Here is a 120,569-nt window from a genome sequence, read left to right on the forward strand (position 1 = left end):
GCCTTGGCCTCTACGGTGAGCTGCCGTGCCTGGCCTGTCATGCTCTTAAATACACACTGGGGAGACCCAGTCACCCATTTCATGAGGGGCCTTTTCATTATTAAATGCATCACCCACATACAGGAACAATACCCAGGACTCAGCAGAACAAAGAATGCAAACCCAAACCCAAATCTAACCTCTCCCAAAGCCTCTTCTCCTCACCACACACCCTGGACGAAATGTAAAAATATCCCAGTTTATTTCTCATAGGAAGGAGCTGGACCTCTGGCCAGCACAGAGTTCCTCTGACAATTACAGCTCAATTACTTACCTTCCTTAGGCTTCACTTTCCGCTTCTGCAAAGTAGGGTCTGCTGTGAAGATAATTTATGTATGTCGAGCACTCAGCACAATTAGCAATATTAAGATTGTCTCTGACCTTTTTGCCTTGTAAATCTGCCTCTATTACCTCATATTACCAAGACTCACAATAAGATATTATATAATCAAGACTCACAGGATTATCAACCTCAATTTGCAGACAGAGAGATGGAAACTTAGGCAGGTTCAATAACTTTCTTGGGGTCATGCAGCCAGTTAGACCACGGAGTCTGGATCTGAACTCAAAGCACTCATCAAAATAAACCACAAGCTCTTTCCAGAGCATCAGCTACCTCTCCTGCGTCATGACACTGTTGTAAACGGCTGGCCTCACCTGAGTCCCTGGAGGTCTGTTCTGTGGAGATAAGGCCATTATGTCAATGCATTTGGAAATGGCTGGAGGCAGTCCTTCCGGATGGCTTTTAATGCCTCTGAAGCAGGTGGGGAGAGAGCAATATCAATGTTGGGGGACGCGCTTGCAGCTCCTGCATGTGTGAGTGTACTCCTGTGTGTGCTGCCCAGGTCCTTCGCCAGGCTGGAGTCTTTTTTTTTTTTTTTTTTGAGATGGAGTCTTGCTCTGTCACCAGGCTGAAGTACAGTGGCACGATCTTGGCTCACTGCCACATCCGCCTCCTGGGTTCAAGCGATTCTCCTGCCTCAGCCTCCTGAGTAACTGGGACTACCAGGCATGCACCACCACACCCAGCTAATTTTTGTATTTTTTGTATGGACGGGGTTTCACCATGTTGGCCAGGATGGTCTTGATTTCTTGACCTTGTGATCCGCCCACCTTGGCCTCCCAAAGTGCTGGGATTACATTCATGAGCCACCACACCCGGCCGGCTGGAGTCTTAAGGCCTTTGAGCATAACTGCTTTCCACAAACACAGAGGAGATGGGCTTTCCTGCACTGCTGTGATCTCAGGGCAATGGGAACCTTCCCCACGAAGTGTCCTCTAGATCCAGGTAGTCTAACATGAACCGGGCCTGAAGCGTGGGTGTCTGAGGATGTTTCTTCTGAGGACTTTGCTCTGTCTAGGGTCCTCCTTCCAAATGCATGTGCCAACAAGAAGGAAATCACAAGAGTGATGGGGACCTCTTTCTGGAAAGCATTAACCACTGCCTAGCTGGGCTTGGGGAGCCAGAGGGAGTAGGCTCCTAGGAAGAACAACTCAGGTGTGGGGGCGAGAACAAGTGGGAGAGAGAATCGGGCAACAAGGAGAGGCTCACTGAGGACCCACTGTCCTTCCCAAGATGTGTTTCTGTTTTTTGTTGTTGTTGTTGTTGTTGTTGTTTGTTTGTTTTAAGACAGGGTGTGATCTTGGCTCACTGCAGCCTTGACCTCCTGGGCTCAAGTGATTCTCCCACCTCAGCCTCCCATGTAGCTGGGACCACAGGTACATGCCGCCATACCCGGCTAATTTTTTAAATATTTGTTTTGTAGAGATGAGGTTTTGCCATGTTGCCCAGGCTGGTCTCGAACTCCTGGACTCAAGTGATCCACCTGTCTCGGCCTCCCAAAGTGCTGGGATTACAAGAGACGCCACTGTGCCCAGCCAGGAAAATACTTCAAATTTGATATTTGTTTCGCGGTCTCTGTTGGGCTTTCTGGCTCCTCCCTGCTAACTTTTGGCTAGAAATGGAGAAGAGGGATGGTGGCAAGAGGAGGGCGTGTGTGTGAGTGGCGGGGGGGGAAGGAGAGTGAGAGCTGGTTGTCAGGCTGAGTGATGGTGGGTGGATGAGAAGGAAGCTGTCTCCCAGCTTCGACACAGGGGTGTGCACACAACAAGCCACATGCCACACCTTATACCATGCACACCACATCACACATGCACACTGAATCACACACACCATATACACACCCCTTACCCCATGCCACACACATACATCACACGCACACACCATGCACATACACACACACCACACACACTCCACTCCACATACACACACCACCGGCACGCATACTTTCGAGAGAATAACACTGCCACCTGGTGGCGATTCACATTCAAAGGCCCCGCTGAGTCTCCAGCAAGTTGGGTTACTTGGTACTTAGTTACTCCGGTTCCCACAGTCAAAAGTCCCTCAGCTCCCTCGTGTCCTTTTCTCTGAAAATGAGCCAAACTGTAAATGTACTTCTGAGGAGTGTTTGACAGTGTTCCTAGGAAAGTCTGGGTGAGACAGACAGCACTCCGAAAACATCTCCCAAATGCACTCCCGGTGCCCCGTGCCTTCAAACCCAGACAACTGGGCTTCTTTAGGAAACAAACTGTGGACCTGAGAAGGCAGAGAATAGCCGAGAAAGGGCTTGATTTCAGGAGCTGATTCCAGCCTCTGTCAATACTGTGCATGTTTTAGCTGCAATGACGGAAGAGCAGAGAACCCTGCATGATCAATATCAATTTCTGCTTCCCTGACCCATGCTTGGCATCTCCAGTAACGGTTCATTTCACTTTGTGATAATTAAAAGAAATGCCATCCATTTGCATTTTGAGTTCCTGCTCTGGGCCAGGCACGATGCCTGGGAGTTCTGTCTGCTCCATCCACTGCTGGTGGCCTCAGTCCCCCCAGAAGGTGCAAACACAAGTGTGCTACTTTTTCTTTTTTTGAGACAGGGTCTCTCTCTGTCACCCAGGCTGGAGTGCATTGGCACAATCGTGGCTCACTGCAGCCTCGACCTTCTGGGCCCAAGTGATCCTGCCTCCTCAGCAGCTAGGACTACAGGTGTGAGTTACCACGCCTGGCTAAGTTTTAAATGCTGGGCGCGGTGGCTCACGCCTATAATCCCAGAACTTTGGGAGGCCGAGGTAAGTGGATCGCCTGAGGTCAGGAGTTTGAGACCAGGCTGGCCAACATGGTGAGACCCCCCCCATCTTTACTAAAAATACAAAAAATTAGCCGGGCGTGGTGGCACATGTCTGTAATCCCAGCTACTTGGGAGGCTGAAGCAGGAGAATTGCTTGAACCTGGGAGGCGGAGGTTGCAGTGAGCCAAGATTGTACATTGCACCCCAGCCTGGGGAACAGAGCGAGACTCTGTCTCAAACACACACACAAAAATTTTGTAGAGTCTGGGGTTGGAGGGAGGTCTCCTTATACTGCCCAGGCTGGTCTCGAACTCCTGGGTTCAAGCAATCCTCCTGCCTTGGCCTCCCAAAGTGCTGGGATTATGGGTGTGGGCCACTGTGCCTGGCCTGCGTTCTTTTTCAACCACAGGTGATCTTTATCTCCCTACATCAGAGGCAGCAACAGGGTTCAGCTGAATGAGATCCTATGCATATGGATATGGTTTGGATTTGTGTCTCCACCCAAATCTCATGTTGAGTTGGAGGAGGGGCCTGGTGGGAGGCGATTGGATCATGAGAACGGATTTCCTCCTTGCTGTGCTTGTGATAGTGAGTTCTCACGAGATCTGACGGTTTAAAAGGGTGTGGCACCTCTCCCTTTCCTCTCTCTGCTGCTCTGCTGTTGTGAAGGTATGCTTGCTTCTCCTTTGCCTTCCACCATAATTGTAAGTTTCCTGAGGTCTCTCAGCCATGCTTCGTATACGGCCTGTGGAACTGTAAGTCTATTAAACCTCTTTTGTTCATAAATTACCCAGTGTCAGGTAGTTCTTTATAGCAGTGTGAGAATGGACTAATGCACATACTGAGCATAACTCACTACCTGTCACGTCATACGTGTTCCTAATGGTAGCTGCTTATGCATATAAATAATAACGATGCCTGGGAGCAATGCACATTTTCAAGTGCCTTGGAATTTTATAAGGACTCATTATAAGGCATCAGAATTTCCAGCTATAAGAATTTTTATTTGAGGAAGTTTAAGTTCTTTCCAAATACTAACCCATAAGTCTTTGCAAAATCCCCTGGAAGTGACTGACCTGAAAGGGAACGCTGGCCGACCATTAATCTGAGTAATAGAGTTAGGACAAGGTACAGGCAGTTCTTCAAAGTCTCCCTCAAAGTCTGGAGCAATAAAACTGTGTTGTCAACAATCTGGTATTGCACTGTATGTTCTAGGTAAAGGGAGACTTTTTATTTGCCCCAAGGTGGGGAAGGAATACAGTTGTGAAAAATGGTTCAGGATTAGCCCATGAGCAGGGCGACGGGGAGGACTGGAGGGCTCACATCGTCCCTTCTCTTCCTCCCCAGTATTTGAATATAGGTGGAATTAAGTCAATGTGAGGATCAGAGGAGGATGTAGGATAGGAGTGTGGAAAGCGACACCGGATGGGCTTGCAGGGCCTTGGAGCGGCAGGTGGGCTCTTGTGCCTGTGTGGGTCGTGGTGGTGAAGAGTGAAGTGCAGCTCTTTGAAGCTGAGTTGCTTCCCCCTAAGCTGCCTGTGAAGCTGGAAACTAGGCTGTTTACCTCTTTCTCCTGGGTCAAAACTCGAAGCACTTTTTGCTGGAGACATTTCTAAGTCTCCAGAAGAAAGGCAGAAAGTGAAAAAATTTAGAGTGAGACTGTCATCTATGCGTGTGGCTGTTAGGAGCAGAGCTTAAGGCCACATTCCTTCTCACAGTCTAATTCCAGCTTGTTCTTTGTCTCCTTTTACCTGTCTTTAAGCTTCCTTTTTTTTTCCTTTGGAGGCAAGGTCTCCCTCAGTTGCCCCAGCTGGAGTGTAGTGGTGTGATCATGGCTTACTGCAGCCTTGAGCTCATGGGCTCAAGCGATCTTCCTGCCTTAGCCTCTGGAGCAGCTGGGACCAGAGGTGCGTGTCACCACATCCAGCTAATTAATTTTTTTTAAATTTAGAAATAGGGTCTCACTATGTTGCCCAGGATGGTCTCAAACTCCTGGGCTCAAGTAATCCTCCCACCTCAGCCTCCCAGAGTGTTGGGATTACAGGCATGAGCCACTGTGCCCAGCTGAAGCTTTTTTCTTTTGAGACAGAGTTTCGCTCTTGTTGCCCAGGCTGGAGTGTGATGGCACCATCTCGGCTCACTGCCACCTCCACCTCCCGAGGTCAAGCGGTTCTCCTGCCTCAGCCTCCCGAGTAGCTGGGACTATAGGCATTGCCACCATGCCTGGCTAACTTTGTACTTTTAATGGAGGTGGGGTTTTACTATGTTGGTCAGGCTGGTCTCGAATTCCTGACCTCAGGTGATCCATCTGCCCATCCGCCCCGGCTTCCCAAAGTGCTGGGATTACAGGCATGAGCCACCACGCCTGGCCCCCAGCTGAAGCTTTTTAAAAAAACCTTTTTATCTTAAGATGATTTAAGGCTTACAAAGGAGTTCCCATCTACCCGCCACCCAACTTCCCCTAAAGTTAGCATCTTAACATTAGTACAATCCTCTTAACTGCAGACTTTATTCGGGTTTTACCAGTCTTTCCATAAATGTCCCTTTTGTGTTCCCAGATCCCAGGCGGGCAGAATCCCATATGACACGTCTAGTTGCTTGTCTTGTCTCCTTAGCCGCCTCCTACCTGTGACCGTTCCTGTCTTTCCTGACCTTGACACTTGACAGTTATTCTGCAGACTGTCTTTCAGTTTGAGTTTGATGTTTTCGCACGATTAGATGGAGGTTATGCATTTTTGCAAGAATATCTTAAAAGTGAGGTTGTGCTCTGTTTAGCAGGCCATATCAGGGGCACGTGACGTTGACATGCCTCATTACTAGTGATGTTTCTTTAGCCATATGACTAAGGTGATGTCTGCTGGTCTCTCCTCCAGCCTGTCTTTGAAGACAGCATGGCCCCTCACAGCTCCAGGACAGCCCTAACCCCAGCCAGAAGGACGTTCCTGGAAGGCTCATCTTCCCCTGCACATCCCAGAGTCGAAAATAGGCTGCTCAGAGCTGAGCTAGGGCCCAAGTATGCGCTGTAAACCTGCAGATGTTTCTAATTTGATAGAATTGATGATTTCAATTGAGGTTGAAGCTGATGATTACATGAAACTAAGCCAGGTGAGGTGATTCACACTTAAAATCCCAGCGCTTTAGAAGGCCGAGGTGAGAGGATCACCTGAGGCCAGGAATTTGAGACCACCTGGGCAACATAGTGAGCTCCGTCTCGACACAAAATTAAAAATTAGCCAGGCGAGGTGGCACACCTGTCGTTCCAGCTACTCAGGAGGCTGAGGCAAGAATATTGCTTGAGCACAGGAGGTTGAGGCTGCGGTGAACCGTGATTGCACCACTGTGCTCTGGACTGGGCGACAGAGGGAGACCCTGTATCAAAAACAGTGATCCCACCTAAGCGATGAAGGAGCTGATGGATTTATGCTCTAACCCCCATCAGTCACTGGTTGAGGAGGTGGGAGTTGGTGTGAGTCCCTGGGTACCTCCAGGCTGCTGGGTACATAGGCAGAATCACCTCTGGAGAAAACCCTTAGGAAACAGTTGCAGATGTTGGCATTTGGAAGAGCACATGGAAGTGGTGAGCCCTGCAGGATATGGGCAGGGTACCAACATCATCTGCTATAGGAAAGAAAGAGAAATTATATAAGTGTTTTTTTTTTTGTTTTTTTTTTTTAAAGTCTTGCTCCGTTGCCGAGGCTGGAGTGCAGCAGTGTGATCTTGGCTCACTGCACCCTCTGCCTCCCGGGTTGAATCAGTTCTGCCTCAGCCTCCCAAGTAACTGGGATTACATGCCTGGCTAATTTTTTTGTATTTTTAGTAGAGCGTTTTTACCATGTTGGCCAGACTGGTTTTGAACTCCTGACACAAGTGATCTGCCCGCCTCAGCCTCCCAAAGTGCTAGGATTACAGTTGTGAGCCACTGGACCTGGCCAAAAATTACAGAAGTTATATATTTGTGTTAGTCTTTTTGTGTTGATGTAAAATACCTGAGGCTAGATTGTTTATAAAGAAAAGAGGTTTATTTGACTCACAGTTCTCTAGCCTGTACAGGAAGTATAGTGCTGACATTTGCTTCTGGCGAGGCCTTAGGAAGCTTATTGCAGAAGGCAAAAGGAAGCCAGTCTGTCACATGGTGAGAGGGGGAGGAGGTGCCAGGTTCTTTCAAACAACCAGATCTCACGTGAACTCATAGAGTGAGAACTTGCTCATTCCTGTGAGGACAGCACCATTCATGAGGGATCCGCCTGCATCACCCAAACACCTCCCACTAGGTCCTACCTCCCACACTGGGGATCACATTTCAATATGAGATTTTGAGCAGCTACATACAAACCATATAAACATTTAAACCGCAAAAGGGGTATGTGTCCTGTTCGGCTTCCTGAAGTTATTCATCTTAGTCTCCTACCAGCTAGCACAGTGCCTGGCATGGAGTGGGTCTTTGGTACACATGTTTGATTGTTGAGGAAAGAGTTTCTCAGGAAAGCGCAGAAAGTGCTGAGAAGGTCTCATGTCAGGAAGCAGCAAGAGCTGTGCATAGAAAAGACTGCAGCCGCCGGGCACGGGGCTCAGGCCTGTAATCTCAGCACTTTGGGAGCCAAGGTGGGTGGATCACCTGAGGTCCAGAGTTTGAGACCAGCCTGGCTAACCTGGTGAAACCTTGTCTCTACTAAAAAGACAAAAACTAGCTGGGCGTGGTGGTATGCGTCTGTAATCCCAGCTACTCGGGAGGCTGAGGCAGGAGAATCCCTTGAACCCGGGAGGCGGAGGTTGCAGTGAGCTGAGATCACGCCATTGCACTTCAGCCTGGGCGACAGAGCGAGACTCCGTCTCAAAAAAAAAAAAAAAAAAAAAAAAAAATTCTCGTACGGTTCTGGAGAACAGAAATCTGAGGTCAGTTTCACTGGGCTAAAGTCAAGGTATTGGCAGGGCTTGTTTTTTCTGCAGGCTCTGAGGGGAGAATCTGCTTCTTGGCAGCTTCCAGCTTTCATTAGCTGCCTGGGTTCCTCAGCCTGTGGTCTCTTCCTCCATCTTCAAAGAGCACCACTCCAGTCTCTCCTCTGTCATCACATTGCCTTGTTTTGTTTTTTTGTTTGTTTGTTTTTTTTTGAGATGGAGTCTCACTCTGTCCTCTAGGCTGGAGTGCAATGGCAGATCTTGGCTCACTGCAACCTCTGCCTCCCGGGTTCAAGTGATTCTCCTGCCTCAGTCTCCCAAGTAGCTGGAATTACAGGCACATGCCACCATACCCAGCCAATTTTTTGTATTTTTAGTAGAGATGGTGTTTTCACCATGTTAGCCAGGATGGTCTCGATCTCCTGACCTTGTGATCCGCCTGCCTTGGCCTCCCAAAGTGCTGGGATTACAGGTGTGAGCCGCCGCCGCACCTGGCCTGCTTTCTTTTTTTCTTTTTTTTTTTGAGACAGAGTCTGACTCTGTTGCCCAGGCTGGAGTGCAGTGGCGCAATCTTGGCTCACTGCAAACTCCACCTCCCGGATTCAAGCGATTCTCCTGCCTCAGTCTCCTGAGTATTTGGGCCTACAGCTGCCCACCACCACACTCAGTTAATTTTGTATTTTTAGTAGAGATGGGGTTTCACCATGTTGGCCAGGTTGGTTTTGAACGTCTGGCCCCAAGTGATTTGCTCAGCTCAGCCTCCCAAAGTGCTGGGATTACAGGCATGAGCCACCGTGCCCGGCCGCCTTCTTTCTGTCTGGTTCTTCCCACATTCCTTTCTGTCTGGTTCTTCCCACATTCTGTTATAAAGATGCTTGTGATGCTATTGGCCTATCCAGATGATCCAGGACAATCTCCCCATCTCGAGATTAATCACCTGCACAAATTCCTTTTGCCATATAAGGTAACATTCGCAAGTTCTGAGGATCAAAATGTGGACATATTTGGGGACTGTTTTCGACCTCTGTCACTGGGAAGTCGAAGCAAGGAGACTGAACGACATCAAGCAGAGGAAATTCTCTGTAATATGGAATCCTTCCATAACATCAATCCCTGTAAGGCCAACGACTAAGGACTCTTTCAGCCATGGGAGTTTGCATGTGCGAATGGGAGCTGTGTATCTTGATGTGTTCCCCACCTTGGGGGTGAGGAGGGCGATCCCAGGACTTTCCTGAGCTAGGGACAGTTTGAGGCCTGGAAGCTGCACAGATTTCTTTCTCTAGAAAGCAGTGGAAGCCCTTCGAAGTCCATTCAGCTACTCACTGGGTGGGCCATGCAGGGCCACTGGGAGCTACCGTTGGCCACAGCAACCACCGAGAATGGAAAATAGATTTCAAAACCAAAGTGCATCAAATTAGTTCTTTTTGGCTGCCTCTGGTGAGACTGTTTCTGGTGTTGGTTTAGTAAGAGCAATCCTGCTGGGAGCTGCATACACCAAGTAGAAGCCTCTCCTGCTTCTCAAGAAAATCAGATTTTTTAAATTTATTTTTTTGAGCTGGAGTCTTGCTCGGTCGCCCAGGCTGGAGTGCAATGGTGGGATCTTGGCTCACTGCAACCTCTGCCTCCCAGGTTCAAGCGATTCTCCTGCCTTGGTCTCCTGAGTAGCTGGGATTACAGGTACCCGCCACCACGCCTGGCTAATTTTTGTATTCTTTTTAGTGGAGATGGGGTTTCGCCATTATGGCCAGGCTGGTCTCAAACTCTTGACCTCAGGTGATCAGCTCACTTTGGCCTCCCAAAGTGCTGGGATTACAGGCATGAGCCACTGCACCTAGCCTTCCTTTTTATTTTTAATTTAACAGTTTAATTGAGCAAAGAACAATTCACAAATCGGGTAGCCTCTTGAGCTGGGGGAGGTTCAGAGAGACTTCGGCGCAGCTGCATGGTGGATGATTTATAGACAGAAAATGGAAAAGGACTTACAGGAAACGGAAGTGAGGTAAGAAACATCCGGACTGGTTATAGCTCGTTGTTTACATTTTTGAATAGTTTGAACAGTTAGCCCCCTTTGATTGACCAAAACTAGGTGGTTGGCACAAGAGTAGGTTACAGTCTGTTGACACCTCCATTTAGGTTATAGTTCATTATGTACAGAGAAACCTGTAGGCTGAACTTAAATATGTAAGGAGGCAGATTTAGGCTAAACTTGATTTAACAATTCCCCACTTTTGATCATCTTCTTGATTTTGAGAGATTGACCAAAACCATCATCATTGGTATCTTTTCACCATCTTAAATGTTCTTATTTGGTCTTGTAACCCACTGGGAAAGAGCAGAATAGTGGGTTTTGTGAGGTGAGAACAAGGACAAGATAACAGTTCTTGGGCCAGGCTTGGTGGCTCATGCCTGTAATCCCAGCACTGTGGGAGGCTGAGGTGGGTGGATCACAAGATCAGGAGATCAAGACCATCCTGGCCAATGTGGTGAAACCCTGTCTCTACTAAAAATACAAAAATTAGCTGAGTGTGGTGGCACATGCCTGTAATCCCAGCTACTCGGGAGGCTGAGGCAGGAGAATAGCTTGAACCAGGGAGTCGGAGGTTGCAGTGAGCCAAGATGATGCCACTGCATTCCAGCCTGGTGACAGAGCAAGAGACTATCTCAAAAAAAAAGTTCTCAGCAGAGGCAGCTGCTTCAGAGTACCTCCAAGTTTCCAACATCTCCAAATTAGCACCATTCAAAGGAGTGGAGTCTCGCCCTTCTGAGAGAGGAGGTAGAATCCACGTGTCCCAGAACCTCTGAGATGGTCCTGATTATAAATCTTCTGTCCTGTTATCAGCTCTTGTGGTAGATTCTAGAACCAGATCTGACCCAAGGACACTGAGCAGCTGGATTCTTCCTCTTCACAGCATGAATTGTTGGATTTATTGCTGCCCCCTCTCCTAATATTGTGGCTTTAAAGTCCCCAGTGGAAGACTCTTCACAGAAACTGTGGAAGGGGAAAGGCGGCCTCTTGGGTCACCACTGAGATTGTCCCATCGCCCATCACAACCTCCGCATCCCACTGGTCAGTTCCCGTGAAGGGAACTTCCACTAACCTTTCCCTTTGAAGGGGTTTGCTACATCTCTACGAAGTGTCAGATAGCCCCAGGTTTAGGATAAGCACACGTTCCCTCCTCAAAGTATTTACCTTTTACAGAATTCTTTCAATCTCCTTGATTGTATCAGGGCAAAAAAATATTAAGGGATGTATTAGGAATCTGTTAGGTTGCAAAATCCAAAAAACTCGACTACTGCTAACTTACACAGGGCAAGGTTTCTCAACCCCAGCGCTATTGCTGTTTTTGGGTTGATGCTCTGTGTTGTTGGGGGACTGTCCTGTGTATTGGAGGATGCTTTGCAGAATCCCTGGCTTCTACCCATTACCTTAGTGATTCTCAAACAGGGGCAATTTTGTTCACCCAGGGGGCATTTGGCAATGTCTGGAGACATTTTTAGTTGTCACAACTGGAGGTGAGGGGTAGCAGTTGGCATTACTGGTGGCTAGTGGGCAGAGGCCAGGGATGCTGCTCAAATATCCCGCAATTCCCAGGAGAGCTCCCAGCAACAATTACTGGGCTTCTGAATGCCAGTCATGCCAAGGTAGAAAAATCCGGGTCCGAGGGAATGGAAGTGGGCGTTGAAGTTGATCCAATAGGATGAGAGGAGAAAACTCCCAGAAGATTGACACTTCCCCCAAACACAGAATTCATATCCTAGTTCCTCTGCAAAATCTGGTCCCATGCTGAGAAAGCCAAAAATAGTTGGTTTTAACTGATGAGTGCTGGGATAAGATTCCTTGCTGGCCTACTCCCTGAAACAATTTTTTTTGTTGTTGTTTTTTGAGATGAAGTCTCACTGTCACCCAGGTTGGAATGCAGTGGTGCGATCTCAGCTCACTGCAACCTCCACTTCCTGGGTTCAAGTGATTCTTTGTACCTCAGCCTCCCAAGTAGCAAGGATTACAGGTTCATGCCACCATGCCCAGCTAATTTTTTGTATTTTGGGTAGAGATGGGGTTTCACCACGTCAGAACTCCTGACCTCCAGTGATCTGCCCACTTCAGCCTCCCAAAGTGTTGGGATTACAGGTGTAAGCCACTGCACCCAGCTGGGACTGCGAAAATTCTAAAAGCCACCAAATGCAGCTGCATTGGGCAATATGAGCCCTGACAATATTCTGCAAAATGAAATCCTGAAAGAACCAGATGCAAACACAGCCCACCTGGGCAGCAGGCAGGGCGGCCTCTGCGTTCTTTCTTCCCCGTTATCTGACATCTGTTGAAATGTTTCGGCCTCAAAGTGCAATCAAATATCACCCACTTGTACATACAAATGAAAATAACGGATAACAAAGGGAGAAAGGAAAGTGTGTAAGCATAAATGCCTCAGCTGCAAATCGATCCTGTGCTGGGCACGAAGGATTGTATTTTTTGTTCTCTGATAAGTATAGCTAAGTGATGATACATAAATAGATGTGGGTTGTCACCAATTAGCATAGGTACTGGTTTCCTCCTTGCCCTGCTTCCCCAGGGACAATGCACTGGGTATAGGCTGAGGGAGAAGGGCAGCCATGGAGTGAAAGAAAGAGGTTAAAGTCATGGTGTGCCCAGCTGCTGGGTGCACCTGAAATAACATTGTTTTCAAACCTGTTCCTTTTCTACCTACCACTAGCTTAAAATACCAGAGCTCATATGCATCTTTAAAATCCAAGTACAGGAAAATGGAAAACCAGACCACACTTCCAGTTCTAGTTTTGCTCTCTGCTCTTCTGGTGTTATCAAGAGATACCACCACCTCCCTGGGCTGTCCTCTGGCCACGTGCTCTCAGGCTTAAGTCCCTTAAAGAGCTGGACAGCAAAGTCGAGGATGAAGGAGAAGGGACAGGCAGAGGAAGGTCTGCCATAGGCAACACATTCCCAAGACATGTTGTGGGTATGAAAACATTCTGGATTTTCTCAAGTCCTTTGACAACATTAAATTTTTTGTGTGTGTACTAAGGCTGAAACAGAAGGACTGGTGGAAAGAGGATTGTTGGTGAGTGCATGTAGACAGCCTGTGGTTGCATTGATAAGCCTTGTTAAAGTATTCATGTGAAAATTTACAAGTCAAAATGGAGAGAATTTAGGGCAATTCTAGGTCCCCAAGAGCAGTGACTCTGACATTATTCAAAGATGATGGACTGGGCTAGGTGCAGTAACTCACACCTGTAATCCTAGCACTTTGGGAGGCTGAGGCAGAAGGATTGCTTGAAGCCAGGGTTTTGAGACCAGCCTGGGCAACATGGCAAAATCCTGTCCCTACAAAAATTTTTAAAATTAGCTAGAGCATGGTCACATGCACCTGTAGTCCCTGCTACTCCGGAGGCTGCGGTGGGAGGATCGCTTGAGCCTGGGTGTTTGAGGCCACAGTGAGCCATGATTGCGCCACTGCACTCCAGCCTGGGCAACAGTGCGAGACCCCATCTCAAACCACAACCAAGAAATAAGTTAGCAGACTCACCCTTCCACAAGCTTTTGAGCCTCCCAGAGTGGGAACTGGCTTAGTCTATACAGCTCCCAGCACAGCATCAGGCAAGGGCGCTGTCATGAGTTGTGTTATTGGAGCCAGTCTGCCTGGGTCCAAATCCAGGCCCCACCATTTACCTCCCCTGTGACCTTGAGCAAGCCAGCTAGCCCTCCGGGCTTTTATTTTCTCCTCTGTAAAATGGGCATAATAGCAGCATTTCCACTGCAAAGACCTGAATGAGTAAAGTGGTTAGCACCGTGCCAGGCTCATAGCACTCTATAAGTATTAGCTGTTCTAATTATCAGGGGTTCAAGTTCTGTTTTGCTCCGCTTTCTAGCTCATTGAACGCTAAAGACCTAGTGCATTGATTGCTCAAAAATTTGTCATAATTGCTTGGAACTTTTCATTTACATACTGCAAAGATTATTTCTGCCATAACATTGCAAATGTTTTTGAATAGCCTACTTCCCGTTTCTGAATATGGGCAGGGATCCCTTTGGGGTGCTCGCTGACCACTCCCAGATGAGCCATGGGTTCTGTCTGGGCTGTGTATGGGGACGGCGTGGAGGGTGGCATGACTAAGATGTACAGGGTGGAAACCCTCAGGACAGAGGTGCACTGGAAAGTTCATAAGGCACAGTGGCTGTAAAACCTCACACCCACCTTAGAATTCCCAATATACTTTCCTCAGTGAAGTCAGTCTCCAGGTCTGTCTTTTCCTTACAGTGTTTCTCAGTGCCTCATTCTGTACGTGAGAAATCCCAGTGAAAATCCAGAGTGGGAACGATGCAAAATAGAACTGTACACTTAAAAAACAAACTAGAGTAGGAGGGACCTAGGGACATCTATTCATGATTTGACATCCAATTTGGAGAGGCCAGAGTCAGGGAAGCTCCCTGCCAGGATTCTGGTCCTTTTTCCCTGTTGGGTGGGTAGTTTTCAAAACTCCATTAGAATCTAAATGCTTTTGCTTCCGTGCCCTGCCCCTGCCCCAGGGGCCCCAGGGGGGTATCTGGTTGACTGTTCTCAAGGCAGGGGCCTCCCTCCCAGGAGATTTGGTGGAGCTTTTTTGCTATTGCTCTGCCCTTTGGCAGCATCACAGGCGTGAGTGTGGGAGAGGGAACCCGCCACTTGTCCTGGCCTGTTCGTGCATGCCCGAGTCTGGCTGTCATCCCAGCCGCCCTGGCTGCTGTCCCTCGGTCTTCCTGAGGGCCCCCAGGCCTTCCAGGTATCGTATTGAGCCACGAGGTGGACGGGGAGGGTCTGGGTGTGCTAGGCATGGGAGCTCACGGGTGGGTGAGAGCGCACCACTACCTCTGTGTGTTGCGCAGCCGCAGGGCCCCCGGCAGGTGCAGACGGCGCTCAGACCGGGACGAGTGCAAGCCTGTGCTGCCCTCTGCTGGGGACCCAACTCCCGACCTGCCCTGAGCTCAGAAGGCTAAGGAAGACCCAAGGTCAGGCTGGGGCCCACAAAGCCGGGGTCCTCTAAGGGGTGCATCCATTTCCCAAGGCCCCCGTGCAGACTTTTAGCCGTCCTCGCGCGGGGGCCTCAGGGTTTCTCGCCGGGCCCGTCACGCCCTCTGGGCTCAGGCTGGCACGCACCGAGCCATTCTAGGTGGCCAGGACTCTGCTGTCTTGCCTAGGGGCCAGGTGAGCTCGAACTGTCCCCCTGGGGCGGCTGTGACTCCTGCAGTCTGTGCCTTCCTGGGCTCCTTTTCCAACATTGCCATCTGCCCCATTTCCTTTCCAAAGCAGAGATGTACGCGCCTGCCCACTATCAGTCCCCCTTTGTTGCAGGAGGCTCTGAAGGGCCCTCCTGCTTCCAGACCATCCATTCCCGTCTGACTCTGCAGCCAGACAGATCTTTCCAGAACACTAATCTGATTCTGTCATGCCCTGGCCTGACCTCCTTCAAAGTCTGCCAATTGCCAAGAGGGTCATTACAAAACTCAGCATGAAATACAAAGGCCTTCAGATCTGGTTCCTGCTTCTCTTCTACCTTTTAACCCCCAGCATTATGGTCTCTTATGTCCGTCATCTTCCTGTGGAGACGAGAGGCCTTGTGCTCTGGAGCCACACAGCCGGAGTCCTCTCCCAGCTCTGCTATTTGCTGGCTGTCTGACCTTGGCTGAGTTTCCTCTCTCTCTCCTCTTTTTTTTTTTTTTTTTTTTTAAAGATGGAGTCTTGCTCTGTCGCCCAGGCTGGAGTACTGTGGTGCGATCTCGGTTGACTGCAACCTCTGCCTCCCAGGTTCAAACAATTCTCCTGCTTCAGCCTCCCAAGTAACTGGGATTACAGGTGCCCGCCACCATGCCTGGCAAATTTTTTTGTATTTTTAGTAGAGATGGGTTTTCACCATGTTGGCCAGGCTGGTCTTGAACTCTTGACCTCAGATGATCTGCCTGCCTTGGCCTCCCAAAGTGCTGGGATTACAGATGGTGACCCACCTCGCCCAACCCCAGAGTTTCTTCTCTTGCCTCAATTTTTCATCTATAAACTGGGGATGATAACAGTAATATGCTTCATAGGGTTGTTGTTAATATTATTTGCATATAGAATATATAAATGTATGCAAAGCACTTAGAATAGTATGTGGCGCATAGTAGGTACTTTATAAGTGTTAGTCAACGTTATTCATTGAAAATGTGGGGTATCTCACTATGTTGCCCAGGCTAGAGTACAGTGGCTATTCACAGGAGTGGTCCTGGCTCACTGCAGCCTCGAACTCCTGGCCTCAGGGGATCCTCCTGCCTCAGCCTCCCTAGTAGCTGGGACTATAGGCACGTGGCACTGTACTGGCTGCAACATCTTCCCTTTGACTTCAACTTCTCCTGTTCATCTGATGGCTTGAATAGCCATTCAAGCAACCTATCCAGCAACCTCAGATCAGTTCCTTGATCTTAACCCCAGTGACCTTCATTTCCAATGTACTCAATCCACTCCCACTCATGACCACCCCAGAACTGGCCAGCACTTACACTAGCAGAACTGGTTTTGAACTCTTACACCTCAGTATTCCACCTTCTGACAGCACCCACCTATCCTTCCAGCTATCTTAATATAAATGATTTTTTATTTGCTCATTTTCTTTCCAGGTTATCCAGATTTTTGGCCTCTCCTTTTCCTATCAGATCTTTCTAGCTTTTTAAAATTTTCCTACTGAGTTTATACATTACTGATCCCTTGAACTCTTACCAAGTTCTTGAACTCTCTTGCACATCCATTCCCTCATGTATTCACTCAGTGAACATCCAGGGACTGTGTCAGGGACCAGCACACATGATCTCTGCCCGCAGAGCTTAGAGTGGAAGAAGGCAAAAAACATATTCACAGTTATACAATTTTGCGTGAGAAAAATGCTGGGAATGAAAGCAACAGGCTGCCAGGTTGGAGAATAAAATGGAGAACTGCAAGAGGAGAGTCTACACGGATGGCTTCTGAAAAGGTTCTTTGAATGTCCCCAGATTGAGGCCATATGGACACATTGACGAGGACAGTTTTTTTGTTGGTTTGTTTTCAGGAGAAGAGTGTTGGGATTGAAATAATTTCAGAGTTAATAAAAGCGGACTGGGTGCGGTGGCTGAGGCCTGTAATCGCAGCACTTTGGGAGGCCAAGGTGGGTGGATCCCTTGATTCTAGGAGTTGGAGACCAGCCTGAGAAACAGTGAGACCCCATGTCTACAAAAATTTAAAAATTTGCCAGGCATAATGGCACATGCTTGGGCCCCAGCTACTTGGGAGGCTGAGGTGGGAGGATCTCTTGAGCTCACTGTGATTGTACCACTGCACTTCAGCCTGGATGACAGAATGAGATCCTGTCTAAAAAACCAGCATTAGTAAAAGTGACAAAGTAGAGATACAAGTAGAAGTAGAGATGATTCACACAGGCTCTGTTTTGGCAGTTTAGAGGGGGAAGCAGAGAAAATGGCAGATGCTAGAGCAGGCCGGACTGGCTCCTTGTTAAAAAATTAAGAATTTCTAAGCAGTGACGGCAGAACATTAAACCAGGCACAGGGCCCTGTGTGTCTGCAGAGATCTCACGCCCACGAAGCTGGCTCTGACAGCATGCCTGTGTGCCAGTGAGAAGAAGTGGTCAAAATGAGGCATATTGATCATATTAGAGGGGACATAACCGAATAAATGAAATTTAGGAAAGACAAAAAGGAGATGGAGAGGCCAGGCGCGGTGGCTTATGCCTGCAATCCGAGCACTTTGGGAGGCTGAGATGGGAGGATCACTTGAGCCCAGGAGGTTGAGACCAGCCTGGGTGACATAGCAAGACCGTGTCTACAAAAATAAAAATAAATTAGCTGGGCATAGGTGACGTGTGCTTGTAGTCCAGCTACTCGGGAGGCTGAGGTGGGAGAACTGCTTGAGCTCAGGAGGTTGAGGCTGCAGTGAGCTATGATTATACCACTGCACTCTAGCCTCGACTAGAAAGTGAGAACCTGTCTCTAAAAGAAAATAAAAGGGGATACAACCCAGAGTCTATGTGGAGGGGTTAGACAGGAGTGACAAGTCCTCCACTGTAACAGGAAGAAAGAAAACTATAGATGCAAGAGGCTTAGTAACACGCTGTGATGGCTTCAGTTTTTCAATGATGGGTGGAACAAGGCTCCTAGGAGTGGGGGAGGGTAGGAGGAGAAGGGGAATGAGGGGCTTAAGTAGACAGAAGTGTGTGGAAGTTGGTGGGGTTGGAGTTTCGCCAGCTGAAAGTAGAAGAGTGGATAGGGGAGTTGGTGTTTGTGAGAGCAAAGAGATGAAACACAGAATCCAGATTCTTTGTTAGACAAGAAAGTCAAGATTTGAGTGAAATAAGAGGGGCCAAGCGTTAGCATATTGATTCTGGTGACTTGTGATATTGAAGGGGCACTCGAGAAAGTGGGCTGAAAGATAGGGCTTTGTAATCAGAGAGGACAAAATTTAAATCCGTGATTTTGGAAGAGTGTAATTTTTGTGATGACAAGGTCCAGGATGTCTCTTGGGTGGTGTGTGATTGGGTTACAAGAAGTCTCTGGATGAGGAAGCCAAGGAGCCGAGAGAAGAATTGCGTGGGTCATCAACATGGAGTTGAAATTACCAGGAATGATGAGGGCATAGGATGGAGCTAAGCCTTCAGGACAAGTGCTAAGTCTTCACTCTTCTCTCAAGATGGGAAAATAATGTACCATTAAAATTATTTTTCTTCTAGGCATGGTGGCTTACACCTATAATCCCAGTACTTTGAGAGGGCAGGGTGGGAGAATTGTTTGAGCCCAGGAGATTAAGACCAGCCTGGGCAATATAGCAAGACCCATCTCTACAAACAAAATTAGCAGGGCTTAGTGGAGGATCACTTGAGCCCTGGATTTCGAGGCTGCAGTGAGCTGTGATCAAGCCACTGCACTTCAGTCTGGGTGACAGACACCCTGTCTGAAAAAATTTTTTTTTTTCTTACAACAGCATTTCTAAGTTTTGTGAACTCCTCTCTTCTTCCACTTCATCAGAGAGATCAAATCTCCGTGGGACTGAAGGGGGCACAGTTCTTGCTTTGAGCCAGGAGAGGGAGCAAGAGACTGCAACAGAAGGTTCTGAATCTACATGAAGCCATTTGGAAAACAAAGGGGTGGATCACAAAAGAGCTTGTGGTCCGCCTGGCCTTTCTGCATTAGTTTCCTAGGGTTGTTCTAATAAATTACCACTAGCTTGGGCCTTACAATAGTGAACATTTAGCCCCTCACAGCTGGAGTGCAGTGGTGTAATCTTGGCTCCGCCTACTGGGTTCAAGCAATTCTCCTACTTTAGCCTCCCAAGTAGCTGGGACTACAGGTGTATACCACTGCACCTGGCTAATTTTTGTATTTTTAGCAGAGATGGGGTTTTACCGTGTTAGCCAGGCTGGTCTCGAACTGCTGACCTCAAGTGATCCGCCCACCTCAGCCTCCCAAAGTGCTGGGATTACAGGCGTGAGCCACCACACTGGGGCCCATGATATGCTTTTTTAAAAAAACAAAAACAGCCTCAGAAATTTGGAACGACTTTTTCTAAAAGAAACCAGCTTTATTGAGAAATAATTCACATGCCAGACATTCACCAGTTTGGTGTATTTCCAGATCATTGTTCATCACAATCAATTTGAAAACATTTTTATCACCCCAAAAGAGTCCCCATACCCACTGGCAGTTCCCGTTTCTCCCAACTTCCCGGGCACCCAGTGCCTGGCAGCCTACCCTATCAATGGAGATTTGCCTTTCCTGGACTCTTTACAGAAATGGAGTCAGACAGTAGAAATGCAGTCTTTTAAATTGCTGATGGGCCGAGCTGGGCACTGTGGTTCACTCCTGTAATCCCAGCACTTTAGGAGGCCAAGGTGGGCAGATCACTTGAGGTCAGGAGTTTGAGACCAGTCCGGCCAATATGGTGAAATCCTGTCGCTACTAAAAATACAAAAATCAGTTGGGCATGGTGGTGCACACCTGTAATCCCAGCTACTCAGGAGGCTGACGCAGGAGAATCAATTGAACCCAGGATGCAGAAGTTGCAGTGAGCCAAGATCACACTACTGTACTCCAGCCTGGGCGACAGAGTGAGATTCTGTCTCAAAAAAAAAAAAAAAAAAAAAAATTATGAACAGCGGGTTAGATGTCATTCTTTTGATTTTAGGGTCGTATTCAAGTATAAGACTCATTCTTTTCACAATGAGCGGTTAAAGCAGCAAAACTGTAGACATCTGAAGTCTTTGACGGCTTAGGGAATAGGAGGATCTCTGGGGTCCCCCCTTTTCTCTCTCCTTCCCCCGCAGCCCTCTCCTTTGCCACCACCAGCCGAGAGAACAGTCTCGGGGGAAAGGAAACATCCAAACTCAGCGCTGTGGGGAGAGAGGAATGAAGGCGTGGTAAGAGACATGCGGGGCTGTGCCCGGCCTGCTCACCACCTCGTCCTCTTCCTCTTCCTCTTCCTCTTCCTCACCAAGACCAGGGAGTTCCCCCAGCCTTGGAGCAGAAGTGCGGTTGCGCCTCTGCAGTAAGCTGGGTGTGGGACTGGCCGGCCAGCATCTGCACTCCATGCCGAGTACCTGTGCCTGGGTGACCCTTCCCCTGCGACTCCAGTGTGACCTTCCTTCCCAAGCCTCTTGTTTCCCTGGGGGTCTTCCACCTTCAGCCGTGTCAAGCTCAGGGAATAGCAGGAGGAAAATGGGATCCCCCCAGAGTTAGGGGCTGGGGGATGAGTTGCCGCAGGTACTAACAGGCAAACCTGTCCTGTTCTTCCAGCCGGATGCCAGTGGTAGTTGACAGGGAAGGGGTTCCTGAGGAAGACAGCAAGTGGGGGGAGAGGGAGAGACAGAGAAGATGGCGACGTTGGAAGTCTCTGCGGTCACCCAAGGGGGCAGTGGGGCATGGAGGAGGGGGTTGGGCTTCTGCTCCCACCAGCCCATAGGTCACTTGGTCCCTTTGCTATGGACCCTGCTGTGGGCAGCCATGGTGGGGTGGAGGCGTGTCCCTGGCACCCCCATGTCTCCCCGCAAGAGTTTCCTGAGGAATCTGTGGGCATCCCGACGCCCTCTGGGTTCCACCTGGAGAACCGCTGCTCACAAGTGGCCTCTCCTTATTTCTTTGAGCAGCTTGAACTCTTTGTGAAAAGAACATGGGCTCCACGGAGGCCTGTGCCAGTGGAGACAGGAAACATCGCCGCTGTTTTCAAGATGGTTCCGTTCACTCTTTGTCCTAGTGACCCTGTACTCAGCTCCCACTGTGATGGCTTGGGCGGGGGGATGGGCACGTTTTCTGGATAGTTCCACTGCCTCTGCCCCACGGCATGCGAGCCTGGTCAGCCTGGTGAGGGAGGGCATGCTCAGGCTCCCTCCAGCCCTGGGCCTGCTGTCCTTCAGTGGCCTGTGTTCTGAAGACACGGGTGTGTCTCTGTCACCCACTACCCACCGAGTCACAAACACCTGGGGCGGGAAGGAAGGTAAATGCTCCTCGAGGGAGAGTGTGTATGAGGGTGGGGTGCGTGGCTGGGGGGCACATGAATGGTAGCCTCCACTTAGGCGCCTGTACCCACCTTCCAGCAGGTCAGCACGGCTGAAGCCAGCAACTTTGTTGTGTTCTCTGGGCCTCAGCAGTCACGACCTTGGGGCACAAGATGTGCCCTTGTCGCATTTATTTAAAGAGTTGAAATCTGAAAGGTGCATTAGAAATCGTTCTATTTCTAGAGTCACTCTAAATACACTGCGGTGGAAGATGGCCAAGAGCTATTGTGAAGTGAAAGTAGGAACTGGAAAACGGTGCACTCAGCATGATCTCACACATGCACACGTGTGTACACCTGTGTGTATACATGTATAAAAGATCTGTACACATGTATGTGTATAATACTCATACGTGTGTGTGTGTGTGTCCAGGTGGTCTGGAGATTTTTATACACGGAAGAAATATACACTAAAGAGGTAGCATTATCTCTTGAAAGTGGGATTGGGATTATGTGGGGAGGGGAACTTTGAAACTTTAATTTACGGAAAAGAAATGGAAAAACGTTCTGATTCAGTCTAGCCAGGGTAAGTTTGAGACCTGGGCCCCAGGGTGACTTGCGCCTCAACCACTGCTCTCTGCCAGTGGCCTGGCCCTTAGTGTGAGTGTTTACAACCTCAGAAGTTACTTGTCCTGCAGGTGATTTCTTCTGATGGCTGGAGAATGTTTGTGGCATTGTCCATCTCTGTTTCTCCTTAATGAAATTGCCTGGCAGCCGTGGTATTTCAGAGAAGTCTTAGCCCCTAGTCACTCTCCCATTTAGCTCTCCGTTCCATTTTCCACAGGGATGACTGCTCTGACATCAGAATCGGCAATGGCAGCAGGAAGCCGTATCATCAAAGGTGCGAGGCTGAGCCCTGGAGAGAGGTGTTCATAGGGTAATTTTTGCAACAGTTGGAAAATGCTCTGCTGGACAGACCTGGCTTTTGCCCAGAGGCTCAGCAGGAGTTGGTCCACGTGCTCCGTTCTCATTTCCACTACCCAGTTACTCCCTGGGCCACCCACCTGCCACAGAACCTGAAGTCAAATCACCAGAGGCTCAGCTTTCTGGTCCACGGGGGGCTGTTTCTTTTTCTATTTATTTTATTTTATTTATTTTTGAGATGGAGTCTCACTTTGTAACCAGGCTGGCGTGATCTTGGCTCACTGCAACCTCCACCTCCTAGGTTCGAGTGATTCCCCTGCCTCAGCCTCCGGAGTAGCTGGGACTACAGGTGCGTGCCATCATGCCCAGCTAATTTTTTTTGTATTTTAGTAGAGACTGGGTTTCATCATGTTGGCCAGGATTGTCTTGATCTCCTGACCTCATGATCCGCCCACCTCGGCATCCCAAAGTACTGGGATTATAGGCGTAAGCCGCCACACCCGGCCATGTGTGACTGTTTCTAGGAGAGATTTCTGTCTCATCCCTTCCCTTCCTTTTTTCTTTCTCTCCCTCAAAATTTTCCAGTGTTCCTGGGAGGGCTAGTCAGTCGCAACTTAAGAGTGGCATAGTAGTGGGCTCTCTGCCTGAAAGCTGAGGAGTTGGGACTTTAGAGTGGATGAGTGGAGGGATTGTTTTGGAGAGGAAGGCAGTGGCTGGAAACTAGGTGGCAAGAAGGCATCATTTTGCACTTCCACTCATCCCGTCTCTTCCCCGTAGCAAAAAGAACTGCAGTAAATTCTGGGGATTTGCAGTATTGACATCACGTCCCCAGGGTGTCCCAGCAGAAGGGGTGGCGGCGACTGTGGGCTGTTTCTACTGAATGGAAGGCTCCATCTCAGGAAGCAATAAACGGCAGCGAGGTTTTTTGGGCACGTGGCATCTGTGAGATCTGAGGGGATCAGATAATGCCCAGGAAGGATTCTGAAAGCAAATGAGAACGTTCAAAAATGCTTACTGACAGCACAGCCATGTACAGATGATCTGGGAGATCTTAAAGGAGGCATTTTTCCAGGGATGGGGAATCTCAGGTTGGCTTCGGAAGGTTGGCTGAAACGAGGGCCAGTGCCCTCTCCCTGGACTGCCTGCTTAGGTTAGAATGCATGTGTGCCTCCCTCACTAAGGTTTCATCAGTAATTTATTCTTTTTTTTTTTTTTTTTTTGGCGGGAGGAGACAGTCTCACTCTGTCACCCAGGCTGGAGTGCGATGGTGTGATCTCTGCTCACCGCAACCTCTGCCTCCCGGGTTCAAGTGATTCTCCTGCTTCAGCCTCCCAAGTAGCTGGGATTACAGGCACCTGCCACCGTGCCCGGCTAATTTTTGTATTTTTAGTAGAGATAGGGTTTCACCACATTGGCCAGGCTGGTCTCGAACCCCTGACATCAGGTGATCCACCTGCCTTGGCCTCCCAAAGTGCTGGGATTACAGGCATGAGCCACTGTGCCCCACCAGGGATTCATTCTTTAAAAAGGTCTGAAGTATCTCAAAGTAGATTGTAGCCACCATACACTGAACAAACAAAAAAAGCATTCTTCAGTTGGGCACGGTGGCTCACGCCTGTAATCCCAGCACTTTGGGAGGCCAAGGCAGGTGGATCACCCGAACCCAGGAGTTTGAGATCAGCCTGGCCAATGTGACGAAACCCAGTCTCTACTAAAAATACAAAAATTATCTGGGCGTGGTAGCGCATCCCTATAATCCCAGCTACTTGGGAGGCTGAGACAGGAGTATCGCTTGAACCCGGAAGGTAGAGGTTGCAGGGCGCGAAGGTCACGCCACTGCACTCCAGCCTGGCGACAGAGCGAGACTCCGTCTCAAACAAAACAAAAACCATTCTCCGTTCATCTCATAATTGAGTTTGGATTGGGCGACTGAGGCATGAACAGGATGTGAAGGAATGGAGATGTGGGTGTGGACGGTGTTATTGAGTAGTGTGGGAGAGAATGAGGGAGAGTTGAAGAGGGCATCTGGGATTGAGAAATGTCTTGAGGGGTGATGTTGCAGCCTCTGGTCAAGAAGCCAGTGTCCAGGGAGAGGCTGCACATATCAGAAAGGGAGGACAATATGAGCCCCACGGATGAGTGAGCAGGGGCAGGTCCTGAGGGAGTGCTTCTGTGAATTTGGCATCCTGGGCAAATTTGGTAACAGATGGGCAAAAACCCAGAGGTGGAGAGAGGAGATGGGATCTCACATGAAGCTCGGCCTGGAGAAGTACCTGGAACTCTGAGCTTGGTGGGGGTGCAGAATGGGGTGGGCATGAGAGAGCATGGAGGCTGGGGATGGGAATGGGGGCGTGGGCCCCTGTGGCCTCTGTGTCTCCATGGAGTGGGCTGAGTGGTCGTCTGCTGAGATGAGTGTGGTAGGAAAGAGACGGGGGCTCCAAGGAGAGAGCTTAAGCTCCAGCTCTTGGGCATGCCCTGCAGAGTCTGCCTGATGCTGGAAAAGGAGGACAAGGAGAGGAAGGAAGTACAGTGCTGAGGGATAGAGGCTCTGATGGGGTAAGCCGAGGCTCCCTGGGAATGTGCCAAGGGGAATTTTATCCAGCTTGGAGGCTGAGCAGTAAGGTTTTCTGAGGGATGTGTCACCTAATTAAGGTACGATTTGAAGAAAGAAGAGGGATGAGCTTGGCAAAACTGTTACTGGAAAGAGGTCTTGATCTAGACCCCAAGAGAGTGTTCTTGGATCTTGTGCACAAAATAATTCAGGGTGAGTCCATAAAGTTTATCAACCAAGTTTATTAAGAAAGTAAAGGAATGAGAGTAGTTATTCCATAGACAGGAGAGGCATGGGCTGCTGGATGGAGTATATTCATGGTTACTTATTGATTCTATGCAAAACCAGGGGTGGGTTGTTCATGAGTTTTCTGAGAAAGTGATTTCCTGGAACTGAGGGTCCCTCCCCTTTTTAGACTACATAGGGTAACTTCTGGACATTGCATGGCATTTGTAAATGGTCAGTTAGCAAATAAGTAGCAATGAGGATGATCAGAGGTCACTTTCATCACCATCTTGGTCTTGGTGGGTTTTGGCTGGCTTCTTTACTGCATCCTGTTTTATCGGCACGGTCTTTGTGACCTGTATCTTGTGATATCAGTCCTGCCAACCTCCTATCTCATCCTGTGACTGAGAATGCCTAACCTCCTGAATGCAGCCCCTATTCAAGATCGAGTCACTCGTTCAAATCCCTCGGACAAAGTTAGGAAGGCGTTCCAGGCCGTCAGCAGCAGGCACAATATTCCAGCGTGAGACGGCCTCAAGTGTCCTGGGGTGCGGTCATGATTAACCTTGACCAAGGAAAGGTTTGGCCCTTATCCCCGGCTCCCAGGAGGCCACCTCTAAGCCCTTGGAATTGCCTCCCTGATAAGAGTGCGTTTATTTACTTGGGGGCCTTGGGCCCCAAGAGATAGTCTCTGCTAACAATGTGACCTATGGGAGTCCCTTGGGCCAAGTGGTATCAGCTTGACCTCTGCAGGGGCTGGAAACCAGGATCGGCCAACAGAATCAGCCATGTCTGGGTGACCAGCCCCCAGTAGAAATCTTGGACACCAAGGCTCAGGTGAGCGGCCCTAGCTGGCAGCACTTTGTGTGTTTCGGCACATCATTGCTGGGAGGAGTAAGCACTGACCGTGCAACTCCACCAGAGGATGATGGAGGGGGCCTGGTCTCTCCTGGCCTCTGTCCACGTGGCTCTTCCCTTGCTGATTGATTGGAATCTATACCCTTTCACTGTGATAAACCATGACCATGAGTGTTACAGCTTCTCTGAGTTCTGAGTTGTTCTCGTGAATTAATGGACCTGATCTTCCAGTGGAATGGGGTGGGCGGGAACCAGATTGGCCCGTGATGGCCTGTGATGTCCTGTGATGTCCTAGAATAGCCAGGTCACAGGTGGGCCTTCCCATCTGGGGAAGGTGATGAGTCCAGCCTGGCTGGTGCAGTCCGGGGTCATTGTCAGGAGTCATTCATGCCAAGAGATGGTTTAGTTTCCGTTCTGTGTGAGTTTTTGGGTGAAATGCACACAGAAAGCACTACTCTCTGTCTCTGCATGGTTTCCTGTTGAGGGGACCAGGGAGGATGCAATGAGAGATGGCCTTTGAGCTAGTCTCTGAGGTCCCCTTTAGGAATTGGTAAATAACACAACCCCAAAAGGAGAGGGACTTGGAGAAACCCAATGCTGGCTGGGGTGGCAGATTTGCCCCTGAAGCCTTTGGGTTGGACCCAGCTGTGTGGGAGCTCCCCTGCCTATCTCCCCAGGCTTAGCTCCCACGTGCCCTCTGCCCTCTAGTCTCGTCTATTGCTCTGCCCCCAGTGCTGGCCCCAGAGGTCCCCAGCCTTCCTGCTGAAGTGCCTGGGCTCCTGAGGAATGGAGTCCAAGCTTCCTCACACTCAGCCAGCAGCACTGGCCTGGGGCACGGATCACATGCCTTTTGGGGAGCGGGTGAGTCCTCCAGGAGTAGGTCCCGCACTGCCCCTCTGGCCTCTCACAGCCCCACTCGGATTATGTATTTGGAGACGGGCTCAGGGAGCCTCAGCTCTAGGCTTGCTGGTGACCCCAGGCCCTGTGGCATCTGGCCAGGAAGTTCCTGTGCAGTGTAGGCCAATAGCCAGCCTCCCTTTTAAGTGGCATTTTGAAAGCCAGTTGCTCCCGTTGGCCCACCTGAAGACATCCCTTCTCCTGCCTCTCCTCAGCAGGGGCCTGCCTCCAGGTCTGCTCAGCTGAGCAGGGCATCATGGAATGGTCTTCCTTATCCTTCTTCTCGACACTATTTGGTGACATTCTTTTCAGTCTACTGGCAGAATGAATCCTACCTAATAACGGTTGTGGTTTCCACAGCCCTCAGCCCTCCGCCCTCCCCACTCTGTTGGCCAGTCTAGCTTGGGCCTTGGTGGCCAGCGTTGGTCACATGCTGCCAACAAGGGGCCAGGACATGAAAATGTCGGAAAAGGTAATTTGCGAGTCACACCATGGGTCAGGTCTGAGATGTGAAGTCAGCTTACATGGCTAGAAGGGCTCCAAGGCAAGTCTGCAAGCTGAACCAATGAATTACTGTAGCTCAAGCAAACTGGTCAGAAAGCACCCCGGGCGGCAGACACTGCCAGGGTCCTGTAGGTGCTGTCCAGGACGGGGAGACTCTTAGCTTGGAAGCATTCAGCCTCACTGGCAAGGTTGGCCAATGAGAGGGACATTTGGCTCATCTTAGCCTGCTGTCATTAACTGTCAGGTTCATCTAGATGACCCCCACCCAGCCCCGCGCCATGTTCCTTTCGTGCTCATAAAGCCTTGGGCTATGATGTGGCTTTCTGCACGTACACTTCCAGGAAGAGCGTGTCCCAGCATGCCAACCCCTGTGCGCCCCCTATCTGGCCTTCCCCCAACAAGCACACTTCTGCCTCGCAGGTGAGAGTGTCACTGCACACCTCAAAACTGTATCCCTCCTAAAGCTATATAACTGGGCGTCTAAGTGTAAAATCAGGTTTTCAGACACTTAATACCTAGTTAGCAATAACAACTGATTCCAATGAGAAGATTCAGACGGTGCTGCGCCTTGTTAGTAGTACCTGCTAGCAAGCCACATCTTGAGTAACAAAGCTGATTTGGGGGACAAATTTGGTGTCATTTGCTCGAGGGCCTGAACCTCAGGTCAGGACCTGTTCACATGGTCTTTACCTGTCACCAGCAGCTCACACTGGCTGACAGGACTCCCTCTAGGCCAGACGCCTCCAGCCCTCACTGTGTAGTCAGGAAGCTTTTCTTCCCCTTTTCTCTAAGGGCTGTGGTCTCCCAGAGGCGCCAAGCGGGTGTGGGGTATGGCTGTGTTGGGGGAGAATCTCAAAGCAAAAGCAGGGTTTAGCGCAGACCAAAGCTTACCTGGAAAGGCAATGTGAAAAACAGTGGGGAACCCCAACCCTGCCCCTCCAACAACGGGCTACTCTGATGTTGGAAAACCACTAGACATAGACGTGAGGTCAACTGTCTGACCAGGAGATTGGGAAGGAAACAAAGCCGCTTACCCAAGTTGGAGCATAACATAAAGGATGCTGAGGTTAGATGGCAATGTGGCCCACATCTGGCGAGAATAGATGTGTATGCTACACACACAGACTATAAAAACTGTTAAAGGATGCTGAGGTCAGATGGCAATGTGGCCCACATCTGGCGAGAATAGATGTGTATGTTACACACACAGACTATAAAAACTGTCAGCCTTTGAGGGAGACACTGTCTTTGTAATGTAGAAATAACCAGTCTGTACAGACTTGGAAGTGGTAAAACCAAAGCTTATGAAAATATTTTAAAAAATATTAAAAATTTCCCGAGCAGAACAGCCTACTGTGTGGAGCATCATACAGCAACATTAATTTTAGGTCACATCCTTTGGACATAATGTGACCTAGAAGTACATCACATTTAGAGATGCACTTTTGCTTCTATAATGTTGCAATATTTTTAAAGTGTTTTTCAGGTAAGAATGAAACATTAAGACACTGTTGTGTACTTCTCCTGTTATGGTATAAGCAGCAGCAGGACTGCGGACGAAATACCCAGCTCTGGTCTGGGTCTGAATCATCCTGGCTCTGCCCTTACTAGCTGGGTTATCCTGGAGGGTATATTAATATCTCTGGTTAGCCTAACAATCAGTTCATCTATAAACTGCAAGGCTGTTGAGGTTAAATAAGACCTCATGTAAAATGTTTAAACCTAGCACACAGAAAGGGCTTCTATCTGCTACCCTGGTGCTTAGCAACTTATTAATGTAGAAATACTCATCCAATCATTTTTAGTACTTAAAATGCTATTTATCAACTAAACTCAAGCACGATGAAAAAAAAGTTGGAATTACTTCAGATTTTGAGGTAGAATGAGCTTTACTAATTTTGTAACAGAATAACACTCTGTAATATGACATTGTACTTTTAAACTGAAGACTCCTTATGAAAAGTTAAAAACGTGTTCTTAAATTTATTGAAGCTGAGCATATTTACATTATACAATTGTGCATATCTGTATTTTAAAATTATACAATCGTTCACTGTGTAAAATCTGCAAGATACAGGTAAGCAAGCAAAGAAAAATTATCCCACCAGAGATAAATGCTGTTAATCTTTTAGTAAATCACCTTTAGAGCTGTTTTGCAGGGTAGATACATAACACAAACAACTGGTGGCATTAAATCTGCATGATTTTTGAAAAGCGATTCTGGAGTGAATAAAACTCAATTGCAACTTTAGAAGATAAGCACTGCCAGCCAGGCGCGGTGGCTCCTACCTGTAATCCCAGCACTTTGGGAGGCCAAGGTGGGTGGATCACTTGAGTTCATGAGTTCGAGACCAGCCTGGCCAACATGGTGAAACCCCATATCTACTAAAGATACAAAAATTAGCTAGGCGTGGTGGTGTGCGCCTGTAATGCCAGCTACTCAGGGGGCTGAGGCACGAGAATCGCTTGAACCCAGGAGGTGGAGGTTGCAGCAAACCAAGACATGCCACTGCACTACAGCCTGGGAGACAGAGACTCCACAAAAAAAAAAAAAAAAAAAAAAAGATATACACTGCCAATATATGAAAGTACTTTGTAGGAAGTACCTGAACAATGAATACACTCTATAGTGCCTACAGGTATAGCTTTAAGAATGCCACATTTAAAGCACAAGGTTGATGGGTTGATGCTTTCCAAAAACGCCAGCACTTTAGAGGAACGGTCTTATTTAGTACTGCCAGCTCTGTAAAGTATTATAAGCCCTTTGATGATACAGCACCATCCCCATTTTACAGATAAGGAAACAGAAGCACAGGCAAGTAACACACTTTGAGCCACGCTATTAGTAAGGGCTGAAACCTGAGGTGTCTCAGATGACTCCTCCGTCATAAAGCCAAACTTTGATGCTCAGTATTTTTAATGCTACCAAATTAGAAAAAAGAGAACATGAACACTTATATATTTTCACACTGAGTGTACTCTTCTTTACTAATATTTTATTTTTGAGATAGTATCTTGCTCTGTTGTCGGGGCTGGAGTGCAGTGGCACAATCTCCACTCACCGTAACCTCTGCCTTCTGGGCTCGGGCGATCTTCCCACTTCAGCCTCCTGAGTCACTGGGACTAACAGGTGTGTGCAACTATGACCAGTTAATTTTTGTTTTTTCTTTTTTTTGGTAGAGATGGGGTTTCACCATGTTGCCCAGGCTAGTCTCGAACTCCTGGGTTCAAATCATCTGCTTACTGAAGCCTCCCAAAGTGCTGGGATTAGAGGTGTGAGCCACCATGCCCAGGGTTTCAGTGTCAAACTCTGAATTTGAATGTGAATGTCAAACTGAGAAACAGGATGGAATGCACAAAAGTAGTGTGTAACTGAGTAGCTGACATCAGTTGACAGTTAAAGTAATGACAGTATATAAGCATCAGGTGAATGTTCAAGGAATAGGAAACAACTTTGTTAGGATGTCTGTTAGGAAAAAAAACCCTTAAAAGTAAAATTACATACATCAGATTTTATCCAGATATTAAACTGATGCTGCTGAGGCAGGAGGATCACTTGAGGGATGGGTGTTTGAGACCAGAATGGGCAACAAAATTGAGACCCCACTTCTAATAAAATTAAAAGCAAACTAAAAAAGCTTATGCCAATATACATGTCAATGATCTAAGCTTTGGCTACATAATTGAATTTCTTGAATTTGACAAGTCAAAAAATTGCGATTACTGAACAGGCCATCTCACTGTTACTTCATGTGCAAGTCAGAGATTTGAAAAGTAAGAGGTATTAGAGATGCAGGAAGAAGGAAATGTCTAAATGGACCTTTTCTGTGCCAGGATTCTTCTTTAAAGACTTTCTTTTCTGAAATGTGTTGACTTGTTCATCTCTGAATGAGGAATAATCCAGTGTTTTATATTCAAATTATCCCATGAGTTGAGATTTCTTTTATTAGAAAATATATAATTTGTAATTGTGACTTTAATTTTTAAAAATTACCTTCCAGAAAATATCCCGTCAGCATCAAGTACTGGCTTTGAATTTGGGTGAGCCTTGAATTGCTCAAACCTCCACTATCCTAATTTCTTTATTACATTCTAATTGATATTGATAGATTTGATAGATAATCTTTTCTAAATTCCACTTGTGTTAATCCTACTTCAATATTACAAAGCAATTGCCACGAGAGATTCAAGTAAAATAAAAACATGGTTGATAAAAAAAAAGACCAAAACTGTATCATTCTTTTTTTAGCCAGTTTTAAAATTACAAATACATGTTTAGAATTTTTAAAAAAATTCATGCGATTCTCCTGTCTCAGCCCCCGTGGAGGCTAGTGAGCCGAGACTATGTCACACTGCACTTCAGCTTGGGCAACAGAGCAAGACTCTGTCTTTAAAAAAAATATATACATATATATATACACACACACACACACACACACACACAGTATAAAGGGGAAGCGCAATTCTCCTGCCTCAGCCTCCCTAGTAGCTGGGATTACAGGCGTGTGCCACCATGCCCAGCTAATTTTTTTTTTTGTATTTTTAGTAGAGACAGGGTTTTGCCATCTTGGCCAAGCTGGTCTCAAACTCCTGGGCTCGAGAGCCACCTACCTTGGCCTCCCAACGTACTGAGATTATAGGTGTGAGCCACCACACCTGGCCTAAAACTAAAATTTTAAATTCAATTCCTCACACTAGCTATTATTTCAATTGCTCAACAACCCCATGAGGCTAAAAGCTATCACACTGGGAGTGCGGACACCAAGCATCCTATCATCACAGCAAGTTCACTGGGACAGTGCTGCTCTGTGGTAACCACAGCTGGGCACCTGCATGGATTTTTTTTTTTTAATTATTACATACATGATTTTTCAAATTTTTTTCCTCCCATTCTGAGGGTTTTCACTTTCTTAATGGTATCCTTTAAGACAAGTTAATTTTGATGAAGTTCCATTTATGTATTGTTTTCCTTTGTTGCTTGTGCTTTTGGTGTTGTATCTAAGACCCCATTCCTAAGCCCAACAGCACAAAGATTTACTTCTGTTTTCTTCTAAGAGTTTAAACTCTTACATTTAGGTCTATGATCCATTTTGAGTTAGAATTTGTAATGTGGTAGGAAGTAGGGATCCTTTTGCTGGGCATGTAGCTATCAGTTGTCCCAGCACCGTTTGTTGAAAAGACCACTCCTTCCCTATTGAATGGTATTAGCATCCTTGTTGAAAATAAGTTGATCAGAAATGTATGGGTTTATTTCTAGATGTTCAGTTCCATTCCTCTGATCAATATGTCTATCTGTATGCCTACACTATCTTATTGTAGCTTCACAGCACATTTTGAAATTGGTAAAAGTGTCTTCCAACTTTGTTCTTTTCCAAGATTTTTTGGCTATTCTGGGTCCCCTGCATTTCCGTATTAATTTTATCATCAGCTTGTCAATTTCTGCAAAAAATACAGCTAGGTTTTTGATAGGAATTGTGTTGAATATGTAGACTAATTTGGGCAACATTGCCATCTTACCAATATTAAGTCTTCTAATCCATGAACATGGATGTCTTCCCATTTATCTGGATCTTAATTTCTTTAAACAATATGTTGTAGTTTTATTCTTGATGCTACTGTATGTAGGATTTCTTTATTCTCATTTTCAGAATGTTTGTTGTTAGTATAGAATTAAAACTGATTTTTGTATAATATTTGATCTTGTATCCTGCAACCTGTTGAACTCATTACTTTTTAGGGATTCCTTAGCATTTTCTATATACAAGTATATATCAACTGTGAATACATATAGTTTCACTTTTTTTGCAGTATAAATGGCTTTTATTAGCTTATTTGATTTTTTAGATGTTGAACAAACCTTGAATTCCTAACCTAACTGCTCTGGCTAGAACTTCAAGTACAATGCTGAATAGAAGTAGTGTGAGTGAACATCCTTGTCCTTCCCAATCTTAAGAGGAAAACATTCAGCCTTCAGTCTATCACCATGAAGTATAATGTCATATGTGGGCTTTTCATAGATGTTATATTTATCATGTGTAGGAAGATTCCTTTTATTCCTAAGTTTGTTGAGTGTTTTTATCATGAAAAGTTTTGGATTTTATCAAATGCTATTTCTGTCTCTATTAAGACAATCTATGTGGGTTTTGTGCTTTATTAAATATGGTACAGTTGATCCTCATTATTCATAATTATGTATTTGTGAATTTACCAACTTGCTAAAATTTATAACCCTCAAATTGATATCTGTGGCACTTTTGCGGTCATTTGTGGATATGTGTAAATGGATGAAAAATTTGAGTCACCCAATACACATGGTCCCAGCTGAGGCTGAACATGATGATGCTCTGCCTTCCTGTTTCAGCCTCATAGAGAAATGACTGGGGGATGGAAATGGCAGGGGAAATTCAGTGTAGTTCAAGAAGCTCTGGCTCCAGGGCCAGGTGGATGGGGTTTGAATTTCAGCTCTGACACCTGTTAGTAGGCATGTCACTTAACACTTGATACCTCACTTTCACTTCTGTAAAATAAAGTAGAATTTTCTAGGATGAATTAAGAATTCAAGCTCATAATGTGCATGAGATAAACATATGTATACATATACACAAACACATTCTCCTAAAAGCAGTTGTTCCATATTTAATTCAGTGTTTGTGGGAGAATATTTTGTAGAACATAATTACTGTCAATAATGAGAACTGACTGTATATTAGTTTATTTGATTTTTAGATGTTGAACCAACCTTGAATTCCTGGGATAAATTCCACTTGGTCATGATGTAGAATCCTTTTTATACATTGCTGGATTCAGTTTGCTAATATTTTTGTTAATGATTTTTGTGTATTAATAAGGAATATTGGCTTATAGTTTTCTTGTGATATCTAGTCTAGTATCAGGGTAATACCTCCTAGAATACGTTGGTAAGTATTCTATTCTCTCCTACTTTTAGAAACAGTTTGCAAAAAATTAGTGCTAATTTTAATGTTTGGTAGAATTCAGCAGTGAAGCCATCTAGGCCTGTGATTTTCTTTGTGAGACTTTTAAAATTATTAATTCAGTATTTTTCCTTGTTAGTGCCAATTGCATTTTTAACCAACTTTTAGGTAGAACCAAAGATAAGAATATTATCTCATAAGGCCAGTGAAATTCAAGAAGAAAATACGTATTATCAAGGAAGATGCTAAATATTTGGAAAATTCAGATAGGCAGCTATGAAAATTATCCATTATATCTTGATTCTTAACCTCTATCTAGCTTTAACAAACATTTGATCACTTCTCATGCGGTTTTATAATCTTATGAACAAGAAATTTCAGCCTGTTCTACATCAGATTTATATACAAACCTCTTAACTAAAACTTGCAGCAAAGTCCTTATCAAAAACTAAAGTCTGTACATTCCTTTAGACAATACACAGCTATGTATCTCTATATATTTATACATATAAATATATTTCACTCTATCTACAAAAATAACACTTAGCTCAGAACCTGTCAGGAAGGCAGTGTGTAGTGGAAAAAATACTGGAATAGATTTCTGGAGGTCTCAGTTCTGGTGCCAGCTCTAACTTAGATGCCTTTATGTGTTTCTTCCATTGATAAAATGAGGTTATGCCTGGTGATCAGCAAGGTTCTTTCTGGTGTTAAAAATACAATGACTTATTCTGCAATAATGCCATTCCCATTGCTCTTACTTCAGATGGTCACGATGAAAATATTTTGTTATATACATATAAACATACACACCTCCATACTTCATTTGTACAGAACTAATCAACCAATTCACAAAATCTTAGAAAGAGGAAGTCTGTGATTAAATAATGTAATTCCAACATCTCAAAGTCCTGAAGTTTGCTATGAAACAGTTACTACTATTCTTTCTCTACATATACAAATTTGCCTTTTCACTTTATGTAAGTGTAGTACTATCTCACAGGAGGCATCTATAATTATGCTAACTTTCAAAAACAAGGCGGTCATTTTTCAGAAATTCTGAGCCTGTCAGAGAAACTAAACGGTATTTCATCAGTTGTCTCTACTGGCACATTACTTCGACTAAAATGACATGAAGAATGGTGAGCGAAACTTGAAATAAATGCATCTGGAGTCCGGCTGCAATGACAGCTATCTGCTGGTGTAACGTTACTTGGATTACCAGGATGTGAATGGTAAACACCATGGAATGGGTCTTGCAATGAGTGATAATGCCCTGCTCCTCCTGAGGTGGCTGCAGAACTCTGGTAAGGACCATTAGACATAAGACAAGTTTGAAAGCAAGTCTTCCTTCCCAAACCTCGATGCATGTCTAATTTAGCAATGAGAGGTTTCCCAACATTCACTTCCTGCTTGTCCTCTACAGTATCTTCCAATCCTGAGTACTGATATGATAAACATACTGTGAAGACTAGATGTTCCTGGAAAGGAAAAAAATCTGGTTTATTATTGGCATCAACAGTAAATATATAGCAATCTGAAAATATTATTCACACATACACATCCCACCCCCTCGCCACCAAAAATCCACTAACTCTCCTTTTCCAGGTTCCAAATCCTCAAGGCATCCTTTATATCTCCCCAAAACTGAGAAATGCCAGCTATCATCATCTTCCTTTTCCTTCATGCGATACTTACAACACATTTAGAATTTCTAGTTCTTAGTACTGTTAGTAGTCAAAGTGAGAGATCTTATATTCTAGATGAACAGGGAAAACATATTTTCCAAGCAGTGCAGCTTAGGAAACTTATCCTTCCTTATTACTAGAGATGGGGAATGATCTGGGCCGGGCATGGTGGCTCATGCCTATCCCAGCACTTTGGGAGGATGAGGCAGATGGATTACTTGAAGTTAGGAGTTCAAGACCAGCCTGGCCAACGTGGTAAAACCCGTCTCTACTAAAAATACAAAAAATTAACTGGGCATGGTGGCGTGTGCCTGTAGTCCCGGCTACTCAGGAGGCTGAGGCACAAGAATCACTTGAGTCCAGGACGTGGAGGTTGCAGTTAGCTGAGATTGTGCCATTGCACTCCAGCCTAGGTGACAGACACCACTTCAAAAAAAAACAAAAACAAAAAACCAAAACCAGTTTTATACCAGTTTTATAAAAAAAGCTAAAGTTGTTTTTAAAATATAGTAATCCATAATCGTAGATGGAAAATATAACTGAATCAGATAATGGGCTAACTTTTTAAGAGAAGAAAGGACTTTAAGTAGATGAGCTCCGAACAGGATGACAACAGGTTTACATGTGTAATTTCAATTGTGCCCATTCCATTCCCTGAGTTTTAGCTGATACATTCTATGGGCATGTACTTGTGAACAAATTAAAATCTCAATTTTTGCAAAGAAAGCTTTCATTAGAACACTCAACATGCAGAACTAGCTTCTCATTTGTAAGTCAACTAGAAATAAAAAATGGAAAAGAAATTCCAATTCTAATTTGCTATATGTTTAGTTACAGAACTAGGAAACGATTACTTGAAAATCTGAACATATTTAAAAGTAGAATATGGAGCTGGGAGTGGTAGCTCACACCTGTAATCTGAGTGCTTTGGGAGGCCAAGAAGGGAGGATTCTTGAGGCCAGTAGTTCGAGATTGGCCTGGGCAATATAGTGAGCTCCCTTCTCTACAAAATGTTTTAAAAAATTAGCTGGGTGCGGTGGCATGTGCCAGCAGACTCAGCTACTTGGGAAGCTGAGGTGGCAGGATCATTTGCACTCAGGAGTTTGAGGTTATAGTAAGCTATGTTCATACCACTGCACTGCAGCCTGGGCGACAGAGTTAAGACTCTGTCTCTACAAAAAGAAAAAAGAATATGCTCTATGTTACTAATTTTTCTGCATTATGGAAGGTAAGCACACAAAGTCCTGTGGCCACCAGCGGAAACAGAATATAAGAAGGGTCACTGATAGGACCTTCTGTCGACTGGTTATCTCTAGTTTAATAATAAGGCAGCATATCTATGGTCTATGCCAAAGTAAATTTCTAGTTTCATAAAGTTTTCCATTAGTAGCTATAAACAGAAAAGGGAGTAACCTTTAATTTTTGCAGTGAACTGAGTCTGGTATACAGGCAATGCTTGGGAAGATCCTTTGATACCAAGTAGCTGCCAGTTTCTTCAGGTGTGCCTTTATTTGCATCTTTTGGATCAATATCCAGGTCCTGTAAAAAAAAAAAAAAAAAAAAAAAAAGTGACTGTTAATAATGAAATCAATGAAAGCCACAATATAATCTAGTACATAAGAGGTCTTAACTGATATTGTTCTCTCGTGAATTTTTGCCTTTTGCAAATTTTGATAATCCCAAAATTATCCAGGGCTAAACAATGAAAACAACAATCTCTGGTTATAATACGAATTCTCAATTCTGTATTAAGCCATTTAAAAAGTAAAGTGAGCTCTGAAACAGAGTTTCCTTTCAAATGATTCCTAGAAATGCTTCTTGAGCTACTCAAGTTTCCTCTTAAGCAGAGAGAGCCCCATTAGTGTTTGACTCCTGGATTCTCTTCTCTTAATCATCACTTTTGGGAAGGTACAGGGAAATTTATATGATTAGAATATTTAAGAAGGATAAATAAACAGCCTTTTCCTTTTTCTTTTAGAGTCAACCCAATGGCCAAGAGTAAGAGGGTTCTGCTCCTCCAGTGAGAAGCCCACAGGCCCCTGGCTTGCTCAGCACCCCAGGAAGCCTATCGGGGCTCCATAGTGCTGAAACTGGAGGTGTGGGGTGGCCACTGAATTCTGGGGTTTGGTGCTAGACCGTTTACTCTGACATGAAGCAATATCCTCCACAAAGCCTCTATCAGTAATAAAAGTGGTATTTTGGGTTTCTGCTTGTCTTACTCCTTGCTTGCTTCTCAGTTTGTCACACTCATGTAGGAAAGAGGGGTACTATTTACTGGCTTCTTCAGACCAACATAAAATAACTATCATACCTAAATGTTTGAAAAGAGCAGAACTAGATTTCTATTATTCCAGGATATGACCATACCTTAACAAGACTTAAAAACTACTGTTTCCAATATAAGTTATAACTGTTTAAAAGGAAATTATTCTTGACATATTTATAGCACATTTTATTCCTTCACATTGGCTCTCCTGTTTAGGATACAAGAAATCAAAGGCATCCTTCCTGAGTGAACTTTAGACATTTCTAAATCTCATAAACTTAAGGTATTTTGGCAATTAGTAAATATTATGACCAGTGTTACTAAACTATAAATATATACACATATATATTTCCTTTATATTTACCATCAACTTTAAGTTAAAAAATTTAGTCTTTAATAAGTGAGAATATATCACTATTTTAAATAAAAGAGAAACTCACAAGTGGAAAATCGGTAACGTAGGCATCACACATTATTATCTCGGGTGGTTTGTAAACTATACTTGTATAGATTATCATGACATTGGAAAACTCAGCTGCAAATCCTAATTGAATCTGAACACCACAGTCAAACTTAAGACACATACTTTCTGGAAGTTCTGAAAAAGAACAGTAAGAATAACTTTGGTAGGTTTCCTGATAAAAGGCAAATATTTATGGAGGAGAATATAGTATTTCTTTTGCTTAAAAACATGATTTACATTGTTTAAACACATACAATTTAAAAAATAAAGCTCAATATTCTGCTGGCCAAACAAAATCTTTCATTTACCATTTGCTTATAGTTCTTATCCAACTGTATATATAATTTTTATTGTGGCAATAAAAAATATGCATACAACTGTAGATAAATTTTCACTGTTGCCTCAATTTATATGACCAGAATTTTTAATAAAGCACAGTGTCACTGAATGGCCACACTATAGTTTGTTACCTTTAACCATTCTGTTAACTCTTGAATATAATACTTCTGGGTTTTATTGCTTTTCTATCATAGTTCATAATGCTTTAAGATTGTCAGATATAGCTATGTGATTGTTCCCTTACATATGGGACAAATTATTTTCAGTTGACATGGAATATAAAGTTTCAGCATAACATGTCCAAAACAGAGTATTTTTAAAACATTCGTCTACTTGATGGTATTAAAAAGTAGAAAGATACCATCATAGTTTTAACTATTCTTTAATTACTTAAATTAGCCATTTAAAAAATTTTTCTCTATACTTCCAGCAGTGTGGATTATTGAATTTGCATCATTTGCTTGTTTACTGAGGATCTAAATGTTTTTTTCTCTTACCTTTTTGTATGAGCTCTTTATTATTAAAAAACTACCTACTTATTAAATTTGTTACAAATACTTTCTATATGACCTTTTAGTTTTGTTTTATTGTTTCATTTATTGTTGACCTTTACCACTGTAATTTTGTTGTTTGTTTAGATCTTTTTTAGAGAAAAGACACTCAATTTCAATTACTTATCCAGTTATCTGGAATGGTGAGATATTTATAGCATTTTACATTTTAATGTGCTTTAGTATGTTAATTTACTAAAAATGCACATTAGAGAACAAATTTTTTTTGAGACTGAGTTTTGCTCTTGTTGCCCAGGCTGGAGTACAATGGCGTGACCTCGGCTCACTGCAACCTCCGACTCCCGGGTTCAAGTGATTCTCCTGGCTCAGCCTCCAAAGTAGCTGGGATTACAGGCGCCTGCCACCATGACCAGCTAATTTTTTGTATTTTTAGTAGAGATGGAGTTTCACCATGTTGGCCAGGCTGGTCTTGAACTCCTGACCCCAGGTGATTCACCCATCTCGGCCTCCCCAAGTGCTGGGATTACAGGTGTGAGCCACCGTACCTGGCCAAGAACAAAACTTATGTATGAAAATAAAGATATTTTACAGAAGTTCAATAAATACAATTATTTTTCAATTATCTGCAAGAGACTCACAGAATAGATACTTGGACTCAGAAAATCCAAAATTATTTCAATCGGTAAACTTTTTTCATTAAACCATACATAATTAGCAAAAGGTAATTAAGGTACAGATTGATTTTCACCTCGTCTTCTCTGCTGATCACTCAACTTACTGATCAAGTGTCCAGAGAGGATGCTCAGTTATATATGAATAATCACAAGTACAGAGGACTTGCTGAGTGCTCTGTACCTGCTCATTTCTACCTGCACACCCATTCAATCCCAATAACCTATGAGGCAGGTACTGTTTTCTTTTTCTTTTCCAGACAGAGTCTCGCTCTGTCGCCCAGACTGGAGTGCAGTGGGACCTCCAACTCTCAGGTTCAAGAGATTCTCTCGCCTCAGCCACCCTAGTAGTTGGGATTATAGGCATGTGCCACCACACTCTGCTAACTTTCTGTATTTTCAGTAGAGATGAGGTTTTCCCATGTTGCCCCGGCTGGTCTCTAACTCCTGACCTCAGGTGATCCACCTGCCTCGGCCTCCCGAAGTGCTAGGATTACAGGTGTGAGCCACCACAACTGGCCTGAAGCAGGTACTATTTCTTATTTACATGTTATAGATAACATGTTCATACAGTGGTAGAGACTGGATCAGAACCCAATCCATGATTTTCGACAGCTGCACACTTTAACAGGTCACAATATAGGAGACTCTAAGGATTGTGTATTAGATGAATGGAAAATTAACCTATCGTAAAAATAGAAAATTTTTTAAATGGTCATTTTAATTTTACCAATAGTGACAATAATGGGCTAAATAATTTGATATCTCTAACATCAAATACACCAGTGTAATATCCATAATTGAAATATTGGTTTGGTTTGAGATTTGCCTAGAAGGCCAAAATATTTTCACTGTAAAATTGGCAGGAAAGTTATTTATTCAGAAGAAACTTTATGATTTAACGTAAGTATATTATAGATCTAAAAAAAGGGCTTTACCATACCATGAGCCTTGGCCCACTGTAGATTCCGCACAAGAGATTCTGCAGAATACTCTGTTCCCTGTATTGGATCAGTAAGTGCTCTCTTCTCAGATAAACTACTTCGAATCTCTAGAGCCTGTTTGCCTTTGGTAAGGTGACACTTACCCATATCTAAAAGATATGAAAATAAATATTATTTTTCAGACCACCAATTCTTATGTTTTAAATATCTAGGATAAGAACTATCCTACATTATCAGGTTATATTCTCAGCATCATTTATTCACTCAACAAGTATTTCCAGAGCACCTATTATGTGCCAGACACAGCAATCATGTTTTAATTTTTACTCATGTGTAGGTATTCATAAACGGTATATGCCAATGTTTTAGGTTTTCGAATTCAACAAAAATGTTATATGTATGTCTTTGTAATGTGCCATTTTCATTCAACATGTTTTAGATACAGACTAATGTATCTGGATACACATCAATTTAAATTTAGAAGTATATTCTTTAAGTTATAGTTTATCATACTTCTGTCTACTACATTATAAATTAACAATAGTAAAGGTTCTTTTTTTTAAAAAAAATAGACAAAAATATATGTGATCCAGAACTAAGTCTAAGTTAAATCATCATGTTGGGGGTTAAAAGGAGACACCTAGTATTGTAGGAGTACATTAAAATTATTATTTGTTAGAGAAGAAAAGATATACAATTTTTTTAAAAAAGGAGAAAATGAGCCAAATCAAAAAATTAGATGGTTAAAACAAGTACAAAAAATAACAAATGTAAATTAACTAAATTTTCTCATTAAAAGACCAAGATTATTAGATTGGATTTTATTTTTTTTTTTTTTTGAGACAGAGTCTCGCTCTGTGGCCCAGGCTGGAGTGCAGTAGCGCGATCCCGGCTCACTGCAAGCTCCGCCTCCCGGGTTTCCGCCATTCTCCTGCCTCAGCCTCCCGAGTAGCTGGGACTACAGGCGCCCACCACTTCGCCCGGCTAGTTTTTTGTATGTTTTTTTTTTTAGTAGAGACGGGGTTTCACCGTGTTAGCCAGGATGGTCTCGATCCCCTGACCTCGTGATCCGCCCTGTCTCGGCCTCCCAAAGTGCTGGGATTACAGGCTTGAACCACCGCGCCCGGCCTAGATTGGATTTTAAACAATCTGTTATACGGTGCCTCCAAAAGCTACAGCAAAGCAGAATGACATGAAATGTTTGAAAGTAAAAGTGTAGAGAAGCAGGCTAGCCTAGGGGTTAAAAGTAGGAAAGTAAAAGTGTAAAAAATAGCATATTAGGTCAACAAAAAGGAAGCTAGTGTGGCTCTATTAATATGATACCAGAAAGACAAAAAAGCATTTGAAATGGAGGCATCACTACATAATGATAAAGGTTCAATTCAATAAGAAAATATAAACATTTAAAACAAAAATAGTCACTATGAAAAAGTGCTAGAATTACAAGAAAATTGGTAACCTGAGAGATTTCAACATCTCAATTATTGATCAAAGAGACTATCAGCAGAAATATAGAACTGAAAAAAAAACAATAAAAATTAATAGGCCAAACCTAATGGGCACACATAGAGTTCTGCAACCAGTTACTATAAAAATATCCATTTTTTCTCAAGTACACATGCAAAATTTACAAAATTTCATCTTTTACTTGGCCATAATGAAAACCTCCACAAATTTCAAAGCATAGCAACTAGACAGACTATATTCGATCACAAAGCAATTAAGGTAGAAATAAAAAGTGAAAATTCCTGCCATATTTGAAAATTAAAGATAATATTATATAACTTAAAGGTCAAAGAAAAAAAAAACTAAAAAAGTCCCTAAACTTGTAGAATGTGACGAAAAGTGATGTTTTAAGACAAATGTAAAGCCTTAGAAACTTAAATTGGAAAAAACAGGCTAAAAGTGAATGAACTATGATGATGTTAGAAAAAGAAAGAATAAATCAAATGCAAGGCAAGACATAAATAAACAGCAGAAGTTAGTGATGTAGAAAACAATGAAAAAGTAGAAGAAATCAATGGAGCCAAAGATTGGTTCTTCAAAACGAAATAGCACAACTGGCAAAAGCTGGCAATAAAGAAGAGAGGAAAGTAGGTACAAGTAAGTAATACTGATGAAAATGGATACATAATTACAGATAAAGCAGAGATTAAAGAATACTATTAGAAATATGAGCAACTAGGCCAGGCACCGTGGCTCATGCCTGTAATCCCAGCACTTTGGAGGCCGAGGTGGGCAGATCACGAGGTCGGGAGATCAAGACCACCCTGGCTAACATGGTGAAACCCCGTCTCTACTAAAAATACAAAAAGCCGGGCATGGTGGCGGGCACCTGTAGTCCCAGCTACTGTGGAGGCCGAGGCAGGAGAATGGCGTGAACCCGGGAGGTGGAGGTTGCGGTGAGCCGAGATCGCACCACTGCACTCCAGCCTGGGAGACAGAGCAAGACTCTGCCTCAGAAAAAAAAAAAAGAAATATGAACATGAGCAACTAAATGCCAACAAATTTGAAAACTGCCTAAATTCCTACAAAAATATTACAATATTACTTATCAAAATGGACTCAAGAAATGAAAAGCCTACATGGTACAATAAATATTCAAGATATTGAAGCAGTAGTATTTCTACCAAAAAAACACCAATCTCAGGTTGGTTTATAGGCAAGTTCTACCATAAATAGATCACAATTTATACAGAATTCCCCAGTAAACAACAGGGGGTACTTCTTCTGTATCAGAGTTCTCCAGAGAAGCAGTACAAACAAGATGTGCACATGCGTACGCGTACACGTGTGTATGTGTGTGTGTACCCAGAGATAGAGTGAGAAGAAGGGATTGACTTAAGGTATTGGTTTATGAATTGTGGCAGTGCAAGTCTGAAATCTGCAGGCAGGCAGGCAGGCTGGGGATGCAGAGGAGAGCTGTAGTTTGAGCCCCAAAGGCAGGCTGCTGGCAAACTCACTGCTTGTGGGAGGTCAGTTTTTGCTCCATTAAGGCCTTCGGCTAACTGGATGAGGCCCATTCACACCATGGAGAGCAATCTGCTTTACTGAAAGTCCATCAATTTAAACTTTAATCTCATCCAGAATAATGCTCGATCCATCACCTAGAGACATCCTGAATAATGCTGGACTAAATATCTTGGCACTGAGGCCTGGCGAAAGTTGACGTAAAATCAGCCGTCACAACCTCCATCTCATTCTACAAGGCCTACGCTACATTCTATCAGCATAACACTGATACCACTAAATACTAATTTTATTTTCTCATAAAATTAAACCAAATACTATAAGAAAGTAAAATTACAGGCCCATTTCCCATATGAATCTAGATATGAAAATTCTAAACAAAATGATAGCAAATTAAATCTAGTAGTATATTAAAAATATAATACATCCCAATGAAAATGATTTACCTCAAGTTGGTTTAATGTTAGACTATAAATTTAACTCACCATATTAAGAAATTGAAAGAAAAGAAACATCCTATTATCTTCTTCATAGCTGCAGAAAAACCATTTAATCTTGTTCAACATTTATTCATAATAAAAATTTTCAAAAAAACAATGTAAAGAGAACTTCCTTAACCTGATGAGGAGTGTTAATGAAAAACTTACAATATTATTCTAAATGTGAAAACATTAGCAATATTCCCTTTAAAGTCAGAAACGAGACAAGGATGCCCACAACTACCTATTCTATTCAATAGTGTCTTAGCGATCCTTGCTAGTATTATATCAAGAACACAGACAACATTTCTCTAAATCAATAAACCGAAAAATAAAAAACCCCACACACACAGTAGAAAAATGGACAAATGACATGAACAGATGTTTCACACAAGATACACACATAGCTATTAAAAATATGAACAATGTTCAATATCACTAATGGTTAGGGAAAATCAAATCAAGACCACATGAGATACTATTTAACATCTGATTGGCAAAAATAAAAAAGCCTGACTATCAAGTGATGGAGAGAGTACAGATTCACATTATCCCTTGCTGGCTGCGGGGAGCAGGGTAAGTGTAGACTTGGCAACCACTTTACAAAACTGTCTGGCATTCTCTCGTAAAATGGAATACTGTCACACCCTACGACACAGCAATTCCAAGCCCTAGAATCACACTGCAAAGAAATTCATGCATATATATTCCAGGAGACATATACAAGACTGTTAACCACAACTAACTCAAATGCTCACCAACACAGGAGAGTAGTTGAAAAAAACTGTAGTATGTTTGCATAATAGAATATTACATAGCAGTTAAAATGAAAAACTACAGTCGTGCAACAATATGGCTCAATCTTAGCAATATAATATTAAATAAAAAAATTCTAGTCCCAAAAGACTACACAGAGCATATCTTTTTATTAAGTTAAAAACAAAACTATGCATACTTTTTTGGGTATATATAAACTCAATAAAACTATGTAAAAAGAAAAAGGAATAAGTTTAGAATGGTAGTTATCATGGAGCGGGGGAAGGGAAAAGAGAGGTCCTATAATTAGATGTAGGTTACTGTCAAGGTCCTATATTCATATCGAACATCTACTCACAATAAAAACCCTCAGTAGTATGTTCAATACTTCTGATAGTAATGCTGTCCTGAATAGTACAAAAATAAAAGTCGAGTTACAGACTGATGCCTGTAGCTTTATAACAACCAATTTACCTCATATTATGTTTTCCTTGCACACAGTTCAAATTCGTAAGGTGGGCCGGGCACGGTGGCTCACACCTTAATCCCAGCACTTTGGGAGGTAGAGGCCGGTGGCTCACTTGAGGCCAGTTCAAGACGGGCCTGGCCAACACAGTGAAACCCTATCTCTACCAAAAATACAAAAATTAGCCGGACATGGTGGTGCGTGCCTGTAGTCTTAGCTACTCGGGAGGCTGCGGCGAGAGAATCACTTGAACGTGGAAGGTGGAGGTTGCAGTGAGCCAAGATCATGCCACCGCACTCTAGCCTGCGCAACAGAGACTGTCTCACACAAAGAAACCAAAAACTGAAAAAAGAAATTGGTAACATGTTTATTTTCCCCTTCAACTGCTTGGCTTATAATCTCTGAATACTTTCCCCCCTCTGGAATTTTTTTTTTTTTGAGACAGGGCTCGCTCTGTCACATACGCTGGAGAGCGGTGGTGTGATCACACTTACTACAGTCTCAAACTCCCAGGCTCAAGCCGTCCTCCCACCTAAGCCTCGCGAGTAGCTGGCAATAGAGGTGCACACCATAATGCCTGGCTCATTTTTAAAATTTTTATAGAGATGGGGGTCTGACAATGTTGCCTAGGTTGGTCTCAAACTTCTGTGCTCAAGTGATTCTCCTGCCTCAGCCTCCCCAAATGCTGGGATTACAGGCATGAGCCACTGTACCTGGCCCCGAATATATATATATTTTTTAATTGAGATGGAATCTTGCTGTGTTGCCCAGGTTGGTCTTGAATTCCTGGGCTCAAGCAATCCTCCTACCTCAGCCTCCCAAAGTGCGAGGATTACAGGTGCGAGCCACCATGCCCAGCCATGGAATAATTTTTAATTAAGTAATCTGGAAGATCCAAAGGGAGAAGCAGCAAAGTTCTGTTTCAAAATTGGATGATTTGTGAAAAATTTCATACAACTGCTTTTGCTTTTCACTACTAAGACAGGGGTCAGACACAAAGCACCCAAAACTCAAAATAAGGGCTAGATTTCACTGTATTATTTATCATGATACTATTAGACCTTTACTTATTTTGTACAATGAGTGGGCTGTTGCCCATGAAGGGCACAATGTACATGGCACTGAGCTGAGTGTGCTCCACGTACACTGCAGGGTCTTCCTGCCTGGGCACTTCTAGGTAAGCAGACATGGTAGGACTGAAAAAGACCAGTGAAAAGCAAAACTTTCTAAGATGTTTATGAAAAGTTCAAATATCCTCACAGCACATACTGGGATGCTATTCATTGCTATGACAATTTGGTACATACCATATATGGGTGAGCATGGTGCTTTTTATTAAGTTTTAAAACAGTTAAAATGTACTTAAAAACGAAATTGAAATAAAACACTGTAGAGTTTCTGGATCACCTTACTGGATCTCAGTTTGAATATAACTGATGTAATCCAAAGGTTTTCTTTTCGTTTTTTCGTTTTTTTTTTTTTAAAAAGCAGAGACTTTCCTTCAAATGTGAGCTTCAGAAGAAGCCTAATGTAGAAAACAAATAAAAGTGGAATTTCTCTGGTTGAAGCGGGAGGGTGGCAGGAAGTCCAAAGCCCTGGCTGGTCATGTTAAATGGAAAAGTGGCTAAGTCAAGTGATCTAACAAACATGGCTACACAGATAAAAACATGAAAATAAATATGGCTGACAGTTGGCCAAACACCTTATACCCAAACTGCCATCACTGGAACATCCATGAAACACCATTTTCTAGTGGTGCTAGTTTGTAAAAGAATTACTTTCTTCCTTTTTATTTGTATTTTTTATTTTGAAGACAGGGTCTCGCTATGTTGCTCAGGCTGGTCTTGAACTCCTGGCCTTAAGTGATCCTCCTGCCTCAGCTTCCTAAGTGCTGGGATTACAGGTTTGAGCCACCATGCCTGACCAAGTTACCTTCTTTTTGCTATGGCTTATAAAATGTTTTTTCAAAAACCACAGTGCAATCTACCAAAATAATAGGTACTTATTCAGCATCTGACATATGCATAACATTATACCAGCAGGCAGACAGAAATGGAAGATGTGGCATTAGAACCCCTAGGATCACATCCTTAAATCAGGATTTTAAAACTACTAAGTTCATTAAGGAAAAAAAATGAACTCAGCTTTTTCCAGCAGTGTCTAAACATTTCTGTAAAGTTTTCTCACTCCCATCCTGGGAGAGACTGCTCACTGGACAACTCCCCACCACCCCTCCACGCCCCCCACCCACCCCCAAATAGGGAGATTTGCCAGCACCAAGGCACTGGGCACAGAAGCAAAGCAGAGATCTGAGGATTCAACTTGATTTATTTAATGACTGTGCCTAGGCTTAGCCTTGTAGTCTAAGTAATGCTGCACAGATGGTGGAGAGCTACCTCAAAAGGGAAGGAAAGATGACATTAAATAGCAGAAGTGTTGCTGAATGTTATATTAATATAAAAATTGTTTTATAAAGTAGATACTAATTCCAAACCCCCATAATAAGAATAAAACAATCACCAGAGAGGGAACCCTGAATAGGTGTGTCCCCCCTGCTCTTTTTTCTGAGTAGTTTCTCTTTATTTTTTACCTTCTGCAACTTCATCCAGTAACACAGTGATTTTCTTATCTTCTAATAATCTATCTTTTAAAAATTTCATAAAGATTCCATTTGCCAATCCAGAATGCTGGATTTCAAAAGCTTCTGCTCCTTGACACCTTAAAAATAGAAAAAGAAGTTAAACCAGGCACAGAAAGGCAAATACTGTATGTTCTCACTTATATGTGGATGCTAATAAAAATGAACTCAGAGAAGCAGCCAGCAGAATGGTGATTACCAGAGGCTGGAAGGTGGGCACGGCACAGGGACTGTTAGTCACAGGGTACAATGTTTCAGTTAGGAGGAAAAAAGTATTTGAGATGATATGTGAATTAACTTGATTCAATCATTCCACATTGAATACGTACATCATAGCATATCTTTGTATCCCATAAATACATAAAATTATAACTTGTCAATATCCAATACAAATAATTTTTTAAAAAGAAAATGTTAGAAAAACAAACACTTGCCACATGGGACTTCTGTGTACACTGATGAGCCTCATTTTCTCTTCTGCCTCTCACATGACATCAATAATTAAAGAGTTAATCTTTAAGCAGGAACTACATGCCCAATTTGGGCTTAATAATAAGATACCATCATATGGAATGCTAAAGTTGACCATTTAAAATTTTCTACCAAGAACATCAAGGAGGTAAATTTATGCCTACATGTCTATAGGTATTTTCTAGGCCTCTAATCTAGAATCAAAAAGACCTCAGGAGCCAGGCACAGTGGCACATGCCTGTAATCCCAGCGACTCAGAAGGCTGAGGCAGGAGGATTGCTTGAGCCCAGGAGCAGTGAGCTACAATGGCGCCTCTGCACTCCAGCCTGGGCGACAAAGTTAAGACCCCTGCTCCTAAAAAGCAAAAGCAAACAAAAAGATATCAAAGAATAAAGGAAACTTCAACGTAAACATAAAATTTTCTTACGTGGCATATCCAAACACAATATTGGCGGTGACTTTTAGTGCATCCAAGATTGGAATGGTATCATCGTAGTCATTTCTATTCAACGGAGGCAGAGAAGAGCAGACAGAAATATGAAAAGTTAAAGATCATCCTTAAAAGAGTATAAATAATGAGATAATACAACAGTATTTTAGAATACATAATTTAAAATTATAGATTCAAAATTTTTCATCCAGGTAGCTACATATCTACCCAAAATAACCCACTAACTCCTTGTTAGCTTTAAAACCGGAGTTGCATTTGAACTCTGGCATTGGATTTTGATTCACAAATGCTGAGCAAGCAAAAAATAGTAAATCTAGAGGCACTGGTTCTATTTCTTAGAAAGGCAATGGCAGATAAATGGGATCCAAACCTCCAAACATCTGCTTCGGCTACTCATTCTGTATCTGGAAGACCAGGACTGACTAGTGACCAGAAATCCCAACTCCATGGGTGCTGGTTTTGTTAATTCCTGAGGGAATAACTACAATGATTATTAAAGTCATCTAAAGGCATTCTGGAGAGTTGAATCCCCTGTAGTATGAGTAAATGCCCATGCCCTTTAGTTCTTTGTTTGTGTTCTATAGCAAATATGAAGAGTTAAAATAATTAGATATACATGGAATAAATATATTTTTCTCCAGTTTTGTTCTTCCAGTTTTGATGTATAAACTAAAATTCACACACGCAAATGGCTGTTAGCATTTCACAGGTTTCTCTAGTTTGTCAAGGTTGATATTTAACTCCAACAATTGTTTAATAAAGATTAGAAAATTTACCTTTTCCTACACATATCCAATAAGAATACATTAAGTCCAGTTTCTTTTTCTTGCATCAATTTCAGTATATTTTGTACACACAGACAATTTTCAGACCTATATGGATTTGGAGCATCAACAGGGACCATGAAGCTGTTCCCAAAATTTTCATAACCATGTCCTGCATAATACAATAACCCTTTGAAAAGAGGAAGATAAAAGAGAGGTAGATGTCAATTCTAAACGCACTGTGAACACACAGACTGCACAACTGTTTGTAAAAAAAACCATGACTTTAATTTTCTTCAAGGTGATGTGAGCATATGTGAGAAATACCCAATTATAAATATAGACAATGTTAATTTGCATTTAAAATTATTGGTAACAGGTCAGGCATGATGGCTCACACCTATAATCCCAGCACTTTGGGAGGCCAAGGCAGGGAGATCACTTGAGGTCAGGGGTTTGAAACCAGCCTGGCCAATGTGGTGAAACCCCATCTCTCCTAAAAATATAGAAATTGGCTTGGCGTTGTGGTGGGCACCTGTAATCCCAGCTACTTGGGAGGCTGAGGCAGAAGAATCACTTGAACCTGGGAGGTAGAGGTTGCTATGAGCCGAGATCATGCCGCTGCACTCCAGCCAGGGCGACAGAGCAAAACTCCGTCTCAAAAAAATAATAAATAAAAAAATTATTACCAACAAACTGTACTTAAAATTTGCATTTTAAGACAGTATCAAAATGCTGTCTGAAGTATATCCTAATTTATAAAAGTAATATATTTGTAACCAATAGTATAATCTAAAATACAATTTTATTTTATGATATATAAAAAAGAATGCAGCTAAGATTTCTCTCCTGACTCATTTGTCTCCTCCATGAAGCTAGGAGTTCTGTTAGGGCAGAGACAGTCTTACATTTATTTATTTGTGTATTCCTGGCATACAGCAGGAGCTTAGTAAGTATTTAACAGATGAACACACACACACAATTCAGATGAACAGCACCTGCAATATGAAGTTAAGAAACTCCACAGGTATTACCATAAACATTAGTTAAGGGTTATTAAAATATAAAGGTAGTTTTATAATTAGAGATGGAAAATCTGATTTCACAGATTACTATTTTTTTCTTTTTGCTATGAGATATGAATATCAATCTTCCATCTAGAGTCTTTTGAATTAATAATCTAAAATTTGCGATATTTTTAGGACTCAATAGATGAATCATATTTCCTTACTGAGAAATGATACTATAAAAACTAACACAACTCAATGTTTTCTTGAAAATAATTTTGTTTTGGCTGTAAAAAACAACAAAAATATCAGTCTGAACTTCTTCATAAAAACACTGGACAAAACACTTTTGAAGATATCCTCCCCTCTGCTTGCAATTTCTGGAGCCCACTAATTTTGCTCTCTCAATATTCTGGATTTAATTATTTCTTTACACGGTATTTTAAAGCAAACAGTAAAAGCCATTTAGATAGGGAATCCAAAATAGCTAATCCATTGTAATTATGGCCCCGACTCCTAGCAGAGACTGTGGCTTTGAGAATTAAAGACAATTTGCTGCATGTGGTCCTACAGGACAAAATCCACGTCGTCTGTTTTTTTTTAATTTCTATTAAAATGAGAAAAATGGTTCTTTCAAATACAACATTTCAGCTAAAATGAGAAAATAGATACAGCCATTTATCAAGTGTGGGTTCCAGCTCATGTGTGCTCTGGAAGTTATCACATAGGCACTGAGAGATGAAAAAGAAGGACGAAGACAACGTTCCTAACCTCTAAGCAGGAGCCCGGGAGATTCATGTATGGAGATTCACACGTTTATGTTATCAAGCAACAATGAAAGTCATCATATAATTAAATGCCATAAGTCATGTTAGTGGGACAACCACCATGTATGTATGAAATGAATAAAGTACAGAGAGGAATATCAGTATGAAGTGAAACAACAGGGGATGGTCTTAAGAGAGGGAAAGGCTAGAAATTTGGAAAGGCAGAGAGAGAGCAAGGTAGATTATGGGCAGGAGAACAGAAATAAACGGATAGGACCTGGAATGAAAGCTAACAGAAAAGAGACTAGCTTAGCAAAAAACTAAATTACTGTTGTGAATGAAAATAAGACAGCACACATAGGGAATTTTAAAAAGGAGTGCACAGATAGGGTTTTAAAAATAATGACCAAAAGAATGGATTTAATTCAATAAACGACAAAGATCAGGTAAGTGAAAAGACAACCCACACAACAGGAGAAAATATTTGCAAATCATTTATCTGATAAGGACAGCTTGTATCCAGAATAAAGAACTCTTCCACTCATCAGTAAAAAGACTAATGACGGCCGGGCGCGGTGGCTCACACCTGCAATCCCAGCACTTTGGGAGGCCAAGGCGGGTGGATCACCTGAGGTCATGAGTTCAAGACCAGCCTGGCCAACATGGTGAAACCCTATTTCTACTAAAAATACAAAAACCCAGCCAAGTGTGGTGGTGGGAGCCTGTAATCCCAGCTACTCAGGAGGCTAAGACAGGAGAATTGCTTGAACCCAGGAGGCGGAGGATGCACTGAGCCAAGATCCCGCCACTGTACTCCAGCCTGGGCAACAGAGCAAGACTCTATCTCAAAAAAAAAAAAAAAAAAAAAGACTAATGACTTCATTTAAAAATAGGCAAAGATCTGATGCTTCTCCAAAGAGGATGTATGAGTGGCAAATATGCACATGAAAAGATGCTCAACATCATTAGCCACTAGTGAAATGCAAATCCAAGTCATTTCACACTCACCAGGATGGCTACAATAAAAAGACAGACAAGAACAAGTGTTGGCAAGGATGCAGAGAAATTGGAACCCTCATTCATTTCTGGTGGCACAAATGTAAAATGGTGTAAGAACTTTGGAAAGAGTTTCGCAGTTCCTCAGAAAGTTAAATATAGATTACCATATGACCCAGGAATTTCACTCCCAGGTACATACCGAAGAGAAATGGAGACTATGTTCACATAAGAATGCGTACACAAATGCTCACAGCAGTATTATTCATAACGTCCAAAAATGTCCATGAGATGATAAATGATAAACAAAATACAGCATAAAATGGAATATTATCTACTCCTAAAATAATGAAGTTCTAGTACATGCTGCGATATGAACGAACTTTGAAAACATTATGCGAAGTGAAAGAAGGCAGACATAAAAGGCCACATACTGGGTGATTCCATTTATATGAAATGTCCAGAAGAGGCAAATCCAGAGAAACAGAAAATAGATTTGTGGTTGCCAGGGGCTGGGGTAAGGAGGAATGGGAGTGACTGTTGATGGATACAGGGTTTCTTTTTGGGATGATGGAAATGTTCTGAAGTTAGGTAGTGGTGACTGATGCCCCACCTTTGTGAAGATACTGAAATCACTGAATTATACACTTTAAAATAGAGTACAACTTACACTCCTTTATCAAGTATTCAAAACATAACTCTATTTTCCATCAGTCTCTTTACTGCTTCAAGAGCAAGACAAACTTATTTTTAACCTCCACAACTTTGCTCAAGTTACTCTATCTCCTTTCTATCTACTCTCCTCAAGGGTTATTTCCAAAGTTCAGAATCCTTAGCAAGTTACTACCTGGTAACCACTACCTGGTAACTGGTTTGTGGCTTTCTAACACACTTCAAATTCTCCCTACCTTGAAACGCTGTAGCAGCACTTTCTGACAATCACATACAGGCTTTTCCTGATATTGTATAGTCCTTTGTCTACTTAGTTTTTCTGATAAGAAATCATAATGACACTAATCTTTTACATTTGCACACTCTGAGTAGCTCTTATCTGAAATGTTTGGGACCAGGAGTGTTTTGGATTTGGGGTTTTCAGATTAGAGATACTCAACCTGTATATTTTCTTGGTTTTCAAAGGACTTTCATATACACAATTTAATTTTAATCTATATAATAACTTTAAATGATTTATATCCTTATTTTATAGATGAGAAAATTAAATTACAAAGATTAAGTGATTTGCTTAAAATCACAGAGTTGATGTATGTTTTGACTCCATAGATAGTGTTTTTTCTCATTCTATTAAAGGACAATAATTTTCTTTTTTTGAGATGGAGTTTCACTCTTGTTGCCCAGGCTGGAGTGCAATGGTGCGATTTCAGCTCACTGCAACCTCCCGGGTTCAAGTGATTCTCCTGCCTCAGCCTCCTGAGTAGCTGGGATTACAGGCATACACCACCACGCCTGACTAATTTTATATTTTTAGTAGAGACAGGGTTTCTCCATGTTGGTCAGGCTGGTCTCAAATTCCAGACCTCAGGTGATCTGCCTGCCTCGGCCTCTCAAAGTGTTGGGATTACAGGCGTGAGCCACTGTGCCCGGCCTGGGACTAAAACTTTCTTAAAAGGACAGATCATGATCTGTATTCACTACTATTTCCCTCAGCACACAGCATACTCCTTCATCTGGACTGTCGATGTAACGAAAATAACTCAGCAAATACTTACCGAATTGCATTAAATTAACAATGCAAACCAATCAAGACAGTGTCAGATCTGGAGTTCTCTTTTCAAGGGTCTTTTAGAAATGGTACCATTTCAACAACTGGTAGTACTTAGAGACAACTGACAGCAGGCCTAGGTGCTGCCTCCCTCATGTCAGGTAATATCTTTGGCTCCAGCAAGACTTGACTGGGGTGAAGATACAACTCTGAGGGAAGGCTTAGCTTCCATTCATACAGGGAAAAGCTGAATGTTGTTCTGTTACATTAATGCCACATGCCCAGCCCTGCAACTGCTGAATGAAATTAAGGCACTTAACACCAACATATGTTTTTTCTTTCCCAAAATGTCTTATGAAAAGTGTAACTATTCTGTATCAAAGTCTGCAACCAAATTATATTGAGGGGAATTAAGTACTTTTGTGTAAAATGAACTAGTCCAAATCATTTTTTAAAAAATTTTATGTATTTATTTATTTGAGACAGGGTCTTGCCCCGTTGCCCATACTGGAGGACAGCAGTGCAATCACGGTTCACTGTAGCTTTGACCTCACAGGCTCAAGCTATCCTCCCACCTCAGCCTCCCAAGTAGCTGGGACCACAGGCGTGTGCCATCATGTCTGGCTAATTTTTACATTTTTTGTAGAGATGAGGTCTCACTATATTGTCCAGGCTGGTCTTGAACTCCTGGGCTCAAACAACCCTCCCACCTTCGCTTCCCAGAGTGTTAGGATTATAGGTGTGAGCCACTGTGCATGGCCCAAATCACTGTTGTTGTTGTTTTAAATTCCATCTCTAGTACTGCTTATTTATTTAACTATCCTATTACTCAAGGATAGAGAAGAAAATATGTGTTTTTTTACAAATGTCAAAAAACTTACTATACTTAGAAATATAGTTCTGCAAATTAGATCTTTAGGGAATTTTATTTCTTGGGAGGATGATTCAAGAACATAGTCATGGATATTTATTTTTGCCTACAGAGAAAATAACCGTTTAAATGAAAAACTTTTCCACTCAACTGAATATGCACTCCACGTAGCACGTGAGGGGGCGATAAGCACAACAACCGCCACCCCAGCAGGCTTACACAGCACTTACTATGTGCCAGGCACTGTTCCAAGAAAGGTCACTAGTTATATTGCCTCACACAATCCTCATAACAAGGTAGGTAATATTAACAACCCTCTTTCACAGATTGGAAAACTGAGACATGAAGAGGTTTAAAAGCTCATCCAAACCGAAATGCCTAGTAAGTGACAGAACCAAAATACGGATGCTGGCCAGCCTTGCTACTGTGCTATATAATACTGTCTATAATCTACTGCTGGCTTTTTAGGGAACTTGACTCTCAGACAATATAAAATGTCAGTGCACTGGTTTTTCACTGTTTTACTACAATATAGCTTCAAACTCCCCAACTTTTTTTTCTCAAAATAAAAACCTTAGGCAGGCTGGGGCACGGTGGCTCACGCCTGTAATCCCAGCACTTTGGGAGGCCAAGGTGGGTGGATCCTGAGGTCAGGAGATGGAGCAAGACCATCCTGGCTAACACAGTGAAAGCCCGTCTCTACTACAAATACAAAAAATTAGCCAGGTGTTGGTGGCACATGCCTGTAATCACAGCCACTTGGGGGGCTGAGGCAGGAGAATCGCTTGAACCCAGGAGGCGGAGCTTGCAGTGAGCCAAGATCGCGCCACTGCACTCCAGCCTGGGCGACAGAGCGAGACTCCGTATCAAAAAACTAAACAAACAAAAAAACCCACAAAAAACCTTAAAAACCTAAAAAAAAAGAACCCCTCAAAAAACCTTTGGCAGACCCTTAACACACAGAAACTGATTAAAGCTGGGTTTCTCTCATTGAAGCCCGAAGTAGAATGCTACCTAGTCCAAATCACCAATCTAAAGATGAAAAAGTGCTTGAATGTCTTTAATCAATTGACAGGAAATGACAATAATAATGGGTACATTTTGGGCACTTTTAGTGTGCCAGGCACAGGGATAATTATTTTGTCTTATCCTGTTAACCTCATTAATTTAGTTCTATCCATTTTGTAGATTCCTTTTGGCTTAGAAAAGTTAAAGAACCACAGTCACACAGCTAGTTAGCAGAAAGTCAAAGCTTCGAACCCAGGCTAACTACACTAAGGCCCACTGCTTAACCACTGAGCTACGTGAACTGAACAGCTGCTCTGCTGCAGGCCAAATAACACTTTTGCCATATTCCGACCAGACTCCTTTACTGTTCTTCTACACGAATGCACAGCAAAGCTGCAGCAAGCAATGAACACAGAAAGGCTATGTGGGGACAGATCTCAGGTCAAAGGGTTACTTTTTATCCTGGCCATCTATACAACATAACTAGAAATCCTTCTCCTTATTTATATTTAAAGACATGTAGTATAAGTCAGTTATTTCTGATTTGGGTTCCTGTTTTTTATGTTTATATATGTTTAAAACGGAATTGTCAGTTCTGTTGCAACTTTTATTTCTTCTACAAACCTGCATGCAATATAATATAAAAGGGCATGAACTCGAGTTCTAGCTGTTCATGCTGAAATTCCGGTGACTCTGCCTTCCATCTTCCCCCACAGCCCTCAAGCACTGAGTCCCCTGGTAATATCAACTAGCAGTAAAGGCACAGTCCAAAAGAAAAACTAAAGGTTTCTTTATGATATGCCCTAAACCCTCAAGCCTGTACCACACTTACATTTAGTGTAGATGTGTCTGATGTTTGGAATATTCACAATACTTCAAAATATAATGCAGCCACCCTGTTAAGACACGAATCAGTAGGATTTAAAAGTTTTCTAGCTTTCTGAAGCTGACATTCTGCTTTAACATGCCTCTTTATTTTGTACTCCAAGATGATGTTTTTATACTGGGGCAAAGCTTCAGCCTAAACTGCAATCTTGTCACAATTTTTAATATTTCTGATTCTCTACTTCACAGGGGCAACTAAAGGATTTGTTTTTGTTATTTTGAGATGGAGTCTCGCTTTGTTGCCCAAGCTGGAGTGCAGTGGCATGATCTTGGCTCAGTGCAACCTCCCCCTACCAGGTTCAAGTGATTCTCCTGCCTGTTTCCCAAGTAGCTGGGATTACAGGTGCTCACCATCACGCTGGGCTAATTTTTGTACTTTTAGTAGAGATGGGGTTTCACCACGTTGGTCAGGCTGGTCTCGAACTCCTGACCTCAGGTGATCTGCTGCCCACCTTGGCCTTCCAAAGTGCTGAGATTACAGGTGTGAGCCACCATGCCCTGGCCACAGGATTTGTTTTTAAAAGTCAAAAAAAGGGCTTAAAAGCCAAGATGAAAATATCAATAAGAAATGAGAATAAACAACCTAGGTAGTAATTCTTCATATAATTCCCTCAATCTTTAAATACTTCACCGATACAGAAACGTAAACTGATTAATGTTTTTTCCTTATGCCTCATCACTTCTAGTGAAGTTTTGGAAGCCTTTTCCTTTTTACGCCACGTAGGCACCTTAAAAGCTGAGATCAATTGTATAATATAAAAACAAACACCACCCCTGATGCCAGATTGAAAATCCAGGTTGAGTATCCTTTATCTGAAAGACTTGGGACCAGAAGTGTTTCAGATTTTGGAATGTTTACACACACATAATGAGGTTATCTTGGGGATGCCACCCAAGTCTAAACACGAAACTCATTTATGTTTTTCTTTTCTTTTTATTTTTTTTTTGAGACGGAGTCTCGCTTTGTCACCCAGGCTGGAGTGCAGTGGCGCGATCTCGGCTCACTGCAAGCTCCGCCTCCCGGGTTCACGCCATTCTCCTGCCTCAGCCTCCGAGTAGCTGGGACTACAGGCGCCCGCCACCTCGCCCGGCTAATTTTTTGTATTTTTAGTAGAGACGGGGTTTCACCGTGTTAGCCAGGATGGTCTCAATCTCCCGACCTCGTGATCCACCCGCCTCGGCCTCCCAAAGTGCTGGGATTACAGGCTTGAGCCACCGCGCCCGGCCTTCTTTTATTTTTTGAGACCAAGATTCCAAGTCTCATTCTGTCGCCTAGGCTGGAGTACAGTGGTGTGATCTTGGTTCACTGCAACCTCGGCCTCCTGGGTTCAAGCAATTCTTGTGTCTCAGCCTCTTGAGTGGCTAGGATTACAGGCATGCACCACCATGCCCAGCTAATTTTTGTGTTTTTATTTTATTTTTTTGAGATGGAGTCTCGCTCTGTCAGCCAGGCTGAAGTGCAGTGGTGTGATCTCGGCTTACAACAACCTCCACCTCCCGGGTTTAAACCATTCTCCTGCCTCAACCTCCTGAGTAGCTGGGATTACAGGTGATTGCCACCATACATTTTTAGTAGAGACGGGGTTTCACCATGTTGGACAGGCTGCTCTCGAACTCCTGACCTCAGGTGATCTGCCCACCTCAGCCTCCCAAAGTGCTGGGATTACAGGCGTAAGCCATTGCATCCGGCCCAATTTTTGTGTTTTAGTAGAGACGGGGTTTTGCCATGTTGCCCAGGCTGGTCTCCAACTCCTGGGCTCAAGTGATCCACCCACCACAGCCTCCCAAAGTGCTGAGATTACAGGCATGAGCCACCTCGCCTGGCCTCATTTATATTTCATATACATCTTATACACATAGCCTGAAGGTAATTTTATATAATATTTTAATAATTTTGTGCATGATACAAAGTTTTAACTTTGACACTTCACGATGTAAGGTGTAAAATTTTCCACTTGTGGCATCATGTTGGCACTCAAAAAGTTTTAGACTTTGGATTTTCAGATGAGGAATGCTCAACCTGTATAAGCCAATTACCAAGGTGGCATATTTGCACTGTATATTCTTTCAGATTTTCATGAGAAAAAATGGATGGATACGCCCATTAGTCATCACTCCATAAGACTTATAAGCAAAGTTGTATTAACACATCAGCATAATAGCTGAAATCTCACATTTGAGGTGTTTACCTTGTTAACTTCATTTGTCTTTCTCTAAATCCTCATTATTTAGAGAAGGAAACTCATTTAAGTAAGATTTTAAGACTTTCCCCATCCCTTATACAACAGTGTGGTTAATCTTGGGGGAAAAAAAAAGCTTTTGTTTCATTAAAAATTCTACTTTGAGAACCATTAAAAATTCTAACCAAACTTGCCTTATCAATCTAATTACAAATAATAAGAGTAAATTTAGAAATTATTAAAATAAAATAACTGGAAAGATACAGGAGCCAAACCGGTACTTTTTGTTTATCATTGTATGCCTAACAACAGGCCTGGAAATGTCACTTCCCTGGCAATCTGATGTTATTGCACAATGTCACAGAAGCACAATCCTGCAAAACACGGTTCAGATGAGCTCAACAGCTGGCCTTCCCATATTGAAATAAATAAATCACCAAATAAATGATTTGCTACTGATAGCACATTCTGTCTCTTTTGAAATTCTTTACCATATATGCAGTGTTAACATACTTAGGTGAAAGAATGGGAAAAAAAATTTAAACATTTCCTGTTAGAATTTTTGTAGAGGTACATTTCTAAGCATATCTGTATAGAACTTTAATTTACAAATTGCTTTTATAGGCCCCATCCACCAACATTTCCTTGTTAAAATCCAGTTCCCACTAAAAGACTAGAAAATACCATGCAATAGTTAGGAAAAGGAAACATACAAAATATACATTCTACTAGAACCTTTTATGCTATCCCCCCAAAGAAAAGCCCACATACTGTAGTATTTTACACATATGAATGTGAATTTTGCTGTGTGGTCATCAAGTTTTACTATACTGTGGCTCTATCAATAAAAAAAAATCACAAAAGACAGGTAAGAATTCTAATAAGAACAGTATGTTTTGACAAAACAAGAAATATAAAAGTAAAGACATGAAGCTAATTAGTTATTCAGATGGAATGAAGATCAAATGTATCATCTTAATAAGAAAAATAAAACTCTTCAACAACATGCTTACCTTATCTGATTTTCAACTCTTAACCTAACTGGTATAATGAAAAGAATAATGGATAATTGTAAAAACAAACATTATAAATATCTTACCATATACTCCCTTGTCTAAAAGGAGTAAAAACTCATCCACAGCATTACGCATCTCATATTCAGTAAGATCCAACAGTGAAACGACTTTGAAGTCCAGCTGTCTCAGTAAGTTAGTCAATTCGTATACGTCCACCAAAGGAGCTTTGAGCTTGGGGTGCTCACGGTAATTCATATTTCCTATCAAAAGGGCAACCTTGTCCTTTGCTTTGAAAAAAAAAAAGAAAGGGGGTGTTTAAAGAAGATATAAAGATTAGAACAAAACCTATGGAAATGGTATTATAATAAAAAAGTATGCTTTAAGACTGCATTATTTCATTTCAAATAAGATTTCATTATTATTTAATTTCATATTAGAACTATTTATGTAGCAGATCAATATTCTCTGAGGAACACAGATGCTAACAACGTCAAACTGAAATTAAACATATTCATACTTCTGAGAGCCAGGCAAAGGATATTTATTAGCTGCATATGAAGCATAATAGTAATTAATATTAAAGTTTACTTTTAATAAATTATAACAAAAGGGATGTAATATTCAACTAGACTTCTGGGGCAAATTTAAACAAGGAGTATCTGAAATTGGGTTCCCATCAAATTAGGTTCTGTTTTGCTGAGAATGGAAGAGGCTAAAATCAAGATAAATAACTAAAAAAGGGACAGGAAGAATTCACATTAGAGTGAATGAAGGGAAATACCAAAGAGAGAGAGAACTTCATGAGTACTATATTCTCGGTTTCTGCAGTAGCCATGTGGATGTACTACTGCCTCTTCTTAGCATCTTTTAAAAATACTCCTCATTTGACTCAAATGAGGCTATTTCAGGGGTATGTGAAGATTTTGTGTATGAGTACCTTAAAAGTTCATTTTTTGAACTTAGTGCACTGAGACTTTGCTCAAAGATAATATATTCTGATAGAAACAGTTTGTTCATAAAAGAAAAAAAGATGTGTATCTATGCCTATAAGTAGCAGCTAGCTTAACCAGGTGTGCAGCCCATCTAAAACAGTGTGGAAGGCTGGACAGTGCTTATGAGGTCTTCAACACGGTACCTTTCTTTGATAGCCTGGAATGGGGTCAATGGTTAAAAACTCAAGACCCACTGGTATCAAAGGGAGGAAAAAAATTAAAATTAAGAAAAATAACACACCAAAACCTCAAGACCATTCCGTGACAATAAGAGCCTGTGATGTCTCTTTCTTGAGGGCTGACAGTGGGGCGTGTGCAGCACCTGTCATGGTAGCAGCAGTGATAGAAATGCCAGGGAGCAGAGAGACAAGGTGACAAGAGTACCTGCAGCACCAGCCAACTGGCTGAAGAGCCGCCTGGCCAGAACTGCAGGCCACCCCCCTCTGACACAGGCCAGGACTTGGTAACCAAACCTGTTTATTTGTAAGTTATTATGACTACTACTCTTACGAAGTTGAAACAGGCATGAATAATCACATTGCTGACTTGACGGCTACAATATGTAATTTCAGATGTTTCAAATCATTGAGATAATTATTTCACCAAAAATCTGCTGAAATTGCTTTTCTTTCCATAGAACGCTTAAACCTAGTGTTAAAACTGGCATCAACTTAAAATAATGTGACTCTCTCAAAGGATAAAAAACTCTACTTTGTGAAAAGCCTCAGTAATTTTACATCATGTCATCTTTATTCTGTATGTACATGTTCAGAGATTTCCAGCAAACTGCCCAGTCTTATCAATAAATATAACAGTGAAATGATACTTAAGCCACATCATTAATTCAATGAAAAAGCTAAGAATACTCAGCATGGATTTCAATAGGAGGCAGCATAAAACTTAACATCACTTGTATTTCCTTTTGTTTTTGAGATGGAGTTTCGCTCCTGTTGCCCAGGCTGGAGTGCAATGGCACAATCTCGGCTTACTGCAACCTTCTGCCGCCCGGGTTCAAGCAATTCTCCCGCCTCAGCCTCCCGAGTAGCTGGGATTATAGGCATGCGCCACCACGCCTGGCTAATTTTGTATTTTTAGTAGAGATGGGGTTTCTCCACGTTGGTCAGGGTGGTCTCAAACTCCGGACCTCAGGTGATCTGCCCACCTCGGCCTTCCAAAGTGCTGGGATTACAGGTGTGAGCCACCACGCCTGGCCTTGTATTTCCTTTTCAAAATTTATTTTAAAATAAGCTAGTATTCTTACACTAAAGTACCTACTATAGCAAGACTGTTAGCTGGCTAATCCACAGCACATTTTTTGTGAGTCCATCAATGCTATTAGAATCCAGATCCAACCTCAACAGAGTGACAGACTCAGATCAATCTTCTTCTAAAGTGAGGGGAAATGCGAGAATGCACTGTCTCTGGTTTACATCATTATAGCCCAAATCATAGGTTTACAGCAAGAAGTTAAAAAGTTACTGGGGTAGTAAAATGCTTGTAAATCATTCCATTTTTCCATGGAATACCATCATTTAATTATACACATCATAGATTTTTATTGGTAGAAAACAATTATAAGTATATAATAAAAAGAAATCACTGGGTCTTTAGGGAAATACAATTAACTGTCAAACTAAGCATCATGGGATGTTTTTGCTGCTATCAAATCTTTATTCACTGATTTTGTTATCTCTTTGGGAAAGAAACACTTGGTACAGTTTACAGAATGCACAGGCTCAATAGTGTGAGAACTACAGGTCTTAAAATGTATGTATTGATAATTGTCTATAACACTTCTAAAATTTTTCCCCAATGATAATTTTTAATAGCTAGTTTCTAAGATGTCTTAGAGCATTTCCTTGACTTTAATGGTGAAAAAGATGGTGGGGTAAGTAAATCTTACCTGTCCAATCTACTTGTAAAACAGTTCCTGGGTGACAGGTGAACTGGGGTGATCGGAAGATGGAGAAGCAGTAGAAAGGGAGACGAAAAAAGACACGACAGAGAAATGAACAATAAAACTTGAATTTGAGGAGGTAAGACTGAGGAATAAAGAAAACTTCAAGATGGCAAATATACAGCAATTTATAATGGTCTTCAAGTGATAACATAAATGAAGGGAATTTTTCTGTAGAAAAACATTTGCTGTAAGAGCTATCCACAACTTCTTGAACACAAACCATTTATTGGAAAAGTGAAACAAAAATGCCACCGGATTCAGCAAAAGAATAATGAAGCCACTTCAGAAAGACATTTTAACTCATGATTCTAAACAGCTTCCAAAGTTTAATGTAATATATTCTTCAAAAACTGGTGTTATATCGTTAGTCCCATGTCTAATAATTTTAATTATTATGTTATCTAAAATGAGTTAATATTCAGAAGCACCTAGAAAAGGAGCTGGCATATAGTAAATGCTATTAAGTATTTGTTTAAAAATCTCATGTATTAAATCTTTTAGTGACTCTTCACATCCTACAAAATAAAGTCCCAGTTTGATGGTGTAGGTGAGGAACAGGCAGCTCAGTATTGCTGGAAGGTAGAGGACTAGGGAAGGCGTGGCTGGGGGCTAGACTGGTGATGTAGTTTGGCATTCAAGGCCATTTGCATTCTAGTCCATGCCTATCTTTCCAGCTGTGGTAGCAGGCGGCCCCCAGCAAACCACAGTATCCTTGCCCTTGTGAGTACAGTCACCCTACCTGTGAATCTGGGCTGTATCGTGACTTTCTTTGCGCAACATAATATGTGACTCTGCCAGTTCAGGGTCTAAGCCTTAAGAAGCTCTGACAGTTTCCACTTTGGAGATCTAGCCATGACATAAAGAAAACAGCTACATGGAGAGACCACTCAGGGAGGGACAAGGAACCGAGGGAAAGAGGGAGAGGGAAAGGAAGAGAAAGAAGTTGGGGGGCGGGAATAGGAGGGGATGACAGAGAGAGACAGACAAGGAGAGGGAGAGACAGAGTGAGAGGAAGAGAAAGAGAGAGAGAGAGGGAGGGAGATTTTTCAGTCTTCACAGTCTTTCAGCAACCCCCATTAAGGTGCCAGGTATGTAAGCGAAGTCATCTTGAATGCTGCAGTCCCAGCCTCATCTAACTGCAACTGCATGAGAGACCCCAAGAAAGACCAGCAGAACCAGCTGCTAAACCCAGTCCAACCCCGAGAACCATGAGAGATAATAAAACTCATGCAGTTCTTAAGCTAGGAAATTTTGCAATGTTATTCAGCAATAAATAACTACATTACCAGTCACTCCTTCCCTGGTTTCCTACCTTCCAACAATACTGAACTACTTGTTCCTCACCCACACCATCTACTTCATGCCTCCATCCTCACCATGTCTTCACCCTTTTTTCCCTCTCCTTCATTTCTGAATGAACTCTCATCCCATACATTTTCATTTTATCCCCTTGAGAGCTCCCAATTCATCCCTGAAAATTGTCACCTTGGCTTTGCCTCTTAGGATAAAGCCTTCTCTAACTCTCCTAAACTAATCTGATCACCATCTTCTATAAACGATTTCTAGATTCTTTACATATTTCTACTAGGCATGTATCATGTACTATATTATTCATTTAATGTCTGTCTCCTATTAGTATCCCAAAGTCTTGAATTCACAAACCAAGGCTTGTTCTCTTGTTTCATTAAGCAGCAGTTCCCAACCTTTCTGCACCAGGGACCAGTTCTGTGGAAGACAATTTTTCCATGGACAGTGTCAGGGGAGGGGTGGTTTTGAGATGAAATTGTTCCATCTCAGATCATCAGGCATTAGATCCTCCTAAGGAGTGTGCAATAGAGTTCACACTCCTATGAGAATCAAATGCCGCTGCTGATCTGACAGGAGGCAGAGCTCAGATGGGAATGCTCGCTCACTTGCCTCCTGTTGTGTGTCTCAGTTCCTAACAGGCCACGGACTGGTTCTGGTCCACAGCCTGGGGGTGGGGGACACCTGTCATAAAGCACAGATGAAACATTAGATAAATGTTTGGTGAACTTCCATGATAGAAGTTGACTTGATATTCCATTTATCTTATTCTTTCAATTGGGACACGTTGGAGAAAGAATACCTGGCATAATGGAGCTAACAGAGGCTGTGGAATGAGAGACAGCTGGGTTTCAATCCTGTCTCAACCACTAAATTGTATAATCCCGAGCAAGTTTTACTGAACACTTACAGTTTTAAATTTTCATCTGCTAAAAATGAGGAAAAATACGTACATCTCAGGGTTAAATTATACATTTCACTAGGTGAAAACACTCAGTTTATTAACATTACTATTAAATGCATACCTGTGATTAAACCACCTTCAACAACTAACCCAGTTACATTTGGATCTTGTCATTTTGTGTACCTAAGACATATGTATGCTCCTCACTATGGAATATGATGGCTATGCCTTTGTTCAGAACACTATTTTAATAGGTATTTCTTAATCAGCGAAGTCTGTCTGGAGATCTAAAGAAAAGACCATGGAGCTGGAATACATGAAAACTTACCACTATGAATGAAACATAGCAGGTGTTTTTTTTTTTTTTTTTTTTTTTTTTGAGACAGTCTCGCTCTGTCGCCCAGGCCAGAGTGCAGTGGCCGGATCTCAGCTCACTGCAAGCTCCGCCTCCCGGGTTTATGCCATTCTCCTGCCTCAGCCTCCCGAGTAGCTGGGACTACAGGTGCCCGCCACCTCGCCCAGCTAGGTTTTTTGTATTTTTTTAGTAGAGACAGGGTTTCACTGTGTTAGCCAGGATGGTCTCGATCTCCTGACCTCGTGATCCGCCCATCTCGGCCTCCCAAAGTGCTGGGATTACAGGCTTGAGCCACCGCGCCCGGCCTGCAGGTTTTTTTTTTTTGAGACAGTCTCACTCTGTTGCCCAGACTGGAGTGCAGTGGCATGATCTCCACTCACTGCAACCTCTGCCTCCCAGGTTCAAGCGATTCTCCTGCCTCAGCTTCCCAAGTAGCTGGAACTACGGGCCACCACATCCAGCTAATTTTTTTTTCTATTTTTAGTAAAGTCGGGGTTTCACCATGTTGGTCAGGCTGGTCTGGAACTCCTGACCTCAGGTGGTCCCCCTGCCTCGGCCTCCCAAAATGCTGGGATTACAGGCGTGAGTCACTGCGACTGGCTTTCATAGCAGGTTTTCTTAAGGTGGTAATTCACAGTCCCTTATCCTTATCAACATCAAACACCTTCACCTTCACTGCCTCCTGATTCCATGATCATGGCTTGGACTTTGCGTCAACCTAAGCTGCTCCACCTCTGAAATCTAAAATAATCTATTTCCTCTTTGTAATCAAAACAACTTCCTATTCTTTTAACAGTTTTGCCATCTACTACTTATTCTACTTCTCTTCTAACTTGGTGAACTTTAAAAATCTCCTGATTCCTTCATTTTCTCCCAGTTTAGTAACTTTTTGAAGGTTTTTTTTTTTTTTTTGAGACAGAGTCTCACTCTGTCACCCAGGCTGGAGTGCAGTGGCGTGATTTCGGCTCACTGCAACCTCCGCCTCCTGGGTTCAAGTGATTCTCATGACTCAGCCTCCCGAGTAGCTGGGATTACAGGTATGTATCACCACGCCCAGATCACCTTCTCTATTTTAAAGCTGAGTTCTGCTACTGAAAAATCACACAACTGATCTGAACCATTATAAATTCTTAATTTTTAAAAGTCTTAGTTGGACTCTCAATACACATTCACTTGTAGATCAGACTTATCAGACCTTGCTTCCATATTCTTTAGCCTCTAAGCCTCTGCCACAGTGTAAGATCTATATTCAGCCTTACTTTATTCTTTTTCCCTCAATCTTTTTATTTGAGACAGAGTTTCACTCTTGTTGCCCAGGCTGGAGTGCAATTGCGCGATCTCAGCTCACCACAACCTCTACCTCCTAGGTTCAAGAGATTCTCTTGCCTCAGCCTCCCACATAGCTGGGATTACAGGCATGCACCACCACGCCCAGCTAACTTTTGTATTTTTAATGGAGATAGGGTTTCTCCATGTTGGTTAGGCTGATCTCGATCTCCTGACCCTCAGGTGATCCTGCTGCCTTGGCCTCCCACAGTGCTGGGACTACAGGTGTGGGCCACCATGCCCGGCCTTTTCCTCAATCTTTTAAGCATATGACTATGCCTAATTACCTAGAAACAAAAAACAAACTAAAAATGTCCTCAACTTCCCAATAAATCTATTTTTTCACCAATCTCTCCTTCTTTTTAATCTCAAAAGAAGTTTCAACATTCTGATTAAAGCCAATTTCTCTTGTTTTCACCTGGGCCCAAATCCCTATCATCTCTTCTAGGAACTTGCTCTATAAATTGTCCTCTCTTTGATGGATCACTCTAATCTACACAGTCAATCTACACAGTCTCGATAGATACTTCCTTTCCAAATGTAAATATCCTCACATTTTCCCCTCCTACCAAAACACTTTGAATATATGTTCTATCTAGTTAATTTCAAATCACCCTTTCTTTCCAACAAATTAATATGTACTGTCTTCATTTGTACACTTCTGAATCTTTTCCCACTATTTTCTACATTGTATCCATGTTTAAATTCCCAGCATAACTCAGGAACTGACACATATTAGGCACTTTCAACATTCCACTCAAAGTCACCAATCACATCTTCAGTAGCTGATCTAATGGACAAATTTTAGACATATTTTATCTGGCTTCTGCCAGAATCAAGATGTCACCTATTATTATCATCTTTAAATGTTAATCTGCTAAACTTTTCTCCCTTACATTTTCTTGTCCCAGGCATGCTTTAAATGCAACCATTCATTTATATTTTATCCTAAATTATTTTCTCTTCCCACTGGAGAAGATAGAGGGGCAAACATTAAAGCTACTGCAGCCCTTGTGATTTCTATCCCTCACCAAGAGACAGCACTAACCACTTTCTCCCCATGCTAATTATGCAGCATGTACATGTTTCTTTTTGTATGCACGTCTGTTTGCATGTTGTGAGAAACACACAAATCACTCCACAGAAGGTGACTTGACCCTAGAAACTGAATTTGTAATCATTTTTAAGCCTCCTCTTCTAAACCTTCTTTTACAGATACAAAAAATAAAACATCTGGTCCCAATGTTATTCAAATATTTCTTTAAAAAAGCAAATTAAAATGTTTTAAATTCCTTCTGGAGTTATACACAATAATTATACTTTGATCACGCATTTTAAAGCTCTACTCACCCAAAGGCTGGTCAGTTGTTTGTTCTTTATTATCTATACAAAGATAAAAAAGCAAAACATATAAAATGCTGTTGTCCATGGTATATTTCCAGAGTTAAAGATATAGGAAAAGTATAAAACATCAGCAGCATCATTTACAGAATATAGTTTCTAATCTTCAGATTTTTAATAAAAACACTCTTGAATGGAAAAAACTGATGGTGGTGTTCACAATAAGAAGTAGCAGTAGTTACCATTTCCTGATGCCACAGCTGGTACCGTTCTACATGCTTTACATATAATAGATCTAATGAAACCTCACTCTACCCTATCTATATTAACCCCATTATATAGACAAGGATATTAAGGCAGAGAGAGATTAAAGTCACTCATCCAAAGTGATTAAGCTAGTAAGTAGCAAATCTGGATACTAACTGAGGGAGTCTCCTTCTGGATTCTATGCTTTCAATCTCTACTATACAGAAACTAAATCCCTCCCTGCACCTGGAGCACCATGTAGGGAAACATGTAGTTGATCAATTGTATGTCCACTACTGTCGAGAGATAACTTTGTACTATTGGTAAAATAAATGCCACTGAAGCCTATTAAAAGCTTTCCCTGTACAACATTCTTCTTTTAAACCTAAATTTTGGGTACTCCCTGAATTGTGGGAAATAAGAAAAAACTCAAAGGGCCAGGAAAATTTTAGAATCTTAGTCGTGGCTATTTACAAAAGTTTTTCTGAAATAGTTTTTCATAATGGTCATTAAAGAAAAGCAAGAATTAACAGACTAATTTAGGAAAGGGGATTCTATTCAGACCAAGAGAAACAATTACTAGGAAGGTTTTTGACAGTTCAAGACCGACTTGAAGCAGGTCTCACTGAGGCTTTGTGTGAATTTAAGGTTACTACAGCAAGGAGAATGATGCACACATAATGGGGACTTTCTGCTGTGTCTAATTTGCTTATATTCAGTCAGCACAGTCCAACGGCATTCACAATAATAGATGTTTGCTAATGCAATATGAATATGACACTAAGCAAACTAGTAATGATGCTAAAATAATAAGAAATAAGTAGAGAAGTAATAGGGCTTTCTACAAATATTAAATGACATAACCACCTTCTTAATCTACTCCTGAAAGGTTTTATTTTCAGATCTATTCACAGGTTCCATCATTGTCTTTCAGAAAGCCTACACTGTGTTGATATCCTGTGTCTTCATGTAGTTCTCACTGTTGATATGCCTTTTATCTCAGTTGAAGGCTTAACTTGTTAGAAATCTGTTCTAATTAAAATTAGCCTACAGAGTTCTGCATATTCTTGACAACTGTCACTCATTAAGAAATGGTCACTGACCAACCCACCTGTACGGTGCCAATGATCCCCACAAACACACTTCTTACTCCAGATATAGGCACCCACCCAACTAGTTCAAATACACTGTATGACTAAGGAACCAAGAAAAAGGTCCCAAGGGTCTGATCAGTTCAGAAATGTTACCCCTATCACTCTGTCAAACACTGCTTCCTGCTTTCAGATTAAAGATCATGTACTTCCCCCATTAACTTCCTTGTTATGATATACGGAGTAACACACAATGATAAAAAATACATTGAGGTTTTATGTTACCTCAAACACTTTTTTTCTACCCTTACAGTTTTATAACCTAAAATATTTTTAATGTATCACTTGCATAAAATTGTCCTTCATGTAGTTAATTTCAACCTTAAATTATATTATTAAATATATAGAAAAAAGTTACTAGTATTACTATAGCAAAATAGTACCTATGGTATCTTTACTGCATTCAACAACTTAAAAATCTAAAACTAAAGTTTTATGTTTATATTACTCACCAGGATGACCAAGATTATTTAATTCATCTAAAACAAAACAAGAGAAAACAGACTAAGTAATCGAAATGCCAATTTAGCATAAATAGTAAGACTAATCAAAGTAGCTTTGAGCCAGTGAATTATGCTATAGTGTTTTATCAGTTTACAACTTTTCAAATTAAATGAAGAAGCCATGCAAATACCGAATAGCAAAGAATAGTGAATATTGCTGTGCTTATCATTTAGGACTTCTAAGCTATCACTGTTTTCATTAAGTGACAAAAACTAGGCTCTTTCATAATTTATTCATAGTTTTAGATATTCTGGCCAATTAAAACCAGTAATCTCAAATGATCTTTTTTTAAAGTCAACTTTTAATTTTAGAACATTTTAAGGTTTACAGAACTACTGTGAAGGTAGTGCAGAGAGAGTTCCTATATACCCCATACCTAATTTCTCTATTATTAACATCTTACGTTAGCATAGTGTATTTGTCACGTCTTATGCTAGAATAGTATATTTGTCACAACTAATGAATCATTAATGGTCTTTTTTACTCAGGGACTCCATTCAGGATCTCACATTACAACTGCTTGTGTCTCCTTAGGCTTGTATCTTCTTGGTTGTGACACTTGCTCAGGTGTTCCTTGTTTGTGATGACAGTGACAGTTTTGAGGAGTAACTGTCAGGTATTTTGCAGAATGTCACTCAACTGAGATTTGATGTTTTTCTCATGGTTAGATTCATAGTTTCTCAAGGTGTAAGGTGTTTTTGGGGAGAAACAGTGGTTTCAGAAGTAACCTGTACCCCCATGGGACATCTTATCATGGCCAATGGATAGGTAAAATAAGCAATGACATTATAGCCATCTTTTTCTTTCAAGTTTTATGAGGATAAAAATTAACATTAACAATAAATTACAAATGTTATATACTATTCATACTTTTTTTATGTAGAAACTTTATTCTTATATGTCACATAAAATCAATTGAAGAAGGTCTGAGTCAGCACAATTTCTTTTGCCTTCAGTATTAGGCTCAACTCATTCCCAGTTACTTAGTAGGCAGCACCATACTCTTTCACCCCTCTTCAATGGGGCTGTATCATACATTTGCAATACAGTTAGGTTCTTTTCTAATAGTCTCCATTCCATCTTGGGACTCCCCTCCTCTGACCTCCTAAATGATTAAAATTTGTATACATGTATTCATCATTAATCATATAGAATAGTTGCACTGCCCTAAAAAAATCCACCTATTCAACCCACACCCCTCATCCTGATCAAGTGTCTTCTTCTCATTTAAACATAATAATTGTACATATTTATGGGATACATATATTTTGACACATGCATATAATGTATAATGATCAAATCAGGGTATTTAGGATATCCATCATCTCAGACACTTATTTCTTTGTGTGGGGAACATTTCACTTCTAGCTATTTTGAAAGACATGGTAAAGAGTTGTTACCTATTGTCACCCTACTCTGTTATCAAACACTAGAACTTATTCCCTCTAACTGCAGGTCTGTACCTATAAACCAACCTCTCTTCATCCACCCCCAAGCCTCTTCCCAAAATCTACTCTCTACCTTCATGAGATCGACTTTTTTAGCTCCCATATATAAGTAAGAACGTATGATATTTGTCTTTCTGTGCCTGGCTTACTTCACTCAACATAATGACTGTTCCAACCATGTGGCTGCAAATGACATAATTTCATTCCTTTTTTATGGCTGAATAGTCTGATCAAGTATCTTGAACAAAATACACAAAATGCAATAGAGGACACCATGCTCTATAGGTAAAAAATATATATATAATAAAGGACACTGTTCATATGGAATTCTCAACTTTGTGAACTTTCACTGAAAAAAAATTTGGATCTAATTTTTTCAACTGAGACTTCTGGAGAAACTTCATAACTGGATTTTCATCTTTATGTGTTCTAAATAGAGTTATGTGAAAATTATTATTTAATAGTGTGCTTGCTACTGCAAAAATTACAGAGAATATTGCAGGTATAGAAGCAGCACAGCAAGGTGATAATTCACATGCATCACCCTGGAGCCAAACAGCAGTGCTAGCTTATATTTATTCTTAGAGGTTTCCAACTTTAGGAAGTCTTAAAAACCATGCAATTAGGCAAAAAGGATTAAGACAGGAAGAGGAGTTCGATTAGGATTTCTTCACATGGCTTCCCTCAAACAGGGTTAACAGATCATCGAATTATAACTCCCTTACAAGACAGAATTCTTGTTCGCAACTATATATTAGGATGAAAACAGTAATTATAGTATTTCAAAGTGATGCTATAGAGACATGAAGGACAGGAAAATCAGAAAATGTAAAATTTAACATTATTTCCTTACTTTACCCAAGTAGAGCCTAAGCTTATGTAATAAAGAGGCAGAAATTGAAAAAAATACTTTGCCATCCACAAATCTCATTTTGCAAAACAATATGACATCACACTAAGGAAAGATGATCCAAGTTTTAATATTTACTCATTACAATTTAAGTACAATGCTTTGGCTAATTAAAAAAAATTAGAAGTTTATGTTGAAACAGATTTTCAGTTCCCTTTACATATTATGGTAAAGGTGACATGGTAGATTATCTAAAGTCTTGTAGCTTCAAAAAATCCTGATCAATTTTATATTAATACAGAATATTCAATATTTCATAAAACATGTTAAACAAACTTCCTCTCCTGAAACTTTTATAGAAACTAAATTTCATTTGACAGCATCTAATCATGGCTAAAGGACAGACAAAATAATCTAAAACAAATATCCATGATCATATAGCCACTTATCTTTTTAATAAATTTTATGTAGATAAAACTTAACATTAAAAATTAATTGCAAATGTTCACTACTCAAAAGATACAATGCAGGAACTTTGTTCTTACATGTAATATTAATAGAAAGTCAACTGAAGATTAGTTATTGTAATAGTGTCTCAATTTAATCGTGTCTGTCCATTTATAAAACTTCAAAGATTAAAATACAATATTCTTCAATCAAAATCATTTCTTACAGCTAGTATTTTTTCCATCACTGCACTCAGTAAGCTAAGAGCACTCCACCAATCCCAAGAGTAACTAGCATGCAGGAGATTTGGTTTCAAACCAAAGACTTACACTACCTTCAGTGCACTCCACTGCCTCATCTGTTCTTCCTTGTTTCAGAAAAAACAAATTTGAATATATTGTAATTCATGATCTTAAGAAGGGCGGTCGTCAAGCAAATAGAGATACATATCATAGAGATATGTTGGCAAACCAACACATGCATCAATACCTCCTACTATGAACAATATAACTTCAAATATATTAAGCTGAAATATAACAAATTCCCAAATTATGCAGTTAATAATGGGATTGTTGATTAATAACCTTTCTTTCCTTTATATGTGTATGTTTGTTTTTAAAAATGTTTTATTAAAAATCTTTTTATTATTTTTAATTCAACCTCCCAGCCTGAAGCAATCCTCCCACTTTAGCCTCCCAAACAGCTGGCACCAGGTGCATGCTACCATGCCTAGCTAATTTATTTATTTATTGGTATTAGGGATGGAGTTGCACTATGTTGCCCAGGCTGGTCTCAAACTCCCGGGCTCAATTGAACCACCAACCTTTGGCCTCCAAAAGTGATGGGATTTTACAGGTGTGAGCTACTGCACCTGGCCAAAAATCTTTTTCCACTGAATCAAATTTTTTGTAGCTAAAGCTTTAAAGAATACATATTTTATCATAAATGTTGAAAATAAACTATAACTAAAATAATCTAAATAAAATGGCCTTTTTTTCCTGATTCTTTTTCCTTTCTGCGAACCTAGATGATGATTTTAGTGTGCATTCTTTCAAATTTCAATATAAATAATATAACTTCTAATACTTAACACATCATTAAATAGTATGGGGTAAAAAGTATAATTTCCTTTGCTTAAACGTTGCAGTTTATATAGCTTATATTATAGTCCACTTGTCAGAACACTGGGGAAATATTTCTTACCTATGATGATTTCTGCCTTCTTGCTATCTTGACTGTCTCGATCATTATATACATGACACCAGTAGGTTCCTTGGTGTTCCAAATCCACATAAGGCACCTATATCAATATTAGAACATGTAAATACTTCCTCTTCAATTTTAATGGCTTGGAGAAAAAGTCATTTTGTGTTTTAAAAATACCCTGCAAAACATAACATCTCAGAAGGCTTTAGACAATGTTACATTAGCTCCATTCATCAGGTTAAATACCAGCAAGTAAATGCTGTAATGATTCCAACAGTGCTGAGTTTCATGCAATACTATTTGACGTTTTACATATAAGCCTGAATTGAATTCTAGCACTTTAGCAAATATAAGAGTTAGTTAATATGAAATCACAAGGGACTTTAAATAAAAATATTGAAAACATTAAAACATCTGAAAGGATATGAGTTTTAATGTTTACTTTATATTTCAATTGTACCATTTGTTTTACATGTTAACTCCCCCAAACGCCCCCAAAATCAACTTCCTACCATGTATAGCTTTTTGGTCTCATGTGTTAACGGTAATTCATTTTTGAACCACTGGTAGTGAGGAATAGGGCTTCCAACAGCAACACACTGTAAAACCAATGTGCTGCCTGGCATCAGCTTTTGGGAAGTTGGTTCAACACAGATTTGCAACTTGGATTCAGAGACGCCATCAACACTTCCTTAAATTAAAAGAAAAAATAAAATCTCTAGGTTAAAAATAAAAATGAAATTTTCCTATAATTAAAAAAAAAGATGCATCAAATTCCCCCTTCATTTGTTACAATCTTTAATAACATTTCCCAAACTGTTTCAAAAAACTATAGCACTCATAGAAATGTTAAGAGATATTCTGTGGCCAAAAGAATGCTGTGGACAAATAACTTTACAAAATTCTGGGTTAAATAAGGTTAACACATTTCTCAATTGCAGGACTTCTCAAAGTTTTCAAAGTGCTAGTATGCATTGTTAGTTAAGGAGAGGAATATAGTTCAAGTGCCTTCCAAATGTGTTTGGCTGCAGAATCTTTTTGATGGAGGCAAACAACTTATTAACATCTTGAATGATATTGGCATTCAACATGGAAAGCTCTATGTTCCGTTCTTTGACATACTGAAATAAGTTTTGTAACCCGCACTGAATAAATACAGATGAGTTATCACTAACATTTCTACCCCAGGCAGATATTAGAAATCATTTACTTAACACTCATTTAATACTCTTTAAGTTCCCAGAAGACAAAGAGCTTGTCAATTTTATGCAACAAATCTCCATTATGAAACTCAGTATCTAACACATTACAGGTGATCAGTAATATTCATTGAATGAATATGATTCCATTTATAAATATATTATTACATGCACAGAAATAGTCTAGAAAGATAATACGTTGCTCTCTTAATTCATCAGGATTATTTCTGGAGACTGCTCCACTCCCACACGGACACCTTACCTGGGCTTTGATATCCTGCTCTGGGTCATCCCAGTCCATCCCAGTTCCTCCCACCCCCTCCCACCCCACACAAATGTCTACCATGTTTGGCCCCACCTAATGCCTTTAGAACTGAGTTGACAAGGAAGGGTAAGCCAGCTGAATGTTTTACAAAATTTTAAAAGCAGTGTGTGAGCTGGCATTAGGGTAACCAGTAGTCTCAGTTTGCCTAGGACAGAAAGGTTTCCCAGAATGCAGCACTTAAAAGTGTGAAGACTAGGAAAGTCCTGGGCAAACCAGATGGCTGGTCACCCCTTGCAGGCATGACCAATTCGATCCTCAAGGAACCCCACCTGCAAAGAGATTCTGCCTTCCTCACCAACTCCCTCTCTTGGGCCCTTCTCAAGTGCTCTTGCAGAAGGCTAAGGAGGAGAGGAGAGGTAAAAGATCACCTGTGAAGTGCAGGTCCACAGGGCCTGTTTAAGGCTGAGGGAAACCCTTGGAGGTCCATGAGGCCCTCAGTGAGTACAATGCCTTTGCTTTCCAAGGCTGGCTGGGTGTAGGGCAGCTAGGCAGGGGGTCTCAGACCCCCTGAGACATAGAAGAGACAAGGGTGGAGTTGGAGAACAAAAATGCTTCAGTGGTTCAATAAGCTGAGACTCTGGATGTAAAGTGAAGAGAGATCTCTTGCAGTTTGGCACTAGAGCTGTAAAACAGATTCTTGAAGTCTTCTCAATATGTCAATCTCAGTCCTGCCAAAGGGAAATCCTCATTCTACCCTCAATTCCATCAGTAGTAAATTGAATATATCTAAAGCTCAGACATAACAACTACAAATTGGATGGACTCATACCCCTATTCTAGTAGCCATTACAAGGGGTGTCCCTAGTTCCTGGGCATAAAAATATTAATTTCAATCTCTGTTATATGTTAATGTGTAATATGTTAATCTCATATGTTAATGCTCTTTTTCTTTTATACTCAATGTTCAGCATTGAATAATTATGAGACTTATGAAGAAGAAAGAAAATGTAACCCTGTCGGGGGGCGGGAAGCTAGGGGAGGGATAGCATTAGGAGAAATACCTAATGTAGATGATGGGTTGATGGGTGCAGCAAACCACCATGGCATGTGTATACCTATGTAATAAACCTGCATGTTCTGTACATGTATCCCAGAACTTAAAAGTATAATTTAAAAAATTTTCCTAATGTTAAAAGAGTCTCACATTTCTAAAATAAATCATGTTTACTTGTCAAAAAAAAAAAAAGGCCGGGCGCAGTGGCTCAAGCCTAAAATCCCAGCACTTTGGGAGGCCGAGATGGGCGGATCATGAGGTCAGGAGATTGAGACTATCCTGGCTAACACGGTGAAACCCTGTCTCTACTAAAAAATACAAAAAAAACTAGCTGGGCGAGGTGGTGGGCGCCTGTAGTCCCGGCTACTCGGGAGGCTGAGGCAGAGAACGGCGTAAACTCGGGAGGCGGAGCTTGCAGTGAGCTGATATCCGGCCACTGCACTCCAGCCTGGGCGACAGAGCGAGACTCCGTCTCAAAAAAAAAAAAAAAAAAAAAAGAAGAAAAAGAAAAGAAAAAGAAAGAAAAGCACAGCTGGCCTACATTCTGGAATTATCAGATTAACTCACATTAACTCAAAGACAAACATCTTAAAGGATCTGGTGAGAAAGGCAGTTAATCAACTTGCACAGAAAATGGTGGCCGACTTACAATTTCAGCAGTGAGAAATTGAAGAAAAAAAAAAGCCAAATGGAAATAACAGAAATTTAAAATATCAAGATTTTCACTCATCAGTGCATTTGATGGGCTTACCAGCAGACCAGTCACACCAGAGAAAAGGATCAGTAATCCTGAAAACAGGTTAAAAGAAATCCAACTGGAAATAAAGAGATAAAGTGAAGGAAAGAAAGAAAAAAAAGACAGGGCTTACAAGACCTGTGGGACAATATCAAATAGTCTAACATACATATAGAGTTCCAGAAAGAAAGCAGAAGAAAAATATTTGGAGATTATGGCTAAAAATGATTCAAAATTGAAGAAAGATAACAACTTACAGGTCCAAGAATCAGAGAACTCCAAGCAGGAAAAATTCAAGGGAGCAATTATAAAAGGAATAAATAAATTTCCATGATAAACAATGGAGGCCGAGGCCAAAAGACAATGGAATAGTATCTTTAAAGTGGTGAAAACAAAACAACACACCTCTAAAATTCTATACACAACAAAAATATCCTTCAAAAATGAAGACAAAGAGATTAACAGAATTCAAATGCTGAGCTAATTTGTCTACAAATTATCTCACAAATAATTTTTACAAATTATTACAGAAAAACAGCAGACCTGAACCATAAGAAGTGTTAAAAGGAATTCTTCAGCCAGAAGGGAAATTTTACTTGATAGCAACCTGGGTCAGAAGGAAAGACTCAAGAGTGCCACAACAGGTAACTATATCAGTGAATATTTTAAACAAAATCTTTAAAAATTACACACACGTGCGCTGGGCGTGGTGGCTCATGCCTGAAATCCCAGCAGCTTGGGAGGCCGAGGCCAATGGATCACAAGGTCAGGAGTTCAAGACCAGTCCGGCCAAGATGGTGAAACCTCATGTCTACTAAAAATACAAAAATGTACCCGGGCGCGGTGGCAGGCACCTTTTATCCCAGCTACTTGGGAGGCTGAGGCAGGAGAATCAGTTGAACCTGGGCGGCAGAGGTTGCAGTGAGCCAAGATCGCGCCACTGCACTTCAGCCTGGGTGATAGAGTGAGACTCTGTCTCAAAAACAACAACAAAAAATTATATACACATATGTATCTTTACAAGATTGCTTAAAAGTAAATGTAGAAGTAAAACGTATGACAACAAATGTACAATGGGGGGCACAATGAAAGTATGCTATATAAGGTTCTTATATTTTAAGGTTGAATATGTAAAGGTTTACCACAATAAGCTAAAGAGGCATACTGTAATCTGTCACACAGCCACTAAAAATAACACTAAGGCATAGCTAAAGTCGATAAAGGAGATAAAATGGAATATTAAAAAATGCTCTTTTAGCCGGGCGTGGTGGCTCACACCTGTAATCCCAGTCCAAAAGAGGGCAGGAAAGTAGGATCAAAAGAGAACAAATGAGACTAACTGAAAACAAACACCAAAATGTCAGACTTAAACATAATCACGGCCGGGCGCGGTGGCTCAAGCCTGTAATCCCAGCACTTTGGGAGGCCGAGACGGGCGGATCACGAGGTCAGGAGATCGAGACCATCCTGGCCTACACTGTGAAACCCTGTCTCTACTAAAAAATACAAAAAACTAGCCGGGCGAGGTGGCGGGCGCCTGTAGTCCCAGCTACTCGGGAGGCTGAGGCAGGAGAATGGCGTGAACCCGGGAGGCGGAGCTTGCAGTGAGCCGAGATCCGGCCACTGCACTCCAGCCTGGGCGACAGAGTGAGACTCCGTCTCAAAAAACAAAAAAAAAACAAAAAAAACCATAATCACATTATATGTAAATGGTCTAAACACCTTAAAAGCGACTTTTTTCTAGACTAGAGCAAAAAGCAACACTTATCTGTATTCTGTCATCTAAAATGAAACTTTAAACAAAGACATTCCAAATTAAAATAATGAAAAATATATACCATACAAAAAAGCTTAAGAAAGCTACCATAGTGCTGGCCAGGCATGGTGGCTCATGCCAGTAATCCCAGCACTTTGGGAGGCCGAGGCAGGAAGATCACTTGAGCTCAAAGGTTGAGACCAGCCTGGGCAACATGATGAAATCCCATCTCTACCAAAAATACAAACAATTAGCCAGGTGTGGTGGTACATGTGTGTGGTCCCAGCTACTCAGGAGACTGAGTTAGGAGGATCATTTGAGCCTGGGAGGCAGAGGTTGCAGTGAGCCAAGATCATGCCACTGCACTCCAACCTCAGTGACAGAGTGAGACCCCCTCTCAAAACAAAACAAAAAAGAAAGCTTCCATGGCTATATTAGTATCATACAAAGTAAACTTCAAGACAAAGAGGATTACCAAAGATAAAGGAGCATTTCATAATGACCAAAAGCTTAATTCATCAGTAAGAGCTAACAACCAATGTTGCCCAAGATATGGGGCGAGGAACCTGAATCCTCATACCCTGTTGGTGGTAATGCAGAACAGTAAACTATTTTGGAAGCTTTGGCAGTTAAGAAAAATTAAACATATATCTACTCTATGATTCAGCAATTCCACTTCTATGTAACTATCCAGGAGAAATAAAACGTATGTCCAGAAAAGGCCTTGTATGAGAATGTTCATCGTAGCTTTATTCATAATATTCCAAAACTGGACACAAACTAAATGTCTATCAACAGGAGAATGAATAAACAAACCTAGTCAATTCATACAATGGAATATGACTCAGCAAAAAGACAAGACTGCCTAATGATACACTGAACAACATGAGTAAATCTTAAAAACATTATGTGAGAGGAAGAAGCTGAATATAAAATATCGAGACTGGTCAATGACTATACATATGTTAAATAGATACATATACCGATGTTATATATACATGTTAAAACTCACTGGACTATACATGTAGTATCTATACATTGTACTGTATATAAATTACCCCTTAATAAAAATGGGATAAAAAAGTTAAATAAAATTGAGAAATGCTGATATGGGTTGACTGTGTCCCCAACCAAATTTCACCTCGAACTGTAATCCCCACATGTTGAGGGAGGGACCAGGTGGGAAGCGACTGGATCATGGCAGCAGTTTCTCCCATGCTGTTCTCCTCACGGTGAGTTCTCACAGATCTGGTTATTTACATGTCTGGCATTTCCCCTGTTTGCTCTCTCTCCCTCCTGCCACCATGTAAGACATGCCTTGCTTTCCTTTCACCTTCCACCATGATTGTAAGTTTCCTAAGGCCTCCCCAGACATACGGAACTGTGAGTCAATTAAAAGTCTTCTGTTTATAAATTACCCAGTCGCAGGTAGTATCTCTATAGCAGTGTGAGAATGGGCTAATACAGAGGTGCATGAGGTATTTTTTTCTTTAAAGAAAATGGTGATATTTTTTCTTTTTTTTTTTTGAGATGGAGTCTCGCTCTGTTACCCAAGCTGGAGTGCCATGACGCGATCTTGGCTCACTGCAACTTCTGCCCCCTGGGTTCAAGCAATTCTACAGCCTCAGCATCCTGAGTAGCTGGGATTATAGGCAAGCGCCACCATGCCCAGCTAATTTTTGTATTTTTAGTAGAGACAGGGTTTCACTATGTTGGTCAGGTTGGTCTCAAACTCCTGACCTTGTGATCCGCCTGCCTCGGCCTCCCAAAGTGCTGGGATTACAGGTGTGAGCCACTGCGCCCAGCCGATATTTTATTTCTCAACAACTTTATTGCTATTTGAGTTTAAGAAAGGCTAAAGTGAAAGAATGAAAGCAGCATTTTAACTCTTTTAACAAAAAGTGTGTTTCCCTCCCTATTCTTCTTTTTGTCCAGCAAATACAACAAAGAACATGGTTCTTGATTGTGCACCGAATACAATAATACCTGACAACTACTCTTTAAAGAGTATACTGTTTTTTTTGCCTTGATCAATGCTAGTTATTGAACGAAAAAGATGAAGCAGAGGGAGTAGCAAAGCAGTCTGATGAACGTTTCCTTGCAGTGAATGATACACTACACGGCCTTTAGTGCTGACATCAATGCTAGAGTTTTTTTTTTCTACATCATAATTTTTTAGGAACAATACAATAGTTTGGGAGAAAAATATGCATTACGGAAAAGAATTGAAAAGTGAGCAGCAAGACTACTACATGAGAGTTTTTTCTCCTACAAAACTGGAGACCACAACATTCAAATCCATAACAAACTGACCTCTCTTTTTGATTCACATTCTAATTATAGAACTCAAGACTGTCAGGTCTTAAATGCTATGTATTTATCTACTGATCTACTTTTTATAATGATCACATTTAGTATTCGTGAGTAACTTCAGGAAATAGCATTTTTCCATGATGTTAGTTTCACAATGTGTTTCTTTTTCTTATTTTTTGAGACAGGGTCTTGCTATGCCACCCAGGCTGGAGTGCACTGGTGTGATCTCAGCTCACTGCAACCTCTGCCTCCTGGGCTTGAGTGATCCTCGAACCTCAGCCTCCCGAGTAGCTGGGACTACAGGTGTGCACCGTCAGGCCCGACTAATTTTTTTTTGCAGAGATAGGGTTTTGCCATGTTGCCCAGTGTGGTCTTGAACCCCTGGCCTCAAGTGATTCACCCGCCCCAGAACCCCAGCCTCCCAAAGTACTGGGATTACAGGTGTGAGCTACCATGCCAGGTTCACAATCTGTTTCTTAAATAAGGAAAAGTAAGTTTTAGATATCAAGAATCCTTCAGAGATTTTTAGATAGCTTTGAATTTGTAAGAATATTAGATGTTATTGACGGAAATACATCTGTCTCTGCTTTGTTAAACAGAATTCACCCTGGTTCTTCATTCTGTCAATAAACACCTACCGAGTGCTATTGGTTATTAAGTGTTTGGTTTTACAAAAGATTATTAAGAACCAGACTTTCCTTCAGGAGTTCCGTTAAATAGGGAGACAAGCCTGACAATATAAACAACCAAAATATAGAAATATGTTCAAAAGACTAATTTTTGGGAGAAAGAAGTGGTAGCAAGAAACTCTTCCTGCTTTCTATTGCAACAGATTATCTTTTCTGATAGTTGTGTAAGTAATCTGGGGTCAGGGGCTCTCTCTTATGCTTAGTTTAAAACAGGTGTAACACCGAAGCCCAAGGCTGTGCCTCATGAGGGTGGTCACTGAACTGCCTAACTGATGAGCGACTACTACCTGCCAGGCTTTGTTCTAAGAACTAGAAAGAGAAAAGGGAACTCCTTAACCCTGTACTGCTCAGACAGCTAGCAAACAAATAATTTCAAAAGCAATGCAATGAGTTCTATAATAGAGGTAAAATCAGAATGCCAAGGGAACAGAGGGAGCCGAGGCTTGAAAGAGTCATAAGAGTATGCCAGGCAGAAAAGGTATTCAAGATGGAAGGAAGAACTGATGCAAAGATGTGGAACGTGAATATGCAAGGCATTTTCGAGAAAATGGAAGCAGCAGGGAGAAACTAAGTTAAGTATAGGTGCCGTGTGTGAGGGCAGAGTAATGGACCATGAAGGAAGGCAAACTTGAAGAGGTCCATGGCAGGGACCAGACTAAGGCCTCTTTATGTCTATGTCATCCTAAGGTATCTGCACACACGTATATGTGTGTGTGTGTGTGCACGCACGCACACACACAGAGAAAGACGAAGCAGGCTGGGCATGTTGGCTCACACCTGTAATCCCAGCACTTTGGGAGGCCGAGGCAGGTGGATCACCTGAGGTCAGGAGTTTGAGACCAGCCTGGCCAACATGGTGAAATCTCACTTCTACTAAACGTACAAAAATTACCCGGGTGTGATAGCACGCGCCTGTAATCCCAGCTACTCCGGAGGCTGAGGCAGGAGGAATCGCTTGAACCTGGAAGGCAGAGGTTGCAGTGAGCTGAGATTAGATGGCACCACTGCACTAGCCTGGGCAACAAAGTAAGACTTTGTCTTAAAAAACAAACAAACAAACAAAACCAAAAACTAAATTACAAAAAAAAAAAAAAAAAAAAAAGAAAGAAAGACAAAGCACATGGATCAAATCTTAACAATGGTTGACATTATAATGGATGAAGTACCTATGTGAAATTTTGCTATGATTTTTGATACTTTAAAATTATTTAAAAGTAAACATTTAAAACAAAATAAAATACGGGGAATCCCCATGCCAACATTCAGTTTCTTTCATTACTTACTCCGGAAGCTCTCTGGGACGTCGCAAACATCCAGCTGTGACCACTGGCTGAATTCAAAGGTGACATTGTTATTAACTCGACAGACATAAAAACCTGCATCTTTTACATGCACTGCATTAAAAATAAGCTCTGATGTATTTCCATTTGGAATCTGTGAAAGAATCAATAAGAGAATAGAAGTGGATGACTCATCAAAAACACATCTTATAAAATATGCTGTACAAAATCTATGATTTCAGTATGGAGCTTTGAAAGTGCAACATTTTTCCCCCAAGTTCTAAAACATTTCTAAGTTAAAAACAGTAACACTTTGAGTTATTTAGGACTCAAGTATTAAAAATCCAGTCTTTTACAAATCCATTAACTAGAGAGTTAAGCTGGTCCCAAATATCTTCCAAAGGCTCACTAACAGAAAACTATTTGCTCTGTCATTTAAGAGATCAATCACTGAGTTCTGAAAGAATCTACAACTGCAACATTTACGAGTTTAGCAGCCATACAGTTTAGCAGCCATACAAACACCACGGCGGCATAGAGAAAACACAGAGAATTAGGCTTGGCTATTGTTTTCAGCTCTGCCCACATTAGCTGGGAAGACATTGGCAAGTTATTTGATGGTGAGACTCCACCTTCTGATCTGCAAAATTCTATAAGAGGATAAACTCCTCAACCAAACAATATCCAATCTCCTTCAAGGTCTAGACAGAGAAGGGCTATGGAAAGCGTATCAATGAGACAGTGAGAGGGGGTGGCCATCCACAGGCCCCACCTCCAATAGTAACATTTCTTTTATTAATGCTTTTTCTGCTCCCAGTGATTGATCAGCTACACCCAACTTTGGCACATTGCCAAGGGGCTTACTCAAGTGCCTCATTACAACAATTCCCTTGCAAAGAACAGGTTAATCTGACGATTTAAAATCTGAAATACTCCCAAATTCAAGACTCTTTCAGCACCTCCATGATGCTCACTGGAACATTTCAGATTTGGGATGCTGAACTTTTAAGTATACAATGCAAATATTTCAGCACCTAAAAAAAATCCAAAATCTGAAATACTTCTGGTCCCAAGCATTTCAGACAAGGGATATTCAACCTGTACTTTAACAAGCTCACTTCCTCCCTCTCCAAACCCCAAGTAACTGAACTCTACTCTCTCCCCTTTCAGTACCTACACCAAAGCAAGAGTATTTTGCTGAGAATGTGACAACTGGGACAACAGGCTGCACTTTGAACTGCCTGACAATACTACTATAAGGTCCTAAGTGTGTTCTCCTTCTAGACTATTGATGTATACTCTCTCCTCAAACCTCCTGTAATCCTAGTTCTCTCAGGTACTGACTTCAGATAGAAATTATCTCCTTTTTCTGCCAACAAATCACAAACCTATCCATGTCTGTACCTATTTATAACTCCTCTGTTCCCTCCTGTTAAAATGGAAGATGCATCTTCTGAACAAAGGCTACTTGGGCTGAAGATCTGTGGAGACCCACTCAGAACCCCAGAGTTGGTACGAAGATTTTATTAAACTGAAGACATCTGGGATTCAATAGATGCAGAAAGAAGTCTTCTCAGGCTTCCTTTATCTGACCCAAAGCAAAAAGTTCTGGGAAATCAGGCTGCCATAAATTCCCTCTTGGGGCAACTTTTACTCCCCTTGGTAGACCAAGAGTAAAACTACCATAAATCTCTCTTTGGGGACTTTATGGTCACAATGAAGAGGAGATACCACTGGTGCCTGCATGAACAAACATTACCACAAACTTTGCTATCTTCCCTTGTTCTTCTCCCCTTTGTCTTTCCTGAACAAACCCATCCATTATGCTCACAGGGCCCCTGCCTTTCCCTACTAAATTAGTTACATAACCAGTTAGCAAGCTACTTCTGAAAGCTCTTGCATGCACACAAATAAGCTTTTTCTCCATTAATCTGTCTTCTGTCAGTTAATTTTCCAATCTTCAACACCTCAGTATATAACACATCTCAGAGGCTCATATGGAAAGCCTAGGGGTCATCCTTGATTTCTCTTCCTTCTCCCCATACTCTATATCTAATCTGTCAGCTTAGTTGACTGTCTCTAAAAGACACATTGAATAATGCACTGTGATCCACCTTCTCTGCTCCACACTACTGCTACTTCCAGTCAAGCAAAGATATTAGACAACTGCTCATCTTGCTGTTCTCTGCTTCCTTTAAGCAGCAAGTTCATGTTTTAAAAGCATGAATCCTGGTTGCGCGCGGTAGCTCACGCCTGTAATCCTAGCACTTTGGGAGGCCGAGGCAGGCGGATCAAGAGATCAGGAGATCAAGACCATCCTGGCCAACATGGTGAAACCCTGTCTCTACTAAAATACAAAAAATTGGCTGGGCGTGGTGATGCACGCCTGTAGTCCCAGCTACTCAGAAGGCTGAGGCATGAGAATCGCTTGAACTGGGGAGGCAGAGGTTGCAGTGAGCCAAGATCATGCCACTGCACTCCAGCATGGCGACAGAGCAAGCCTCCATCTCAAACAAACAAACAAACAAAAAACAAAAAACATGAATCCTACCATGTTACTTCCCTTGCTTAAAACCTTTAGTAGCTTCTCACATTATGTTGCCACTCTGTTGATTTTCCTCATAGCTCTTAACTCACAGGAATTAACAGTGCTTGCTCTGTCCCCATTGGTGTGTAAGCTCTTTGAGGGCAGAGACCTTCTGGTCACTGCTGTATCATCAAGCCTAGAACATGGCCTGGCACAAAACAGGTGCTCGACAAGCACTTGTTAAGTAAACATCTCCTACAATACACCTATGATCATAAGAGTGGTTTCACAAAACTTGACTTGTTAAGAGTTTTAAAATCCATTACAACTCTTCAACTCTAAGATGCGTTTTCCATCCCCAACATTTCTACCTTTCTCCAATCAGGACATAGTTTACAAATGATACACTTAATGTAGTAGGTTTTTTCCACTATTTCTCCTCAAAGGGCATTTATTAAAATGAAAGTAACTTTGCAATTGAGAAAATATGATTTAAAAAATACCTTTAGGTACCATCTTTCAAAAGCCTAGGCATGTAAAACATCCTGTCTAGTTAATTCTCACAACCTCTGATGATAGGAATTCACATGGCTAATAATGGCAGTCAGGGTTCCAACACAGACCTATCTAGTGCCAAAGCTACATGCAATCTTTTTACTACATTCCACAGTTGCTCTGTCTTACCTCTGTGTAACAGACAGAAATAAAAGATTGTATAAAACCACAGAATTCTCTTACAGTATGAGGCAATCCAATTAAAGGAAAAGTCATTCTCAGAACAGCTTTTATTTAGTTTCAGATTTGCAAAGGGAGACATGGCATCAAGTTTGGAAGAAAGCTGAATTACTGGGACTAACAGAGTGAAAAGAATATGGACTTTCTGGGCACTGTGGAAGTGGGAGCAGAGTAGAGAGGGATGAAGGAATGGAAGAGAAAAGCCCACAGAAGTGGGACACAGTGCAGGCAGCCAGACCACTGAGAAATCCCCAGTGCAGGATGGCTTAAGGAACTCTGAAGAAAAGAGAATTCTAAGACGTGATTTGAAATTATTTGTTGGGGGCTGCAGGGATCCAATCATTTCACAAAAGGAATAAATGGCCCATTCTGCCAATCTGAATTTTACTTCAGAATCTACCACAAGGTTCTAAATCTTCTCATACAGATAAAACAGTGATGTGGAAATCTTAAAAAGAATAGCACATTAACTTTCCGTATAGCCTTGAAAATCTTCTAAAGATTTTGGTTGGAACATAATCTGTAGTAAAGAGTTTTGTATATACAAGAATGTACTGGTGATGTTTTATACTTGCTAACACTGTTGCCCTAAGTAATCCCTATTTTCCACAATTTTTAGAGTAGAGAACTGATTTCATTATTGTTTACAATGTTTCTATACGACGATTCTGGAACTGTCTTACCAAAATAATGATTATTGACTACTTCAGTAATAACCTAGCAATGTCTGTCACACTTTTACCAAACTGTTAAAACTACATTTAGGACAATAATGTTAATTAATTCTCTATCATTCTCTCTCCTTATAACAGAAGAATTAAAAGATATATTTTTAAAAATTACCTCTTTATTCATTTTGAACCATTGATATTGAACAAAAGGATGTCCAGTTGCCCGGCAACACAGTTTCACAAACTGTCCAGCCAAGACTGCCTTTGACTCTGGGTTTATAGTAATCTTTATTCCTAAAGAAAAAAAAAATTAAAGTCACAAAAGAGGGATTTTCCTTGTTTATACATCTGAAACCAAAAATCGAAACATTTTAGAAATAACCTGCATATTTATCTTTCTCATAAATCACTCATTCACATCGCCTTCTCAATCAATTTACACTTTGTGAGTTGCTGGCTTTGTAAAATCAGAGGAAAGAAACTTACTCGCAGAAGACTTTGATCTATTGTACTTCCCCATGATTGGGTGGGGGAGAAAATTATTTACCATATTTCTTCAATTTTTAGAAGCTTTTTTCCCCGTATTCTAACACTTCTGAAATCAGGATGCACCTTATAACAGATGCCTGTCAGGCACAGCCATAGCGTCGTTCTCAGTGTCAGCTCATGGAAATGTTTGGTCACAAATGCTCATATAGCTGCCACTTCAGTCGAGTTACATGCACTGCTAGTAACACAAGTGTTAAGTTGCAATGTCTGCTATGGTCTGAATGTATGCCCCCAAATTCATGAGCTGGAAACTGAATCCCGAATGTAACAATGTTGGGAGGTAGAGCCTAGCGGGAGGCTGTACCCTCACAAATGAATTAATGCCACTGTAATAAGGGGGTTTGCAGGAGTGGGTTCTCTCTCTTTTCTGCCATGTGAGGACAAACTGTTCTTCCCTGCTTGCCCTTCTGCCTTGTGCTATGTGAGGACACAGCAAGAAAGCCTTCATCAGAAGCTGATTCTTTGATCATGGACTTCCCAGGCTCTGTAACTGTGCAAAATAAATGTCTGTTCTTTAAAAATTACAGACTGTGGTACTGTACTATGGAAGCATGCAATGGACAAAGATAACATCATTGAAAATGTCTTCAAATTACTGCATTATTATTTAGCATTGAAAAGAAATGATTTTGGAAGAGAAGGACACAGAAACAGAGCAGTGGGATATATATTTGATATACCTGTGACACAAACATTCCTCACTTGAGGAATAACTGCCAACATCGAAGCTTGGAAGACTTTTGATAGGAATTTGGAAGAAAATCCTAGTCAATAATGGAACACCCCCACTCCTTCTCTTGCCTCTCTCTCACTCACTCGCCCCAGGGAAGCACATGACTTATGGCAGGAGGCCATTCAGGTAGCCCTGCAGAGAGGCCCAAGTGGTAAGAGTATTAGTTCATTTTCACGCTGCTGATAAAGGCATATCCACAACTGGGCAATTTACAAAAGAAAGAAGTTTAATAGACATACAGTTCTACGTGGCTAGGGAGGCCTCACAATCATGGTGGAAGGTGAAAGGCATGTCTCACGCGGCGGCAGACAAGAGAAGAGAACAAAGTTTGTGCAGGGAAACTCCCCCTTACAAAACCATCGGCTCTCATGAGACTTATTCACTATCACAAGAACAGCAGGGAAAGACCTGCCCCCCATGATTCCATTACCTCCCACTGAATCCCTCCCACAACACATGGGAATTCAAGATGAGATTTGGGTGGGAATACAGGCAAACCATATCACTGTGGAAAGAAACAGACCTCCCGCCACAGCTGGTGAGGAAATGAGGTCTCCTGACAACACCTGTGAACGAGCCATCTGAGAAGAGGATCCTCCAACCCTGGGGAAACCTTCGGACGACTGCAGACCTGGCTCAGAATCTGACTGATGCCTCACGAGAGACCCTCAGCCAGGACTGCCCAGCTAAGCCACTCCTGGACTGCTATCCTCAGAAACTGTGTGAGATAATACACTGTTGTTGTTTTTCATTTCTGACTTGGGTATAATTGATTATGCAGCAATAGATAACTGACGTAAAAGAAACCAATGCTAGAAAAGTTTACATTTGCAAAAGTTTTCATAAATAAAACTGGGTTAGCTGGCTTTTAGGAAGGGAAGAAAAAGATAATTAAAATTGATAAAACTTAATTTCCTGCACCTACTTTTATTTTCTTTCCTTGTGTATACTGAACGTGACCTCATCACAGTGTCTTTTTCTTCTACCACCCACCAATGCAAAGAAACAAAACAAGACTACCAGTAAAAAGGAAACAGTGTAAATAACAGTAATCTTAATACATCAAAGGTGCTAAACTTTCTAGGAAAAAAAAATGTTCACGAAAGTCATAGCACAAAGACACTAAATAAAACCAAAATTAAAAACCAGTAAATATTTATTGTATACCTAGTACATTGGAGGGTCTCAAGAAACCCTAGAAAATCTTTAGTAAATATAGTAGAGCCTCTCAGAATTTTAAACTCTTGCCAAGGGAGGACATTGATTCACTAATCCTTTATGTAGAGGCCAAGTTAGTACAGGATAGAAGTTCAAAATCTTTCTGAAATCTGTGATACATGTTGGTAGGAAAGGTGGAAAATGGGATAAGCACTCTTGCTGAAGCCAGCAAATTCATAACACTGTATTTGAATGTCCCCATATTTACCATTCATCTGCCAGGAGAGTTTTACATCACAACTTTGAAATACAAAGATTCTGATTTCCCAAGTTTCGATGTGACAGGAAAAAAAGTTGCAACAATGACAAAAGAGAACAATAAACCTAAAAAATATAGGAGTTTTGGCTACCCCAGCTTTAAATGTGAATGTCCTATAGCCACTACAAATTTCATATACCCAAATCCCTTCTGACACAAAATCTACTCCTCTGCCAGTCCCCACAGTTTCCCCATCTCAAAGATGGTAAACCAGTCTTACAGCCTACCACCATCCATCCGGTTATTCAGGACAAAAACTTTGCAGTTTTTAACATCATTCTTAAGGGCCCTAGGATTTTCACAATAGTAAATGAGCACTGGCTTCAACTTTAAAGTTGTCAGTTGCATTAGCCCCTAACAAGAGAGTCAGCCAGGCACTGACTTCTCTCTAGCTATCAAAGTTCTAGATGGCACCTTCTTCCAACAGAAGGCTGTTTCATCTACGCTGAAAAATCTGTTTATTATAGCCATTTTCTTTAATGAGCTGGATCTTTTTTTGCATTTTTGTTTTGAGACAAGGTCTCACTCTGTCACCTAGGCTGGAGTGCAGTGGCATGATCTCGCTCACTGCAACCTCTGCCTTCCAGGTGTAAGCAATTCTCCCACCTCAGCCTCCTGAGTGGCTGGGACCACAGGGAGGTACCACCGTGCCTGGCTAATTTTTTGTATTTTTTGCAAAGATGGGGTTTCACCATGTTGCCCACAATCTAATGTTTTGATTAAACTATATCTACAGGAGGTAAATCCTAGGATGATGTTGGGGTTGAGGGATAAGAGAATAATTGGAGCTAGGTGTATAAATATTAGTGTGTTTTCTCGTGTGAAGGGGGGTTTTATGTTGATTGTATGATATGTAAGTTTTCCTCGTTGCAGTGTGATGAATACGTGGAGGGAATACCGAGGCTGGTATTGAACTCCTAAGCTCAAGCAATCCTCCTGCCTTGGCCTCCCAGAGTGCTAGTACTACAGATACCATGATCAATTGTGAGCCACCATGCCTGGCATTAGCTAGGTCTTCTGGATGACTTGCTGCAGCTTCTCCACCAGTACCTGCTGCTTCACTTTGCACTTTTATGTTACGGAGACAGCTTATTTCCTTAAACCTCATGAACCAACTTTTCTTCCGCAGCTTCCTCATCTCTCTCAGCCTTCACAGAAATGAGGAGAGTTAGGGCCTCACTCTGGATTAGGCTTTGGTTTAGCGGCATGCTGTGGCTGGTTTGATCTATCCAGACTACTACAACTTTCTCCATCTCAGCAATAAGGCTGTTTTGCCTTCTTATCATTCGTGTGTTCACTGAAGTAGCATTTTTAGTTACCTTCAAGAACTTTTCTTTTGCATTCATAACTTGGTTAACCGGCACAAGAGGCCTAGCTTTCAGCCTATCTCAGCTTTTGATATGCTTTCCTCATTAAGTATAATCAATTCTAGCTTTTGATGTAAAGTGAGAGACTTTTGATGTAAAGTGACTCTTCCTTTCACTTGAACACTTAGAGATCACTGTAGGGTTATTAATCAGACTAACTTCAATATTGTTGTGTCTCAGGGTATAGGGAGGCCCAAAGAGGGAGGGGGGAAGTGGGAGAGGAAGAGGGACAGGGAGGGAGAAGGAGAGGAAGAAAGAGAGAGCATGCGAGAGAGGGGAATGGCCAGCTGGCGGAGCAGTCGGAATACACGTGACATTTATCAATTAAGCTCACCTTCTTATGGGGGCATAATTTGTGGCACCCCAAAACAATTATAGTATTTTTTTTTTTCCTTTGCAATGCAAGGGCTCTTTATTGTCAGTGAGACCACCAGGCTAGATGAGCACTGAGGCTCCAGGGGGACCCCAGACCCTCTTCAGTGGGAGAAGGCAAAGGCGGGTTTCAGGCCTCAGAGTGGTCCTTGGCTCACACAACACCATGTAAATACAGAGCTAAAAACTTCCTGGATGTCTCCTACTGGAAACCAGTCAGTCCAACACATTCCACAACCACCTTTTTTTTTTTTTTTTTTTTTTTTTGAGACAGAGTCTCGCTCTGTCGCCCAGACTGGAGTGCAGTGGCGCGATCTTGGCTCACTGCAACCTCTGCCTCCCGGGTTCAAGCAATTCTCCCGCCTCAGTCTCCTGAGTAGCTGGGATTATAGGCACGTGCCACCACACTCGGCTAATTTTTTTTTTTTTTTTACTGGAGATGGGGTTTTACTGTTAGCCAGGCTGGTTTCAATCTCCTGACCTTGTGATCCACGTGCCTCAGCCTCCCAAAGTGCTGGGATTACAGGCGGGAGCCACTGGGCCCGGCCCCACCTTCTTTTTGATCACTGGGAGACACCAAAAATGCTGAGAGTAGCTGGTATGATTCCATCCAGACCAAACTCTTGCCACACTTGTCAGAGGCCAGGTCTGTGGTGTTCAAGTGTAACACCAGGAAATGGAATGCACGTCTGTCTGTGCATATACTCTGCACAACCACGGACTGCTCCAGGATCTTGGTGTCGTTCCCATAGAGGAGCTGGGCCTGAGCCAGGGCAATGCCAAAAGCAAACAGGATCATCTTGGCTCACAGCTGATCTGGTTGAAGGCTATGTGGTTGTAAACTGGCTTTCTCCAGGAACTGCAGGATATGGAGATAGGGGTAAGGATAGCCCTCCCAGAATCCTGTGCCATCTTCCACATCATAAACATTGCATTCCTGAAGATCAGTGGGGGGGGGGGGGGGGGGGGGGGTTGGGGATAGAAGGTCTCAAGAACAGAGTTTTTAGTAGCTTCAACCTCTTCTCTGGAGGAGATGAGGGGGACAGAGGATCCTTGGCACTCAGCGGTCTCCACTAGAACCATGACCCTGAAGAAGAGATTCAATTCCAGGTGGTGGATAACGTGGAGTTTTGGGCACAAATATGCCTGGCCAGAGAAGGATGCTTGAGAATTGGAGACTTACACAACTGTATCAGACTGTCTACAATGACCGGACAGCAGGCCTCTCTCCTGAGGATGTCCTCAGTACAGTGCCAGAGACAGGCATGAGAGATCAAATTCAGAAGACACTCATCTTGGTTCTCTATGTGGTTCCCTGTATCATCAACAAGGCTAAGTACTTTCTCAGGAAGGCGTTCTATTAACTTGGCCTTGGTAAGCCAGAGGGCCTGCTTGACACCCCTGAGAAGGCGGCAAGGCTGGTGAAAGACATAGCACGCCTCATCTTTGTATAGTGGCTGCTTGTGAATGGAGCTTGAGCAGAACTTTGGAGGCTTCGAGTCAGGGTCCCAGGGTCATGAATAGGGGGTGAGCAGAAGTTTGGGTGTTTGTAGCCAGGGTCCCAGGGCAGGAGGATCAGCAGTGGCAGCCCGGGCGTGAAGTACATCTTTCCCACGGAGGGGATGGGCTCCAGTCCAGGGATCTCGTACACTCCGTCCAGGGGAGAAGGCTCTGGCTTCCACATGGAGTGCATGCCCCACTTACAGGGGCCCCACTCCACGTCTCGGGGCCCCGAAGCCCCCAAGGTTGAGCTGCCTGGAGCTACCCAGTGCCTGCCTAGCAGTCCCCAATGCCAACACCATACTGATCTGGTCTTCTTAAGACCACCACCTGGATGCCGCCATCTTTCCACGCACCAACAATCACAGTAGTAACATCAAAGATCACCGATCACAGATCACCATGACAGATATAATGAAAAAGTTCGAAATATTGTAAGAATTACCAAAGCGTGACACAGAGATATGAAGTAAGCACATGCTGTTGGAAAAATGGCACTGACAGTTGCTAGACACAGGGTTGCCGCAAGCTGTCGACTTGTAAAAATGAAGTACCTGCAAAGTGCAATAAAGTGAAGCATAATAAAACAAAGTGTGCCTGTACTTAGAATAAGAAATCCAAATTCCTTACCAGGGCTACAAAGTCCTCCACGAACTGCTCCCTCCTTTGGCCCCTCCCGCTCTCCTCCAGGCTCACCAAGCTCCAGCCGTACTGGGCCTCCTTCCTTCCACAAGCCAAGCTCTTTTCTGCCTTCCACTTACCAGTCTTCTGCTGGGTTCCCCCAAACAAGCTCTGCTCTGCCATCCCCCACAACCACCACCCCCCTGGCTTCCACTGTTCTACTGTTTCATGGCAGGCCCTTTCCTCATCATCCAGGTTTCTTACTAAATTATCACCAGCTTCTCTGGGAAATGTCTCTAAATTAGGTACCTTCCCACCCCCACAGTTATCTATTACATTCACCCAGTTCAGTGTCCTTCACTTTCTAAAATCCCTGTTTCTTACTGTTCGTCTTAGGTACTAAAATAGAAGCTCCATGAGAGCAAGGACCTTGATGGTCTTAGTCACCAGTTCATTCAGCACCTAGAATTGTGCCCAGCACATGGCAGTGCAGTGGGTGTTAGTGGGTGTTCAACATGTGTTTGTTGAATATACATAATAATACTAGAAATTACTACAGCAGCAAGTTACTGCTTTACATGTACCAGGCATTTTTATCCCTAACCTTTGAAATAACCACACAAGGTAGATACTACTTACATCTATGTTACAATGAAAATAAGGTACGTAATTTGCAGAAGGTCACCCAGATTACCTGGGCTAAATTACACTGAGACTGTTTGTTTTTTTTTTTTTACATTGTAAAATGGCAGAACCAGGATGCAAACCTAGGTTTTCCTGCCTTTTAAAGGTTTTAAACCCTTATGCTTTGCTTTCTCAGTGATTCTGATTCTTTTTTTGTTTTTCTGAGATACGGTCTTGCTCTGTCACCCAGGCTGGAGTGCAGTGGCATGATCAGGGTTCACTGCAGCCTCAACCTCCTGGGCTCAAGCTATCCTCCTACCTCAGCCCCCTAGTAGCTGGGTCTAAGCGTGTGTATCACCATGCCTGGCTACTTTTTGCATTTTTTGTAGAGGCAGGGTTTGGCCATGTTGCCCAGGCTCGTCTTGAACTCCTAGGCTCAAGCAATCCACCCCATTTCAGCCTCCCAAAGCACTGGGATTATTGGAGTGAACCATCATGCCTGGCCTCTTGGTGATTCTCAATATATCTCCCGTGGTAATCCGCTTTCTGCCACAGTGAGCCTATCTTACTGAGAAAGTATATCACACAAAGAGCAATCCCACACCAGGACACTGCTCATGAATATATACCATGACAAATATTCTCTGCCACTATACAAGGAGATAAGAGACAAGAATGACGGAAAGGGTTTTTCCTCTCGAGTATTTTACAAAGAAGTAGGTGACTACTGGAAAGGGACCACATGGCCAGGTTCTAAAAGTTATCCTTCCTTTGTGTGGGACACAAGACTAAGTGATTTTTAAAATTAGTACTATTTTTATTTTTTTGTAGAAACAGGGTCTTACTACATTGTCCAGGTTGGCCTCATATGTTGCCCAGAACTCCTGGCCTCAAGGGATCCTCCTACCTCAGCCTCCCAAAGTGTTGGGATTACAGGTGTGAGCCACCATGCTGGGCTAAGACAAAGTGGCTTCTTTTTTTTTTTTTGAGACGGAGTCTCGCTCTGTCGCCCAGGCTGGAGTGCAGTGGCCGGATCTCAGCTCACTGCAAGCTCCGCCTCCCGGGTTTATGCCATTCTCCTGCCTCAGCCTCCCGAGTAGCTGGGACTACAGGCGCCCGCCACCTCGCCCGGCTAGTTTTTTTTTTTTTTTTTTTTGTATTTTTTAGTAGAGACGGGATTTCACCGTGTTAGCCAGGATGGTCTCGATCTCCCGACCTCGTGATCCGCCCGTCTCGGCCTCCCAAAGTGCTGGGATTACAGGCTTGAGCCACCACGCCCGGCCATACAAAGTGGCTTTTAATGTACATCTAAATTCACAGTTTATAAGCCTGTCCTGCACCAACAACTTTATTAATAAGCAAGGGGGTGTGTGTGTGTATAAAATATATATACAATTTATTGCTTCAAAGACTGAGAATTGAAAGGCAAAATGTGATTTGGAAACCACCCCTGGTGAATAGTCAAGAAAATTAGTTGCAATACCTCCCATGTTTTAACCACACAAATTTCCTTCCTCCCACAAAGCCTTGTGCGACAGGGACCCATGGTCAACCCTTAGCCACCCCAATGCAGCACCCACTAGTGAGAAGGTGCTGAACAAAGGTAAAAAAAGAATATGGTATAGTGCTACGTAGGCTGTATGAAGGCACACAAATGAAAGTTCTATTTTAAACGGTGAACACACAGCTTCCTGGCAAACAAGCATATTTTTCAGATAACATCTACAAAGAAGTCAGAGAAGTTACTTGATTTCCTGTAACCCTGGGAGAATGTGACTAGGTACAATGGAACCAAGGATCGTGCTTTCAACTACACACACATATGCTGATAAACAAGTACATGCTACTAAGCAATAAAACAAAAAGTTAAAACCCTGCTGGAATAAGAAAGATAGGATAATTTTTCACAAAAGGGCACATCATAGCTTCCCTTGAAGTTATTCTCTCTCACAACACATTTAAATGTTGATGCAGTTTATCAATAAATACTTTTTCCAGAAACAGATCTATTCTGTACACTGAAGTTCATCTACTTTCAAAGGCCATGAAACAACAACAAAAAAAGATTTTCATCAACTTCCATCTAAAACTCATCCTCAAAGTTACTCTGCAATCTTCTACGCTATCACAGGGAGTACCTACATGCCCCACACCGTGCCCAAATAAATATCATTCCTCTTCCTCTAACAATTTCCCCCACTATATAACCAAAGTAGGTCCATGTGTGTCCCTCCCACGGCATTATACAAAGTACGTCCACATGTTTCTCTTACATGTCAACTGAAATTTGTATAGATTGTAGCTAAATCTAGTCTCCCACATCACATTCCTTATCCTGTTACATTGCCTGAGACTCCCCTCAGCACTCCACACCCAGAAAGACACTCCTTCAGCCCTGTTCACCAGCCCTTTCTCTCCCTCTACTTCTTCCTTATATTCATGCCCATCCATACCATCTTTTTCTCTCTTCACTTCTGGATATTTTTCTTTGAGGAATAATTGCCAATTTCCCGATGGTCATGAAATAAGAAAAGTCCCTTACAAACAAGATCCAGTCTCTGAGCACTTTTTCAGTTGCCAAGAAGAAAAAAATTAAAGTCCCATGGGTCAAAGAGGCAACTGAGGTAATAATACAAAACTAAGTTCCTTAATTCAGAAATTTCCTAGCATAATGGAAATGGCATGGAGTTCAGGTCAGGGTCAGCAGATCTGGTTTTTAATCCCCACCTTTGTTAATAACTGTGACTTTGGCCAAATGATAACTTTTGGAAATCTCATTTTCCATATAAATGTTTGTTGGTTAAAATTTAAATGTTCACAATAGTACTGTTCTGTCGCTTCACAGAATTGTGAAGATAAAATGTGAAGGTATTTTAGAAACTAAAGAATAATATTAAACAATCTTTGCACTTATTTTAGAAATTAAAAATTAATAGCCAAAACATAACAACGCATGTGTTACAATGGACCTAAGAAAAAATGATACAAAATAAAAAAGGAGTAGAGGCAAACAGAAAGGATATTACTGAAAAGATGGCACATGACCCTGCCACAGACATCTCACAGGTACCCTCAGTGAGGCACCTTTCATAAGAAGAGTGATATAAAATAGCAATATCACAACACTTGAGCTGAAAAGCAACTTGGGATTCATCTTAATGAGACCCACATCAAGAATGCTAGTTCTCTCTGAACAGCTCCCATTGTTCAGCCTCTGGTCTGCCCATTCCAGGTTAAGGGCATCACTTCTCCAGGCAACCATTTCGTGAGGTATGTAACTAGGACTGATGAAGCCTATAATTCTACACTCACAATGTTTTCACTTAAAACAAAAGAAACAGGGGCTGGGCGCGGTGGCTCAAGCCTGTAATCCCAGCACTTTCGGAGGCCCAGACGGGTGGATCACGAGGTCAGGTGATCGAGACCAGCCTGGCTAGCACAGTGAAACCCCATCTCTACTAAAAAAATACAAAACACTAGCTGGGCGAGGTGGCGGGCGCCTGTAGTCCCAGCTACTCGGGAGGCTGAGGCAGGAGAATGGCGTAGACCCGGGAGGCAGAGCTTGCAGTGAGCTGAGATCCGGCCACTGCACTCCAGCCTGGGCGACACAGCAAGACTCTGTCTCAAAAAAAAAAAAAAAAAAAAAAAAGAAACAAATACGCTGGGTGTGGTGGCTCATGCCTGCAATCCCAGCACTTTGGGAGGCCGAGGTGGACAGATTACCTGAGGTCAGGAGTTTGAGACCAGCCTGGCCAACAAGGCGAAACCTCGTCGCTACTAAAAATACAAAAATTAGCTGGGTGTGGTGGCACGCACTTGTAATCCCAGCTACTCAGGAGGCTGAGGCAGAAGAATCACTTGAACCTGGGAGACGAGGTTGCAGTGAGCCAAGATCACGCCACTGCACTCCAGCCTGGGTAACAGAGTGAGACTCAAAAAGCAAGCAAACAACAACAACAAAAGAAACAAAAGCACCCTGAACTACACATCTGAGTCTATCTGCATTTGCCAATAACACAGATGTCAATATTGGTTGCTTTGGAATCAGTCTTTGAAACTTAAATAAGATCTAAAAAAAAATCATTACAGACCTTTGGTTCAAAACTATTTCAACACATTCATTTAACCCCCTTCTCCAGTTCCCACTGAGATGAGCAAAGGGATAAAAGTAGGGAAACGGGCCCGGCGCGGTGGCTCAAGCCTGTAATCCCAGCACTTTGGGAGGCCGAGACGGGCGGATCACGAGGTCAGGAGATCAAGACCATCCTGGCTAACCCAGTGAAACCCCGTCTCTAGTAAAAAATACAAAAAAATAGCCGGGCGAGGTGGCGAGCGTCTGTAGTCCCAGCTACTCAGGAGGCTGAGGCAGGAGAATGGCGTAAACCCGGGAGGTGGAGCTTGCAGTGAGCCGAGATCCGGCCACTGCACTCCAGCCTGGGCGACAGAGCGAGACTCCGTCTCAAAAAAAAAAAAAAGTAGGGAAACAATTTACTAGCGCTGGAAAATGGGATGAACACCATCCATTCGTTAAAAACCAGAAGCAATTTCTCTATCATGTAATTCAAGTAAGAGCAGACTGAGGGGCAAGTTGGCCAACCCATGTGCAGTGGAAATGCTTGACCAGAGAGAAAGCAACAGAGAGTAAACCTCGATCCTCTGAGGCTCCTTCAGAAAATAGATAAAATTATAATTCCAGAGGGAGTTTACACTCAGACTTCATGCTGAGTGACTGCTGAAGCTGGCTCCTCATCACAGAAACTGTTCTACTTAGAGATGCGTGGATACTGCCCTAGCTATTTCTGGGCACCAAAACAAATTCAGAAAAGAAACTTGGTCATTTTCTCAAAAGACAGAGAAACTCCACATGATAGTTACCTCTCAGAGATACCTCTGACTGTAGTTGGAACCATCACTTGGAACAGAATATGGCAACGTAAGACTATAGTTTCTCATTTAATCAAAAGAAATCTAAAGTTTCCCCTTCTCCCTGCATTTAGACCTCAAAGGCCAGTTCAACCAGGCTTCTCTCTGTAAGGACAGAGAAAAATCATCAGAATTCCTGCGGAATAAGAAGTAATGTCCTTCTATGAAATAGTATTAATGCAAAAAAGAGAAAACATTAGAATATTTCTATTTTGTATTTTCACTAAGACTCAAGAATATAGCAAAGAGGGAAAACTGGAGATCAGATAAACTTACTATATATATATTTTTTACAACTGTCTTGGATATGATCTTTTACATATGTCTCCCCTACTAAACTATGACCTATCAGCAGGTGGAAACTATTGCTTTATTCATCTCTAAACTCACAGTGCCTAGCATAATGCCTAGCACAGCAAAGGTACTGCAACACAGTAAACTTTAGTGAATGCATGAGGCAAACCACCAATTAAGTTGATTATATCAGAGCTTATCTTCTTAATATAATTACAGTAGCTTTTATTCTCAATATCTTTATTAAAATATTAAAATTCCTCTCTATAATTCTTATATTTCTTTATTCTACTATGTATAAATAGAATAAGTCGTCTGGGTGCAATGGCTCATGCCTGTAATCCCAGCACTTTGGGAGGCCGAGGCAGGTGGATCACCTGAGGTCAGAAGTTCGAGACCAGCCTGATCAACATGGAGAAACCCCATCTCTACTAAAACTACAAAATTAGCCAGGCGTGGTGGCATATGCCTGTAATCCCAGCTACTCAGGAGGCTGAGGCAGGAGAATTGCTTGAACCCGGGAGGCGGAGGTTGCAGTGAGTCAAAATCACGCCACTGCACTCCAGCCTGGGCAAGAAGAGTGAAACTCCATCTCAAAAAAAAAAAAAAAAAAGAGTAAATCTTAGATTGTTCATACTAGATGCTAGGTAATAAGCTAACAAATTAATTACTTCTTCCTAAAATTACTGAGCTTTATTAGATCCCAAAATATTTACTGTTAAATCAATAACTAACATTCAAGCAACAACCAATTCCTAAGGATATTACATGGCTAACATGACATAAAACCTCACAGAAAAAGTGCACAAGTGGTAACATCGAAACAGGGCGGTGGCTCCTGCCTGTAATCCCAGCACTTTGGGAGGCCAGGGCAGGTGGATTGCTTGAGCCCAGGAGTTCAAGACCAGCCTGGGCAACATAGCGAAACTCCGTATCTACCAAAAATAAAAAAAAAAATCAGCTGGGTGGTGCGTGCTTGTAGTTCCAGCTACTCAGGAGGCTGAGGTGGGAGGATTGCTTGAGCCTCGGGAGGTAGAGGCTGCAGTGAGCCAAGATCAAATCGCTGCATTCCAGCCTGGGAGACAGAGCAAGACCATTTCTCACAAAATATTTAAAAAACAAAACAAACAATATTTCCCTACAGCTCACAAATGGACTGAAGAGAAAATTAAAAACAAAAAGAGAAAAAGAAACTGCTTTCCTTTTCCTATTCTCTCCTCAAATGCAAAAAAGCCCTATAAGATAATCTTGAGAAAGCCTGTAAGCCAAATATCAGGATAATCTGCACTGGGGAAAATTGATAGAAAAGTGCTAATCCTATTTGGAAAAAAACACAATGAGCAAAAATGGATTTTTCAAAGGAAGATTACTAACGTTTATTAGGGTAGCACTTTATTAGTCGCTGGCCTGTCAAAAATAAAAATACAATGTTATTTAAAAAATTCAGGCAAATTGTTATACCTAAATAAATATACGACTCAATTTCAGTCAAGCCCGGTTTCACATATGGGAACCTTAAAAAAATTCCGAAACCCTAGATCTCAGGCCAGTGATCACAACACAAATCAAAAGAGATATGAGGCCCCTATCATTGTATAGATGAAATTCAACACAGCATCATCTCATGTAGCTCCTATAACTCTGCGAGGTAGAGAATACTTATGTTCATTTTATAGACTTGGCAAACAATGGTTAGAGTAATTAAGCATAATTATTGAAAAAGAGAATGAAATACATGTTATACTTACTTCCCAGAAAGGTTTCCTAAGCTTTCAGAGGCCCTAATATTCCATAAAGTATGAGAACTTACTAAAGTAAGTAAAAGTAGACTTTACTAAGTATGAGACTTTACTAAGTATGAGAACTTGGACTTTACCAGCATGAAACCTAGACTGGTAGATTTCAAATATCACTACTCCTGGGTGCTGCTTCAGGTACCAGCAATATAATAATTAATAAATACCACTTTAGGAAGTCTACTGTTTCTATCAGTAATGGGCCAGGTTTAAAAGAGAAAGTTTACTGTTTGGTGCCAGTCAACGGTTGCATTTGGGAGGGTGGCATTAGCAGCTACTTATTCCCACTCCAGCCCTGCTGGTACGAAGAGGCGCTGGGAAACAGAAGGCAAGCATCCAATACAGTGTGTATCACATTCATAGGGCATTTATCAGAGGCCTATTTTACCACCTACAGTGGGCCTTGTAAAGCAGGGATGACTGGGAGTCCAAGTCTCCTTATTTATAATCCAGGGCCCTTTCCATTTGCAGTAAACTACAAATAGAAAACTAGTTACCTCCCCAGTATCTGCTGCTTCCTTTTTCCTTCTAATAATTCCAGTTTTGTTTGGTGATCCATGTGGTTCCAGGAAAGCTGACTCAACCCAACTCCACTCCTGGCTTCAAGCCAGGCGAGTCAGCACATTCCATCTCCTTGGCACAGTGACAGGTTTAGAGTTAGGCATGTGACGGAAGCTAGTTAACCAGATGAACTCTCTGGGTTTTGCTGGGACAAGAACGAAGAGCCCAGAAACAGCCAGCAAACATCTTGGGCTATGTGGAAAGTCAGTCGTGGAAGGAAGCCAATGCCAAGAAAGGAAGAGCAAAGACAAAAACCAACCAACTCCTTGAGAACAGGATTATTCCTTGATTCTCTTGAAGCCAAACCAGCTCTAAGCTTTTCAGTTAGAAGGAGAAATGTATTCTCTTTATTAGGTCTATTTGAGTTGGGGTTTCTGGTACATGTAACTGACAGCATACCACTATACCATGTGTTCCTAATTCCCTATCCCACAACTAACAATAAAAAATAACATCTCAATTATAGTTTTAAGATCCTCATGTTAACTTAAAAATACATCATAACCAAGCTGGTTATAAAATGAAAAGGTATACATCAAAACCACGTAAAATAGAGTGCATCAGGTCCTTCGTCCACTGCGCTTCCAAGTTCAACCAGACTCTCTGCTTCCGGTGGGACAAATAATGGCCACTGGACCCCCGGGTAAGGAAGGAGGCCTGCAGTGCTGCCACAACCAGGCAGCTTCGATGGCATGTCCCTCCTGCCTCCCACCACTGCTGTAGACCAACTCTATCTGCAGCTGACAAGAGAGGAGCTGAATGGAGAAGAAGGACTGTTTCCTAAGCCTCACCTGATGTGGGAAGTGCAAAGCCTCACCCAATGTCGGTAATTCAGGAAAAACTCATAAGGTTATAAGGCTGAGTTATACGTGGTTTTGATGTGTACCATTTCAACATTCAACAGCCTCACTGCAGCAAAAACACTTAAACATTTGTCATACTTGCTTTACCTCATCTATACAGATATATAGGATTAAATATATGTTCATTTTTTTGGCTGTACTATTCCAATGCACATTATAGGAATCTTCTCCCTAAATACTTTAAAATGCATCTCCTTTTAAAAAAAAGGACATTCTCCTATAGCATCATTATCATATGATAATTACTTAATATGTCAAATATGTAGTTACATTTAGATTTTTCCAACTATCTCAAAAATGTCTCATGTAGCTGGTTTCTTCAACCACAACCCAACCAATATTCATGCGCTGCATTTGCTTTTTATGCGCTCTTTAGTCTCAACCTGGGAAAGCAAACAAGGCACTACACATTTACATTTTCCAAAAATACTTAACACCATTCACCTGGTCAAAAAGAGATATTTTCTTCTAAGTTTGGCTCCATGAACTCCTAAGAACCAAACCTACCTGGGGGGCTGAGAAGCTGAAGAACTTCAGTGTGCTCCATAGCCTGCAGGAAATCACTCAGTTCTGTGACTGTGCAACCTTTTTCACCCATTAACTTCAGCAGACACAGGCTGGGGCTTCCTTCAGGCTCCAGCACCTTAAGAGAACACTGCTCCAGGTCGAGGCAACTGAAAGCAACAGAAAGAATTCAAGTCAACAGCTTTCTTCCACATGCTACACCTGCTACATATCTGGACCGCGGTGGTGCTGTACGGAATAAGTCACAAGGGAGTGGGTGGGTGGTGACAAACTTTCACATAATGAATGCAAGTATCCTTTCCTCCTCTTTCCTCATGGGGAATCCCTCTTTATTCCCTTCTCCCACTCAGCTCCCATGATTATTAAATCAGGAGAATAAGAAATCTAGAAACAGGATATGAGAGAAATTGAGCCTTGATACTTAAAGGTTTTTTGCCATTAATTTAGGAATGGGGAATAGGAAGGCCAGAAAAATTTCCTTACTCCTTCTTCAAAGACGGTGAAATACAAAGTGACCCCAAATGAAGCCCCAGTAGGCTACATTTTGCTGCCTCCTGAGTGAAAGAAATATGTACTCATTCCATTAGGGAACCAAAATACCTTAAATCATAGGCACATGCATGTATACAAATGGTGTTGGTAGTACTCTGAATTGAAAGGAAGAGAGCTAATGTCTCAAAAATGACACTAAACAGAACAATCAATGTTACAAGGTTAGCAATGGAAAAACATTTAAAATATCCTTAATTACTAGTTTAAATACAGTAGGGCATGCATATCAAATGAAATGCTGTTAATACAGTAAAAAAAAACTGAGCCTGAGGTAAAGGCATAGGTCTTCAAGACATACTGAGAAATGAAGGAATTAACATAAACAACTGTATATTTTACACTATTTGCATTAACAAGATAGTATGTCTATGTGTATATTCATACAAACAAAGGAAGATATAGAACAGTGTTTGCTATTACCAAGATCCTTTGTGTGTGTTCTTATACATGGAGAGTAAACTTTGAAAAGGTATCTAAGAAACTCATAGCCATGGTTGCCTCAGAGAGGGTAAGAGAGTAGAGGTCATGGCTGGATGATCTACTTTTCACTATAACCCCTTTTGTATGGTTGATTTTTTATGTGTATTTATTTTTTGATAGTTTTTTTTTTTTTTTTTTAATAGAGATGGTGTCTTGCTATGTTGCCTAGGCTTGTTTCGAACTCCTGGGCTCAAGCGATAATACCGCCTCTGCCTCCCAAAGTGCTGGAGCCACCACTCCTGGCTCTTTTGGTAATTTTTAAAAAGTATATTTAGAAAGAGAACCAGTACTATTGACATTCAAAGTACTTAGGCTGGGCATGATGGCTCACACCTGTAATCCCAGCACTTTGGGAGGCCAAGGCAGGCGGATCTCATCAAGCCAGGAGTTTGAGATCAGCCTGGCCAACATGGTGAAACCCCATCTCTACTAAAAATACAAAAGTTAGCTGGTGTGTGGTGGCGCACGCCTGTAGTCCCAGCTACTCAGGAGGCACAAGAATCGCTTGAACCCAGGAGGTGGAGATTGCAGTGAGCTGAGATCGTGCCACTGCACTCCAGCTTGGGTGACAGATCGAGACTCTCTTAAAAAAAAAGAAAAAAGAAACCAAAGTACTTCTAAGTACCTAGAAATATCCTACTGCAGGGACCACAGCCTGTGGGCCAAATGTGTTCAGCTACCTGATTTCCGTAAATAAAGTTTTATTGGAGCACAGCTATACTCATTCATTCACGTATTTACAAATGTCTATGGCAGCTCTCCTGATACAACAGCAGAGCTGAATACCTGGCTGCAAAGCCAAAAATATTTACCACTGGGTCCTCTATGGAAATAGTTTGCTAACCCTTCCTTTAAAGAGTGTCTTACTGTCCTTTTGTTAAAACTATTCTTTTAAAAATAGCAGTATTTAACATACATATACAATTTCCTTTTCCATGTTACTGTGTGCCGCAGTGGTATACGAGATTAGAAAGATAGGTTAAGATCAGATCATAGAAGGCCACGAAGAATGGAACAATGATATGAATTGTAATCATTTTATAGAAGGGGAAAATACAAGTATGAAACATGCAAGGGGAGACAAAAGAATAAAGTAAAAACCAAGCAATCAATGACACAAAAACTTTCCCAAAGAAACATAACCAACAACAGCCAACCAAAGTGTTTAGATAATCTGCGTGATATACTGTAGAATTCATACCTCATCCATCTTTGCAGATCCTGCTCCTTTTCCTGCCAATTTCAATTACAGTCCCATATTAACTCTAGCTTCTCTATAAGGTCCTCCTAGACCACACCAGTCCACCAAACACACTTTATACACACAGTCTTCTAATTGCACTAATGTTATAGACAACTGTTTTTCTAAATGGCCAGTGAGTACATACTTTAGATATTCTGAGCCATAAAGTCTCTATCACACATTCTTCTTTGTTGTTGGTTTTGTTTTACAATTTGTAAAACACAAAAACCAGTGTTAAATCATGGGTTATATGAAACAAGTAGCAACCTGGATTTGGGCCTTAAGCAGTCTTGTGCAGACTTGTTTCATGTTTTATCTCACATAATTTAACCTCAGAACTGTGAGCTTTTCTTCCTGCTCATGAAGAAAAGCTTCTTTATCCAACTAGATTATAGTAAACTCCTTGAAAACAGAAACCCCCGCATATTAAACATACATGTGTGTGTATACCCACACACAGAGACATAAAATCCCTCAATACCTAAAATTCTGTCTTGTCCATATTAATTATGCATAAATGAAAGATTACTGAATGAATTTCAATCATAACTGTCAAGGCTGAAAGCCTGAATAGATGCAAGGGGTGAAACATAATAGTGCTGGGGTGTGACAGAATCAAGGTTAGCAAGCTATTTTATTGCTTGAAATATTAATCCTCATTCATTTTGAGTAGTCTTATTAAGATGCTACCATACCATTTATACTGTCATCCAAGATTTATAATTCAACGATGTTAATTATTTCATATGGAAAAAATGTATACGATCAAATTAATTTCATTAGTAACATTATCTACTTCATAGAGTTGTTAGAATTAAATAGCTAATCCATGTAAGAAGTGTTTAACACAGTGCTTGACAGGTAACAGACATTCAATAAAGGTTAGCTCTTACTATGCAATAAGAATATGGGGATATTAAAATAATATTAAAGCTAATTTCTTAACTATGCTTATTTCTGAAACAATTTTAGCTTTTCCTGAAAAATTTTTTTGAGTAACTATTATTTTGGTAACCTGAAAATGTCCTCGAAGGACTTCTGTGATCACTATCTTTACTAGGTATTCTTTTCTAAGCAATCTCGTTCAATTTTATTATATTCAATATGCCATTCTTGTTAAATGTGAATCATATCACAGGTCAACCAGTCCCAAATTCCGGACTGTAGACCAGTGGCAGCACAATCTGCAGTCCAAGGTAAAATGATACAAATAAGGACAACAAAGCTGTCTTTTATTCTAAAATTATCTTTTCTATTTTTAGGTGTTAAAAGTGTTCTTTCTTTTAAGAAACAATGCTGACTATGATGACAGAATACATAAAAAGTTGAAGCTGCCTGTTAGTGCTCTTATTTTGTGAAATTTTATTTTACTAGTTTCTGAAATGCCCAAGTGAAAGAACCTGTGTTAGAAACAATACAAGGATTACCAATTTTGTAAATAATTAGAATGAGATTTGTAAAAATAAGGATGCTGTATGCTAATATAATTTTTATGATTCAGAAGTTTACTAGGATCTGACAAATGAAATTAAGAAGCCATCTCATCAAATGCAACCAAGTGATGCTTTAATTAATGTCATATTGATACACAGAAAATTAAAAACACTTGGCTTTCCTTCCGCCAAAAGAACAAAGATCAGATTGAACTACAGATGATTTATCTTCCATTACAAGAGGCACAGGAGAAAAAGAAGATTCTGTATCTCCTTTGGTTTTACTGATTTTCCACATGGGCACTGGCTTTCAGCTAAGATAATGCTTACACAGACCTAACTTTTCTTTCTTTCCTTTTTAAGTTACATTCCTGTAAGAGTGTGCTTTGAAGTAGTTTCTGAAAGTCCTAATTTAGAATTTTTGATTTAATTTAAAAACTGCTTTATTACTGAAACAAATGTACTTTGCTTTTTAAAAACATCTCTATTTTTAACTTTAAAAATATATAATCAAATAGAACGTATTATACACCCTTTAGGGGACAAACTATAATGCTGTTTTTAGGTTCTTCTGCTTCTCCTCTTGGTACATTTACTATTTGGAATCTTTATTCATTAATTTGATCTATTTAACAATCACCTAAAATAGGCTACCGTTTTTTCTAGGTGTTGAGGATACAGCAGGAAACAAAATTCTGCATCTTCCTGGATCTTTCATTCTAGAGAAGTATAGACATAAATTTAAATATACACAGAGATACCTCTTTGTGTATGTATCCAAGCAGCCAATGGTCATAAGTGTTTTGGAGGAAACTAAGATAACGCAAGTAGACAGGTAACACTGAGCAGATGTAGGGGGTAATTTTAAATATTATGATCAGACAAGAGCTTAGTGAGGTGAACAAGTCATGTGGTTACTTATGGAGACCATCTCAGCCTGAGTAAGCAGCAAGTACAAAGACTACTGTGTCCAAAGGAAGGCAAGAAGGCACATGTGACCAGAGTAGAGAGGGATGGAGATAAGAAGATATCAGGATGAAGACTGAACTGGTAGCTAATGGTGTTTTTACTCTGAGATGGAAAAGCAATAGGAGAGTTGGCATTTTTTTTTTTTAAATGGGGTCTCTCTATGTTGCTCAGACTGGTTTTGAAGTCCTAGGCTTAAGTAATCCTCTCACCCTGGCCTCCCAAAGTGCTGGGATTACAGGTGTGAGGCTACCATGCCTGGCCACAATAGGAGAGTTTTGAGCAAAGGAGGAATAAGACTTGATATGATGTTTTAAAAGAATCATTCTTACTGCTATATTGATAACAGACTGGGGTGAGAGCAAAGTGAAAGAAGGAGAAGTTAAATGGCTACTGGAATAATCTAGGTGAGAGAAAACGTGGCTTGGTCCAGTGCGCCAGCAGTGGAGGTTGGATTCTACATACATATAGTGAAGGTACAGCAGGCAGGATGTACTGACAAAAATGATTTGTGTGTAAAAGTGGAGTCAGGAATGACTTCGAAGTTTTTGGCCTGAACAACCAGAGGGTACGGAAACTGTGAAAGAAAGAGGTTTAGAAGGAAAGACAGGTTAAATTTTGGACATGTTACATTTAAGATGTCTCTTAGTCATTCAAGAGAAGATGGCAAACAAGTGTTTACATACATGAATCTAGGAGTTCAAAGCAGAGAAACAGGCTGGAAATAGAAATCAGGAGTAATCAACCCAAATAAATGTAAAGCCATGGGACTGAAGGATAAGACCAAGAGGGCGAGAAGGAAACTTTTTTTAGTTTATTTGTTTTAGAGACAAGGTCTTACTGGGTCGACCATGCTGAAGGCTGACAATACCTAAATCAATACCTAAAATTCTGTCGTGTCCATACTAATTATTCATAAATGAATGATTACTGAATGAATTTTAATCATAATTGTTGAGGCTCACTGCAGCCTCGAACTCCTGGGCTCAAGCAATCCCACCTCAGCCTGCAGAGTAGCTGGGACTACAGGTGTGTGCCACTATGCCTAGCTAATTTTTTATTTTTTGTAGAAACAGGGTCTCAGTATGTTTCCCAGGCTGGAAGGAAACCTTTTGTTAGAGCCTTTTATATGTTCTCATTCCTATAATAAACTGCACGAGAGCAGGATTTCTGCAGCTAAAAGTGCACCTTCTACTTAGCAGGTACGCAATGACTGTTTTTCCTTGGTCCAGGTTCCATAGCCTCATTTCTAAACTCCCTACTTAACAGAATTTCAGGCAGCATGTGATGCCTCCTGTAAGGTCTGCCATCCTTAGGGCTCAGATGTTCCATGCCATCAAAGAATTTATATAGCTTGGGCAAGACCCTCAGAGTCTGTGCCTATCCACACTAACAGCAACGGGTGTCCAGGTCAGTCTTGAATGGAATTAGGGCTGAGTTTGACTATAGTGCATTCCCAAATGTACATGGCTGTGGGGAACTAAGCTATAAACAAGGATTTACTGTGAGTCATTAGCAATGAAAACATTTACAATTATTCCTAATCCCTTGTAGACAGTTTGAACGGGTTCCTTTCTTGCGGTTTACTTATTTGTATTATTAAATTTTCACCCAGTTTGAGGAAAGATGTAAAGTGTCAGAAAAAAAAGTGAAGAGAAGAAAAAGAAACAGAATGGGCAACATTTCGAGATTTTAGGGCTGCAGGTCCAGTGACTGAAGGAAGCACTTCACAGCCTCGTGGGACTTGTCATCCACGTGGACTAGACACTCACACTGTAATTCCTGTCTCTGGCACCAGGGAAAAAATACCTTTAGGACCTTCTAGTATCACAGATCCTCTCCCATCAGTATGAAATCACTTTACAGTAACTTTTTTGTCTTAAATAGAGTAAGCATCCTCAGCTGACCTTGCTTCCCTGTCCAGCCCCCAAGTTCCCAGTGCTGCTTTTTGAAAAAAGTCAGTTTAATTCTTCTGATTTCAATAACGATGAGCTTAACATTCCCAAATTCTCCAACACTTCTCACTGCAACCAACCTTCTCAAAACTAACCTTTACCATCCTGAAAGACAGGTGAAATTTATCTGCCTCTCGTCAGACTTCCCACCCCAAATTCTCAGATTCCACAACTGCATGCCCTTTGTGCTTGCCACCTCTTGTTAGGCAACGGTCCCCTTCTCTGTGTGACTCCACAGAAAAGTGGCCGCAAATCTTTCCTTTAGTTCCCCCAAACAAAGCTAAGACCATTCTGTAGCCTTTAACAAAAACCGACTGAAGGCAGGCAAAGAAAACACAACACCCAACATCAAGTATCCACTGCTTTTGGATTCCAGCAGCCACGCTTCTGCCCTGGCAGGGCCTTGCTGACTTTCTTCTCCCTCCTTCATGGCCATGTAGGAATCCTCCACACCCGGCTTTCTTCAGGAAGCCCAGAACCTTCCCTAACTAGAGTACTCTTAACACTGTAATACTCTGGAGATCTGCCCCCAAAGACAATTTTTTACATTATGGTAAGTCCAGAAATTCAGAAATTTATGGACCTAGCATAACAGTATTTTTTTTTTTTTTTTTTTTGCGTATCCAAAAGCCCAACGTGTTTTTCCCAGAACAGAAAAAAAATATGCCACCTCTCTGTTGGGTCTTGCTAGTTATTCCCTCCTTACATCATTACTCCTTTGCACAAGCAATAATCCCAAATCACTATTACCCTTTGCCTCAATCCCAAACTCTGAAACTGAGAGTTGATAGGAGGGTTTAAGAAAATAATGTGGCCAGGCAGCGTAGCTCACGCCTGTAATCCCAGAACTTTGGAAGACTAAGGCGGATGGATCACCTGAGGTGATCACCAGCCTGGCTAACGCAGCAAAATCCCCTCTCTACTAAAAATATAAAACAATTAGCGGGCCGTGGTGGCGCATGCTTGAAATCCCAGCTACTCGGGAGGCTGAGGCAGAAGAATTGCTTGAACCTGGGAGGCGGAGGTTGCAGTGAGCCAAGATCACACCATTGCACTCCAGCCTGGGCGACAGAGCAAGACTCCATCTTGGGGGAAAAAAAAAAGATAATGCAAAAATAAGAAGAACAAAGAAGAATGAAACAGCAGCAGCAGCATGTAAATATTTAGTACATTTTATGGTACATACCATGTCCTCAATAAATGACTAAAATCCACTATCATTCATATCCAACACAGCATTTAATGTCATTGTAAAGGTCCCCAAATAATAGTCCATTACTGGATAACCCCTTATGATTAGGAATTTAATATTTGTTAGTTTTTTATCTTCTAAAATTTCTAGCAAATAGTAAGCACTTAATACCATTTTGAATAAATGACTTCCCTTTCATCAAGTATTTACTAACTTCTACACATAACAATATTAAGAGACGGTTTCTGTTCTTAAGGCATTTATACAGATGTGTACAAATAATTATACTATAAGACAAATCATAGTCATTTGAGAAGTTTAAAAAACTGCTAAGGGGTTCAAAGACAGGCCAAAATTACAACAATGGTATAAAGTAATGGTTCTAAGTGGGTTCTGGGAACCCCTAGTGTAGTTCCTGAGACCCTTTCGCGCGGTCCACAAGGTCAAAAAGATGTTTCATAATAATATTAAGATTTTATTTAGCTTTTTCATTCATTCTTTCAGGAGTGGACACTGCAGTTTCCAGTGTCCTGTGACCTGTAATAGTGCAAAAGACTGAATGCAGAAGCACATAAACGAATCCAGCTCTGTGATTAAGCCAAGACATTAAAGAGATCTTCAAAACGAAAACCAATGCCACTTCTCTAATTGACTTTTTTGTTTTGGAAAATTTGTTTTTCCACGAAAGTATTATTTCTGCTACCATGTAATGGGTTATTCTTTTAAAATAATATTTTTAAAATGTCTTAGCTTTAATTTCAATGGCGGTAAATATCAGTATATATTACATGTATGTATTATCTCTATCCCACATAAGAGCTCTCTGGGGTCCTTAATAATACTTAAGAGGGTAAAGGAGTCTCGAGACCAAAACTTGAGGAACCCTAATACAGCCATTCCAAACCTAATAAGGAAAATAGTTTTAATTCGAGTTTCATGTTCATGGTGAAGTCAAGAAGGGAACGTGGTAACCTGGTTTCATGGAGGAAGACGATGAGTTCGGCGTCAGTCTTTTCCAAAACCCTGCAAAATGTTCATGAATTCCTGCACCCCACCCTCTGCATTCATCACCTCGCCTGCGCTTCTTCCCAGCCTTCCTTAGGTCTCCCAGGGCAGTGTCCACATCCCTTTCTTTTGCATTTTAAGTCCTCTGGATGACTGCCCCATCCCAGGGGTCTCCTGACAGCTTTCCTTCTCTCACTATCCTCCCGGGTCAACCTCGACTTCTCCCTCTCACCCAGGGGCGGGGGTGGCAACAGGGAGCTAGGCAGCCGCTGGGCCACTTTTGCCTCCTCCCTCCGGAGCCCCGGGCTCCGCTCTCAAATCCCAGGCGTTCCGGGGCGCTGCTGGGTTCCGCTCCGTCTCAATGACCGAAGTCCTCCCCACCTCCGCTCACTCACGCCGGCGGCCGCTGCCAAGCTCAGCCCCGCCGACCGCGCCCCCACTTCCCCACGGGAGCCCACCTCGCTCGGCCCGCTCGCCCGGCCTGCCGCGGCCCCGAGCTCACCTGAGGCGGAGACGCCCGCGACTCCCCGCCAGCTCCGCCAGCCTCCTCCAGCCCCGGCCCTCGGGCGCCTGGTCCAGGTGCTCGCTGAGCCTCCGCAGCAGCGGCTCCCGCAAGCGGTTGAGGGTCGCGCCGGCCGGAGGGGCGAGCAGCGGCCCCGTGAGGGCAGCCGAGGGCGGCAGGGCCTGCAGCGGGTCCCCCAACAGCGACATGGCCCGCGCCGGCGACCCCGGACTGCCAGGGCTCCTGCCCGCGCCGTCACGGGCCTCGGCCCCGGGACACCTTCCGCTCGCCTCCGAGCCGCGGAGGCAGGGGCGGAAGCACAAATCTGGCAGCGCGGCACGGACCTCAGAGGAGGAAGCTCCGCTCCCCGCCCCAACTAGACTGGTTTGCTTGGGGGAGCCGGGCCTACCGGCCACGCCAGCCACGCAGAGGGGCGGGGAACCCGGGGGGCGAGGCACGGAGCCTCGAGGGGCGGGACCTTGGGCCTCGAGGGGCGGGGCGGGGTCGCCTACTGCGGGCGTGCGTGCGGCTGTGCGCCTCCCTCGCCCACCCCTGCGGTCCCGGGCTGGCAGTGGCGCGCGCTTCAAACCCGGGAGGTGGGGAGGCCCTACCGAGCAGGAAAGGACGGGTTGGGTGCAGCTGGAGGAGGAAGCGGTGGAGGAACTACGCCCCGGCAGCTCCTCTACGGCGAGGAAGCCAGCGGCGTCTGGGCTTCCCGAGACCGTGGGAGGAGGCCTGCGTACTCACGCCAGAGAGCTGGGCATGCGGTTCTCCGTCGCCGGCTCCCGCCCGCAGTCTCTGGTGGGCGCTGTCCCCTGACTCAGGAACTTGCATGTGCCCAGCGACACACCAGAATCCTGCAATGGGCAACCTCAGCGGACACTTCCTCGTTTTAGGGTTAGATGTGTATGGCATTGCTAGAGGGAAGTAGTGCTAGAGATCCGGATACTTGAGTTGGAATTGGCCAACATTTTTGACTAGACTTTAAAAAAATTACTACTTTGCAAACTGAGCTGTGGCATATTTAAGGCTAATCAGATCTGGGAAATGATTGTATTTAGCAGGAATCATCTGGTTTTCCCGGGTCAGACTGCCGCCCGCAATCTTCCTCGTCAAAGCAGACGACCCTGTAGAGGATGTCCTTCCCTGGAATGATCCGGAATGGATGACACTTGAACTCTCTCTGCCAATCTTAGCAACATCCAAGGCCATTATCCCTTTGAAAACTATGGCTTCGTTTGGGACAAAAAAGGAAGTAACTTACGAAATGTGACCAGATAGTTCCCTACACAAGGCTTCCTGGCCCGATTTCTGTTGCCATTAGCTTTTCATCACCCAAGGCAGCAGGATTTTCTGATCAATAATTTGGATACCTATATTCTTATACACGTTGGCGAGGTAGGTGCGCCATACAGTCTCCACCTCTTTCTAGCAGAAGCAGTCCTTAAACTTCACTCCAGCATAAGTTCAGAATTCAGACTGCAGTGCGATGGCCAAGAGCATGACTTTTGGACCCGGAAAGATCTGCTGGATTCGAGGGTTAGAAGCTTGAATGAGTTACTTAATTTCTCTGCCTAATCTATTAACACAGGACTGAAAATAGTTTATATAGAGTTGTTGCCTATGTGAAGCACTTAACTCGGTAACTGGCACATCGTAGATAATACATGCTATTACCCTTACACATACATACTCAGTTTGACTTGGCAAGCCTTTCCCAACCACTTCAGGTGCCTTCCCGTTTTGTTCTCAATCATTGAACAAATATTTTCTGAGGATCTATTACCTGCATCCGCCAATTATGCAAATCAAATCTAGTCTTTACTGGAATCCTGCCTTTTAATTTAAATTCAACAAAGGTCTTCTAAATTTAGACTTAGAAAAGTCTGCCGTGTACAAAGTGTTGCTTATGCAACCTCTCATGTGTGCATATGAGTTAAATGGGTGCCAGTGTTATTTACCCTTATCCAATATAGCTCAGCTGGGCACTGTTTTGACCTCGAGTTGTACCCTCCTCCCCCTGCTTCCCAAGTGACTGCCTCACTCGTTTTACCCTACTCCCAACCTTTTTTTCCACCTAGCAATTTTATGACCTATCCAGTCACTCTACCCGCCACCCTCCATCCTCTACCCAAACTGACATTACATTTTTTGACTGGTCTTTTTCTTCCCTCAACCAAATGTTAATATTTCTATGACATAATTTTACTCCTGTGGTTCTCTTACGGGCATAATGGTGTAGTAGAATGTGACCTTTAAAGTTAGTCCTGAGTTGGGGACTTGATGCTGCTGCCACTTACTAGTGGTGGACGTTAGGTGAGCTGCTTAATCTCTCTCAGCTTCAGTTTCCACACCTGTAAAAAGTGGAAAATAATAGTACCTAACAGTATTACATAGTGTCAGGGAGAAGTATGTGCATTGTATATTAGTACTCTTAAAGTTGCTACATCAATTTTGGGAACAACATAAGTAATTCAGCTTCCTTTTCTATATTAATCGTTATGTTTATATGAAGATAGGAAAAAAATTGGGGCTAAAGATCTGGCTTTTAAATGTCCCTTAAAAGTTCATGCATGTCTATAGATAATAGCCTTGGGAGTTCTTCCTCATTAGTTCAAAGTGAAATAGATCTTTGTAAATCCAGACAATTGGCAGGAAGCTAGTGGTTTCAATATATGGAACTCCATTGATGTAATCTTCAAAGCACTCATAGATCTGGAAACTGACTCATAGGATTTTTTTCCTTTATACAATTTAACTATAGATGGTACTCCAAGTAAAAAAAAAAAAAAATGCCAGAATGATATATTATTTCACAGTTGGACAGAGTTTAAAAGACTTAGTGCAGGAGAAAACCTGCTGGTCCTTGAATCTGTATACAATGGAGGGAAAGGAAGCAGGAGTTATGTGGCTTAAATGGCATTCATGGCCAGGCACGGTGGCTCACGCCTGTAATCCCAACACTTTGGGAGGCCGAGGCGGGCGGACAACGAGGTCAGGAGTTCGGGACCAGCGTGGCCAACATGGTGAAACCCCGTCTCTACTATACACACAAAAAAATTAGCTGGGTGTGGTCGCGCGCGCCTGTAATCCCAGCTACTTGGGAGGCTGAGGCAGGAGAATCGCTTGAACCCAGGAGGCAGAGGTTGCAGTGAGCTGAGATCATGCCACTGTAGTCCAGCATGGGTGACAGGGCGAGACTGTCTTAAAAAAAAAAAAAAAAGTCATTCATTGTCTCCCATCCCTTATTCCATGCTCAGCCCGCTTTGTGACTTCTCTGACTCAGTCTTTGTAGAGGCCACTCAGGTGACCCACAGACACAGGCTCAGCACATCCCTTGCAGCCCATTCTTGCCACCATCTTCCAAAGGATTAGGGAAATTTTCTCATTTCGATTTCAACTTTGTAATAGTAGCTAAGTGTCATACTAGTATTCCACACCCTTCCTTCATGATGAATCATCCAGACCTAAATATTTGATCCTGACCATGGGAAGTCTACACCTACTTGTCTAAATTTATTCATTCACTCAATCATTCCATCATGAACACATACTCATGGGGCACCAGACTCTGAATCAAATACAAACTGTTAAAGAATAGTTTGCATTTGATTAATTTATTTATTTTGAGATGGAGTTATGCTCTTGTTGCCCAGGCCGGAGTGCAATGGCGCGATCTCAGCTCACTGAAACCCTCCGCCTCCCAGGTTCAAGTGATACTCCTGCCTCAGCCTCCTGAGTAGCTGAGATTACAGGTGCACACCACCATGCCCAGCTAATATTTTGTATTTTTCGTAGAGATGAGGTTTCACCATGTTGCCCAGGCTGCCCTTGAACTCCTGACCTCAGGTGATTCACCCACGTCGGCCCTCCCAAAGTGCTGGGATTACAGGCATGAGCCACCGTGCCCGGCCTTAAGAGTAGTTTCTAAAAGAAAGTTTAAATCATGATGCAACAAATATGCAATGAATACATATCAGAGATTTTAACTCATTAACTAACAAGGGAATCAGAAAGGTGTTACAATTACTTCAGAGGAGAACCCAAAGACCAGATAAATATGTCAGCCTATTGAAATGAAGTTGCTTCCTAGATGCAAAACTCGCTTCTTCCACAGTGGAGGAGGGAATGCAATTGAACCTCCACCTGACAGAATTTATTTAATTGTAAACAAGATTCACTTGCATCACTATCAGTTTTCTGCAAGTTCGCTTTGACCTCAGAGTTGTAAAATAGTCTAGTCACGAGACAAAGACGAAGACAACCCAGGCGGATGAACTAGGCGGTATTCCCACACCACAGTTCAGTCTTCACCAGTTTTCCCTTAGAGTTTGCAGAATACAATGTTGACCAAACCCGATATCTGCTTAAGACAAGGAATGGTAGGAGTGAGTGCTCTTTTGATAGCAAAGAAGTATACAAATCCAGGGGAGAGCCCTTTGGTCCATGTGGAAAGATGAGAGGGATGGCTTGGGAAACAGGGTAGAAAGAATACCATACTGTAGGCCAGCCACAGTGGCTCACACCTGTAATACCAGCACTTTGGGAGGCCGAGGAGGGTGGATCACGAGGTTAGGAGATCAAGACCAGCCTGGCCAAGATGGTGAAACCCTGTCTCTACTAAAAGTACAAAAATTAGCCGGGCAGGGTGGCAGGCGGCTGTAATCCCAGCTACTCGGGAGACCGAGGCAGAGAATTGCTTGAACCCGGGAGGTGGAGGTTGCGGTGAGCTGAGGTCGTGCCACTGCACTCCAGCCTGGGCAACAGAGCGAGACTCTGTCTCAAAAAAAAAAAAAAAAAAAAAAAATACCATACTATAAAAGCACAGAGCTGGAAAATATCACAGCAAGGTTGGAGAACTGCAGTTGCTCCAGGAGAGCTGGGGATACTGATAGAAAAAGGACAGAGACCAAAATATAAAAGGCCATGAAGACCGGATTATGTCATGCCAAAATCCTGAGATTTTATTCTGTATAAATGTACCTACCACAGAGCCATCTATGCCCCACTGGTGTTATACAAGATGCTTTTAAGTTATACATGGATGAACATTCTTCTCTTAGTAGTTGTACATTAATACAGAAAAGAAAAATAGCTGCCAATCAAAATTGCTATTTCAACTAATAGTATTGATTAGGACTATATCAAATTTACTTGTAAAAATTTGATTTTGTTTAAGGAAGTATATTAAATGCCCAAGAGTACAGGTGGTATGTGGATATATCAAAACCCCTAAAGCTGCTAAATGTTTACAGTTCGAGAAACACTGCTTTAAGTGGTGGAGAGTAATTGAAATATTTCCAGCAGGATAGTGATTTCACTTTTGGGTTTTTGAAACATCTCTTGGGCAGCAGTGTGGAGAGGGGAAAGAGTGGAAGTCCAAGAAGTATTCTAATCATGTAGATGGGAAACAAAGGCCTCCACCAAGAGCCACAACACTGGGCATGGAAAGGAGGGGCAAACAACACATATTTGGGATTTTTTTTACTAGTCTGTGGTCATGTCTGGTTGCATGAATCACTGTACTTTAAAGAATGTTTAAACTTTTTTTTTTTTTGAGACAGTTTTACTCTTGTTGCCCAGGCTGGAGTGCAATGGCACGATCTCAGCTCACTGCAATCTCCGCCTCCCGGGTTCAAGCAATTCTCCTGCCTCAGCCTCCTGAGTAGCTGGGATTACAGTCGTGTGCCACCACGCCCGGCTAATTTTTGTATTTTTAGTAGAGACAGGGTTTCACCATGTTGGTCAGGCTGGTCTTGAACTCCTGACCTCAGGTGATCCACCTGCCTCAGCCAACTTTCAAACGTGTTATTCTACATTCTACTTGGTTTAGTCAGAAGGAAATGAAACAAACATTTCTGGTATATGGAATATAGTAAATGTGCAGTAGAGAAGGCAGTGGTATTAGATTTAGCCTTGTTGTTAAATGAGTAAGTGTGAAAGGTAGAGATGACAAATTATTCCCAAGAGAAGATTCATGTAACTGTATCATCAGCAGGTTCTCTGTGATACACTAGCATTAAATAATAGATAATTTAAATAACTGAACATTCCATGTAAGTGGACTTCTTCAGAAAAGGCTTCCTATAGTCAGAGTTTAGGGCTGGATCTTGAAGGAAGGGATGGATATGTTTCAAGTGGAGGAAATGAGAAGGGGCAAAGGTGCAAGAGGTGAATTTTAATAGGTGGCATTCAAGGGGATGGGATACACATTGTCTTGGAAAGAAAAGTGGCTAATAAAAGGAAACGAGAGTTGTGAGAAGCTGTGGTTGAATAAGGGCTTAGAACACTAGGAGGAATGAACAGGGTTTGAAGGGCCGGGTGTGGTGGCTCATGCCTGTAATCCCAGCAATTTGGGAGGCCAAGGTGGACAGATAACTTGAGGCCAGGAGTTTGAGACCAGCCTGGCCAACATGGTGAAGCCCCATCTCTACCAAAAATACAAAAAATTAGCCAGGCATGGTGGTACATGCTTGTAATCCTAGCTACTTGGGAGGCTGAGGCAGGAGAATCGCTCGAACCTGGGAAGCGGAGGTTGCAGTGACCCAGATTGTGCCATTACACTCCAGCCTGGGTGACAAGGGGGAAACTCTGTCTCAAAATAATAATAATAGGGTTTGAAGGTCCAGGGATATAAGAACAATGGTTGCAGGAGTATCCAGTTGCTCTAGAGCAAAATTCCCCAAGTTATGTTCTAGGGAACACCAGTTCCTTGAAACACATTATTAATGCATTACTTACAAAAATGGCTCCCTGGCAAAACTAATTTGGTAAACCCTGTGTTAAAGTTTTTCAGGTTTCTTTTCTGTATGTCTCAGAGCCATTAAGAAACTGCAACATGTTATGGCTTCACCAGTATATAGAGTGTCTCCAAACTTCTTTACTTACTGGGCCTGTTTTTGCTAAGTGTGTCCCAGAACTAGTGTTCTATGGATTTTCCTGTAGAAGGTGTTATCTTAGAATGTACCTAGTAGAGCTCAAAACTCACAGGTGTTGCCACTTCTCCT

General features: G+C 42.0%; 1 protein-coding gene and 1 pseudogene across 2 annotated transcripts; both read right to left on the reverse strand.

Annotated features, from left to right (window-relative positions):
• Positions 1-32,902: 32,902 nt before the first annotated feature.
• On the reverse strand, positions 32,903-113,961 carry MALT1 (MALT1 paracaspase). Of its 2 annotated transcripts, XM_008013950.3 has the most exons (17): positions 113,563-113,961; positions 104,217-104,383; positions 88,202-88,323; positions 84,100-84,250; positions 75,317-75,495; positions 74,802-74,898; positions 73,933-73,965; positions 70,802-70,828; positions 68,962-68,994; positions 60,853-61,056; positions 50,332-50,509; positions 49,532-49,606; positions 48,586-48,713; positions 41,324-41,473; positions 38,836-38,993; positions 37,543-37,668; positions 32,903-35,922 (listed from the first exon to the last, which is right to left on the reverse strand). In XM_008013950.3, the coding sequence occupies exons 1-17, from the start codon at positions 113,769-113,771 to the stop codon at positions 35,485-35,487; spliced, it is 2,475 nt and encodes an 824-aa protein (XP_008012141.1). In that variant the 5' UTR covers positions 113,772-113,961; the 3' UTR covers positions 32,903-35,484. The 2 variants fall into 2 exon arrangements, with proteins under 2 accessions (XP_008012141.1, XP_008012142.1); XM_008013951.3 differs by lacking the exon at positions 73,933-73,965 and having other exon boundaries at positions 113,563-113,886.
• Positions 92,603-94,416, reverse strand: LOC103244207 (large ribosomal subunit protein mL37-like; annotated as a pseudogene).
• Positions 113,962-120,569: the final 6,608 nt, after the last annotated feature.

This window comes from Chlorocebus sabaeus, chromosome 18, assembly GCF_047675955.1.
Source record: "Chlorocebus sabaeus isolate Y175 chromosome 18, mChlSab1.0.hap1, whole genome shotgun sequence".
In the NCBI taxonomy this organism is placed as follows: domain Eukaryota; kingdom Metazoa; phylum Chordata; class Mammalia; order Primates; family Cercopithecidae; genus Chlorocebus; species Chlorocebus sabaeus.

Coding starts and splice junctions, on each gene's coding strand:
- MALT1 (XM_008013950.3), bottom strand. CDS start 113,771: ATGTCGCTGTTGGGGGACCCGCTGCAGGCCCTGCCGCCCTCGGCTGCC. Junction 84,251..88,201: donor GGTTCAAAATGAATAAAGAG/GTAATTTTTAAA, acceptor ATTCTTTCACAG/ATTCCAAATGGAAATACATC. Junction 70,829..73,932: donor GGCAGTGGAGTGCACTGAAG/GTAGTGTAAGTC, acceptor GTTTTGTTTTAG/ATGAATTAAATAATCTTGGT.